This window comes from Leopardus geoffroyi, chromosome C1 (assembly GCF_018350155.1).
Source record: "Leopardus geoffroyi isolate Oge1 chromosome C1, O.geoffroyi_Oge1_pat1.0, whole genome shotgun sequence".
Taxonomy (NCBI): domain Eukaryota; kingdom Metazoa; phylum Chordata; class Mammalia; order Carnivora; family Felidae; genus Leopardus; species Leopardus geoffroyi.
The window spans coordinates 61,592,435-61,734,795 of NC_059328.1; the positions used below are offsets into that span (position 1 = coordinate 61,592,435).

General features: G+C 36.6%; 1 long non-coding RNA gene across 1 annotated transcript; it reads right to left on the reverse strand.

Annotated features, from left to right (window-relative positions):
* Positions 1–38,203: 38,203 nt before the first annotated feature.
* On the reverse strand, positions 38,204–117,390 carry LOC123598069. Its single transcript, XR_006712381.1, has 3 exons — positions 117,280–117,390; positions 89,944–90,026; positions 38,204–38,298 (listed from the first exon to the last, which is right to left on the reverse strand). It is a non-coding gene; the product is annotated as an uncharacterized LOC123598069 (long non-coding RNA).
* Between the last annotated feature and the right edge of the window lie 24,971 nt (positions 117,391–142,361).

Consider the following 142,361-nt stretch of genomic DNA (forward strand, 5'->3'; position numbering starts at 1 on the left):
CACTGTGGGGTGGCGTGGCTGTCTGGGCTACTTGCACACTGCCAGGCTTGTGGTGCTGGGGATCTGGTGTATTAGCTGGGGTGGGTAGGCAAGGTGCACGGGGGCAGGAGGGGCAGGCTTAGCTCGCTTCTCCTTAGGTGATCCATTTCAGGAGGGGCCCTGTGGCAGTGGGAGGGAGTCAGACCCGCTGCTGGAGAGGTGGCTGTGCAGAAGTACAGAGTTTGGCGTTTGCAAGGTGCAAGCAAGTTCCCTGGCAGGAACTGGTTCCCTTTGGGATTTTGGCTGGGGGATGGGCCAGGGAGATGGCGCTGGCCAGCGCCTTTGTTCCCCGCCAAACTGAGCTCTGTCGTCCTGGGGCTCAGCAACTCTCCCTCCCTTTGTCCTCCAGCCTTCCCGCTTTCAGAGCAGAGCTGTTAACTTATGACCTCCCAGATGCTAAGTCACGCTTGCTGTCGGAACACACTCCGTCTGGTCCCTCCGCTTTTGCAAGCCAGACTCAGGGGCTCTGCTTGGCTGGTGGGCCGCCCCTCCACCCTGGCTCCCTCCCGCCCATCCGTGGAGGGTGCACCGCCTCTCCACCCTTCCTACCCTCTTCCATGGGCCTCTCATCTGCACTTGGCTCCGGAGACTCAGTTCTGCTAGTCTTCTGGTGGTTTTCTGGGTTATTTAGGCAGGTGTAGGTGGAATCTAAGTGATCAGCAGGAAGCGCAGTGAGCTCAGCGTCCTCCTACGCTGCCATCTTCTGCCGTCCCCCCCAAAAGATAAGCATCACTTTAAAAATAAAAAGTAAGCTCTAAAACATAATTTGTATCCATTTTTAATACACGAATTGAAAATAATACTATATCTTTTAATATTTTTATTTTAGGAAATGTAGCAAATTCCCCACAGCTGTCTCTTATTCTGAAAATTAACTAAATGCCATTCTCACCCATTACTCACTAACAGTCCAAAGGATTTTACACGTGGCTGTATCTTATTTTTCAAGAGTGGATCTATTTTGCTTTGTTATTATGGTTCATGTGATTCCTCAGGTTTAGCTAATTGCCATTATTAATGAGACATATTTTCCTCTGGGCATTTAATTATTCCTCTCATGTAAACTTTATTTTTATATAACTAATACATTTTTGTAGAAAATATGTGGTACAAAGATAGAAAAATATAAATCATTGATAATACTAACACCCAGAGAAAAACTACTGTTAATTAATATGTACCATGTATCTATAATATAAATATATTCCATTTATATCTATAAATGTGTATGTATACGTATCTTAATATACATCAATACATATATGGATACATGGTAAATTGAGATTAAATTCTACCTGCTGTTATTTTCTTTCCTCTTAAAAACTTCATTTTGGGGGCACCTGGGTGGTTGAGTCAGTTAAGCATCCAAGTCTTGACTTTGACTTAGGTCGTAATCTCATGGTTTAAGAGCCTGCTTGGGATTGTCTGTCTCCCTCTCTCTCTGTCCCTCCCTCGCTCATGATCTCTCTCTGTGTCTCTCTCTCTCAAAATAAATAAACTTAACAACAACAACAACAACAACAAACTTCATTTCTGTAAGCTCCAATGAGAGAATTAAGCAAATGTATGGCTTACAATATGTGTGAAATCCCTAAAAATTTAATCCATTCATCCAACTACTACTATACCACAACAGAACATTGTGCTTCATTTAAAAATTTTCATCCAATATAAGTGAATAGCAATAATAAATAGTTTCGAAAAATACAAATATATTAATCAGATATTTTGAGATATTTTACTTTATTTTTAAGGAAAGATTATTGAGAAATTTTGTGTTTCAATATATTGGTGTGTCTTGTCTGATAGAGACTTCATTGATATCCTCATCCTTCCTTGGAAAACACATTTGGGAACTACCTCCAATTGTTGATCTTTACCAAACTTTTAATTCTTTCCAGTTTTCTTCTATATCTGGAGACAACCCTCCAAACTAACTTTTCCAATTTTTCTCTCCCCCACTTGACTAGGTGTCACAGAAAACTAAAATCTGACTACATAGATTCCATTGGGACTCTGTGTTGCCTTTCAGCTGGACTTTTTCTTAGGATCTCAAGAAGGTTTGCAAGCTGAAGCCCAATCATCCTGAAGATCTCACTACTGTAGCAGACCTTAGAGGGACTGGTGTTCTCTCTGGACCAGTCACTATGTGGGGCACAAAGAAAATTTGGTGAAATGCTCAGATATGCATGCCCTTATATGAAAGGTAACATATAAGCCCTTATATGAAAGACTGTGGATGACTTAACAAAAGCATGAACATCCTAGCTTGACAGCTTGAAGGAACTCAGTAATTCATGTTGCATAACCAAAAGATTTTCCTGTACAGATTGACATTTTAGATTTCACTGGACTGGTTATCCTCAGGATTCAATTCCTAGATCCTTAATATAATATTTAATGTTAATGTTTCTCTTCTTAATTTTAGGCTTCTTCTTTAGGCATCCTCTTCTAGGATGTCTGGACTCTAAAACAACTGATTTTTGTCACCATTTGTTAACAAATGGTTCAACTGGTTTTATAGGAACAACTCCAACAAGGGTCCTTTCAGACACTTTTTTTAGACCCTGTTTTGACCCACTCAGGCGGTTTCTGATCACCTTTGAATTGATCAGCAACAAATGATATTTGCCTTGAATAAATGAGGAGACTTACAAGTTGAACTTTATGGGAACCCATACTCCAAGAAATTAGGACTACTGAGAATTCTCCCACTGTCCTATATGCACACCTCTTTTGTGTTCTAGGAAACGCTAGCAGACTCATAAGCTAACCACCTGACGGAAAGGATTGCCCTGCCCTGAAACAGTCCCAGATAAGCTCCACTTCCATCTTCTTGCTCCGTAACTCAGACAAAACCTTTCTCCACCTTTCCTCAAGATTCCTTTGTTTATTTTACTCTATAAAACCTCAGCCCCCTCTTCCTTTTTATGAAATGTTCTGTTCCTTATAAATGAATGTTACTGTGGCAACCTGAATAAAATCATCTCCTAATTGCCTACTTAACCGTGTATGATTTATGGTCAGAAGGCCCAAGTCAATACCCAGTTCTATATATTATTAACATAATCCTGAGGTTAGTTAAACCAAAAGAGACTCTTAAATAGAGAGCAAACTGAGGGTTGCTGGAGGGGGTGTTGGGTGGGGGGATGGGCTAAGTGGGTGATGGGTATTAAGGAGGGCACTTGTTGGGATGAGCACTGGGTGTTATATGTAAGTTATGAATCACTAAATTCTATTCCTGAAGTTATTATTACACTTTATGTTAGCTAACTTGGATTTAAATTAAAAAAAAAAAACAAAAAACAAATACTAATAAATAAACAACAAGAAAAAAATATAATCCTGAGGATGCATCATGTACCAGATGTAAAAATGTCACTTGAAATGAACTGTTTTGTTCTAGCACTTACTTGTCATGTAATCCTACCATGAACATGTCATGTTCTTCAAGTCTAACATTTGATAAAAGTGACAAAGGAATGTCCATTTGTCCGATGTAACCAGCCAATTATCAATCCTTTTTAGCAGTTTAGTCCTTGATACTAGTAGTCACCATTTATTAAACACACACTAAACTTTAAATATGCACTGAACTCCAAATATTTTTCAAGTATTTTCTGCTTTATCTTTATATTTCAAAAAAATAGACATGAATCGTTTTATATAAAATTGAAAGAACTAAGGATTTTTTTCTGTTCCCACCCTTTTCAAAACCTGACATGAACACATGCCCTGTTACTAAGATGTTGTTTATAACAAAGGCAAGATTAACAAGGAGGCAATAGACGGTAAGACTCAAGGTAGGGGAAGAAACCAATTCACTTTTGGTATAATAACCAAAGACTTTTTAGTATAATAGTACACAGGCAACTTGGCAGGACTAAAAGTCAAACTATCTTGCAAATGAGCTAGCCATAAAAACTAAAACTATTCTCAATAGGTTCATCTTTTTCCTAAATTTAAGACCCAAATAGACTGCAAGTAGCAGGAAATTAACCGGTGCTAGAAGCTGAGGCAAAGAACAAAGGCACTCTAGAAGAGCAGAGTAGAGGCCTTAAAGGAAAGAACGAGAGAAAGCTAAGTGCATTGAGCTGCTTTGTGAGTGACAAGGGTGCACCGATTTTGGAGACTGAGGCACTCAAGAAGAGCTGAGATAAAAATGTAAATAAAATAGAAAAGTCATTTCAGAAGCCCAAGTTCCCCGAAGACCCCTTATGAATAGAAAGATGCACCCCAAACTCAAGAAAGGCTATTCTGTTTCTTCTAGATTCCTGTGTGTTTTGACAGCTAACAATGAGTATTTAATAGTAAATGGTATCATTACTCTCTTCCACTAAGAAGAGTATTAGTAGGAGATTTTCAGTCCATTCCTGCCTGCCTCTAAAACATCATTCATTCATTCATTCATCTTTCTTCCTTCTTTCCTTTCTCTCTCTTTTCTTCTTTCATGCACATGCTCTCTTCTTTCTTCTTTCTTAATTTCTACTCTTGTTTTTCTCTTTACCATTGGACACTCCACCTTTTGTCTCAAGAAGTCAGCAGTTACTGAGTAAGCTGGTTTTAATAAAGAATAAGTGAGTCCAGAGTTCACACAAGCAAAACCAGCAGAATAAATTCTATTAGTTCCCTTATGACAAGTGCCCTGCAGTCCTTGAGATGCACATTTCACAGAGCAGTTTTCTGCACAAAGCTTGTGATGTGTCAGCATAGGGTTATTTATTTACAATCGTATTTCCTTGCTAAGGTGAAAGGTAAGCAAGGGATGAAAGCAATTATCACAGTTTTTTTCCCACTAGGGCTGTCAATGTAAAGTGCCCCTGTGACACAGCCTGACACTTTTAATGAATTCCCAGGGTTATGCGACAATGCTACTAACACCCACATCTGTCACTCAGAGATAGGGAGTTTCCTTCCGCTCTTGAGCTCGGATGCTAACACTCTTTGTCCTGGTTAATGAGGACCTGACTTTATATTCTAGAACAGGGCACTTTAATAATGTGTCTCCACAGATCACAATGAACAAACCCTTAAAGTGTGATTCAGTCACAGCTGATTCCAAACACAACATTTAATAACACTTTGGTGGAATGTGCTCAGAGGTTTTTTTGTTTGTAGACACGGTTGCATGTTTTGAGAACTGGAAAGGCCCATAGTTTAATTTACCACTTTCTCTTTACAACTGCAGGGCTTTTCCATAAAGTCCATTTCTATTTGTGTGTTTGTTCACCTCCTTATTGACAGGGATTTCTGAAAAATTGTTTTGTTGAACTCTGGCAGAAATGAATGCCTGCCTAACATTATTTCACAACCTGTACTGGGAGAGGAAAGGAGATAGCCTCTAGGAGCCATAGGCTCTTGGCTCCCTACTCATATCTGATTTTAAAGAGTCTCCACACAACCTATTTTGTTATGAGAGATCAAAAAAAGGGATAGGCAGGATACAAGGTATGAGCAAACACAGGAAAACAGGGGTCTCAGGGACTAAGCACATATTATGAGCACTGGATATGGGCTCCAGCATGAGTTATAATAGAGCTTCAACATCTTAAGAGGCACCTGAGGAAGGGAACTGCCTACAAGCCAGTCTCTGGAGGGTAATTAGAAGCCTAAGGTACTGGGTGTGGTCATAAAAGAGGTGGTAGGGGCGCCTGGGTGGCGCAGTCGGTTAAGCATCCGACTTCAGCCAGGTCACAATCTCGCGGTCCGTGAGTTCGAGCCCCGCGTCAGGCTCTGGGCTGATGGCTCAGAGCCTGGAGCCTGTTTCCGATTCTGTGTCTCCCTCTCTCTCTGCCCCTCCCCCGTTCATGCTCTGTCTCTCTCTGTCCCAAAAATAAAATAAACGTTGGAAAAAAAAAAAAAAAAGAGGTGGTAAATGCAGTCTTAGTTTGGAAAGGTCTGATGCAGAAGATCCATTGCAATAGGTGAGCTAGGTCAGGGAAAGTCTAATATTAACAGAGATGTGTAGCCCTGGCCAGATTTTACGTTCTCAATCCATTCAGGGCAGAACAGCAGCCAAGAGTTGGAGGGATCACAGCAGGTAGGATCCTGCTAGAAAAAGCTATGGAGAGTGTCTAACCCCAGAAAGTGGACTGAGGGCAAGAAAGGGACTTCAGTAAAGTGGAAAACTTCAATACTACATTCCAGAACCAAGTTACAAGCCCCATGATGATGCATTGATAAAGAAGAGGAATGAGACAGGAAAGGGCAAGAGAGATTTGGCAAAGTGGGTAAATTTTAAAAAGAATGTTCATTAAGCAAATTGATCAGTAAGCAAACAGGTGTGAGGTTAAATGACTTTGGCAAAGTGGACTTTTCCCAGGTGCAGAGAGAGGAAAGGGGCAGGCTGTAATTTGCAGAGCCCACAGGTGCCTGGAATCAAACCAGATCAAAGGCAACAAAATGAGTTCCATGTCCCACAGGTTGAGGTGCCCATGATCTTAGTAAGTAGCTTGCTATGATCATTGTTGGTCAGAAACTGAGTGAAGCTCAATGTACATGTGGAGGGCATTAGTAACACCAGAAGAGAGTAGCTGAAAGAAGACAGGGACTGACTCACAGGTGAAGTTATCATATGATGCTTATAAACAAACTGGTAAATCGGGTAACCTAAAACAAGCATTGTAAAGATATAGGTTCTGCTGCCACTATCTTGAGGCCAACAAGGACTTGGCACTTAACATTCCCTGATACACACACACACAGACACACACTCTTAATCTTCCTGTACTCACAATATGTTTATTACCTGTATTTTACACTTGAGAAAATCAACGGACAGAATGTCTTTCTGAAGATCCCACAGCAGAACCATGATTTAACATTGGGTACTCTAATTTCTGGAAGGCAACATTAAAATAAACCAGTTAACAAATCAGAGAATAGGAAAGATAACGCGAAGGCTACAAATTCAACATAGTGAAGGAAGCTACAATTTTGGTTTCCATGACAATTCAAGACAAGTTTCTACATCTCCCAAGTTGCTGGCCTATATAACTAGAATGTTCTGTAGACTCCACCATTTTGTGAGTCATGATTAAAAACCCTTTCCCCCAAGGGGTACTTAGGAATGATATTGGTGATGAATGAAGGCAGGAAAAGACTTGCCTATATTAGTCAATGCAAGATTTGGATATCATCAAAAAGGTAATAATTTGTACTTTCTAGGTGGTGAAGCATGGGTATATAATATTTGTATAGATAGAACTATTCCCTCAGCCTTCTTACACCAACACCGTGATAAGAATTTGAGAGTGATGATGGAATTTTGTTGTTCAAAGTCTCTAGCCTTGGAACAGACCATCCTGAGTTTATATCCCAGGTCTACGACTTACTACTGGGAACATCACTTGTACTCTCAAGCCTTAATTTCCTCAATTTATAGCATGTGCAGTTTAGTCTAACTCAAAATTTTTGTGTGAAGATTAAATGAGACATTATAAAGGGTCTAGTTATCTCTAGTAGGTAGTAAGTAGGTTAGCATTAAATAAATGTGAGTTCCTTTTCCTTACCTCATCTCCCTTCCATGAAAATTACTTGAAGTCTGTACAAAGCTGGGAAGTTCTAAGAGACTTGAAGCTTGGTACAGACTTCTAGGTTAAGAACCCTTTCAACAGGGACACAGTCAATTACTTGAGAATGTATTCTCCCACTCAGGGCTACCCTACATGGTTGCAGTTTATGCCCTGCAGACATCACATCTGAAAGGGAATCGCTCATCTGATAAACCTCCTCCATTTGTTTGTTTATGACAATTTACTGGCAGACTTAATGTCAGTGTCTTGTTCCAGCAAAATATTCACAACAGTTTTCCAACAAATGGAAGTAAAATGTCTTTAGAAATGGGTGTTTCAGGAGTGCCTGGGTGGCTTAGTCAGTTAAGCATTGGACTCTTGATTTCATCATGACTCAAGTCATGATCTCACAAGTTCGAGCCTCACATCAGGCTCTGTGCTGACAGCACAGAGTCTATTTGAGATTCCCTCTTTCCCTCTCTCTGCCCCTCCCCTGCTCACTCTCTCTCTCTCTCTCTCTCTCTCTCTCTCTCAAAATAAATAAATAAACTTAAAACAAAACAACAACAAAAAAGAAATGGGTGTTTCAGATGTCCAAAGGTTCTTTATGTGCTAGCAGAAGCCTCGAATCCTGCTTTGCCTGAATGCTTTACATGTCCTTTTCCACACAGACTAAAATGCCATCAAGTAGATTCATTTGGTTTAATATATATATATTTAAATGCATATGTATTGAAAAGTATTAATTCGGGGGCGCCTGGGTGGCGCAGTCGGTTAAGCGTCCGACTTCAGCCAGGTCACGATCTCGCGGTCCGTGAGTTCGAGCCCCGCGTCAGGCTCTGGGCTGATGGCTCAGAGCCTGGAGCCTGTTTCCGATTCTGTGTCTCCCTCTCTCTCTGCCCCTCCCCCGTTCATGCTCTGTCTCTCTCTGTCCCAAAAATAAATAAACGTTGAAAAAAAAAAAAAAAAAAAAAAAAAAAAAAAAAAAAAAAGAAAAGTATTAATTCTAAGTCATCCACACATGCTGTACTTAGGCTTTGTGTTTACTACCCTAGGATATCTTTGGAGAGACATGTCTTTAAAACTGTCTGGAGGGATATATTATCTCTAGCTTCCAGGGCTGCTTGCTATTAAAACAGATCAGAAGGCCCAGACTATGAAGAAATATGAGAAAGTCATGGAGAATTGTCTTTTAGCACATCCACCATGAAGTCATGCAGTATAGTAATGCTATTACAGGAGAGTAAAGAATTGTGACCAATAATTCAATATTGTGCACTTTGCCTAATGTTCCTGTTAAGTTTAAATCAGTGTGATTAAGCCATGATATAAAAATGTATTACAGATTCTAGGCCATGATAACTTTAGAGCACAAGTACCAAATGTGTTCTAATTTACCAATTGTCAAAGCCATTAATATAAGTTACTTGTAACTACTCATGAAGAAGTAGAGTGTTATTTTAAAGCCATTATTATTTTAATGACTCATTGTAGATGTATATGGCAAACTTTAGGGAAACCATTAAAAGTATTTCTTTTAAGAATTGAAATGGATAGACTAAGAGAAAAGAGAAGACAGATTTATATAAAATGTACAATTAAAACCAGAGAAGACAGAAAAATAATGGAAGAGAAAGAAAGAAAGAAAGAAAGAAAGAAAGAAAGAAAGAAAGAAAGAAAGAGGTAGCAAAAAATTTTTACAAATAAGATTGATACTATATCAACTGTATGAATAATGAATTTAAATGTGAATTGTTGAAATACATTAATTCAAATGTATTGAATTGAATTGAATTTGAATACATTGAATTCAAAATGGGTTGAAAAAAGCACAACCCAACTATGTGTTGTCTATAAAAAACTCATTTTTCAAACATATATTGGATAAAAGACTTGTATCCAAACTATACAAAGTACTTTTAAAACTTAACAATGAGAAAATAAACAACCTAATAAAAAATGGACAAGAGATATGAACCAAAGATAATACATGATGACAAATAAGATATAAAAAGATGCTCAATCTCACATGTCATTAGGAAATTGCAAATAAAACAATGAGCTACTGCTACACACTCATTAGAATGGCCAAAATCCAGAACACTGACAATAACAAATGTTGATAAAGATACAGAGAAACAGGAATTTTAATTTACTGCTGGTGAGAATGCAAAATGACTCAGCCACTTGGGAAGATGGTTTGGAAGTTTCTTACAAAGCTAAACATACATTTATCATATAATCTACCAATAGTGCTCATAAGTATATGTCCAAATGAATTAAAATTTATGACCACGTGAAAACCTGCACATGAATATTTATAACTTTATTAATAATTTCTCAAAATTGAAAGCAACAAACATGTCCTTTACTAGGTGAATGTATAAACAAATTGTGGTACATCCATAAAATGGAACACTTTCTAGTGATTAAAAAAAAATGAGATCTTAAAATACAAAATGATGTGGTGGAACATTAAATCCATATTACTAAGTGAAAGAAGCCAGCCTGAAAAGGTGATAAACTATATGATTCCAGCTACATGACATTCTGAAAAAGGAAAAACTGTACAGAAAATTAAAAGATCAGTGGTTACAATAGGTTTTGAGATGGACAGAAGTGATAAATAGATGAATCACAGGGTATGTTTAGGACAATGAAATTATTACACATGACACCATAGAGTTGAAAATATGGCATACATTTGTCAAAAGCCATAGAACTGTACAACACAAAGAGTGAACTCTAAGTATGGATTTTAGTTAATGATAATGTATCTGTATTGGTTCATTAGTTGTAACAAATGCACCATATTAATGCAAGATGTTAATAAGGGCAACTCTGTTGGGGAGAAAAGGGGGCATATGAGAACTCTATGCTTCCTACACAAGTTTTCTTGTGTAAAAACTGAAGTTTCTTGTGTAAAACTGAAATTATTCTAAAAATTAAAAACTATTTAAAATTATATTTAATACATATTTTAAAATTATTTCTTTAATGTTTCTCTCCCCTTCTAGACTATAAGCTAAATAAGGATCAGAACTCAATAGTTGATAAATAAATATATGTTGAATAAATAAATAAAAATCCAACATGTAACTTAAATATTATTTACATTATCCAGGAAAACCCAAGTAAGAGTTCAAAAAGTGTTATTTGACTGCTCACCCTTTACCATTTTTTAGTCCTTTTGGGAATATCTGACACACAGAAAGATGTATTTTGCCAAACTACTTGCTTAATCTTGCCTGAAGGTGATCAGTAGAAATGCTTAACAGAAAATTACATGTAATGACTAATAAGTCAGTGTATAGCATATTGAAAGTGGAAATTTCATAAATTACTAAGCCCCATTTTTGTTCATCTTAATTTTGATGGCTGAAAAGAGAGACTTCTTTTTTTTTTTTTAAGGTTTATTTATTTATTTTGAGAAAGAGAGAGAAAGAATATGCTTGTGCAAGCAGGGAAGGGACAGAGAGAGAGGAAGAGAGAGAATCCCAAGCAGACTCCACACTCCCAATGTGGGACTCAATCCCACAAGCCTGGGATCATGACCTGAGCCAAAATCAAGAGTCAGATGCTCAACTGATTAAACTACCCAGCTGCCCCAATGGGGAGCCTTCTTAATCTAGCTTCTCTGCTGGGCTCTGCTGATCCCTTTTAACATAGTTCTTTCACTGACCCCAGAACTATAACAAAATTTCTTCTAAATCTGTTGCATACCATCTTGATCCAATCATTAGCTCTGTGATCAATTATGAATAATATATATCCCAACACTCCCATTCACACGCGCATAGCCTTAAACAAAGAAAAATTGAAAAACCAGATTCTACTTCACTGTTACTTTCTTTTCACCTCCATGAATATCTTTCCCTTAATAGTTTTATTTTATTAAATTATTTGGACTTGTTTTACTTCTACTTTTGTTGTTGTTGTTGTTCTCTTGGAGGACTTTCTACCTTATTAATCAAGACTTTGCCCCTCCCCTACCTCCATGACAACCTGTATCTCATAGAAACATTCTGCCCTCAACATGTTCAGTCAAGCCACCAGAATAATCTCCAGTTGTTTTATATCTACTTCCATATTGTTACATCTATGTGTTTTATGTGCATAAATTTGTGTATCTACATGAAAATGAGAAAAATCCTGATTTTGTACTACAGTGGACTTCAGATATTAACTGGCACAACCTTTTCCAAAACTAAAGTCCTGACTAAAGTCATATGAACATATAATGAGAGATCCTGAATTGTAATCATGGATTTCTGTTTACCAGCCCAACACTCTTAATACAAACCAGTCTGAAATTAGACTCTACATTTCTATGTAGTGTAAGCATTACCTACTCTGGATGGAAATAAAGATTATTTTCATTGCCATTTTGCCTGTGGGATTTCAAGAGGAAGTAGGAGTCCCTTGAATCTTCCAATTTCTTACACTCAAGCTTAGTAACAATTGGAAATTGTGCTCTGGCACAATGCCATTTCCTGGGCAGGGGGATGCTAAGTCCCACTCTGGTGCAGTTTGCATTTTAGTGTATTTTGTAAATAAATTCTTAACAGATGGACAGAGCAGCAGGAAGCCAACACCAGGGAGTCAGCAGGTGGACAGGAAAGCCAGAAATGGACTGGCACTGATCAGATTAACAAAACTAAAATATCTTGGGATTCACACATGCTGCCCACAGAATAAGTTGGCACTGACCAGATAGGCAAACTCAAATCAACCCTGAGCATGGAAAATTTCCATTACTCTGTTCCTATGGGGTACCAAAATCCCTCCCAGATGGTGACGACAAAGCTATAAATCCTTCAGAAAATAAGTCTGTCTTCTCTTTCTTCCCATGAAGCTGACATACAGCAGGAAGGTGAGCTATAAATTATAATTATTAATAGTATCAAATTGCTCTTTATTTAACTGTACTTGCCACAAAATTAAGCAGGGAGAGAGGAAGATATTATCACTGGGCCCTGTAAATCATTGGTATAATATCCCAAAGGACTTGAAAGATTTCATTGCTGCGATAAGCACATCCCCTTCTATTCTCCAACCCATTGCATTTCCCCCCATAATGTATAACTCTAATAGCTTCATTTTAAGGTCTGCTGCCCTGCTCATGCAAAGATATGACTCTTTTATTAAAAGCCTCCTTCCCATCACTAAAATGTGTCTCCTCAAGCATCCCTGCCCTTTGCCCTGCACCATAGGTGTTACCTGGTGAGATAATGGCTGGCAATACAGATCTAATGCTGGCAGAACATCCAGGATCAGGGTGCTGGGCACTTTTCCTGGTCAGGCCCAGGGGTTTCTATGTAAGTGTCAAGGTTTCCCAAATCTCCATTAACTCGTAGTCTTCATTTGGAAATTCTGAAATGCTTAATCACATCACTTAAATTTTTATGAGTTTCATAATAGGTGTAGCAAATCTTTAGAGTCAAGAGACTAAGAATTTAATTCTGACTTTGCCATTAATTAGCTGCTTAATCATGGAAAAGTTGCCTAAGATCATTGAACCTAACTTTCCTCACGTCTGAAGTCAGGATTGTGAGAATTAATTGAGAACATGCATATAAAGAACTAAGCAAAGCAACTGGTACATAACAATAAATTATAGTATCTTTCATCATCATCATCATCATCATCATCATCATTTTCATTATTATTAGAAATTTAAGTAGGGTTGATATGAAGATTCTGACTTTAAAATCATTCTTAGGGATGATTGATACACATGGAATAGGAGATTTCAAAACCAGTCATAATGTACGGTGAGGATTTAGAAGCATATGAACATGCAGGGATAAGGGCTGGAGAAAATTCAGTTCAAAGGCTCAATCTGCCTGGAAAAGAATTATGAAATTCACAAGGCTATAGGAAATGTGGTGAACTCAAGGTTAGTTTAAATTGCTAATAATAACAATAATAAACTAAACTAATCTTCCAGGTTTAGTCCAAGTTGATTGGATTTGAAATCAAAAGCTCTCTAAATAACAAGGATAATCCTATTCAGAACCCTATTCAGAACACCTAACTGGCCCCCACCCCCCAGATAAAAAGCTATCCTACTGTATTGTAAGGTCAAAAATTTCATGTGCTGCCTTGACATCTTTGAACCTCATGGGGCCCCAAAGACTCAACTGTGAGGCTTAATCCTGCTTTCACCAGATATGCCCCTCACAGAGTTGGAAAACTCTCACCCTGCTAGTCCCCCTATCAGCCAGACTAGCTCTACTCCTCCTGGCACTCAACCTAACAGGTTTAACTTCCCTGCCAGCCCATGAAATTATTCAAACAAACTAATATCATCCTCCTCCAGGAACTAGGGTTCACCACACCCTCCTATTATTACAAAAGCCTATCTCCTACAACCTTTGCTTTTTCACTCTACTCCTGAGTGCAATGCTTATGTGGCCCTACACTGCAGTCAGTGTCCTCTCCAAGGCTGTGAGTGTGTGTGACTAATAAAATTCTGTCAGTTTCATGTTTCCAATATTGGGTCTTGTGTATTTGGCCATTGCCATCATCTCAGAATGGTAAAACCTCCTTCACCAAGGGGGTGAAGAGGAAGTAGATAAAGTATCTATCACAGTCAGGCAGATTGAATAAAGAATAGGTTTCCTTTCCAACGGGAGGAGAACATAATCAGAAAACTAAGTTTAGTTGATTTGTAATTCACAGTGAGGGTTTGAAAAGAAGTCTGGATTATTCAATAGGTTTAAGACAAGGACAAGAAGGGGAATGCCAGATCCAGTTCTCTAGAGACTATAAGCTTCCTCAGGTCCTGATTAGAAATGGACTATAGACTATAGCCTTCAAAGGCTTGCTTTGTTCTTATCTGAATCAAAATTGGGCTGTCAGAGCTAAAGGCAACCTCTCAAACCAGTGGTATACCAAAATATATTCTTACCACTAAAAAAAAAAAAAAAACCTTAAAAACATAAAAAAAGGGAAAAAAGGAAATTAAATTTTAATTTTATTGTCTATTTACTATTCCCATAAAAATTTTAGTTTTATTGTTCGTATATGACTGCTCCCAAAACATCACCCTTCTGCTCTCAGGAAGTTGGTGAATGAATATTATTTATGGTTACCCACTAGATAAACTCCATTCAGCTTTTAACCTTTTCTATATAACCTTGGAGTACAGGGTGGACAGTGAGTAGAAACATAGTATGCGTGGCCCCCAACCACATTAAGTATTCAACATATTCTATTTCTAAGTGACATTTTGAGCTATCAACAGCATTCAATCTATGTTAACTCTGATCAACTAAGCTAAAATCCTGACTTTTTAGACCTCTCTACACATTACTTAAAATATAGCTATAACAGATTTAGCTGAGATGATTTTTTCCAACCCATATTTATCTACATCTGTGAAAAATATGAATAGGATAAGACTCCCAACTCTTGACAGATATACTAAAATGTTCCCTTAAAAGCTTTTTAACATCCCAGAAATATTACAAAGATTGGGTTCCAGCTATTCCTGGATGAAATGGCTGCATTGTATATAATAGTTAAAATGTGTAATTATTGATTTGGATACCTCTATTAGCATTATAAAAGTTAAAAAAAATAAGCAGATATGGATTTGGAAACAGCATAATAAGTAATACAAAAAGATTATTTTATGTGAAGAATGTTTTGGCACCTGGTTTTTAGTAACAATATACAAATCATCACATTCTGTGTGGGTTAACATTAATATAATCAATCTAATGTTTTCTTTATGACTTCTGTCCTCACTAAGGGCTATAATCAGCTTGTCTTAACTGAGTTCCCCTAAAGTGGATGCTGAGATGAAGATATGAGCGCAAGTAGTTTATCTGGGAGTTGATGCCAGGACACCAAGAGGGGAGTGGAGAATGAGACAGGGAAGAGAAGAAATCCAATAAAATGTGCACAATCAAGTGAGTTACTACTCTGGGTAACTGCAGCTTGGAGACTGTGAAGGCTTTGCTTTAAAAATGTCAAAGAAAAGAGTGGAGAATTACTTTCCCTCATGATTTCAGTGCAACCCAAACTGGGATGGGAAGGTGAATCATATGCCCTCACAAGGTCTCTTCCAATCTTATGATTATATGATTGCTCATTATCAAAAATTGGCTGGTAATTGGTTTGACTCAGAGAGGTCAGGATGTGAAGGGGACTGCACAACCTTTTGATTTTATAGTAAAGAACAATGTAGTTGCCCCAGTCATGTTTAAGAAGGATTTTTTTTTAATTTCATAAATGTGCCATGATAATCTTCGTGGCTGCTAATTACGAAAGATCACCTAGGAATTGGCTACAATTTTGACGGGTAGAGATGGGAGTTTGTCAGTGATGGAAATGAGAGGGATCCATGATAGACTCTAAGTACTGTACATCACGTATAGCATTGCTTTTGTTGTCCATTTGCTTTAAAGTTACCTACGTTGCTGACATATAAACAGATACTGGTTTTAGAAATGGTTTAAGTGAGAAGAAAAAAAACCTGATGCTTCACATCGCTTGCTTTTAATTGGAAAAAAAATCACCCTTTTACAAACAAATGAGAATCTGATTATAATTATGTGATTTTTTGTATATAATTTTATGTAAAATTAGTCACCCAGAATGCATATTTTAAATGCACTGGCTCTAGCTAATTGGCCAACAGTGAATTTTCAAAGTGATCAGTCCAATTACTGACTGCCAAGATGCAGAGATCAAACATAGTTTTCTCTCTCTCTTTTTTTTTTCCAGTCCTAAGGTTTATAGGAAAGGAACATTTATACTCAGAATTTTCATTAATGCAGCAAACTTAATGAAGATCTCATTTTAACTAGGAAGAGGGAAAGAACATAAAAGAAACTCTCTGAATAAATAAAATTATCTTTATTTTAATTAATCAATTAACTTTGTTTGTAGGACCCCTTAAATCAAACCTGTTGTAATATAAAATTTTGGAGCTAAAAAAGATCCTACTAACTACGCTAGTCCAATCTTTTCATTTTGTAGATAAGACGGTTGAGAGAGATTTCATGCCATCAGCAATTTGATGGAGCTAAGGATTTTTTATTAGAATTTGAACTCAGGTGTCTCTTTTTTTTTTAAGTTAATGTTCTTTCTACTACACTAATCAGGGAAACACAACTATTTGTTAGACTATTTCAGGAATATGTCCTAAACCTACCTTAATTTGAAAACAAGATTGTGTAGTAAGATATGGTGAAATAACATTTTCATATTGTGTCCAACTCATGTCCTTCACCTGTAAACATCATTCTGTGAATCTACTGTAGATAAGATTCAAGGAAGCAAATATCAAGTTTAGGCTGCTCATTGTTAAATAGAATGGCTGTCCTTTGAGGTAGACACAAAAGGAACATTTTCTGGCAATCTAAATCAAGATTACCTTAGAAATAGATTAAAATAAATTACTCATTTCTACCAAGAGAAGTAAAAATATTTACAACACCAAAAACATTAATAGGTTTTAAATGATCTGGGATTTTCTTTTGGCATTCTTTCTGGATGAAGAGAGGCCTATATCTATTAACATTTGCTTCAAGAAAGAGATGACTAAAGAAAGGGGAAAATAAAGAGCTTTCTAGTATTTCAAAGAAATCTGGAGGACAAACAAGAAAAAGCACTAGCTTGTCCGAAGACAAAAATTATTTCCTGTCACTATCTCTAAGAAGGCATAAAGAGCTGAAAGCTATGATTTTGTTTCTATTTACATTGTTGTAATTACTTAAGTACTTCAAGTACACTTTTATTAGGCTCTGAGCTTCTTGAAAGCATAAGCTGTATCTTATTAATCTTTATATCTTTAATGTCTAGCCTAATGTCTACTATGTTATAGACAATAAATGTCTCATAAGTAAATGAGTGAGAATCTGGGATTGCTAGCAGTTATAATAAAACCTATAACCATACAAATAAGAGTAAAAAGATAAGTCCAGGTGCTAAAGGAGAGGGAAGAGAAAAACTATATCAGAAGCAAAGGCTAAGAGAAGATACTGTAAATGAACATAAACCAACTCAGAATTTCCTGAGAGCCAAAGTTAAAACATAAGTTAGAGAGATCATATGATCTCAACATTTAAATAAAGAGAGAAATAATATCTATTAGAATAATATTTTAGGATACTGTTGTCATAAGAAACCTTACAAAATAAAAGTCAATAAATATCCATTAAGCACCTACTACTTTAAACCACTCCATTAGGCAATGTGGGGCTATATAAAGATTAAGAAAAAAGAGTCATCAGCTTTAAAGAGGTTAATTAATGGATGACACAGAACAACACATATAGCAACATAATTTAGGATAAGATGTAATACACTGTAGAGGATTATAATATGATTCATGGGAGGAAGGAATTCCACATGATTGCAGGGATCACGGAAGCTTTCTTGAAGTTTTGTTTGGGATGGGCCTTGATATTTAGGTAAGTTTTTCAAAGTCAGATGCATGAAAGCTAAGAAAGTTTTTTTCCAGACATAAGGACAGCATGTGCTAAAGCACTGAGTTGAGAAAGTATGTTTCATGCTCCTGGGGAAGTGAACAGTCCTTGTAATACAAGTTTAGCTCTCATAAAGGCTTTATGTCAGGAAGTAATAAGAGATAAAGCTGAATTAGTACTTGTAATACCAGTAGAAATCCAGTACCTCCTGAAGAGAAGTAATTTTGCACGAATCAAATTCAGCATCCTTATCTTGATTCAAAGCCCATCTTTAATTTCCACTCAGGTTTGAATCCTTTGGCATATCTAATTTTAATAATTAAAGGACTCTTTGGACTACACAGCATCTAGCATTCTTTTATAATTCATGAACTTGGAAAAGTTTTAATATTGTATGGATATGAATGAGCTTACTAAAACAGGCTAACAAGCCATCTGCTTCATGACACACACTTCCATAAATGTCATGAAACTTTATGTTACCATAAAATGTGGCAACAAGGAAGCACCTTTCTGTGGAAGAGAAGTTCTCTAACAGGCATTTGCAGGATACTATGGTCTTTGCTTGATCTGGCACATTGAAGCTATAACAATAAATGCCCCTAATAGAAACAGAAGAAAAATTGGCTGTAAACTTTCAAAGGAGAAAGCCTGATGTTTTGACCATGGTTTCTATATTCCTGTTCCAACAAAAAAGGCCATTACTATCCAAGTACCTATGCTATTTAGAAGATCCCACAGGTCTTAAATCCTCCTTTTTAGAAGACTAAGATACTAAGCCCCAGAGAAGAGGATTCATCTATTTTCTTAGTAATATATAAACACTGGATATTTACCACTCCCCTATTCGGGGCAAAAGTGATTTTCTAATGCCTTTCCATAAACCCTGCTGCTATGCTTACTGGATTAACTGAAAGAAGTAATCTAGTTCCCAAGGATAAAGTATTTTATTTCTTGCTTATAGGAAGGAACACCCAATGAACTCTGTTACAAATATCCAGGTTTTTATCAAAACCATTAAGTGAGGCTACATTCTGCATTAGTTCTTGGTATCAACCATGTCTTTTGAATAAATTACAATTCTATACATAGTTACCAAGGGGTTGACACCGCCACTTCCCCATTACATGTGGCATACACAGACTCTTCAACAAACTTGCAAACACCACAAGTCTATGGACTTGTTGCCATGTGGTTTCAATGTCTTCCCTGCTTACACGTGCACACAAGAGAGAAGCAACCAGTAAACAACAAATATGCCATAGAAAAGCAATTCTGCAATGGTTCAGGTTTTATGTTCTAATAATGCTCAAATCCCAGTTTCCAGGATTCAGTGTACTGTGTCAGCAATAATGAGTAAAACTACTGAAACTCATTAAAGAACTTACTAATCAGTACGTTAATTGAGGCTATCTGCTTCCCATTATATAGAGACAAATTAAGCAGGTTACAATGGTTTCCAGAAAACATCTGTGGAAACATGTCAAAATTAATGATAAATAAAATTGAGCTCCCTTTGTGGTTGATTTTTTACCCAGCTGCATCTAAAAAAGTGCTATCAAAGAAAACAATTCATTGTTTGTCAAATCAGAATAAAATCCCAAAACCACTAACAGCATTTTCTTATAATCTTTTAATTAGAGGTGAACAAACCTTAAAATAGCCACCTACTTGTACCCCATAATATGAGTTTGAAAAAAAAATTGGTTCTGTGGAAACAAATGTGCCAAATATATGTGAAATATACAAAGGCAGATAATAATTTATGAATAATACATTTTAGGGATGCCTGGGTGGCACAGTTGGTTAAGCATCTAACTCTTGATTTTGCCTCAGGTCATGATCTCACAGTTCTTGGGTTCAAGCCCTGTATTGGGCTCTACGCTGACAGTGTGGAGCCTGCTTGGGATTCTCTTTCTCTGCCTCTTTCTGCCCCTCCCTTGCTCATGCTCTATCAAAATAAATAAATAAACATTAAAAAAGAATATTTTATAACATCAATCAAAATTATCTTTTCAAGACATAACTGACTGGGTTATTAGGAACATTTCTTCATCAAAGTTCTACCCTTTAGTGAAGCAGGCAAGCTATTTAGGGCAACAGGGTAAAACATATAGGAACACTAGGAGAATGAAGTAAAGGAAATTCAAGTTGTTAAATTCTGTGCCTGTGTGTGTATATGTGTGTGTGTGTGTGTGTGTGTGTGTGTGTGTATAGAAATCATACTATGAAATAAAACCACTCCCCATTGTACACATACTAAATGAAACATTACCAAGTTATGTCACCCTCCTGCTTAGAACTCACCAATAGCTTTCCTTTGCTCTTAAAATAAAATTTAAAATTACTGATAGAAGACATAAATTAGCCTTGACTTTCCATAATACCTATGCCTTCCCTCATTCTGACCTTGATGCAGATACTTTATATATGTTTATTTCTGGACTCTAACTGTGCTTCAATTCCAAGTTCTTTTTCTATGCTCTTCCCTCCTCCTATAGGAGGCCTTCTAGAGGAGTGCTGTTCTCACTTCCCATACCTGGAAGTACCAGTCATTCTTTAGTTATCAACTTAGATGTCATTTCTCTCTTTGAACTCTAACATGTAAATTAGATTTCACTATAATACACTCCTATCGCACCCCATCTCTTCTATAAAGCTTTTACAAGCTACAGATGAATTTAAGGGATGACTGTGTAGTAGTAAAACTGGTAGGGTTAGCAGTTCACTCTGTGTGGGGAATGATGAGAACAAGGTGTTCAAGTTTCTAGACCGGGTAACTGGATGAAGAATGGTGCCATTCATAGGGATAGAGAAGAGAAGAACAAGAACAGAATTAAGGAAAAGGGAGGTAATGAGTTTAATTTGGGGCATGTTTAGACTTACAAGGCTCAAGGACCTCCAAATGGAGATGTCTAGCTCACAGTGGTATGTGAGGTGTATGTAGAGTGAATGCATAAGATATAAAGTAAATACAGATTTGGAAGTTTTCACCCTACCAATGAGAAATAAATAATGAGAATAATTGTGTACAGAAATAAGATAAGAAAGTACAAAGTATAACACTAAGTTAGGGGCTAGTCTAGAAAAATAAACAGCAGCCATAATAGTAAAAAAGTGTCAGAAAAGCAGGAGAAATATTCTGCTTCAAGAACAAGGAGGTCAGCAGTGACAAATATGGCTAAAAGGTTCAGGAGGATATGGATTGAACATTTTGATATTCATTAACAATGTTAACCTTGGCGACAGGAGCAAGAGAAAAGAGCTGGAAGAAGAATGAATGACAAGTAAAAAAGTACCATCATCCATGCCAAGAACTTTGTGAATGAGAGAAGAAACTACAGCATCTAGAAAGGCTATGTATGGAGATGCTGTGCTTTGTTTTGGTTTGGTTTTTGGTGTGGGTATTTTATTTACTAGTGTAGTGACAAAAACATGCTCAACTCTTTATGGAAAGAACTCAGCAGGGAAGCAGAGGTGAGACTATGTGAGGGAGGAAAAAGTAGTAAATCAGGTTTTGTGAGAAGTGTAAAATGAGAGGGAGATGGTTAGAAACATAGAAAGACTGAGAAGCAGTTTTAAATGTACAGTGGAAGCTGAGGACGTGCCTTTATATTGAACTAACTGCACTATTCTATGAATTCTTCAGCTATGCAAAGTACCTAAGATATAAAGGCAAGATTATTAATCAAGATGTTTATCCCGTGCAGGTTCAACAGCAGAAAAAAGTAACAGAATTGAAAATATTGCTAAAAAGAGTCAGGAAGATAATGGTAACTTGAAGTCCAATATGAATAAGAAATGAAATAAAGATAGGGGTGAGGTGAGGAGGCTAATAGAGAAAAAGTAGATCGACCAAAGGATTGAATAAATGAGGAGGAAGATTAGCAGTAACTAATTTAAGCTACTTGAAGGTTAGGAAATTAAATCAGGATGTTTGAATTTAGACTTTTAAAATAGTACTTCCAGATGACAAACAGGCTCTGAGTTTCATTGTGTGAATGAGGGGATGAAATGGCAAGGAAATAATGATGCCTAAAGATGAGTAAGTCAGGGGCCTGAGAGACCAGAGTGTTCAAATGCTGGTTTCTCAGCCTATTTATTGACATCACCCAAAGTTCATAGGGGTTTTGGAGCAGGGAGTCAACATATGAAATGGCTTTGAAACTCTTTCATGAATGAAGAGGAATAACCCAGTTGTCAGGATATGACATTGAAACAGACAGGTAAATTGTGGAAGGGCCAAATGCCATGGGCTTCAAAGTTATGTGGAAGTAATAGTCTAAATTTACTATTAGCACAGAAGAGAACGAAACCTCTAACCCTGAAGTAAAAAAACTAAGAAGCCAGAGTGTCCATCTCATCCATCTTTCTCTATGCCAAAGCCAAACACAACTTACTGAATCTATGAAAGGGGTAAATAAGCCGCCAAGGAGTGTTGGGATAACTGGATGAAAACTAGGATCCTGTAGTCCAAACGTGGCTCTAAAATGCATTTTGTTTCAATAGTTTTTAAAAAATATAATTTCATAATCTTTAGTCAGAGAATACACTTTTTGTTTTACCATAGCACTGACCACTCCCCATTTTCTTACAATTGACAAAATTCTCATGTGCATTACATGTTTTTCCCCTAATAGACACTTGAACATTCAACATCTTCTCTAGATTCTTTTATATTTTTTTCAGGAAGAAGGAAGGGGAAATATTCCTGTTTTTATTCATCTTCAGTGCTCTAGGAAGTCCCAAATATGGTCTTCGGTGGCCAAAAAAGCTTAAGCATAAAGGCAGATGGGCAGTGACTTCTAACTATGTTAGTGACTAATGAAACTAAGGTCAACAGTACTCTGAATTTAAGGCAAATTAGATATCAACTGATACAGAATCTCTAAGCTTGGAGTCAATTAGAAGCTAACTAAGGAAAAGGTTAAATAATTGTGACGTTAAACATAGGACTTCAGGCTTAAAAGGCAGAGGCATAGCTTTCCTGTGTAAAGCAACTTGCAACTATTAGTCCCAGGATATATTATATAATAGGAAGGATGGGGAAAAAGCACCATGATGCATAGACATTCTTAGAAAAAAACAGAGACACTAAGTTTACATTGCCTAATGATTTACCAAACCAGATATGGATATTGACCAATGTTTTGTAATGTAAGATGGCATACAAGAGAGCCGGGATGGAGTTAGGGTTAGCACCTGCAAAAATATCAGGACATATCATGTCTTTTTCAAACACATTCACATTACCCATGAGTTGTAAGTATAAAAAGTAAGTCTGTTTATAGGTAGAAAATATATGAAGGTAAAAAAAATATTAAAAAGCAAAATAATAGGGTGGCTCAGCCAGTTAAGTGTTTGACTCTTGATTTTGGCTCAGGACATGATCCCACAGTTTGTGGGTTCGAGCCCTGCATTGGACTCTGCTGATAGTGTGGAGCCTGCTTGGGAGTCTCTGTCTCCCAATCTCTCTGTCCCTCCCCTGTGCAGTCTCTCTCTCACTCTGTCTCTCATAAATAAATAAGTAAACTTTTTTAAAAAGGCAGAAGAAGAGCAGGCAACATAGACAATTCTTGTAATTGATTACAAGGCAGAGAAGTTCTATAGAATTCACTTATTTATTCATTCAACAAATATTTATTGAACACTATTCTAAACTTAGTAATGTGCTAAGCACTGAGGCCTGATGAGCAAAAATAGAAGCTCTTGTTCTCATGGAACTTATAGTCTATCCAGGTACTTGATGTAATGTTTCCAGCAATCTAATTCTTTCATCATCCAAAAGTGAGATAATAGCAATCATTAAATAAGGGAAAACAATAAAGTGAGCCCAAACATACCCAGAAACATGCAGAGTAGTAATATTAACATGCTCTATGGTTCATTTTCCTTCAAACACCTAAGCTGAAAAGCAAAACCAAAGCTGTGCTTTCTGTAAAAAAAAAAAAAAACCCAAGTGATCTCTTTGAAAGAGATACAGAAAGAAGCTAGAAAACAGAATTGAGCTTTATAATATAAAATATTTAAACATCTTGAGGGGAGGAGGTAAGACAGCAGCATAGTGGAAGGACCCTAGGCTTTCCTCTTCCCTCAAACACAGCTAGATAACTATCAAATCATTCTGAATACTCAAGAAATTGACCTGAGGACCAATAGAACAAACTTCACAACTACAAGGAGAGAAGAGTTCACTTTGAGGAAGGCAGGAAGTACAGAGAAATGGTTTAGGGAAGAAATGGATTGCAGGTGCTGTGGAGGGAAGGGAGCTCTTATCATGGAGAAAGATGAGAGAGAATAGAGAACACAGGGATAAGCACTAGGAGAACACTTCCCCAAAGACATTGTCTGGGAAAATGAGAGGGGCTAAATTTTGTGAATTTTTGCAATCAGGTGCAGTTCAAAGATTGGAGTTTCAGATGTCCCCAGGATTGGCTGTGATAGACTGGATGCTGCCTTCCTCCACCAGTGGAGGCAGGCAAACAATATCAGGGCAGTCTGTATAAGCTCAGGTTTGTCTAAGTGGCACAGGGAGAGACTTTCCTTGCTTTTTTGGAGTGCATCTGGGAGATATGGCATTGCCTCTCTGGGGATAAAGGAGCCAGCAGGTGCCATTTCCCTCCCTTGCCCATCAGCAAAGCACAAAGACAACTGCTGAGGGTGGCTAACTGAGACACTGGCTGTTTAGTCAGCTTGCTCCAAATCCCACGCTCCTTTACCCTGGCACAACTGCACTTCTGGGTCAAACCTGCAATAATCTTAGTGTGGTGAGACCCTTTCCCAAAAGATAAGCACAGATTCCTACCACACCAGGTCCCTCAATTTTGGAATTTTAAAAGGCAGGAGACCTGGCTAGTGTAGAGCCCAAGGTACACTCTGCTGTTACAGGCAGGCAAGCAATCCAGAGACAGACAGTATAAATTCAGTGATCTGAAAATGCCTGTGATGCACCAGGGGAAATTATTCACTCCTCTGAAAGTGCTTCTGTGAGACCCACAAGCAGGGACTCCCCTCTCCAGACACAAAGGAGCAGGCTAGTGCCACTTCCCTTCCCTGCCCCTCAGCATAAATCAACTTCAGTAAACAGAATAGCACCAACAAAGGTGGCCTAACCTGCTTACACCAAGTCCCACCCCACTGTGCTCTCCTGGGACTGCTTTTCTAGGGCAAGTGTGCCTAACAACCAGTGCAGAAGTCTCCTCCCCAAGAAGACCAGCACAAACCCCAGAACTCACCAGGTCTACTGACCATAGAATTCTACAAAGATTCAGCTCCAGTAAAAATAGCATCATGTGTCTTCTAGCAAATAGACCAGAGCCCACCTAGCTAAAAATCCGCATACTCTCATCAAGGTCCAAATAGTCCCCACTGCAGGCAAGGAGAAACTGACTGACCTGAGGGATATAGCAGCCACAAAACAGCAGAAGAGTGGATGTAGCACACACCAGAGACACTTCCTAAAGCACCAAGCCATGGACATTATACATCTTCTTCATAAAGGCATTATTCTCAGGATCAGGAAATATAACATGCTTTACTAACTCAGAGAAGAATTAGAAACCTGGACAAAATGCCAAGATGGAGGAATTCATCCCCAAAGAAAGAACAAGCAAAGGCCACAGCCAGGGATCTAATCAAAACAGATATAAGTAATATGCCTGATCTAGAATTTAAAGGAATAATCATAAGAATATTAGCTGGGCTTGAAAAAAGCATAGAAGACACTAGGGAATCTTTAATATAGAGATAAAATAGCTAAATACGAATCAGGCTGAAATGAAAATGCAATAACTGAAATTTAAATCTGAATGGAGGTAATGACCACAAGGATAGAGGAATCAAAGGAAATAATAAGTGATATATAAGACAGAATTATGGAAAATAATAAGCTGAACAAAAGATGGAAAGAAAAACCTTGGATCACAAAGTAGACTTAGGAAACTCAGTGATTCCATCAAATGTAATAACATTTGTATCATAGGAATCCCAGTAGAAGAGGGAAATGGGACAGAAGGTTACTTGAGAAAATTAGAGCTGAAAACTTCCCTAATCTATGAAATGAAAAAGACATTCAAGTCCAGGAGGCACAAAGAACTCCCATCAAGGGGCGCGTTAAGCATCAGACTTTGACTCAGGTTATGATCTCACAGTTCGTGAGTTCAAGCCTCAAGTTGGGCTCTGTGCTGACAGCTCAGAGCTTGGAGTCTGCTTTGGATTCTGTGTCTCCCTCTCTCTCTCTGCCCCTCCCCGACTAGTGCTCTGTGTCTCTCTTTCTCAAAAATAAATAAATATACATATGTACATATATAGAACTCCCATCAAAATTAACAAAAGAAAGTCAACACCAAGACATATCACAGGTAAATTTCCAAGACATAGAGATAAAGAAACAATCCTAAAAGCAGAAAGACAAAAGAAATTCCTCTCTTACAAGGGAAGACCAATAAGGTTAGCAGCAGACCTCTTTGCAGAAAATTAGCAGGCAGAAGGGAGTGGCATGATATATTCAATTTGCTGAGTGGGAAAAATATGCAGCCAAGAATATTTTATCCAGCAAAGCTATCATTCAGAACAGAAGAAAAGATAATTTCCCAGACAAACAAAAACTAAAGGAGTTCATGAACATTGAAGCAGCCCTGCAAGAAATATTATATGGGATTGTTTGAGTGGGAAAGAAAGCCAAAAGTGACAAAGGCTAGAAAGAAACAGAAAATCTCCAACAACAACAACCACAAGTAATAAAATGGCACCAAATTCATATCTATTAATAATCACTCTGAATATAAATGGACTAAATGTCCCAATCAAAAGACACATGGTATCAGAATGGATAAAAAAAACAAGACCCATTTATATGCTGTCTATAAGAGACTCATTTTAGATCTAAAGACGCCTGCAGATTGAAAGTGATGGGATGGAGAAACGTGTATCATGCAAATGGATGTCAAAAGAAAGCTGCAGTAGCAAGACTTCTAACAGACAAACTAGATTTTAAACCAGACTGTAACAACAAATGAAAAAGGGCACTATACCATAATAGAGGGGTCTAACAAGAAGATCTAACAATTATAAATATTTATGCCTCTAACTTGAAAGCACCCAAATAAAAAACAATTAATAGCAAACATAAAGAACTAATTGACAATATTATAATAACAGTAGGGGACTTTAACACCCGCTTACAACAATGGACTGATCATCTAATAAGAAAATCCATAAGGAAACAATGGCTTTGAATGAAACACTGGACTAGAAGAACTTCACAGATATATTCAGAACATTCCATTCTAAAGCAGCGGAATACATATTCTTTTCGAATGCACATGGAACATTCTCCAGAATAGATCACATACTAAGTCACAAATCAGCCCTCAACAAGTACAAAAGGATTAAGATGATACCATGCATAGTTCTGACACTTTGAAACCTGAAATCAACCACAAGATAAAAGTTGGAAAGACCACAACTACATGGAGGCTAAAGAACATGGTAGTAAAGAATGAATGGGCCAAACAGGAGATCAAAGAAGAAATTTTAAAAAATACATGAAAACAAGTGAAAATGAAAACATAACAGCTCAAAAGTTTTGGGATGTAGCAAAAGCAGACATGAGAGGGAAATATATAGGAATATAGGTCTACCATAAGAAGCAAGAAAAATCTCAAATAACAACATAACCTTACACCTAAAGGAGCTAGAAAGAGAACAAATGAAGCCAAAAGCCAGCAGAAGAAGGGAAATAATAAAGATTAGAGCAGAAATAAATGATACAAAAACAACAACAACAACAACAAAATAGCAGAACAGAACAACAAAACCAGGAGATGGTTCTTTAAAAAAATTAATAAAGACTTAACAGAAAGGAAAGAGAAAGACCCAAACACATAAAATCACCAATGAGAGAGGAGAAATAATGACCAGCACCACAGAAATACAATACATATAGTATTATATTATAAAAATTATATGCCAACAAATTGTAAAAAATGGATAAAGTCCTAGAAACATATAAACTACCAAAAGTGAAATAGGAAGAAATAGAAAACTTGAACAGACCAATAACCAGCAAAGAAATTGAATCATTAATCAAAAATATCCCAAAAAACAACAGATGGCTTCCCAGGGGAATGCTACCAAACATTTAAAGAAGAGTTAATACCTATTTTTCACAAACTGTTCCAAAAAATAGAAAAGGAAAGAAAACTTCCAAACTCATTCTATGAGGCCAGCATTTCCCTGATTCCAATACCAAAGACACCACTAAAAATGAGAACTACAGGCCAAAATCCCTGATGCCCATGGATGCAAAACTTCGCAACAAAATACTAGCAAACTGAATCCATAATACATTAAAAAAAAGTCATTCACCATGATCAAGTAGGATTCATTTCTGGGCTGAAAGTGTGGTTTAATATTTGTAAATCAATCAACATAATACACCACATTAATAAGAACAAAATGATCCTCTCAATAGATGCAGAAAAGGCATTTGACTAAAAACAGCATCCATTCTTGATAAAAACCCTCAACAAAGAAGGGATAGGGATAACATATGTCAATGTTATAAAAGGCCATATACAAATGACCCACAGCTAATATCATCCTCAATGGGGAAAAACTGAGAGCTTTTCCTCTATGGTCAGGAACAAGATAGGGCTGTCCATTTTCACCACTTTTATTTAGTATAGTACTGGAACTCCTAGATATAGCTATCAGACAACAAAAAGAAATAAAGGCATCCAAATTGGCAAGGAAGAAGTCAAACTTTCACTATTTGGAAATGACATGATACTCTATGTAGAAAACCAGAAAGATTCCACCAAAAATTGCTAGAAATGATGTATGAATTCAGTAAGCTCGCAGTATACAAAATCAATGTACAGAAATCTGTTGCATTTCTATACACTAATAATGAAGCAACAGAAAGAGATATCAAGGAATCAGTCCCATTTACAATTGCACCAAAAACCATAAGATATCTAGGAATAAATCTAACTAAAGAAGTGAAAGATCTGTACTCTGAAAACTAGAACACCGATGAAAGAATTGAAGAAGACAAAAATAAATGGAAAAACATTCCTTGCTCATGGATTAGAAGAACAAACATTGTTAAAATGTCTATACTACCCAAAGCAATCTATACTTTAAATGTAATCCCTATCAAAATACAACCAGCATTTTTTGCAGAACTAGAACAAACAATCCTAAAATTTGTGTGGAACCACAAAAGACCTTGACTAGCCAAAGCAACCCTGCGAAAGAAAAACAAAGCTGCAGGCATCACAATTCTGGACTTCATGTTATATTACAAAGCTGTAGTGAGTAAGATATTATAATACTGGCACAAAAACAGACACATAGATCAATGGAACACAATAGAAACCCAGAAATGGACCCATAACTGTACGGTCAACTCATCTTCAACAAAGCAGGAAAGAATCTCCAATGGAAAAAAGTCTCTTCAACAAATGGTGTTGGGAAAATTGGGCAGCAACATGCAAAAGAATGAAACTGGACCACTTTCTTACATCATACACAAGAATAAATTCAAAATGGGTGAAAGATCTACTTGTGAGACAGGAAACTACTGAAATCCTAGAGGGGAACACGGGCAGTGATCTCTTTGACCTTGGCCATAACAAATCCTTACTAGATATTTTCCTGAGGCAAGGGAAACAAAAGCAAAAATTGGACTTCATCAAAATAAAAAGCTTCTGCACAGTAAAGGAAACAATCAACAAAACTAAAAGACAACCTTTGGAATGGGAAAAGGTATTGCAAATGACATATCATATGAAGGGTTGGTATCTAAAATCTATAAAGTACTTATAAAACTGAACATCCAAAAAGCAAATAATCCAGTTAAGAAATGGGCAGAAGACATAAATAGACATTTTTCCAAAGATATCCAGATGGCTAACAGACACATGAAAAGATGCTCAACATCACTCATCATCAAATACAAATAAAAACCACAATGAGATAACACCTCACACCTGTCAGAATGGTTAAAATGAACAATTCAGGAAACAACAGATGTTGGCAAGGATGTGGAGAAAAGGGAACACTTCTGCAATGCTAGTGAGAATGCAAACTGGTGCAGCCACTCTGGAAAACAGTAACGGAGGTTCCTCAAAAAATTGAAAATAGAACTACCCTATGATGCAGCAATTGTACTACCATGTATTTATCCAAAGGATAAAAAATGCTGATTCGAAGGGGCACACGCACCCCAATGTTTATAGCAGCATTATCAACAATAGTCAAATTATGGAAAGAGTCCAAATGTCCATCGACTGATGAATGGATAAAGAAGTGCTATATATATGTACAATAGAATATTATTCAGCCATAATAAGAATGAAATCTTGCTATTTGCAAGGACATGGATGGAGCTACAGAGTACTATGCTAAGTGAGATAAGTCAGTTTAAGAAAAACAGATACTACTGTGGAATTTAAGAAACAAGACAGATGAACATAGAATAAAAGAGAGACGGAAACCATAAAATAGACTCTTTAAAAAAAACATTTATTTTGATAAAGCAGGAGTAGGGCAAGGGCAGAGAGACAGGAAGAGAGAGAATCTCAAGGAGGCTCTGTACAGTAAGCACAGAACCTGACGTGGGGCTTGATCCCATGAATTGTGACATCATGACCTGAGCCTAAATCAAGAATTGGATTTTTAACCCACTGAGCTACCCAGGCCCGCTATAAAAGAAACTCTTAACTATAGAAAACAACAGAGGATTGCTAGAGGAGAGGTGGGTGGGGGGTGGGTTAAGTCGGTGATGGGGATTAAGGATGGCACTTGTGATGAACAGTGGGTGTTATATGTAAGTGATGAATAGCTAAATTCTACACATCAAACGAATATTACATTGTATGTTAAATAACTGAAATTTAAATAAAAACTTGAAAAAAAAAGGAAACAAAATTTATAACCATTGCCCAATTAGGATAACAGCAAAATGTGTAATCAAGTCTCATTATAAGCAGGTAAACCTAATGTTAAAGATGGGGATTAGAATGGACTTGCAGAATTAAAATGGGATGAGATTACACATCTAATATGAGATGATACATTTCATTGAGAAGGTTTTAGTGTAACTTGTAGTGAACACTACAATGGGGTCCAGGGAAATAATCCCTTTAGACTCCCTGTGGAGTCCCTAGCAGGTTCTTAGATACAGAAAAATGACCTTGTGTCAGACATGGTGATGAGCAGCTTTTGAGCAAACAAAAGGGTCCCTCTGACTTCAGGGAGTGTGCCATTGTCCCCCATGCCCATCCTCTGATCCTGCTGCAGTGTTTTCCCACCTAGATAGATGGTACATGGCAAAAGGCCCAGTCTATTCATGTGCTTGATGGACTACTAAATTGTTCACTAATATTTTTGACACTGGCTCTATAAGGCTGTCATGGCAGCCATTTCTGTTACAGATTCTCTCTTTGCACAGCATCCCCTTTGACAGCGAGTAGCATAAAAGGGCATTGAAATCAAGACTCACAAACCCCTTCTGCCAAATAAAGGAACTTCCTGGGGGCACTTCAAGCACTCTGTTACACAGCTGAATGAAATGAAAGGAAGCAAATCTTGTTGGTGGTCACTCAGAAGCAGGCAGATTGCTCTGCTGTGTGCCTTCCCCATAGATAGCCAATTTAGCACCATTGTTTAATTTTCACAGACAGCACCAAATGTAGTGCACAAGGGCCCTCTGAGCAGTCATTGTCAAGAGCCGATATGCAAGAGAGATATGTGAGAGAACCCCTTCCTAGGAGGTATGTTTGTATTTGCCTAACCACTTGTTTTGTTTGTTAGCTGGTTTTATGTTATTCATAAAGAAATGTGAGGAAAGCAATTATTCTCACTGAGGACCACCAGCAGCCCAGAAGCATGACTCACTCATCACTAAAGGAGAGGGCCTAATGTAGACAAGACGTACAAATAAAGCTTGATGACTAGAGTCAGTGTTTCTTTCAATCAACTGCTTAAATATTGATTAGGTATAATAAAGAGTGTGACCCCATTTTTGCTACTTGATTACTGACAGATTTCAAACCCCGCCGTTCTCTCTTCCCCTTCTGCCCCATGAATGTGAGCAAGCTGATAAGAAGTTAGGTGTTCCAACCTTTGGCAGTGGTGGGAAGGTGAAACCATGCAAACCTCAGCCTATGTGTGGGGACCCTCACCCCATGTCCACCTCGTAGCCACCATAAAACCTAAGCTTCTCTCTCTCTCTCTCTCTCAAAAATACATAAACATTTGGGGCACCTGGGTGGCTCAGTAGGTTAAGCAGCCGACTTCAGCTCAGGTCATGATCTCACGGTTCGTGAGTTCGAGCCTCGCGTCAGGCTCTGTGCTGACAGCTTGGAGCCTGGAGCCTGCTTCAGATTCTGTGTCTCCCTCTCCCTCTGTTCCTCCCCTGCTCACACTCTCTCTCTCAAAAATAAATAAAGATTTTTAAAAAATTAAAAAAAATAAACATTAGAAAATTATCAGGAGAATTACATTAATTTTAACATAGTGACTAACAACTATAACTTATAGCTAGCCTCTCAGCTCCCTATTTTCCAAAGCTAAATACTGTCTTATCCTAGACATATTTAGACTGAAGAGAAAGAGGGGGTTGGAATAGGACCCAGATTACTCCACATGGCTAGGGGAAGATGGAAGCCTTGTTTTTAATTGTAAGTAGAGTTTTCTCTGGGAGACTATTGCCTCAGTTTATCCTTTGAATTTTCACAGAGTGGGCAAAAACATGTCAATAATTAAAGCAGATACACTTTAACCTCAAAGAGATTTCCATAAATGTATTAAGAAACAGAATTCAAATAGAGGCAAAATTTAATTGAAATTGGGTTCAGCTTAGCTGGCTGACTCTCATTGGACCTTCCCATATTAGGATAAAATATAGTTGATCCAGTGAGAATTCAAACATCATGATACTTCAGATCCCCTAAATACTGACCACAGCAGCTAGGAATGAAAGAAACAACAGATGTTGAATAAGACAGGTTTCAGTTTCAACTCTGCCAATGATGATCTACCTGACTCACTTTGGGCAATTCATTTAACTGAGCCTCAGTTTTCCCTCCTGTAAAATGGGGATAATATTCCTGTCCTGGATAATTCAGAGATATTTTGAGTATCAAAATAGCACAACAGACACAGAAGTTCTTGGTAAAGTGCCACATAGCACACAAATGTAACCTATTTTAAAACCTATGCCCCATACTCCTGACAGAATTCAGGACTCTGTAGGTATTATGGAGATACTATTAATTTTAATTTACAAGCAATTACAGCAAACTTGCTAATCTGATTCTTAAGTCTTTAGCAGTTTAAAGGTAGAAAATTGGAATAAGGCAGAGTTACTTGATTTTCCATAACACAATAACGATCATGTATTCAGTCTTACTATATACTTCAATTGTAGCATAATTTTACATAAGCACAGGGCCAGTAAGACAAAGGGACAGCTGATAGCCTAACAGGAAACGAGGAAACAAGCTGTACTCATCAGCTACAAGATTTAAAAAGTCCAGAAGACTGACAAATGAGCTATATGTACCCTGATTGGTTTTGTTTAATCACAGCAAGATATAGATGATCCTGGAGAAAAGACAAGTTTTATAAATGTTTAGTGTATTTATTTAAGAAGGTAGAAAGCATTGTAACACTGATTTAGGGAAGTCTCCGTTAAAAAATGGCAAATAAATCCTTTGGTGCTTAAAGTGATTAAAAATAAAACCATCCTGCCATTAATATCAGGAAAAGATAAGCCTACTTTATTCAGATGTGCTTGGTAACATAAAATGCCTGATTGCCAGCATTGCTTTGTACTTCTTTCAGTGCTTATTTTATTCAGTTTATAGAGTGACTCCATCTCTAGTAATTTCAGTCAGCAATCCACTAATCTTATGTTACTTACATACATATTTGTGACAACCTTCCTACATGTATTAATCTTTATGACAAAACAGTATAAAACTTTTTAAAATTGTGTATTGAGAATAACACTGCTATAAAATGATAGCATAATATTGCAAAAAGCCACCCATAATTTTGTTCATATCTTCCACCCTTCATTATTCTATCTCTATATAGTGCCACCATGTCCATGATTCCGTTTCAACTCCTCTAGAACAAAAGAGCAAATGACCTCAAATCCTCCCTCCTCTCTCTTTCTCCACAAACTCGCAGGGTTAAGAATAGTCTATTCTTCCTGCAGAAGGAAGGGTCAGGAACTTAATCTTGTTGAGGATACCCTTTGAGGCAGATTTATACAGATGAATATGAGCTAGCCAGGTTGAAGAGAAGGGAAATGATATGACTTTGATTCTTAATAATCCCTAGATATCTACTCACACATGTGTTATGAGCATTTTATGAATTGCCTGCTGGAGACTGACTGGTCAAGCAGGACAACCTTGGTCTTGGCTACTTGAAGTTGTAATACCAGCTTGCCTGAGAGTGGGTGTGACACAGAGCAGGGTGGATGGAAGGAAAAATACATAGCTTTTGTTTATCTGCCACTAAGATACAACACTGATTCATATACGAATATATTATATATATGCATATATACACACATATACATATATATTATATTATTACTAAGAATTGGGACCATTACCTAGTTACAAAGACAGAGTGGTATGTCATCTACACTGATACTGAGAATCCCCTCCTATCAGAACAGCCCCCTGATTTTCCTCTGAGAATTCTCCTTTGCTCTCTTTGCCCACATGTTTTTGAGGGCGTTAACCCTTGAGGCATATAAGTATGTGGCCCAAGGCTTCCTACTGACAGCATTTCATACTCCAGGACAGTAAAATCTTTTCTGGAATGGAGCTGTGTGGAAAGGAGCTCTCTTTTTCCTATTATCTGTAGCTTCTTGTGGCCATCTTGCTCTACGTAGCTGGAATCTGTCTGAATCAGATAAGCAAGACAGATCAGAGGCAGCTGAAGCCAAGATTTGAAGAAAGATAGATTTGACTACATAATTGAAGCATCTGTCTTCCCTGAAAATGGATGTGGACTATTAGTTATTTGAGCCAAATCATTTCCTTTGATTCATAAGCCTATTTGAAAAAAAAATTAATGTTTATTTATTTTGAAGGACAGAGAGACAGAGCATGAGTAGGGGAGGGGCAAAGAGAGAAGGAGACAGAATCTGAAGTGGACTCCAGGCTCTGAGCTGTCAGCACAGAGCCCAATGTGGGGCTTGAACTCATGAGCCATGAGATCACAACCTGAGCCAAAGTAGGATGCTTAACTGACTGAGCCACCCAAGCCTATTTGAATTGGGCTGTGGTCACTTGACATCAAACATTCATCTTTAATGCCTTTGTTTTCATGTCGTTTTCTCCTTTGAGCTGTGAACACTTCAAAGTCAAGGATTATATCTTTAAAAACTTTCTATATTCATTAAAATGTATTAATCTATATTAATCTCCAGTCTAATAGTCAACAAATGTTTTTAAATGGAAGACTAGAGAAAAAATATGTAGACACGTACACACAGAAACTGGATGTTGTTGAAAGACCCATATGGCAGCAATATAGATTTGACACTATCTTGACTTTTCAAAACTTGAAGTAAAAATTTTAAGAAATATAAGTATATTCTTATGGAATTCAACAAACATCATTTGTGATTCCTGGGATATGAAGCTTTCAAAATTTCTCTTTTCCTTTTCTTCTTCTCTTTATTCATCAATTATTAATTAATTAATTAACTTATGTGGAGGTGTTAGAAAGTATACAAAAGTGTTTTAATTATTATTACATATCTGACATAGAAAACTTAACGGCAAATCAATTGATAAGGAAAAGGTGCAGGTTAATTAAGTGTCACTTTTGGTAGTTATTGGCCCATTTACTTAGAGAATATAGATTATGCACAATAAGGCATATATAAGATTCCAAACTAAAGAAACAGATTGTTCAACTCCATTTACTGAAATTTTATTACCAGAGTGTACTTGTTTGCAGGCTTTTTTTCTCTTCAAAACCAACCATATTGTAGTAAAGGGATAGTTTATCATGCCATTTTGAACCTCTTCCACAGCCAAACATCCAGAATGTCAACTTTAACAGATGTCAACCACTAGTTCAACAAAACAACTACAAGTAAATTGACAAAATATGAAAGTAAATTGAATAATAAAATACATTTACTTGAATCTATGTTTATACTTTCCTGTAAACATATAGAAATATTTTTATTTGGCCACTTATTTACATCAATACATAAGTCCCTTTTAGTTTTTGTGGGTCTGTCATGAGGCTAGATCATTTCAGAGATGATAGTACCGAGAATTTCTAGTGAACATGAAGAAGAAGGTACTTGTTTAAGATGTTTCTTGTCCAATGAATTATGTAACTAAACCATAACTCCACCATATTGTTCTTTTCTATATTTTCTGAGTCTAGGGAATGAGAAAAGATGATTGTTGTTAAATCTTTAGTTTGTCACATCTCCCTACAAAACATGGCCACAGACACACTATGGCATCGCTCCATAGCCTCTCAGTAGAGAGAGAAACACATACATTAAGTTAAGAATGAGATTAGGGAGTTTCTTGTGGGAAATAATTTTCTAATTTATTTTATGAGGGAGTACAGTTATCGTGTTAGGAAATTCAATAGATTATGAAGTGTGAACTCTTGTAACTAAACACTAAAAATGTTTATTCATTGAAATACCAGTAATTTATATAATTTTCTGAAATTTTAATACATTAAATTCACGAGTATAAAATTAAAATATGGTATAAGGGAGTGATTTGTGTGACTTTTATTTCTTTGTTCTTTTCAAAAAGGACACTATTCAAAATTGCTATCTTCTGCTTCATTGAAAGTTGTCTTAGGGAATTCTTTCATGCAAAGTCTCATATATAGTCTCAGCTTTCTAAGCCTACATATGTTGAGGAAATTAGGAAATAAACAGAATATCACAGCGCAAATAAAAAAATCTGACTATTTTATGTCAAAATTGTGAAATCACACAAAACTATATAAAACAATGGAATATATTAGACAATATCCTTTTTCTCACGTCCCTGAGATTTTTCCAGTAAGGAAGTTAACTGAACCCTGTCAGACCCCAGGTGCTATGAGAGACATTTTCACATATGTTTAGGTACTGACCCTGCTTAGCAAACCCAAGAGAGAGCATTTTCTTCTCTTTACATGAAAAGAGAATGAGACTCAACCAAAGAATAAATAAACAGCTTTTTACAAGATCACAAATATATTAAGCAACTGCAGAGGGACTTAAACCCAGTTCTGCTAACTTTAAAACCTATTACTTAAGGATTTGCCTTTGGTTGACTAGTTTTTCAAGTAAAAATACTACCTCTACATGCCAGAAACCAGAACTCTGCTGTCAGAAGTCTCTTACAAATGAAAAATGCCATCATTCTTTCCCTTCCTCTTTTAATAGGTCATGTAATTTACCTACTGATATATACTAATCAGATATTTATATGTATCAGTATATAAATATATAAAATAAAATGCTTCTATGCATCTTTTATTCTTTTAACTATATCTCTATGTGTTCCATAATGATGATAATAATAATAATAATAATAATAATAATAGATATTTATGTTTCAACCAGACAAATAATAAACAGAGTTTAGATTAAAAATCATCAAGCATTAATTACTTAAGTACATATTGAGGGCCCAGGAAAAAGTCCCAGTGCTCGGGGTCATTAGAAAGTATCCTCTGGTCCAGTCCCTGTTTTGAGTATCACTGCATAAACAACTGAAACATGCAGTGTATAATTAAGTGGTGAAACATATGGTATGAGTTATAAAAGCTTTAGGGATTTAGAGAGATCAAGCAATGAGCTTTCCCAGTATAAAGGTAAGGAAGTGAAGCATCTCTTAGATTTGGTGGTCTTAATACCGTACCATGGAAAATTATTCTTCTCTAGGGTGTACTAGAATTTCTTATTTTAAGAAAAGCAAAATTTTCAGTAGGGGGAAAATTCAACGGGAGACAATATCATTGTGATGACTGTTAAAATAAGCATGAAGTCATAAACTGAAGTACAGAAACCACCAGTTTCCTTTATTAAAATTAAGGAAGAATAAAGAAAGGCAATATCTCTGTTGGTCTCCTGTGCTTGCACTGGATCAAATCTAGCAAGGGCACCATATGAAAAATGGCCACAGCATACGTAATTACCTTTCATAATTACTTGGAGATCTGTAGCAACAAGAGAATCTCGCATGGGTCCATTTGATTTCTGCTCCACAATTAGGTGTGCAATCAAGATTTCCCTTAGAAAACAAACAAGCAGAACTGTAAACAAGTAACTAACAGACAACAAAGGTAGTCACTTCTATGGCCCAAAGCCTTGCATCCAGAAAGACTATTCGTTAAGGAAACTAGTTCCAGACTTTCGTGTCCACAAGAAGTTCTCCTCAGAGTCCCCCAGTTTAAGCACATGTGTGGTCTAGGAGAAAGGATGCCTCTGTTCCTCTAACTCTAATCAACAAGATCAAGGATATAGCCACACACCATGTGACTTCCCAGGCTGTTGCTAGTTGGTACCAGGAAAAAGTTAATTACAATCAGTGAAACAATGTGGCATTTCATTTTGCAACCATGAATCATTCTCTGTCTGGTCTAGACTCCTGAGATTCATTTTCATAGTAAACTAATCTTTAGAGTGTCAGACTGTGATTAGTGATAGTGACACATTTTACAGATTGGGTCCTCAGAGCTGTGCCTACCCTGTTGCTATGGAAAGTTTGGTAGAGATCTTGGTGATAATAATCTTGACATTAGAAAAACTGGCATAAAAAATTAAATATGTACCTCCTTATAAAAAAGTTTGACCAAGATTTCAATCTAGAATAGCTAAATGCTTCTTAGCAACCTATATAATTGAATTATAATAGATTATATATAGATGGGACTTACAGGTTTGTGAATTTATACTTGTGTGTTTGTGAGTTAATTACATTTACAGTTTACAGTAATATTTGAAAGGTCACACTCTAAAAAATAGTTATTGACTTGTTAGGTGTACATACCAAATACTCTGAATATTCCTAATGTGTTCTTACATGTATAAATGCAATATACTTAGAAATTTTTTTAATGTTTATTAATTTTTGAGACAGAGACAGAGTGAGTGCAGGGGAGGGGCAGAGAGAGAGAGAGAGAGAGAGAGAGAGACAGACAGAATCCAAAGCAGGCTCCAGGCTCTGAGCTGTCAGCACAAAGCCCAATGCAGGACTCAAACCCACAGACGGTGAGATCATGACCTGAGCCAAAGTAGGGCATTTAACCAACTGAGCCACCCAGGTGCCCCACTGCAACATATTTTTACAGAAAAGCATTATAGGTAAAAGGAGATTGTGAGGAAGAATTTGTAAGATTTACGATACTGTGGAGAATGCCATGGGTGAACCAAGGCAAGTGCCATTATAATAAATCCCTTTGCATCTCTTAAGAATGTTCATAGTTTCTGTATTCATAGTCTTCCTGTAACTTATTAGAAGGATATTTAAATTCCACTCTGCTACTATGAAGAACAAGCTATTGAAGATGAACTCCTGCTGGTCTTCTTTTAGACATCAAGTTTTGTTCATCACACAAGAAAGAAAACTCACATTGCAGGGGGAAGAAAGAAATGAGTCCTTCAAGTCGTAAGGAGAAAAACACTTGAAGGAAGTCGTTCTTACCTCCTCTTTCCTCAAACATATAAACACAGTTATGGGACCAGGGTATTTACTCTCCAGTGTATGGTTACAAAATGGGATTTAATGTGTGGGGGAAGGTTGGGGGAGGGACGCAGTTATATTGCGTTATATTTGCAAATGTGTATTTTTAGGAAGAAGCCTGTAGATCAGAATTGTGTGCAAATTTTTTCTATCAAGAATGAAAAGCTCCTAAAGAGTTTTCCTATGTACCTTTGTGCATAGCACTTAGGATAAGAGTTGCTGTCCACGAGGACGAAGACTCAGACTTGGAGACTTCAAGTCTCATGCCAGACATTAACGTTCAAAATATAAAACATAGGAATTTTAGCACATGACCATTGAAAGAAAACGGTGCATGCCATTTGAAGATAGCCGAGGCTTTACGTAGTACCAAGGTACGTGCAAAAATAAGTCAGTCTTATGGTGCTGACACCAATCCTCTGGAAAACCTGAAGATGTAAACGTTGAGGAGTAAATTACAGCACTAGTAAAGTTAACCTGGTAGAGTCCAGAATGGCATATGCAGCAGAGAAAAAAGCAAACAGAAACAGTTCATGCTGTTATAATTGCTACAATTTCATTGGCAATTTAAATAAAATAATTCAAATTGCTGCAATTAACACACACATAGAATTTAAAAGATGGTGGGTGACCTCGCACAAAACATACTGTGGAATCAGCCCTCCTCCAAAGAATTAACCTTCATAAATCATTTGCATCCAAAGGACGTCTGGCTTTATGCTCTGCAAAATTTATCGGCACAGGAAAAGCAAAGCCCCTAAATGAGAATGCCATCAACAGCAAGCACTGTCTCCTGGTTTATTTCATCCATATGAATACACAGAGACTGGATGTGTTACATTCACACACTCCCCAGCTGAAAGCGGGATTTTGCTTTTTCTGCATGAGTGCCCCGCACAAACCGTTAGCTGTATTGCTGAGAAGTGAGTCTGATTCACGTTGACAGAGATTCCACTTTTACATGACTTCAGGGGCACAATACCATCTTGTCTGTGGTTTAGGTCTGGATAAAGGGCTCTTTCCATCAACACATTAGAGCACAGTAGCCACAAATTGTTATTTGAGATATGGAGGATATGAGTTCAATGTTTCTCCAATCACCTGAGACCACATTTAAGACATACTATCTGGGACACATTGGAAGCCTTTTCTCTTATTAGGTCAGATTTATGCAAGCACAGAATGGGCAGTCCAAAGAATGATGATTTATGATCAAAAATTAAAAAAAAGTAACAGCTGGTTGAGTCTAATATGAGTGAATGATGACCTCTACTACCCTTGGCTCTGAGGTATAGGTCTAGGAAATAAGGTAAGCCAGGTCTAGGAAATAACGTAAGCCATTTGAACTACTGCCTAATGTACAGGGCTCAAAAGCACTTTTAACATCTAAAATGTGTATTTTTTTTTACCCCTTTAAAAATAATCTCCACTCTGGAAGGTACTATTTCAAGATCATAAAACTCTTCTGACATTTTTTTCAAATACCAATTCTTTATACTACAAAGACAAAGGAGTTCTATTCACCATTCACATTTTCCTTCCAAATTATCGCACTAGTTCTATGTATGCTTATGGCTTGTATAATTTATATTGGTACATGTTTAGTCAAAATAATATTTAAACAGGAATGTCATGCTACATCCCATTTATGTGATTGTTATCATACCATTCCAATAGGAGAGTAAAAGCATAGCTAATAAAAGGACATAATTCAAGTCAGTTTGAAGGCGAAAGTAAAATTGTACCAGCTGTGGAAACAATAACTGAATTGGGAGGAAATTGTACCTCTGTGCAAGTTTTTCACTAAGTGATACTCTCAAATGGGGACAGCAATAAACAAAAGCATTACTTAAATTAGCATCCCCTCTCCAAAGATAATGGGAACCAGCCTATCAGGGACATTCTGTGAATGACCACAACTGGATCCAGAAGTCTCTGGCAGAACAAAATGGGAGGAGATATAAAATAAAGCCAGAGGAGCTGCCAGAGGCAGGTACCTTGCTTATAAAAAGTTCAAGTCCAACTGGGGGGGGGGGGGGAAGGGTGTTGGCAAACTGAAAGAAAATAGAATGCAAAACTAGAAACAATATCAGAATTATTGAATACCAAAACTTCATATGCAAATAAGTAGAAATTAAAGCATGTTCTTTTTGAAATAAGTACTCCTTAAAAGGCTGCCAAAGTCAGATTCTTAAATGGCTATCTGAATGTTAGTTGAAACTGCTTAAATGGTGAATGCTCAGGAATAAAAAAAAATTAGTAATTTATTCCCAAAGTGACCTTTTCCAGGCCATAATAAATCATCCATATATACTGTCTTTTTTCATGAACCTTCCGTTTAAAGAAGGCAAAAATGGAAGTACTGTTGAGAGCACAAGGCAGTCACGGACTGCAATAGGAAGCACATAAGCACTAATCTAACTTCTTGGCTGAAATTCATCATCGAAAGAAGTGCATGTCTTGTGATTACCTGCCCCAACTCATTCTTTCCTCATGCCTCACATTTCTGTTACTTTTAAGGAGTGGTGGGGGAGGGGGATAGAAGAGTCACTGTTCTTGACATTTGCATTTGAATCTTGAGTAAGAAAAGAGGTTTTAAATAAATAAACAAAATGATGATTGAAAATTGCATGTGTCCCATTGAAACAGAAGCCAAGGAATTAACTTTTGAATTGGAGTTTTGAGACTCAAAATATTCAATATTACTCTTACTGGAAACTGAACTGCTTAAAGCACAGTTATTCTGGCAGTAATAGTAATGAAGACTTTTCATCTTTTATCACCTTGCTCCTTTAACTAAAGTGTGAACCTAAGAGCCCCAGGCTCCTCTAAATTCAAGGTTTAAATTTCAAAGAAAAACATCTTTGGGAATATCTACAACTCCATTATAGCATTTCATGCAATTCAATCCAACACACTCTGCATTGTTGTTTACAAATTATGTGATCTTCAGCTACCTTTATAAGACTGAATAGTCAGCCTTTAAATCAAAAAGCACAGACATGAGAGTAGGATTATATAATATATAAGTATATTAATACACTTAATATATATTTTTTTTGTTTTAAAAATTAGGCCAGTCACAGCCAAAACACAGCAATGTAAAAATTCTCATACCCAATAGAAAGTTTAAACAAAAGATAAAACCACATTTCACATTTTTTATGAATGACTGAATTTTAAATTTTAAGTGAATGGTACTTAAAATTCCCAGAATGGAAATGGGTTACCCACAAGCCGCTGTCTACCATCATTCTATAATTACAAAACAAAATACTTCAAAGTAAATGAGGTTGATAATTTGTTATACTATTATAGCATCATAAGTATATTGACAATTTGATGTTATACTCTGTGTTAAAATATGTAGATATAGTAGAGTCTAAACACAATTTACACAAACTTATATGTAATATTCAGCTTTAAAGAGTGTTTTTGCTAAAGGAATATAGATCAGCAAATAAGCAACACAAATAGTAAAAAGTCTGAAACTAAAATATAGATTTGAGTCATCTTCAGAATGCATTGTTAATTTCACACTATCCCATGAGAAGAAGTACCCAGATCACAACAGATCTCATAACCCTGTGCAGCCACTAGTGGACAATTTATTGACATGAATTTCTGTGACAGCATGCAGTGTTGGAAAGGGAAGAATGAGCTGAGGTCCATGACTCTCACTGGAAGTGAGTCTTTGCCTTGATCGAGCATATTGTACGCGGTCAACCAAAACAGCAAAATATTTCTCGAAATGCATTTATGACAAACTGAATACAGAGGAAATGGGGAAAAAAATCCAAGAATCTATATGAACTAGCGGTACTAGCAGAAATAGACGGTGAGGAGGAAATTTTTCAATTTGACCAGAAAAACTACTGCCCAGAGAGAACAGTTAAGAAAACTAGAAGCACAAAGGTGTCAAAGTGGAAAAAGTAACCTTTAAATAGCGCTGGAGAGAAATATCAGAGGACTTAGAATAAAAGTATTCAGTAACCCACTATATTTCTTGTTAATATTTTATTTTCTTTAAGGAATATACTTCAGAAATCCCTTACATGAAATGACAAAAGTATGTCTGCTCTTTTTGAACAATGTGTCTCTCAAAGCATTACTTATGAATTATTTAACTTTTCTTATGTGTTCATATAGTGAATAATGATTAGGCAATAACTTAAAAGGAAGAGTTGAAGTCCAATAAATTGTTCCGTCCTTCACATATTAATATACATCTTAGGAACAAATAGCTCGCTTCAGTTCAAAAACTGTTGTAAGGTGTGGGTCCAATACCTGCACACTGCAAGGACTTTGTTCTCCCTTAAGGAGTATATTTGCAGTGGTAGCTTACCTTTATTTTAACCACTTTAATGTGATTCCTTCTACCACAGGGCAACAAGCAGAAGCCTTTTTATGCAAATGATGGGGACAAAGCTGTGATGAAGAGTCTGCATGTAGGAGTAAAATTGTAGATTTTTACCGACTGGATTTTTGTGCCTGGTGAAACCACTGCAGTTCTATTCATCACTTTCTCTGCATGCACCAGGATGGCAAGCTGCACCAGATCTTTGGGATCTGTCGTGATCACGGATTGTGATCAGGGGGCATTTCCATAGCACTTGTACACATCTCGCTTTAAAAAAACTCTGTGATGTTGATCACTGTACAATGTAAATGATGAAAGGAGTAAAAACTGAGCCAAAGAGCAGTGAAATGAGTCATTCCAGTTAAAGCAGAATACAAAGTTTGATTCCCAGACACCTGCTGAGGCAACTCTCACTCAAAGGTAACAACTTTTCAAATGAAAGTTCACTAGCTATTCATTATATATGGTGAACAAGGGGTAATTGATTAAGCAGACTCTTTGGTGTCAAGCAGTGGGAAGCGAGATGTTTGTGACTAAGGAAGAAAATGCAGAAGGAGAGAAGAGTCAGGTCATATGCATTTTTTTAAACATGTATTTTATTTTTGAGAGAGAGCACGGGTGGGGGAGGGGCATAGAGGGAGGGAGACAGAGGATCCGAAGTGGGCTCCATGCTGACAGCAGCAAGCCTGATGTGGGGCTAGAACTCACAAAGCCTGAGATCATGACCTGAGCCATAGTGAGACACTTAACTGACCCAGGTGCCCCTGCATTTTTAACTGTTCTAAGTCACACAGCAAAAAATGTCTATTTGTGTATAATCATACTGGGGATATAGGGACCACACTGCATCTACCAACAAGAAACTAGTTTGCTTAATATAGCCTAACAAGTCCTAATTGGAACAGGCAGAAGAAATATGTGCGTACAGTACTCTTTTCCTAATGATAGAAATGCAACTGGCTATTAGCCAGATTGTTACTGTTTCCTTTACTGAAGCTTGTAATCCCCTGAAAGAAAATGGATTTAGCACTTAGTATTATACCAGGCATTATTTCCCAGGAACACAATCTTCACTAGCTTGCCTCTAAACTTAGAACTCCCACGTATCTCTATCCACTTCTCACCATCCCTACTGGCACCACCACAGGCCAGTATCCTCGCAATGCTCACCAAGACTTTTTCAATAGACTAGTAACTAGGCCCCTGGAAGAAGTTCTGCAGCATTTGGATCCAGTCTTCACACTACAACCAGATTTAGCTTTTTTTTTTTTTAATATTTATTTATTTAAATAATCTCTACCCCCAATGTGGGGCTTGAACTCATGACAACGAGGTCGAGATTTGCATGTTCTACTGACTGAGCCAGCCAGGTACTCCCTGTTAACTTTTTCAAATATCAATCTGATAGCCTCCAACAAACCCCACTATTAACCTTCGGTAGCTACTTTGCTCATAAGATTAACCTGGCCTGTAAACCTCTTGATAGCCTGGTCAACCATGCACACCTCAATATGCATAGCTCTTGTACTTCTCCATGCTCCAGGCACACTGGGTTTATTCAATTCTGTGAATGTCCATGCTGTCTCCCACTACTGGGCCTTTTTCCACACGCTTTTCCTCAGACTGGGATATTATCCATTATATCCACTTTCCAGCCTTACTTACGTTGTATTCTCCCTTCCAAGCTTACGTTCAAGGTTTACTTCCTTTAGTTGTTAGGTTTTATCATAGTATGATATTGCTTTCCTCCAAAGCACCAATCTTAGAAAATACTTATATGTGCTTTTGTCTGAGTAGATCTTTGGAAAATGTTTTTCTCGTGAAATATGAAACAACACAGAAATGCACACAAAGCAGAAACGGACAGTTTATCACTCATGTATCCACCACATAAGATGTAGAATTTTGCATGCAGAAACTCATGCCCTTATTCAATTAGTGTATACTCTTACCATTCCTCCAAAGGAAAGCACTGATATGACTTATATAATGAATACTGTGAAAATTTTCACTACCTAAGCATGCATCTTTAAACAGTGAGTGTAAATTTGCCTATTTTTTGAGCATTCTAGAAATAATCATATGATAATTATTCTTTGTGTCTTCATGGCTGATAATGCAAGCCTTAGCTTTCCTATTCTTACTCAAAGTTGACTTCATAATTTGTGGTTGCTTGTATTTCAGTGTAAACTTTCACCACATTTGCAACTTTCAACAACAACAACAAGAAAACACTTCATTGGAATGCCATTAAATCTGTTGATAAATTTGGGGAGAATTGACATTTTGACAATATTGAAGTTTCCAATCCATTAATATGGTATATTCCTCCATTTACTAAGCTTTTCTTTATCATATTAATGTCTTATAGTTTTCAGTACAGAAAACTTTGACTTTTTTTGTTAGATTTATTCCTACGTGGGTTTTTTAATGCTATTGTAAATTGTATCTGTTTTAAAATTTCACTTTCTATTAATCTGTATAGAAATGTAGTTAATTTGGGGTATTTACTTGTATCTAGGACCTTAATAAATTCAGTTATTGGTTTTAGTAGTTTTTTGTAGAAGCTTTTGGATTTTCCACATAAACGATGTTGCCTGTAAATAATGACAAAATTAATTACTTCCTTTCAATAATTATAATTCTATTTTTATTTTCCTGATTTATTGGTACAGCTAGGACACCAAATACAACGTTGTATGGATAAGAAAATAACAGACATCTACATTTTGTTCCAATCTCAAAGAAAAAGCTTTCAATAATTCAAAATTAGGTATAATGTTTACTATAGGGTTCTAGTGATACCTTTTATCTAATTAACAGTTTCCTTCTGTGTCTAGTATGTTAATCATAGACAAGTATTAAATTTTATTTTTTCAACTATTAGACTGATTACATTAGTTGTATCCATTATTTTGTTAATATTTTGTATAGTATTGATATATATTCAAATGTTAAATCAATTTGCTTTTCTATCCTTCTTTTGGCACTGACACTATTATCCTTTTTATATAATAACCACATTTGGTTATTTATTTACACTAATTTATTTACACTAATTTATTTACACTAATTTATTTAGATTCCTTAAAAATCTATGTTTATTAATAATATTGTTCTATAATTTTTCTTTGTTGTAGTGTCACTGTATCATTATTGTTACTGTGGTTATTCTGATCTCATAAAATAATTGGGAGTCTTTTTCTCTATTTCCATTTTCTGAAAGTATTTAGTTTCATCTGTCAGCGGATTAATCTGGGACTTAAGTTTTCCTTGTGATAATTTTCTAGTGCTTTAATTATAAATTTAATTTCTTAAATTTTCCATTTCTTACCATAGCAGTTGTCTTTTAGGAATTTTTCAATTTTATCTAAAAATGTAAACATACATCATAAGTATTCTTGTTATTTATCATTTTAATATCATTAGAATCTATAATAATGTTACATTTTTTAATCCTTATATTGTGTATGTGTGTATTTTTAATTTTTAAAAAATGTTTATTTATTTATTTTGAGAGAAAGAGAGAGCATGAGCTGGGGAGGGGCAGAGAGGCAGGGAGAGAGAGAATCTCAAGGAGACTCCATGCAAAGACTGATGTGGGGCTCAATCCCACAAACCATGAGATTTTGACCTGAGTCAAAATCAAGAGTTGGACACTGAACCAACTGAGCCACCCAAGTGCACTATGTGTGTGTATTTATTGCTTTTTATTAGCCTCATCAGAGTTTGTCAGTGTTATTAGTCCTTTCAAAAAACTCTGGGATTTGTTGATCCTTTTACATGCTTATTTTCTAAGTTGTTAATGTCTATGCTCAGCTTTATTATTTTCTTTTTTCTATATTCTGAAATATTATATTTTTCTAAAATATTTGTATTAGATCATTGATTTTGAATGATCTCAATTAGTCTAATTTCATAAGTTTTAATGTACGTTAATTTTATTATTCTGCTAAAAATATTTCATTACTTCCTTGACTATAGGCATATTTCTTATATTATTTTTTTATTGATTTCTAGATTAATTGAATTTTGAACAAAGTATACACTCAGATTAATTTTTGAAATTTATGGATATTTGTTACTTTTTGTAAAGGTTTCATATACATTTGAAAAGAATGTATATTCTTCAGTTCTCAAGTACTTTATGCTTTGTACATTAGGTCAAGTTTATTAATTATGTTGTGAAAATCTTCTATATCCACACTGTTTATTCTATTAGTTACAAATAAAGAATGTTAAAATATCCCATCACAATTGTAGACTTACCTAATTTTTCCATGTTTTCATGAATCATTGTGTCACATATTTTATCCATTTTTTATTATCCATTTATACCTTTTATTTTATACAGTTTTCTTTATCCATTAATCAGTTTTCTTTATCCATTAATGTCCATCCATTGATGGACATTAGGGCTCTTTCCATAATTTGACTATTGTTGATAGTGATGCTATAAACACTGGGGTGCATATACCCCTTCATATCAGTATTTTTGTATCCTTTGGATAAATACCTAATAGTGAAATTATTGGGTCATAGGGTAGCTCTATTTTTAATTTTTTGAGGAACCTCCATACTGCTTTCCAGAGTGGCTGCACCAGTTTGGATTCCCACCAGCATTGAAAAAGGGTTCACTTTTCTTTGCATCCTTGCCAACATCTGTTATTTCCTGAGTTGTTCATTTTAGCCATTCTGGCAGGTGTGGGGCCATATCTCGTTGTGATTTTGATTTGTTTTTCCCTGATGTTGAGTGATGTTGAGCATCTTTTCATGTGTCTGTTAGCCATTTGGATATATTCTTTGGAAAAGTGTCTTTTGCCCATTTCTTCATTGGATTACTTGTTGTTTGGGTGTTGAGTTTGATAAGTTCTTTATAGATTTTGGATACTAACCCTTTACCTGATATCCTTGGTAAATATCTTCTCTCATTCCATTGTTTGCCTTTTAGTTTTGTTGATCATTTCCTTTGCAGTGCATAAGGTTTTTATCTTGATGAGGTCCCAATAGTTCATTTTTGCTTTTGTTTCCCTTGACTCTGGAGACCTGTTTAGTAAGAGGTTGCTCCAGCTGAGGTTAAAGAGGTTTTAACCTGTTTTCTCTTCTAGGATTTTGATTTGGTCCTGTCTTACATTTAGGTCTTTCATCCATTTTGAGTTTATTTTTGTGTATGGTATAAGAAATTGGTCCAGGTTCATTCTTCTGCATGTTGCTGTCTAGTTTTTCCAACACCGTTTGCTGAAGAGAGTTTTTTCCATTGGACATTCTTTCTTCGATACATTTTTTTCTGTATTTTACTTTGATCTTTTAGAACCTCCTGCAAACAGGATTTAAAAAAAATTTTGTCTGCCAATCTTTGCATTTTAAGTGAAATTAATCAATTTACATTTAACATAATTACTATGAGTATTTAAATCTATCATCTTACTGTTTCTATTTGATTTATGTGTTCTATATTTTTTGCCTCCTCTCGAGTTTTTGCTTGAGTTAGCATTACTTATTATTGTACTTCCTCCATCTATTTCTTGAAAGTTATATATTTCTTTACTATTCTCTTAACGATTAATCTGGAAAATAAAACAAATTTTGAATTATCAAAGCCCAACATTGTCATTCATATCTTTTTTCTAGACAATTCAAAGACCTTTGAACACTATAATTTCATTTATTTCTTACTGACTTTTATGCCATTGGTATCATGTATTTTAATTCTACACATATTGTAGAACACTGAAACCACAGTTATTCTTTTTTTTTTTAAGATTTTATTTTGTAATGTTTATTTGGGGGGGGGGGAGGGGAATGGAGCATGAGCAGGGGAGGGACAGAGAGAGAGGGAGACACAGAATCTGAAGCAGGCTCCAGTCTCCAAGCTGTCAGCACAGAGCCTGACGCGAGGCTTGAATTCACAAACCGTGAGATTGTGACCTGAGCTGAAGTTGGAAGGTTAACCAACTGAGCCACTGAGGTGCCCCCATTATTATTCTTTTATAAGGTCAATAACTATATATTTAAACCTTTCATAATTCTTCATTTTGCCCACATTTTTATCTTCCATCTTATTATAGATTGAATGTTTATGTCCCCCCCAGGATTCACTTGTTGAAGTCCTAATCTCCAATTTGATGATATTTGGAGTTGGGGCCTTTGGGAGGTACCTAGAGTTAGATGAGGTCATGAGGGTGGAGCCCTCATGAGGGGATTAGTGTCCTAAGAGACACCAGAGAGCTCTCCCTCTCTCCACACACACTCACTGAAGAAAGACTATGTGAATATACAGGGAGAAAGCACTGGGTACAAGCCAGGAAGAAAACTCTCACCAGAAACTGAATTGGCCAGCACTTTGACCTTAGACTTCTTAAGGCTGCAGAATTGTGAAAAATAAATTTCTGCTTTTTAAGCCACCCTGTCTTAAGGTATTTTGTTTTGGCAGTGCAAGCTGACTAATACATGTTTGGACTAATTTCCTGTCTGAAGCACATTTTCTATTATTTCCTTAAATGTGAGTCTGTTAGTAATTAATTTTCTCAGCTTTTGTTTTCCTGTAATGTCTTTTTTTCATCCTCATTCTTAGAAGGTATTTCTATTTTAAAAGTTTTGGTTAGCAGCCATTATCCTTCAGATATTTATAATTGATATTCCTTTGTGTTCTACTTTCTTTTTTTCCTATTGCTAAATCAGCTCTTAGTATAATTGCTGTTTCTATAAAAACATGTTTTTTTTTTTCTTCTGGCTGTTTTAAAGTTTTATCTTTGTTTTTGTTTTGAAACTAATTTACTATGTTTCACCCAGGTGAGAATTTATTTTTATTCCTTGGAGTTCATAGGATTTCTTCAATTAATGACTTGATGTCTTTCATCAACTTGAGAAAATTCTTAGCCATTATCTCTTGTTTCCTATAACATATTATGAACTTCATGAAAGCAAGATCTATGTCTGCTTTTTTAGTCACTATTATATCATAGGACAAAAAGTGTTTCATAAGTGTTGATTTATCAAAAATTCTTCTGGGACTACATCTCAATACATTCTTCCCTAATTCTTTCTATTCTAATTTCAATATTTCTCCTCTGTGCCTGTCAGTATCATGTCCTTAAATACATTATACTTATTACACTGAGACCACACTGTTTCTCAATCAAGGCACACATCTGTGGGCATATTCAGTTATACCTTGGGGGTAAACAAAGCTATGAAATAAATGTGGCTCAACTTTCAAAGCTCTTTGGGGTAGATATATTTTTAAATAGTTAAGCAATCACCTAGGTAATTTGAAATATTTTTTATACATAACACAGATGGGATGGAATCAGGATGGTGCTAAGGAGTTTCTGTCTGCAACAGAGAACTTCTCTGGAGAGAGTGACTGGGCATATTCTCATGCATCTTATGTTTTACCTATTGACTTTGGATTGGCTTTTCTTTTGAAAAAGGACTAGAATGCAAACTATGCATTCTTTTTAAAATTAAGGGGCACTTGGGTGGCTCAGTTAGTTAAGCATCCAACTCTTGATTTTGACTCAGGTCATGGTCTCATGGATTCATGAGAATGAACCCCATGTGGTGCCTTGCACTGACAACACAGAGTCTACTTGGGATTCTCACTCTCTCCTTCTCTGTCTCTGTCTCTGTCTCTCTCTCTCTCTGGCCGTCCCCCACTTGTTCACACACACTCTCTCTCTCACTCAAATAAATAAACCTAAATTTTTAAAAAAATAGTATAAATGTCAAAGTATTCAGGCCATGTTCCCAGGTCATCATTCTCTCTTCATTAGAGATATTTCAGAAACACTGTATATTCTCTATCCAGAGTTTATTTGTAAATCTCTGCAAGACATGAGGTATTGGAATGGCATAACTTTTTCTCTTAATCATCTTTACATGCCCAGAGCCTAGCACAATTTAAAAGAAAAAAAAAAGTGTAAGCAATGAACGATATTGTGTATTGCAGTCACTTCATGTTCTCAGAATAACTTCTTTGGGAAAAAGTAGTGGGTAGCAATGACAAACTCTGGAAAAGTCTTAAGAAAAGCCATTAAAAAAATTACTCAATAAAAGGATATAAAACCTTTACTCATAAAAGGTAAGCACATCTGAAACAATCTGTTTCAGCAATATTAGTAAAGCTAAACTGGAATAACTGACATTCTATATAATCATGTGAGTTAATATATTCGCTCTAACACATTTTGCATCTATTTGTTTATCTCTGTATAAACAGCAGTGAAAGATCTACTGTTTGCTAGCTGCTTAACTTTTGTGAGTGTAGCATAATTATAAGTGAGTTGATAAGTAATGAAAACATTAAGTGTTGTGTAAAGATTATGACTCCAGTGCCTAGTAGGCCAATTAAATTTGATGTTTGTTACTCTGTCTCAAAGTAAATAATGATAAGTTTTCCCTTGTGCCTATGTAAATAGCTGATTGATAACAATACAGAAGTGGTTATGAAGGCCAATTCTACTCATTAGATATGTGACTAAGCAACTCATTTTACAGTTAAGGTGACTGGTAGTGCACACTGTGATACCATACAGATGAAATCAATGTTGGACCTTAATGAGTGCAACATAGTAAAGAGTTATATGTTTGTTTGTTTTTTTTTTTAATTTATTTAACTGTGTAGGAACAAGAAACCAATGTCATGAAGAATTAGTATTTGTAAGCCATGACTTGATTGCCAATGCATTTGCCTGAAACCAAAAAATAACAACATGAAGTATAACAAAACTTATAGAAAGTGAAATTATATGAGGCCCAGGACATTACACACTATATAGATTCAGTGAATATATGTTAACTTTAAGTTGTTATTTTTCTTCTTGTTTTTTTTTTTTTTTTGTTCTTAACTTTCCTTGTAGCAATAAATAGTATGACAGATGAATAGTCCCTTTAAAATAAATTTTGTCAAACATTTTAAAGTTTAAGGTCTGCTATTATTTTTACATTTGACTCCAGAGTGGCAAAGTGACAATCATTAGTAGATATAAAAATAAAGCCATTGAATAATGGCAAACTTTCTGAAAGCTAAAAGCAAAAAACAAGAAATTTTTAAAAACAGAGGGAAAAAAGACCTATTTTCATAGAAGCAATAATTAGACCACAGAAGCTTTGGATTGTATCTGAACTTTTTAATAGGCAGATCAGAAATCTGAGGGAATGAGCAAAGTAGGTTTCCAAAATTATTTCTTCGAAAGATTTTATATCTTGTAAAAGGCATAGACTAGTTATGACAAGAAATATCAAGATTGTGTTGGATGGTCTTAAACTTATTTGATAATTTTGTATTGATGTTTTAATTTTTTAATTACACCAGACTGAGTGAGGGCTGGGAGGTAACATAAACTAGTTGGTAATATAGAGGTTTCAATAAAGCCCTACACTTTGGTAAAAATAAAGAGCTGCCTTGGATTCTGAAGAATAAGATAAAATTCCACACATTAAAATGATGAAATTGTACCTGGATTACATATTATGAACACGAATTCCAATTTCACAAGGTTGATAGAAGTGTTTATTGGGGTTTGGACACCTACCACCTTTGTTTCAGAGCCAGAGGCTTTGATAGAAGTAAAGAATAGGAGACAAATTTGAAAGATGTCTGATGGGTCATATTAAATCATCCTGATCCTTGAAACAAAATTTGGCCCACCATTGTAAAGAAAACCAAACTGTTTAAAATTACATTGCACTGGTTATTTTATTGGAGCCTAGCCTTTTTGAATCATCCTCTCTCCATATTTTTATAATAACTTCATTAAAGTCAGAAATAGGTTTCTAAAGTTACAAGGTGAAAATTATCATTTAAAAGATAAATTAGTAATTCCGGAAAATGTTTTACTATCAAAAGACAATATTTACAATAACTGCAAATCTTCTTTGCTTGCCACAATTAACCATCTGGCAAATGGGATATAATTGGGTCATCATTTGGCAATGTGATTTCAATAGACAGGCAGAATACTAATAACACAATGAGCCAAGTTCCATAATCTAATCTAATTCATTATCATTTCTCCAGCACTTCATTTTTGTTTTAAATGACTCTATTTGTTAATCATTCAACATCTCTTTGCTGAAGATAAATAATACAGCACATTCCCAATTGATAGACATGAAAACTGAAAATAAACAGAGTAATTTATCCTTGGTCATACTGCCAATTTTTAAAAAGGCCATGTTATTAATTCAGCCTCTGATACCTTCTGATACATTTCACTCAAGAAATATTTACTAAGACACCTACCATGTGTTAGCACCGTATAGGCCACTACAAAATCAAAGACCATATAAGCCCTGGCATAAATGAGCTTAGAGAAACAAGTAAGAAAAAATTGCACATGCGATTTTTAAAGTAAAGCGATAATACACAGTTCAGAATGACCAGATTTTCTGGAGATTAGGAGTAACCAGGAAATTCTTCACGAAATGGGTCATGAGCATGTGTTTCAATAAGTTTGACAGGTGAAGAGATGGCTATGGGAGTTGAAGAAAATAGAAGCTTACAATGATCTTCTCTCTCTTCTCTCTTCTCTCTTTTCTTCATTATTCTCTCTTCTCTCTCTCTTCTTTCTTCTTCCTCTCTCTCTTCTTTCTCTTCTCTCTCTCTACTCTCTCTTCTCTTTTTTTCTTTCTGCTCTCTCTCTTTCTCTCCTCTTTCTTTCTTCTCTTATTCTTTCTTTCTTATTGAACTGACAGTATAGGTGGTAGCCTCAACCAGTTTGGGTGATTAATGTGGAGTAGCAGCAGATTGAGGAGATAAAGTAATGAGCTCAATTTTTACATGACTGATGTTGAGGCTTGATGTATAAAATCTAAGAATTTTTTGTTCTACTTCTGGAGCTATTGATAAAGGCACAATTAATACAGTTGAAATGCTGGGAATCAAAAAGGGTGGCCAACAAGAATTTACTGAGTAAAAATAGACAAGGGCTGAGAATAGAGTTCTGGGACAAGATTTTTATTTAAGCGATGAGTCGAGAGGTCACCAAAATATTTTAAGTAGGAACTGCCAGGAATAGAAAGAGAAGCAGAATATAGTGTCATAGAAACAACAAACAAAAAATCAGAAAGGTGAACCAGTCAGTTTTTTTCTTTCTGTGTTGATGCTGTATAAAAAAAAAGCTTACAAAATACTAGCACTTATAACAAAACATCTGTTTTTCTTGCATATGGATCTATGGGTCAGCAAAAGCAGTTCTGTTTCATGTTTTCACCTGGTTTCAGGTACAAGTTCAGTTCAGGGTCCCCCCATGTGACCTAAGTCATACATTTTGCTGATCAGACCATCCATTAAGTGAGCATGTTCTTCTCATAGCATATGGAAAAAGCATGAGAAGTCAAGCATATTTGAAATCCTTGATCACCTCATGTCTATCATTCTATTGTCCAAAGAAAGACATATATCAAAGAATCAGAGATACATATTCCACTTGCTTTGGTAATAGAGGCTTTTCAAAGTCATCTAGAAAGGGTATCATGAATTTATAATTCTGTAACATGAACCAAGTAAAGAATTGAAAACTATAATTTAACCCAGTCTAATCTATGACTAAAGATCATGATCAATTGTCAGAGACCAAATAGGAAAAGAGCTAGCCTGAGAAGAGTTTATTGTGATATGTACTTACAGACTCACTTCCAAGTACACAGAGTAGAAGAAAATGAGAATATTCTATAGCACTGATTCTTTATTTTGTAGAGTAGTAGAAATGTCTGGTGAGTTTTTTTTTTTTGAAACATCTCTATATGAAACCAGATCAAATAAAAAATTTCTGAGGCTGAAATGTTGATACATTTTACTTTTTTTTTTCTTACAGTTCCTAGGGTGATTCTAATATACAGGAGAATTTTACAGTAAACATTCTCCACTTTGCAAAGGAAATTAAACATATAAATAAGCCTAATGTCACTTTACAATACAGTTCAAATTTTATATGGCACAGAATGTGTGTAGGTGTGTATGCAAAAAAAAAAAAAAAAAGGAGGAAGGACACAAACATCATGGTCATTTCTGGATTGGCAGATTGTAAATCTTTCTTATTTTACTCTTTGTTATTTTTTTCTCTTCAATTTATTTAAATTCAAGTTAGTTAACATACAGTGTAGCATTGGTTTCCAACTCCTTGTATTTTTTTGTATTTTCTAAATTTCCTTCAGTGAAATGTACTGGTAAAATCTGAGACAATAATTAAACGTTGGTAAATAGAAATTCAGACTAAAGTAGATGCCCAGAGAAGAAACTGCAGCATATTAGAATTCATGAAAACAGAGAATAATCTTCTAGAAAGAAGGTAAAATTGGTGTGTTTTGGAAACCTGAAGGAAAAGAAGAAAAAGAGCCAACTATTTTCGATATGTGGTCAGCATGTTGTAAAAAAGATGATAAGGAGGGCTAAAATGTAGTGATATACCTTCTTTTGAATATAAACGATTTCAAGATCTCAACCCAGAACTTTGTCATAAGGGTCTGACTATACTCTGAAATATCAGGTGAAAATAAGATTGAGAATAAGTTAGTGACAGTTCAGTATCCAAGACGCATTTTTCTCCTCTGCCTTTCATGAAACTTGATATGTTAAAATTGATCTTTTCATACTATGAAATGGGATAATTTTTCATCTCAGTTTGATCTGATCAGGCATCCTGTACCTCTCCACTTGATGACAAAAATAAAACATACCACTCCAATAGAAAAAATAATGAAGAAAACTGGAATAAAATGGAGATGAGAAAAAGTAGCAATTGCCAAAAGTTTGGATATATAAATATGCAAATGTAACACATCCCAGGCTTTAACTCAGTTGATTTGTTGAGCCTTCACAAAAGATATGGGCAAATTTATGGCCCATTTTCTCCCGTCTTTCTAAAAAATTATTTTGTTTCTGAGCACTGAAAGGGGAAGACTGCCTGCATTTTTGTAAATAAATGTTCCTGTGGTTTGTGAGATCTAGGCACATATGTTTCAAGCATAAATGTTTTCTACTGGGAACTCTATAGAAAACCTATTATCGAGAATTAGATGATTTCATGCCTCATAAGTTTAATACTAACTGGCAGAAGTCAAAAGGAATTAACTTTTTTGCAACTGTGTCACAACTCCAAACATTGTGCCAAACATCCTGGGTTTTCAAAATTGACTGGATGGGATAGTCCATTTCTAGTTAATATTTGTACTGAATTCCCAACTAATCATGACTGTTACTTTTATTATTGCTGTTGCTGTTGTTCTTTTTATTATTAAATGTGAACCAAACGCATGCCCTTTGACTGCAAAAGATAATCCACACCTCCAAAATTACTCTCGTGGCTTTACATAAAATTAGTGTTGCAACAATAACTTTTTAAACTCTATCCTATACTATTCCCATATTAATATTACATTACTGAAGAAAATACAAAGGTTGTGACTACAAAGCCATGATCACAAAATAATATTTTAAATAATATATATTTTCTTTCATTAAAAAAAAACTCTGAATATTTACAGTCTAATTAAGCAAAGTTCAGTAAATGGCCTAAGCATGGTAAAGACAGAAGTGAAGTGTTGAACTCCCAACACCACATCCCAACCATTTAACTGTACTCTACGTCTTTCCTTTATCCAGAGGCAACATTCAGGGAACAACAGAGCCACACAAATTTCCCTTTGACACCACAAATGACTGTTGCTCAGTAGAGGAACAACTCTTCCCTTATACAAAACCCATCAACCTGAAGAAGACAACACACTCCCATACCCAAAATGGGCTTTAAGTTCTGCCCTAAGATCCCTCCAACCACTATTCACCTGAAGCGGAGGAGCCACAGCAAATGTGCTCACCATGCAGTACTCCAGCACGGGTCACGTAGCAGAAGAAACAACCCTCCTCCCAGTTAAAAACTCGAAGGCCAGGTTCTCGTTACATTACAACAGTGAAAGCAATAGTATAGGTAGGGTAGCACCACTTTCGGAAAAGAGGAGAGAAAGGTTCCCAGAAACATAAGAACTAGGTTCATTCTCACTCCTAAGAAACTATTAACATGTTAAGAGTTGTTCCCTTTAGCATAGGGGTATGCATTTACCATTATTTTAGATTAGTACCACCTACTGAGGCAGGCTATATTTACCTAAAGTACAAGGTTACAGTTAGATTTTATCTATAAAAAGAACAAACAATAAAGGTCGGTAACCAGATTCAGAATAAAATAGTGTCATGAGCTTTGTTAAGTATGAAGAAAACCAGAAAATATCAAGCATCCAAACATTATTTCAAACAGCAGAATTGCTTCTCCTCTCATGGTGCCCATGGGAACTGCTTCTGCTTATTAACCACACTGGAAAAGATCAATTGCAACCTGTCACCTTGATAGAAAAAATAACTGTTCATTTTACTAAAGCAAGTTTCTTCTTTTTAAAAAATTCTGAATAGAAATACCACACACCAGCATGGCATTTGAAACACTGTATTTATTTTTAGTACATTGATTTTGAGAATAGCTATTTAATGATATCTAATGAATTGTAATCATTACTATAGATATAATCTTATAAAATAGCATCTGTTTTGGGCTCCAGAATAGAAGGAAGTGTTTGTACAAAGATTTTTTTTTTCTTATAATAGAAATGTTATTTACCTCTTCCTAATAGAGTGAGCTGTCCTTATGGAATGATATTTAAAGGTACTGCTGGATTTTCATTTGCTCTATTCTGGCTGTGAATATCTCTTGATGCTCCCCCCTTCTTTTTTTTTTAGATGTCATGAAAGGACAAACTCAAATATCCAGTGTTTTCATATGAAATGCCACTCATCACATGGCTCTACCCATCCATTTACTGTAAATCATTATTGAGAGAGGTCTAACAAGAAAAACCTTGAGAATACTTCATATGTGACATTAAGTCTAAAAGAAATCCAACATGCAACGTGCATAAAGTCAGACACTACTTACACCAAGCGTAATTTACAATACATCATTCATTTTTCTTTCTCTACATCTGTGCTTAGATTCTCAAATAAGTTAGAACATTTACTTAAAAAAAATCTATTCCTTTAAATTTCCATGGTGAAGACCAATTGACAGCTTTCCAGGAGGCAATAGATCACATTTGGACAGACCAATTTGATGCTAGCCATTTGATCTCTGAGTGGCATATATTCCAGAAGGAGATTTAATTATACATCTGACTCCCACTCACCCATTTGGCAGAGTTTCATTTGATGTTTATTAAACATAAGACTTGAAAACATGATATATAGCTTTATCTTTCATTCTTTTTTATCCAACAAGAAAGTAGTTTGGAAACTGAAGTTCAAGTTCTTATAGATATAATTTCTTGTTCCTTCTTGTTTTAGAATGGATAATTTCATTCCAAAAGGGAAAACAGACTTTTCTTCTGAGATTTCAGATTATGTAACTTTACTAGGACTCTATCCCACTTCATCCCTCAGGTCATAGAGGGACAAGAGACTCTCTCATTACTAAGAACCTTCCCAACATTCCCCATTAAATGCACAACTTAATACACTCTTGGGAAGTGGTAATTTTAGGTGTAAAGATATATGGAAATGAGATCTATAGTGCATGGACCCCAGCTCTTTCTGACACTCAGAGTTGAATTATTCATTAAATAATAATTTGAATATGTCAAAGTGGTTGAGAATATCCTAAGACTTTCTGAAAGATTTGAAATCTAGTGCTTCTTTTGTTGCTCTCTATGTGTGTGACATTGGGCAAATCACTCATGCTCTTTCAGCCTCAGGTGTCTTATCTTTAAAATGGATATAATAGCAATTTCTTTCCAAGTTTATTGTGAGAATCAAATGAATTAATGCACATGAATTCTTGGTTGGCCCAGTGCCAGACACACAGTAAGAAGAGGATAAGTATTTACTCTACAAACGATCCAGATGCTATACTCCTCTCTGGGAATTTGACAATGAACAAGTTGGTGTTTCAAAAGGTTCATAGTCTGGGGCACCTAGGTGGCTCAGCTGGTCAAGTGTCTGACTTTTGGTTTCAGCTCAGGTCATGATCTCACAGTTTCACGAGTTCAAGCCCCATGTTGGGCTCTCTGCCCCACCCCCACTCATGCTGTCTCTCTCTAAAAATAAATAAACTTAAAAAAAAAAAGGTTCAGGGGCGCCTGGGTGGCGCAGTCGGTTGGGCGTCCGACTTCAGCCAGGTCACGATCTCGCGGTCTGTGAGTTCGAGCCCCGCGTCAGGCTCTGGGCTGATGGCTCAGAGCCTGGAGCCTGTTTCCGATTCTGTGTCTCCCTCTCTCTCTGCCCCTCCCCCGTTCATGCTCTGTCTCTCTCTGTCCCAAAAATAAATAAATGTTGAAAAAAAAATTTTTTTTTTAAAAATAAAAAAAAAAAAAAAAAAAAAAGGTTCATAGTCTGGTATGGTACAAGCAAGAAAATGGAGTGTGAAAAGTGATGGAGAGTAAGGAGATTTCTGCGGGAACACAGACAAGGGAAAAAAAACTCCAGTCTAGAAAAAAGGAAGAAGAGGGTAATATATGATATCTAAATAGAGGCATGAAATGTGGGGAGGATTTAGACTATTTAAATGAAGAGGATTATTAAAAATAATAGAGCGAAAAGGACTCCTATAATCCAATGTGTCCCAAGGATCCTTCTTGATTCATAAGTCCCTGATAAACTAAGGCCTAGGCATTAGCAGGTTTCCTTGCATATTTTATCCCTTCAAGAACAGAGGGAGACATTGCCTTCCCTCCTGAACCAAACACAATGATTCCATGGAAACCATACAGGTTAGAGCTTTGTGCTTCCTTCTGAGTCTCACCAAATTCCCTGTCCCCTTTAAAGAGTGTCAGGGGAAAGGAGTAGCTCTTTATTATCCTTATAGAATACAATAAGAAAAAAATACAAATTTACTAACAATACTCTAAGGTAACAGCTACAAAAAATAACCTTAAACATTCATTGTATCCTAAGTATAACTTATTACCATGAAGTTCTTATGGTACCCACTGTCCTGCTAAGAGGCTGTACATTTAATCTGCTCCTTAGATTCTTGATTCCAATAAGCCCCATTCCTCATTTAGGTAAACTTTTGGATGTTTTTGGAATGTATTAACTTTGCTGTCATGTCTAAATGTGCTTTGTCTCTCTTCCTTCCATCAATGACAAACCCTTTATTATTAGTTATTTATTCTTGATTCAAATTTTATATTAGCTTAGATAATATTGAACAAATTCATCTCTTGTTTTATGAAATGCATCTATTTTCTTAAAAGTCATGTGGATCTAGTCTGGTAGTACATTTTCTTCTAGAAATCACTATTCAGACACTAGAAGTTTAGCCTTCAACTATCACTCTTACTTCTAAAAAATATACCTTTATAAAAAATGACCCCTCACCTTTCATCCTTTCCACACCCACATATACATATGCATACACTAGAATAAAACACTAAAGTTGTAATTATTTTTTCATTTAAATGTTAATTTGTGTGATTTAAGTGCATTTAAAATTTTTACATAGACTTTATAACCATAGATCATATACACACAAATCGACATTCAATTGCATGCCAAAGTTTCTCAGGACAGTCTTAGAAAGGTTGTGATGAGAACAGACCCATGAACCTCTCCCAGATGTCCTGTGGCCATTCATGCTTCCAGTTATAAAGGGTCTTGGAGAGGTACCTGGGCGGCTCAGTCAGTTAAATGTCCAACTCTTGGTTTTGGCTCAGGTCATGATCTCATGGTTCTGGAATTTGAGCCCTACTTTGGGCTCTGTGCTAACAGTGTGGACCCAGCTTGGGATTCTCTCTCTCCTCTCTCTGTCCCTCCCCTCCTTGCATTCAATCTCTCTCTCAAAAATAAAATAAACATTTTCTTAAAAAGAATCTTTGAATGTTTTTCCCTATTGACTCCCACAGAAACTTTCAATTTTTTTTCAAATCCCTCCACTCTGAACTCCCCAGATAATAAAATTAATAATAATATTTAGTAATGTTAATGCCTTAGCAACTATACAGTTTCCTTCACCCTGACAAATCAAAAGCTCCTCTCTAAATCTAAAACAAGTTTATCTCAGTATAGAAGGGCTATAAGTAATTCTCCAGTCTACCTTGAATCAAAGCCATTAAGAATAAAACCTCACTAAGAACCTCAAGAGTAATCTTATTTAGGCTCTGATCTCTGGTTTGTATATAGCCCATTTGTTTATTTGATCATCAAACATTTATAGAAGTGCTGGGAATACATCTGTGAGAAAACAAATACCCCCAGCTTCTTAATCCTTATGTTCTAGTGGAAGAAAAATATTACAATAAGTAATACAAATTGGTAAACTATGTGGTATGTTATACAGGAAGAGGAATAAGAAGTGTTGAGGAAATTGCCTCAATGCAGAGGTAACATTTTAGTAAAGAGCTGAAGGAGGTAAAAAATGGAGAACCATATGGGGACCTGGTAGAAGATCTTTCCAGGAAGAGGAACAGCAAATGCAAAGAATGAAAGAGGAGTAGAGGAGATTGAGCTGAGAATTAGATAAGTCATGGGGATGCAAAGGCCTTTGCAGGGACATTTACTTTATGTGAGAAGGGAAACTAACTGGAATGTTTAGAGATAATACAATCTTACAGTTCAATAGGACTTCTAGGGTTGCTCCGAATATGATGAATCGGGAAAAGAACTTAAAATGCTTAATGATACCAATACGGTATATCATCAGCATATAATGGACACCTAGAGCCATGATACCACTAAAAGGCTGAGTAGAGACAGAAAAAAGATTAAAGGACTGAGAATCCTAATGTGAAGAGGACAAAGAGATGAAAGGAAACAGCAAAGAAGACTAAGAAGAAACAACCAATGAAATAAAAGGAAAGTTAGTAGCTCGGTGATTCTAGAAGCCAAAGTATTTACTGAAAGAGGGAGTGATCAGTTGTGCCAAGTACTGCTAATGAATTAAGTTGGATGAGGACTAACCACCAGGTTTAGAAATATGGATACCATTGATGACCTTGACTACTTTCAGTGGAGGGACAGAAGTAAAAGCCTTATTGAAGTGGGGTCAATTCACAAAGGCTGGGAAGTAATTGGAGAGAGTGAGTACATACAACTCTTATGAATGATTCTGCTATAAAAGAAAATAGAGAGCTGGAGAAGTAGCTGGAAATTAAAAGAGGTTAAAGAAGAAAGTTTGGAAAAATAACAGACTATTTGTCAATATAAGAACTAATCTGGTAAAGTTGGGGTGGGAGGAGGTGAGGTGATATGAATATTCAGAAGAGAGGGAAAATACTGAAGCAATATCCTGGAGATATTCTACCCTATAGGTAGAGGGGTTGGCCTTTCCTCAGAGCACAGGCACTTCAACCAAGTAGTAGAAAGTTGATACAGATGGATGGTTAGATGTGGTGGTAGGAGTTTGTTGAATATCCGTTAAAGAACGGATATTAAGGATGAAAGAGTGTGTGTTGTATTAATGGTTTCAGAAGAGATTATATGAGAATTGAAGGGTAAGTAAACTAGAAAAATCTAGTATAATTGTTAGATGGCATTAAGAGTGTGCTTTACGTTAGGGATCCTGAATTTAAAGTAATACCATTTCAGCATGGTTATATTTTTCTCCAGCAACATTCAGTTACAGGATAGCAATTTGCAATTAATATAATTTTGATAAGTGAATATGATGAAGCTAGAAAGGGGCAAGAGATTTAGAAGTATATACAAGAGAATGATGATGGTAATTGTTCATGGTATTTAAACTCAAAAAAGAGGCCCGTCGAGACATAAGGGGATACAGGGCAGAGAAAAGATAATAAAATCAACTAATTGAATGTTTCTGTAGTATAAAACTGCTGCTGTAGTTGGCGTACTAGAAGGAATTGGTTGAAAGGAGGAGATAATGGACAGAGAATCAAATGATTGAAACTGAGGTCATGTTATGTCAAGGTCTAGGTTCTGGCCCATGGGAGTGAGTAGCTAAGGTAAGTGAAAATTAAGATAATTAGAGAAGAAAAGTTTAAGGAAATGAAAGTTCAAAGTACTGAAAGGATAATCTACATGGATCATGATGATATCCTCCAAAATTCTGATAATAGTGTTATTGAAGAAAGTAATTGTGACTCTAATGTCTTCAAGGAAGAGGATTAGAAGATATCCACAAGAAGGTGTTTGGGTTGGCATAGTTTTATGACACGAGATTTTGAAAGCTGGAGGGCTAAGGTAAGAGAGTAGGGTAATAAACTAAAAGCAGTTAGGAGCAAAAGGAGGACAACCATACTCTTTGCCCTCCTCCAGCCCGATCAGTGAATGAGAGTGGAAAAGAAAACAGCCACCACCTGAAATGGCTTCAAGGGAAGTAGTGCCCCAAGGTAAAAGGTAATTTTCTGACAGAGCAAAAGGGTGAAGCAGAAGATATTTCTCTAAAGATCACTGTGAGTTACAGATGGCAAATCATGAAGGTTTCAGGAGTTGGAAAAGAATGTCCTCAAAAATAGAAATGTACAGTCTTTAGGAGATTAGAATCTAGAGGAATATGGAAAATGACAGATTTGACCTTCTTGTGCTAACTAAAACAAAGAGGCCATCTAAATTGGATAGGTGTCAAATATATTCTTAAAGGGCAGGGATCAACTGAGTCCAGGCATTAGACACTATTAAAGTGAACCTGGCTCTTGGGGATTTTATGTTTCATAAGTGGGGATAACCAGTCCCTCTTTTGTCATGATCAGGAGCTGGAATCCAAACCTTATAGGGCAGAATATATATGAAAGGGCAGAATTTGATTTTCTACTCCACCCTGCTACATAGATTAATTGTTAGATGAGGACCAGCCTTTCCCCTAACATTACCAAGGGATTTAAGAGGATTCCCCTTCAGCAACAGAAAAACTGTACGGCATACCAGTGGCTTCCAGCTCTACTCACCACCTCCACCAAGAAAGAATTGATTATGTTATCATTTGGTTTTGCAGAAGGCCATCTTCCTCTGTAGGAGGCCTGATTAAGGAAGATTGGACTTGCACAAAATTACCCTTATGTTTCAGGTTATACTCATGTATTATACATCATTCTCTCAGCCACTGATACAATTTTGTCAACTGGGTCTGTGATGCTAGCTCCTGACTAGCAGGCTTACAAGATTTCTGAAGTCAGTCAAGCCAAAGAACAAGAAAAGCAGTAATGTGAATAATACCTATGGCTCTCTACTAATCCACAAGCCAAGGGAAACTAGACTAAGATAATAGAAGAGATCCCAGGTGCTTACTTGGGCACCCAATCATTCCACCATATATGGGAAGTGATGGATCTTACTTCTCACTGGTATTGATCTATTTATACGGTGACTATATAATTTATTGTCCAAACCATGTCCCATTTAAGAGTCAAAGAAAGTGCTTATTCAGAATTATACTCCTGTCCAACTGGTATAAACCATACTGTTCTAGGAAAACAAGAATGAATTTTTACTCTATTTATGTGTTTAGTCAAGGAGCAGACCACCTGTTGGTGGGCCAACAAGTATTCAAAAAGCAATTTAATTATCTAAAATTATGCTGGCCAACGAGTCAATGCTAATAATCTGTTGCCTCTAAAGCTCAGGTCTCTGGCTATTTGGCCTGTTATAGCTGACAGATTCTTTATTGCATTTACTTCCTTACACCCTACCTAGCGATTACCCACAAACAGTGTTGTGGAGTTCTGTTACACCTATACATCCTCTGCTGGCCAGAGATTAGCCATGGGTCCTGGAAGGGAGTCCTAGAAAACTTTGAAAAGTTAGGATAAAAGTTTCCAGATCTTAGCTCTCATGGATCCAAGGCTGCCAGGATAAAGATACCTGTGCACATAGGAAAAACAGACTGAGAGAGTCTTAGTATAGAAGGGATAGTGAGTTGTTAAACGGGTCAACCAATTAGAGGCTGTTCTTCCCATAATGGACACAAGCATTGCACATAGTTGAACAAGGCTGGTATTCATGGCTGCACGAGTCATAGTAATGCTGAGTAAGAGTGGAATACATAAGAAAATGTGGTGGGCCAAAGGAGAAACTGATCAATTCCAATGAAGTAAAGGTGCTTTAGATAGTTCTTAAGGACAAGTTGAACATTCATAAATATGGGAGATAGACAAGTAGAGAAGGGCATTGTAGGCAAAAGGGAAAAAATGTGGAAAAGTATATAGGAAGCAACATCAAATTTCAGGAAACTGCACACAATTCAATGTCTATCAATAATAACGATTACTACCATTTATCAAGTGCCTGCTTTATGCCAGGGATTGTATTAAATTCTCTTCAACAATTCAACGTGGTCCAGACTCTATACCACATCCATTTCTAAGAAATAACAGTCTGACTCCAAAAGTTTTGGAGAATGATGAAGATCTTTCCTGAAAGTATCTTTAAAGGAGAGACATGAGAGTTTTACATAGCACCTTATAGAGGGAACTTTTTCATTAAATCCTTTTAAATGGTTCTCTTATTCCACAGATCCCCAAACTAGGAAGCTACTAAATTCTCCTCATTCCCTCTCTGCTGCTGTCTCCCTACTATGCTGTCCTGGCCTCCATTTCCTGTCTCCCTGTGTCATTCTGGACACAGGCTGTCTCTGGTGAGTGTAGCGACCTGGACTCCTGCCATCTTCTGTCTGCTGATCCAGATACCCCCAGAAGCACTGCAGGATCCCATGATTCCACATTCCCTGTGGACAATGGATTTTTCTTGCTGAGAAAACAAGCTGAACCCTCACTCAGTTCTTCTGAGGGGAATCAGTCTATTACCCAGAATCTGCACAGCAAGAATGAACTCCAGAGTTTCCACAATATGCAGAAGACTTATTCCTTTGAAGGTATAGTGGGTGTAGGTTCAGAGAAGAGAGGTTGTGATAATTTAAAAATATTTAATATATTATTTAAAAATAATATATTTATTTCTATTATAAGTTACAATAGAGGTAATGATAGATTACATCTATCACCTATTGAATGTTATATGCTGAGCATCCGTGTCAGTATCTCATCTCCATGAGTTAATTCAGTTCTAACAAAAGTCCCGTGAGGTAGGTTCTATCCCCTTCTACATATGAGGAACCTGAGGCATAGCAAAGTTAAATAATTTTCCCAAGGTCATACAACTCATGAGTGGCAAAGCTAGAATACAACCAAGCCAGCCTTGGTTCAGATTCTTTCCTCTTAGATATTCCGGTACCTCATTTAATCCTCACAGGAAACCCTGGAGGTTAGTACTATTATCCCCATTTTCATTTTACAAATAAGAAAACTGAGCCTTCTTGAGATTCATCAACAGGGCCCACAATTAGTGAATGGCTAGGATTCAAGGTCATATTTTTCCCTTTGCAAAGCCCACACATCTCTGATCAGTTTGAGGGCATATGATGCTAACCTGAGAACCATCCTGAGTTTAGGCTCAATGAGGAGTGGTATTACATATTATTAACGTCTTCCAGGCATGGCAGAAGAAGAACAAGAATTATGATGCATAGACTAGGTAAAGTATGATGAGGGAAGAGTGTGAAGAAATGGGCAAGCTACAGATTTTAATTATCTTATCCATCATATTAAGGAGTTTTTGTTTGATTTAAATGCAATGTTAAAGTCATTAAAAGGGTTTTATCTGGGGATTAAAGGTGTAGGTTATGTTTTAGAAAAATCCCGCAGGAGTAGGTTGATGTACTGACTTAGGTGTGTGCTGACTTTTTACATTTGTGGATGAGCAAGCCCAATAGTTCCTAGACCTGAAATAACTTGGAATTTTGCTGAGGTATGAACTGAAATCCAATACCATATGAAACTGAAATGGAAGTGACCAATAAGAAAGCCTGTAGTATATGAGTGCTGATTTACTGATCCTACCCACTATACTCACCTCAAGGATCTACACCCCTGGTCTTAGTACACACCCAAATCGTGTCATACCTGTAATAATGCAGTACTTTTGCTGATGTTTTTCCTAGTTCCAATAGCTCTTTGAGCCCATCCTACATTCCACAGTCATATTAGTCTTCCTGTAACTGTATTTAACTTAGAATAATAAGGCCGTAATTTTCATTGCAGCTCACAATTTTCAAATAATTCATACTTTCATTGTATGATTTTTGCCATATAACAATCCTGAGACACTCAGAAATAGTACATGGTTTAGTAAAAGTTTAGAAATGTTAAGTGACAAATGGATCAAATAGCTAAGTTGTGATGGAGTCAAATAGAATCTATAGTTTATCTTGTAGGCATGGCATAATGATGGAAATATTCCATATCTTTATTGGTGTGCTACTTCCTCAAGCATGTAGATCTGTTGAAAGTCATTGCATTGTATTCTTTAAACAGATGTACTCTATCAAACATAAATTTGAATATCTCAATGAATTTCATTTTCAAAAGCAGATCCATGTTTTTTTAACCTTAATCTGAAACTGTTTGGATTAAAATCTATTCTATCTTGGAATTTACTTACCAAAAATGAAACAAAATTAAAACACTTGCAAAGTTCTGCATTTTCTATAGCATTAAATTTAAAATGAAATGTTCTTCATATCTAGTCCCATATTACTTTTTCAGTCTAACTCCAACCTGTCCATCCTCTTCCACTCCCTATTTCTACCCCCATTACTCTCCTGCATAAACATTCTGCTGTATATAGTCAAGCTACTCCACTAGTCATTCTCCAAATCAAAATGAGTTCTCTGTGTTTTGGTCAGGTCAGGCTCTGCCTAGAGGAACTCCGCTCTCCCCTTCTTACACACTCGGGTTGTTTATATACTATTTTCTTATTCCTATCCCTCATGATTCTTCTGATAGCCTTGCTTTAGTGATTATTCTTTCCATGAATCCATATAGTATTTATTGCCTTTTGCTAATTTGGCACTTAGCTCATTTCTTTGGCCATACATTTATTGAAAGCCTCCTATATATCAAGAAGTTTGTAAACATATACGTTTGCCCTTCCTTTTCCTGTCAATATAATTAGATCATAAGTTCTTCAGTCATATGAACAATGATATTCTTGGTATCCCCAATATATGTTAAACAATGGGTACCTACTTAACAGTGTATAAAATGGTGTGGACAACATTGGACAGGGAACCAGAAAACCTATATTCTGGGCTCCAGTGGACTAGATGTGTGACTTGAGATATTTGTCAAACTTTCAAAAGTTGAATTTCCACATTTGTAAATGGGAAAAATATATTAACTATGCTACTCAGTTCTGAGAATCTAACGAAGTAATATATATGTAAGTGTGCTATAAATCATTGTGGACTTTATGAGTTAATGCAATTTTTAAATGATTCTTGGATATATTGTTGATGCTTTCTTTTTTAATAGTGGAATAGCTCATCCTCCATCTGGCTGTGTGTTCACTTGTGCAGTCTGTGGTGTAATCCTGTGTCAATCCTTTCTTCAACTTTTACTGCTTCTTTAGATGTTCAATAGATCAGTCATATGTTAAAGATAATTCACACATATTTATACACTGACTCATACATAATTTATCCCACAAAGCTGATATCCTATTATGCTCAATAACTTAATTTATGCAGTACATTTATGAATCCCCTTACCTCACCGATTCTAATTGATAGGAACGATCCTCCTAAGAATATTGCAAGGAATAGGGCAAAATTTAGATAACTGAGCACTTCTGCTTTCCAGTGGTAAAACTGCAATCTTCAAAGAAATTCAAAGAAGTTACCTAGGCCTAGCTAGCTCTGACCAAAGCTTCAGCAATACCACTATATATATATATATATATATATATATATATATATATATTTAATGAAAATGTTGACAGAATGGATGGGGTCCTCTTACGATTCTTTCTAATATGCATTTGTTTAATATAGATAATGGAATAAATATAATATAGTAGTTTGTGAGTTTTGCTGAAAATAATTTTAACTTTTTTAGATTAAATATATTCTCATTTCAAAGCATAAAGTTACTGTATTCTACTCCTGAAACCAGTATTGCACTATGTTAATGAATTAGAATTTAAATAAAATTTTAAAAATAAATTAAAATAAGTATAAAGTTATTATAGACTTTACTAATGTGTACTAATTTTCAGGATACTCCAGGACGTGTTATTTTCTTAGCTAAATTTCTGCTCTCAATCTATTTCTATTAACTTTCTCTTTTAAAAACACAGCATACATATTTGAATTTACAGAGTTCAGTTAGCTGTGCCACTCTTCTCCAATATTGGTATGCAATAGTATGTGATACCACTACACATAGCACTCCAAGCTTAGCAGGTTATTCAACAACTTCATTCATTTGGTCCAGGTGAGTCAAACACGTGGTCATTTGCTTGAAAAGATTCAAGTGACGGTGGGATGAAATACAATCGTTTCACTGATGTGAACTGTTGACCAAGTAAAACCATCAAAGTGGTAGTCCTATGAATTGCCACATAAGGCCAAGCAACACAGCCATACTTGCTAAAGAAACATGCTTCCCAAGAAGAACAGTAAGAAAATCCTCTCTATGCAGTCACAGGTCAGATACGGGACAATTCACTCTGCTCAATAAATCTGTGTGGGCTATAGAGAGGGCTTTCCTAGATAGGGAACACACTGGACCTGCAAAGAATACTTGTAGGGGGATGAAGTGTAACAGAGAAAAGAGAAAATACAGTACTCCACCAGTCAGGAGACCAGAATTGGATACTGACATGGCTGTTGACCAGTGGTGAGAATATGAGCAGTCCAATCGTCTCAGTTTTCTCACCCCCCCCCACTTAAGAGTAATCACACTTGCCCTTCCCATCTCAGGGGCTGCTCTGACCCTCAAACGTGGTCATACACGTGAGAGAATGTTGAAAAATATAAAATACTATAAAGGTACAAAAAACATAATTTTCTGTTTCTGTCCCCTCACATAAATAGTGGATGGCATTGAGAACAAAGGATGTGCAAGAGCTGCTGAGCTCCTGGCACTTCAGAGAAAAGATTTTTTGAGGGAGAAGAGACTTAAAATTTAGTTATAACTCCTCTTAAATTTAAACGTGTATTGAACAACTATATGTGCGCGTAGAACATTATGAAGACTCTTACAAGGAATAGAGGATGTAAAGGTGATTAGGTAGACCTCCTGTATTCAAACAAGCTTACAAACTAAGTGAAAGAAACACTGTGGATCTGGAGAGTTGCAAGTAAATTCTCTGAGACATTAGCACATGTATGGGAAAGAAGGCTTTTTGAGCAGTCTGAAGGATGAATAAGAGTTGGAGAAGTGGAAAAGGAACAAAGGAAATGATCATACTAAATAAAGGAACAGCATAAGCACAGGGATAGAAAGGTGAGTGGAAAGTTCACTGGAAGGATGACAAAGACAATGCTGAGACCTCAGATGCAAAGAGGAGCTGTACAGAGAAATTCAGGACATTGGGGTGAGATTGGAGGCTCCTAAATACTTTCTTGTGTGCACTTGCCAATCAGACAAGCAAAACACCAATACTTTGGTCCAGATATTCTAATTCTAGAGTCCAGTCTTTCCACATTAAATCCTGCTGATGGAGCTACATATCTGACAGCTCTGGGGATGTCTGGCACCTCCCCACTTCCTAGGAAATGTTCAGAGCCAATGCATCCAAATTAGATATTACTTTCATCAAACTGCCATTAAGCTCAATAAAAGGTTGCCTTCAAGCTCTGTCATCCAACAAAACAAGTATCAAGCCAAAAATTACTTGTGAAGAGAATGTGAAAGAACTGGACTTGAAAACAATTTCCAAAAGCTTATTGCCTAAAAGCATTGAAGAAATCCTTGGAAATTTTCTGAGAAGGCATTGTTTCCATACACATGTGATTGAATATCATGTGGATGCTGAAATTATGCAATAGAGACATGCTGCTGAAACGTAAAATTGAGATGCTTACTATCATTGTCAAATGGTTGCTGAGAATGTTTCACTTTACATTTACATTGACAAGCAACTTCAGATTTTTCTTCATACACTTGGTTTAGTCCAAGTCTCTAAAACTAAAAATGGGTGAATCTCATTATATTTAAAATCACTGTCACTTTTATTAAAGATATAGGATTTGACCAGACCTCCATACATAGATCACTTCAACTTACTCAAAACTACTCATTTCCACCAAAAAACCTGCCTCTGCAACGTTCTTGCAGCATCAGTCATTTCTTCTCCAAACTGTATTTGTGAAAATTGTAAGACTATATTTATTCTTGAAAAGTTGTTTTTTTGTACCAGTAGTTTTACCCTACCAAACATGTTATCTATCATATGAACTAATATATTTCCAGCTTTGACCTATGTTCTTAAGTGTATTCATTTGTATACAAGGATTATATTTCTTAAAACTTGATAGAAAGGAAATGATCCTCCTGAATCAAATCTATTGAAATTTCTTCAAAGCATAAAAGCCAATATTCAACCACTTTTGACCTCAGTTCTAAGCTGCAAAACTATCTTCCTCATAAGTCTCAAAATGTCAGGATTTTCTAAAAATACCAAGTGTATAAACATCTAAACTTGAATTTTTCTTCACATATTAAATTTAGATACAGCTGACTCTTGAACAATATGGGGATTAGGGGAGCCAAACCTCCACGGAGTCTAACTTTTGACTCCCCCAAAATTTAACTACTAATAGCTTACTGTTGAGAGGAAGCCAGTAATAATTAACATATATTTTGCATGTTATATTTATTATATCCTGTATTCTTACAATAAAATAAGCTAGAGAAAAGAAAACATTATTAAGAGAATCATTTAAAATATTGTAAAAAATCTGTGAATACACTACACCCAGCAGTACCCAATCTGTCTTTTGCTTCAAAAATGGACAGAATGGACCCAGGGGCACCGCTTCTTCCAAATTCTAACCACTGTCCAACCTATTTTGTAGTGGCAAACTTTGGAACCATCTTATCAGCAATCCTCTGCCTCCAGGACCAGCCAACACCATTTTATAAGTTTCGCTCCTTATTGCTGATCAACCATGAGTTGCAGATTGGTCAGAATTATTCCACCAAAGTGGAGGTACCAGTCAACCACCTGATCTGTGGGCCTCCTACACCTACCTCTCTTTGGGCTCCTATTTTCACCATGGGGGTATGGCTCTGGAGGCGTGGGCTGCTTCTTTCCTGAGTCAGCCAAAGAGAAGCAGGAGGGCACCAAATGCTTCTTGAAGATGCAAAACCAGCCGGGCAGTCATGCCCTCTTTCAGGATGTGTAGAAGCTGTCCCTGGAGAAGAACCCGAATCAACCCCTTTGTATCTGCAGGCCCTGGGTTATGACTGCGCAGACTTCCCCTTCTCTGTGACATCCGGGAAAGCCACTTCCTAGATGAGCAAGTGAAACTCATCAAGAATATAAGCAATTGCTTGACTAACCTCCACAGCCTGGCTGGCCACCTGTGTCAGGCTGGGCGAGGATCTCTTCAAAGCCTCACTCTTAAGCACAGCTGGAGCCTGCAGAAACCAGAGGCCCTTAAGCGGACCCTCTTCCCCCTGGTGTCAGGACTTCTGCCTGAGCCTTTCCCTGCTGTCAGTAGGCAGCTCTGTCACCCCCCAAGAGCCCTCTCCCAAGTGGTAGACCAAACGGAAACAATAAAGTGTTTTGCAGAAAAAAAAAAAATCTGTGGGTAAGTGGACATGAACAGATCCAGCGGTGTTGTTCAAACATCATCTGTAATTAAGAGATTTGATGTAGATTCTTATTCTTATCAGACCAAAAGGAGTATAGACATAGAACAAAGACAAATGGAAAAACAATGGCAAAATCAGAAATTTATACTGGTTCGCTGAGTTAAGGTCAACTAGGGTGTGATAGGTAGTGAAAGGTCAGTTTAATCTGAAAATATTTTTGAGTGTTTTTCCAACACACTCAAAAATTTATTTCTCAAAATTTATTAAGTGCCTTCTTTTTTATCAGACTCTCAAGATAGAGAATATCAGAGATGGTCACTGCTTCAAGAAAAATAGTCCCTGGAGTGGAAAGAGTAGGAGCCATGTTAATACATATGCTCACAGAATATCAGAGATGATGAGGTGGAAGAATGGCTAGCAATGGAATAGTCAATTCCACCTGAGCAGTCAGAAAAAGCTTCATTGAAAGGCAACATAAAAGCATTCTTGGGACACCTGGGTGGCTCAGTCAGTTGAGCATCCGACTTTGGCTCAGGTCATGATCTCACAGCTTGTGAGTTCAAGCCCTGTGTGGGGCTCTGTGCTGACAGCTCAGAGCCTGGAGCCTGCTTCGGATTCTGTGTCTCCCTCTCTCTCTGCCCCTAACCCACTAGCATTCTGTCTCCTTCTCTCTCAAAAATAAATAAACATTAAAAAAATTTTTTAAACATTCTTAAAGGATTAATAGGTGTTCATACTTTGAAAACTTTGAACTCTAGGGGAAATAGGACTATTAATTGTCCTGTTGCATAGAGCTAATTGTGTGCATTTGGCTTGTATAATTAAAATGGAATTTAACAAAAATCTCTATTTTTAGATATTTCACTATGCCACATTTCAAGTTCAAATTACTTTGTTGTATTCAAAAAGAAACTTAAGTTTAAACATTGATTCATAATTTAAACTGGTTTGGCTATGTAGGAAAAAGACTGGAAACATGATGTCAAGATTTCAGACCATAAACCATAAAATTTAGTTATTGATCCTTTACTACCAACTGAAATATTCCCCCAGTTCTTCTTACCTGCAAAGAACCACTGTGGGTTCCTTTATTGGACTGGACAAGCAGACTGAGGCCAGAGTTTACATTCTAGAGGGTTAAAGCTGGACTCATTGGTCCCGAGGGAGATGGCCAAGCATGAAGTGAATCATAGTCCTAACTAAAGTGTACACATACCATGAAGCCTAAGCCAGAAAACCAGGATCTGTCAACAAGTTAAAAAGGACAGGCTCAGGGTCAAAAGCAGTATACTAAGATAGTAGTAAATCGCCAGTTGTTTTGGACTGCCTTAAAAGGAGCTGAAATGTCATCAACATTGTGCTTATTGTTAGAGTGTGTTGAACTAGTTTAAGATTAGAGAATTTGGTTCAACAGTTTTCTGTAACATTTGTTTATCTAGTAAGGATTTTTTTTTTATTTCAATAACAACAACAACAACAGCCTGTGGTATATAAGGCAAACACAAATAGAATTTGTTGAAAGAATGCTAGAGTAGCTAATTTTTTTTTTCCTGTTTTATGTTTTTATTGTGGTTATAGGCTTTGATCAGCAAAACAGATATCTATAGTCACCATATTCTTGTTTGGTGACTTACACTAGGCTCTCTATGCATTTGCTTGTTGCTGTTTTCTTGTTGCTTTTAATAAAGAATTAGCACTGAGACTCATTTACTTATCACAGTATCACAGTAAGCACTTAGTAAGATCAGTTATGACTATGATTATGATTTGAAAGTTTTCTCACACACAGAAAGCCAAACATTGAGGTTTTGAATAGTATGCGGAATTCTAGAGAGAGAATCAAAATTAGGTCCTATTTCAGGTTTTCAGTGCTGAGATCAACAAGCTTTGTAATATACCTACTATATGTCAAGCATTGTGCTAGATATTTTTCTATGCCATTAATATCCATATTTTAAAAATTAATTTACTCCTTACACGAAAATAAGATAGGGATGATTAACAACTCAGTAAGTTGAAAAGAAAACACCTGGGAGAGGGGATAAAGTATTGATCATCATTTCTTGAATGACCAACTAACTGAATAAACATAGGACTGTGTATAGCTGTGCTCATTTACTTACACAACACACATTTAAAAAGCACCAATAATGCACTTTCCTAACCATGCTGCATAAATAAACCCTATCTCTCTCTCCCTTATCCTACTTTACTTTTTCTTCTTAGCACTCATTATCACCTGCCATACTGCCTACTTATTTCTTATTGTGTCTTCCCTCACAAGACTGTAAGTTCCATGAGAGCCCAATCACCATTGGTTGTTTCCCCTGCACCAGGTACATAGTAAATGCTCAGTAAATTTTTTTTAAAAATTTATTTTTATTCAATTTATTTAAACTTAAAAAAAACAGTTTACCCATTTTTCCCATCCCCCATCCCCCTTTTCTTGCATCCACTGATCTGTTTTCTGTATCTATGAGCTGGGGTTTTTGTTTTCTGTTTTTTCTTTTCTCTTCTTTTTTTGTTTTTTTTTTTTTTTTTTTTATCTCACATATACGTGAAATCATACAATATTTGTCTATCCTGTCAGACTTATTTCATTTGGCATAATGTTTTTGAGGTCCATCCATGTTGTTGTTCATTCTTGTTTATGACTGAATAATATTCCACTGTGCATGTATACCACAATTTCTTTATCTATTTATTCACCAATGGACACCTAGGTTGTTTCCATATCTTGACTGTTGTAAATAATGCTGCAATACAAAGTACAGATATCTTTTCAAATTAGTGTTTTTGGGTTTTGTTTTAAATTTACATCCAAAATAGTTAGCATATAGTGCAACAATCATTTCAGGAGTAGATTTCTTAGTGCCCCTTACCCATTTAGCCCATCCCCCCTCCCACACTCCCTCCAGGAACCCTCTGTTTGTTCTCCATATTTATGAGTATCTTCTGTTTCTATATTACCTTTGTTTCCCTTCCCTTATGTTCATTTGTTTTGTCTCTTAAAGTCCTCATATGAGTGAAGTCATATGATATTTGTCTTTCTCTGACTGACTAATTTCACTTAGCATAATACCCTCCAGTTCCATCCACATAGTTGCAAATGGCAAGATTCCATTCTTTTTGATTGCCAAGTAATACTCTGTTGTATATATATATATATATATATATATATATATATATATATACACACACACATCTTTAACCATTCATCCGTTGGTGGACATTGGGGTTCTTTCCATACTTTGGCTGTTGTTGATAGAGTTGCTATAAACATTGGGGGGGTGTGTCCCTTCAACACAGCATACCTGAATCCCTTGGATAAATACCTAGTAGTGCAATTGCTGGTCATAGGTTTAGTTTTTTGAGGAACCTCCATACTGTTTTCCGGAGTGGCTACACCAGCTTGCATTCCCTTTTGGGTTTTTTTGATTAACATTTAGAAGTGGAACTGCTGGATCATAAGGTAATTCTATTTTTATGTTTTTGAAGAACCTCCATACTGTTTTCCACCATAGTGGCTACACCAATTTACATTCCCACCAACGACGTTCACATCCTCACCAACACTTGTTATTTCTTGTCTTTTTGATACTAGTCATTCTAACAAGTATAAGGTGATATCTCATTATGGATTTGGGATTTTCATTTCCCTGATGATTAATGATACTGAGCACTTTTTAAGGTATCTGTTGGCTATCTGTGTGTCTGTTTTGGAAAAATGTTTATTCAGATCTTCAGCCTATTTTTCAATCAATTGTTTGATTTTTTCTTGTTAAGTTATATGAGATCTTTATGTATTTTAGATATTAGCCCTTATCAGACATGTGATTTTCAAATATTTTCTCCCATTTAGTAGGTTGCCTTTTCATTTTGTTGATGGTGTCCTTTGCTATATAGAATCTGTCTAGCTTAATATAGTCCCACTTGTTTATTTTTGCCTTTGGTGCTTTTGGTGTCAGATTCAAAAACATCATTGCCAAGACCTGTGTCAAGGAGCTTACTGCCTATGTTTTCTTCTAGGAGCTTATGGTTTCAGAGCTTGCATTCAAGTCTTTAATCAATTTTGAGTTAATGTTTGTGTACAGTATAAGATAGTGGTTTAGTTTTGTTCCTCTGTATGTGGTTGTCCAATTTTCCCAGCAGCATTTATTGAAGAGACTGTCCTTTTTCCATTGTATATTCTTGACTCTTTTGTCATAAATTAATTGACCATGTATATGTGGGCTTATATTTGGGCTCTCTATTCTGTTTCACTGATCTATGTGCCAATACCATACTGTTTAATTACTAGAGCTTTGCAATATACTTTTAAAATCAGGGAGTGTGATGTTCTCAGCTTTGTTCTTTCTCAAGACAGTTTTGCTTATTTTGGGTATTTTATGGTTCCATAAATATTTTAGGAGTTTATTTTGTTTTTGTGAAAAATGCCAGTGGTACTTAGAAGAGATTGCGTCGAATCTATATATTGCTTTGGGTAATATGGACACATTAACAATATTAAGTCTTCTAATCCATGAACACGGTATATCTTTCCATTTATTTGTACCTTCTTCAATTTTTTTTAATGTCTTGTAGTTTTCAATATATATTCAATATATACTATTAATAATATAACATTTTAATAATGTTACAATAAAAGGAAGAGTTGAATAACTAAGATTCATTATAAAGAGGCAACACATAGGTCTAAGCACCATGATAGAAAGGATTCATGAACTTGTGTTCTAGAGTCTAAAGCACTCCTATCACCTTGATACAGTTCCACAGGTCAAGTGTCTTCTGCATCAGTAAACCGTGGCCAGTAGGTCAGAGTCATGTATCCAAAAGGAGAATGGATATGGGCTAAATAACCCTAAAAGGTGGCTACCATGTTTTCTCATAGCTAGTGATTGAATACAGATGTGAAGGTAACATTTTGTTATAGAGAAAAAGCCACATCCAAGCTCAAAATCAAGCAAATGAAGTAAATACTGTATAACACAGAACCTTGCAGATGATGAAGTTAAGCCAGTAGATTTCCCTTATCACTCTGCTTTTTTGAGGTCAGTATTTGCTTTAATGACTCCCTAAAACAAGCCAGTCTATAGCATTAGTTTAAGCTATGTATGCAGTAGCATTATGAAGTCAGAAAATGGCATTGAGAGATACCTGGTTTTTCTGGATTCAAGTACCTAGAACAGTGCCTGCACAGAGAGGCACTTAGTATTTGTTGGATAACTTCAAAAAATAAAAAAAAAAAAACACTTTCTTTGGCAATTTATAACTTTCAGAGATTCCTAGAACACAACAGCCTTTTGATTGGACACTATTAGTAGTGAATACAACTATCTCAAGACAACCTTGCAATGGCTGGCACAAAATCAAATAAAGCTTATGATTGTCTACAGGAGTCTAAGTGTTCCTGGATGAGAAGCATATCAACTAAGAGGAAGCCAGGATATCTTCCAAGATCCAATAGAAGCCCTAAGTCATAGGTTAAGATACTGCTCTATAGAGCAAGGAATCACTATAAAGTCAATTGCATGACAGTTTTATCCCTTATTATTATATTTCCCTTTGCCTAGGGCTTTATTCTAAAGGCATTCTTTTAGAAAATCCAATAAGATTATTAGTTCTATTTACTTCCCTTACTTGGCTGTAATACATATTTGGCTTTGTTCCTGTACTTTATCAGCAACTGGCCCTTGGGCACAAGAACTTGTATAGCATAACACAATAAATAGTGACCAGAATAAGCCAGGGCCTATAGGGCACAGCCAGTAAAAACTTAATAAACATCGAATTTTTGCTTCTGGACAGCCTCTCTTACAATGCCACAATTTAACTCTTAATATATCCTAAACAGAGAAAAATCCTCACTATTCTACAGAAAATTTGTTAGGGATACAAAAGAAGCTAAAGAAATTAAGCCACTTTTCTGCTATAAAAGAATAACAGCATCAAAATCAAAGGGAGCTATAGTAAGAGCTCAAAGCTTGAGCATTTACCAATATAAGCTTGAGCACATAAACCTTTTTTTCACCCAAGGTCAAATTTTTCCATTTGGAGAATCTCTTCTAGTTAAACTACTTTCAAAAATTGACTTAAGTAAAATAATGTACCTCTAGGGAAAAACTCTTTCGTTTTGAACCCATGGTGTCTACCCAGAGGGAAGACAGTAATCAATTAGTCAATTTGTTAAGTTGCTTCCATATCCTCACTACTGCTCTTTTGAGTGCCCTCAAAGTTATTCTCCCAAAAGGCATAGGTGACTAGATAACTGTGGAACAGCATAGAATAGAACACTTTCCCCATGAGATACTTCTTTTTTTTTTTTTTTTTTTAAATTTTTTTTTTTTCAACGTTTTATTTATTTTTGGGACAGAGAGAGACACAGCATGAACGGGGGAGGGGCAGAGAGAGAGGGAGACACAGAATCGGAAACAGGCTCCAGGCTCTGAGCCATCAGCCCAGAGCCCGACGCGGGGCTCGAACTCATGGACCGCGAGATGGTGACCTGGCTGAAGTCGGACGCTTAACCGACTGCGCCACCCAGGCGCCCCATGAGATATTTCTTAAAGGGGTTTTATGGTCATCTTCTTTATAATATGGGAATTCTAAAAACTCAAAAATGGAAGAAATGCTTTGACTATTAAAAGCCTTAATAAGTCATACAGTAAATAAACTCATTTGACCCAGCATTTTCCAAAGACATTGACTATGGAATTGTTTCTTATAGAGCATGTCCTGAGGAACATGGTGCATCCTTTGGGAAATGCCATTGTGGAGGACTGGGAGTACCTATTGGATGGCATACAGGTGGTGCTCTCCCTTAAATACATTGAGTGACAGTTTATCAACGAGTTACTTTTTAAAGCTATTGTCATGTATATGACTCCCTCTATCCCCATCCCACCAGGTCTGTTAGCATATCATGACTTAGAAATCAGCAAAATTTCAATTGGACAGTTGTAGTTTCTAGTGAAACTAAAACAGTTTCAATAGCATGTCCCCTCCTGAGAGATGCAGAATGTATATGGAGCTAGAAATCCCTTGTGATAACAGAAATATATGATTTGCTTCTTAGGAAAGTAAAAGAGACCAAGAGGATGTACAATCAATTTAATCAACTATACCCCACAGTTGGGGCCTATCAAGCACATTAGCAAAAAGCATATTTTAGAAAATGAACAAGGAGGAGGAAGGGACGGAGGAAGAAAGGGAGAAGGGAAATGAGAAGGAGATTTTAAAAAAGAAGTTGAAGAGAAAAGAAAAAGATCATTTCAAAGAAACCCATTGAGAAAACTTTTATTGGCTTGAATTTAGAAGAGTACATGTTTTGGCAATTGAGCATTTGGGACATTAAAAAGAGAGAGAGAGAGAGAAAGGTTTCATTCCCCAGGATTGAGAGAGTTATGGGTCCTTTCACCCTGGGAGACCTCAGTCCTGAAGTTCATTAACATTATGGAGGCTTTGGAACACTATTGAGGCTGAAGGAAACATTTCTACCCTGCAGTGATAATTACCCAATAAGGAGGTTAATTTACAGGAGGGATCAGACTAACAATGATAGCTTGAAGAAGGCTTTTAGTCAGAGTTATACATTTCTAACAAGTTCTGTACAGACTTTTGTGGGTTGCCCATCTGCAGAGTTACATGTCCCATATACATCTGAGTAACACCAAAACATTACACAACTATCCTAAATCACTTAGAGTCAAATAGAATCTTGCCCACTCCCACGACCCACATTGTATGTGGTAATCAGAAATAAAAGGGTATTTTTGGAGCACGCAGTCTGAGAAATGATTTTGGTTGTGACTTGCATTCTGCTCCTTTCATTCAAGATCCTGAGCCTTGACTTTAGGCACTTAGGGATGATTTCATGGGAATTCCCCAGACACAAGGCCACTAGGAGTTAGATTCCTGTATGCTCACTCTGACAGCACCTACAAAAATGTGTTTTTATAACAATATACTTTATTATACCCATAATGACTTTTAATTCATGATCCAATCCATCAGCAATTTCTATTAGTTTTACCTTTAAAATATATTGTGTATCTAAATGCCTCCTACCATTCTAGTCTATATCACTATCATCTGTCCAGCAGACATCTACAATAACTTTCACTGATTTCTCTCATTCAGTTTTCCCACCATTCTTAGCCCACAGTCTATTTGTTGAATCATAAACTGGCCCCCATACATGGAGGACAAGGAGAGATCAAAGAAAGAGAAGACCACTCGGGATTGGTAGGTAGCAGGCTTAATGAATAGGTTGTTAAAAATAAAACAACAGGAATGTGAGGGTGCTCTGGCTGTGACATCTGTCACCCCATTGATCACCAGGGTTGATTTTCAGCTGATCTGGCTGGCTGGGCAGGTGTTGCCTTCCTCCCTAACAGCTCCATGTCTGTCGCTCCAGAAGCTGCATGCTCACTTAAAGATGATGACCTTATAGAGGAGGACCCATTCTTCCATCAAGTGTATGTGAGTAGCTGTACTCCCCTGTTAGAATCTCCAAACAAGCTCTCAAGGTCCATTTGTAGGAGAATATAGGGTAGTCAAACTTCCAAGATTCCAGACATATCCAAATGAGGTGCTGCATGTGGCAGTCTGCATTTGTTAAACAACAACAACAACAACAACAACAACGAAAACCCAAAAAAGAAAGAAAGAAAAGAAAGAAAGAAAGAAAGAAAAGAGGAAAAGAAAAGAAAAGAAAAAAAAAGAAAAGAAAAATAAACAACCTCAAAATGGAGTCATTTGCTCTGCCATGACAGCAAACCAATACTTAATAACAGTTTCAACCTCTCCTAGATGTGAACAGGAATGTGAACTTTTAACAGTCAATCTGAAATTTCCCAATCAACACTAGCGAGGTAATTTGTGTGATAAAAGCCCTAGCTTTCCCAGAAACAGATGCTCAGGTCTGAAACAATCCTTTCTTTTCTTGTGCTAATAACTTCTTTGGCCCACCCTCCTTCCCATAAAACCTTCCATTTCAGTACATTGCCTTGGAACATCTCTCTACTTGCTGGATGGGATGCTACCAGGTTCACGAATTGTTTGAAAAACCCATTAAATATTTAAATTTACTCAGTTGAATTTTGCTTTTAACAAAGGGAATTTAGGAGGCTTGCTTGGATAGCCTCAAGATGAGTAGATTTCTATACCCACCCACCAAAATTTTTAAAGGTTTTATAGAAGTTTTAACTGGGTTCAGTCACATATGCCATCCAGATATTCTCAATAACACATCGTTCTCTCAAGGCTGTGTTTTGAAAATGGCTCTGACTGTGGGAATGGTGGCCGGAAAGTACATTCCAAAGACAAGTCTTCACAAACACTGAATTAGCAAATACTGAACCACTGTTCCTAGAGGAAAACAGGGTTAGGGTCTTGTGAGGACATGTGGACAAATGGTGGCCAAAAGTACATTCCAAAGACAAGTACATTCCGGGAAGCCTCTCATTGTCCAGATCCAGCTCAAGGTCAACCAGTGGTCATGTCCTCTAGATGACCTCCTCCAACACCATTCTCCAGGAAACAAACCAAATGGAGTTTTTATGTCCCATCTTCACTTTCTTTCAATGGTTTCCTATTACAATTAGAGTTAAACAAAACTGGAGTTTTTATGTCCTATCTCTTCACTTTCTTTCAATGCCTTCCTATTGCAATTAGAGTAAAACAAAATGCATTTTCATAGCCTGGAATATCCTAGCTCCTGCCTATTTCTTTGAATTAAACTCCTACACTGTCTCCCTTGCTCACTTCACTCTAGCTACACTGGCCTTCACCTTATCTCTGTAGTACACCAAATTGATTCTCCTCCAAGATGTTTGCCCCAGTTGATCCCTCTGCCTGAGTTGCTCTTGTGTGCAGGTCTCCTTATAACTGATTTCTTCTCATTTTTCATGTTCAAGTTCAAACTCATTTTCTCAGAGAGGCCTTCCCTGATTGTCACCACATCCACCCCTAGTCATCACTCTTATTTATCTTGTTACATGTGTATTTTCAGACTGCTCAATTGGAATGTAAGCTTCATGCATACAGGAATCTGGTCAGCTTATGCACTGATGTATTTTCAGTGTTTTCAACAGTGATTGACCCAAAGTAGGTCCTTTAAAAAAAGTTTTTGGGGCGCCTGGGTGGCTCAGTCGGTTAAGCGTCCGACTTTAGCTCAGGTCACGATCTCGCGGTCCGTGAGTTCGAGCCCCGCGTCAGGCTCTGGGCTGATGGCTCAGAGCCTGGAGCCTGCTTCCGATTCTGTGTCTCCCTCTCTCTCTGCCCCTCCCCCATTCATGCTCTGTCTCTGTCTGTCCCCAAAATAAATAAACGTTAAAAAAAATGAAAAAAAAAAAAGTTTTCTTATATAGATGAATGAATGAAAAGATGCAATCTCTCTCCTTGCCCCCTCCTTATATGTGATTGACAGGGTTCTCAGCAATAATGAAGACTTCATGGAAGCCTATGAGTCAATAATGTGGTCTTGGGTATCAAAGTGAAGGGACTGTTCTGGGGAAAAAGGAGTAGTCACTGAAGGCAAACACAGAATGGATCCCAAGGATACTTTAGGTTATATATGTATTTAGTCTCTATAAGGTTTGCTCTATCGTGCTGGATTCTGTTCCATCCTCTTCTCTGCCGGTGGCATAATACATCACAACCACAACCAATCCTCTCTCCTTACATATTTGTGCAAATAGCACTACTTCTATTGTCATCATTTACAGAGTCATATGATATTATGTGCTGGAAACCATGCAAGGGGCATCAGGTACAAGTTTTATTCAATGCTCATAACCCTATAAGATAATACTAGTGTTGTCCACATTTTACAGATGAGGAAACTGAGACTCTGAGACTTAAGTAATCTGTCTGAGGTCACATAATTTAAGATTCAAATCCAGGTCTTCCTGACTCTAGAACCTGAGCTCTTAATTGCTACACTTATTCCCTTCACAGCAATAAATATTCTTAAGTGATTACTTGAATAATAATTTGATACAAAAAAGAAAAAAAATAAAGTTTTATTTAACTGAGTTCCTTCTTTATGTTCACCAGTGGACTAGGTGGTGGAAATAAAAGGATGAATTGTCATGGTTCTTGCCATAAGTTATTTATGGTTTAAATAAAGAATCAGGCATATACACAAGAAGTATTTTACAGCATAGTACATGTCATAATAGTGGTAAGATGCCTACAACCAAATTATAGTAGTCCAGATTTAAAAGTTGCTTGGCATGATTAATGCTTGTGCCAAGTTTTTAAGCTGAATCTATCTTAAAACATGAACAAGTTTCATAGTGGTTAAGAGTCCAGACATAGGGAAAAAGACAGATTGGTGTTGCTACAAATGTCAGCCAAGTAACATCTAATGACATATATTTCAAACCCCCATTAGACATCTTGCAGAAGACCACATGCTTTTCAAAATATCTGTGAACTTCTGGGAGCTTTACATGGTCAACCTCCAGCTCAGAATTTCTGCTTCTCTTAATTCTCTGTCTTCTTTCTTGAGCCTATCCCCTTATCTTAGTTTGGACACCTGCCCAAATCTAAAACTCTGCCTTGTCCCCACCCTCCTTTTCTACCCATCAGAACAAAATAAACCATGAAAACAATTTTATAGTTAAATGTTTGCTGAAGTTTTGTGAATCATGGTGAAGAAGTTATACCATCACATTATACTGCAAACAAATTTAAATCGTATAGAGTTGATTCTCATTGTTTGCAGTAGTTATATTCTACAAAGTCTCCACAAACAATAAATTAGCAAGTACTGAACCACTGCTTCTATGTGAAAACAGGGTTAGGCCCTATGTTTGAGTCTTTGGTTATAACATTTTCATCAACCAATCAATACTTACTCTGTTTTATGTGTGTTCTGTTGAAAGTCACCTTATTTAATATTATATTGCTGATTCATTAACATTGAACTCACAACTAACAACTCTATAACTCCTGCCTGAAAGCTTATCTAGCACATGTATTTTTTTCCATAAGGCATTATCACAGCCTTTTTGCACTTAGGAACACCAGATAGCACTTCAGCACTGGTGCTTGGGGCCCATTTTAAACAGCAGAATTACAAACAAAAATGTAAAGAACATGACGCTAAAAATACTGCACAAAAAACACTTGTTTACTGTATGAGAGCTAGAACAAGGCAGCTGAGTAGCTCCTTGTTCATTGACCTCAGCTAGGAATATGCTAGTTCAATGATTCCATTTTTTTTGCTACCCTGGAATGTATGGGAATTACTGAAAAAGCACCACAAGTATTGATTTGGGGCTTACAAATAAATTTTACCAAGTAAGCAAGTTCACAAACACAGAATCTGCAAATAATTAATATCAACTGTATGAGACACTTCCTTACTAAAATGGCCACTAGCACTCTGTTGCTGGCTTTCTCCCCACACCTATCCCTGACTGCCTCCACTTCTTACCATCTTCCTGATTGATTTCACTCCCTTCAATTTCCCATCTTATTTTCTCATCCAGTTCCCCCACATTACCACTTTGGATCTAAATTCTTGTCATTCGACTATGAGAAGTGGTATGTCCAAAGCTATCTTTGAAGACATACATCTAACAAATGATTACATGGAGCCAGCAATGACTCTGAGATTATAGTCTTTCCTATAATGCATCGTATCAGTTTGCTAGGGCTGCCGTAACAAAGTACCACACACTAGGTGGCTTAGAAAAACATAAATTTGTGTCTCACAGTTCTGGAGTCTAGAAACCCACAATCAAGGTGCTGGCAGGGCCAGGCTCCCTCTGAAACCTGGGAGAATCTTTCCTTGCATCTTTCTAGCTCCTGGTGATTTGCCAGCAATTCTTGTCATTCTTTGGCTGGCAGCTTCAGCACATCAACCTCTGCCTCCATCATCAACTGGCATTTTCCCCACATGTGTCTGTGTCTCTGTATCTCTGGCAACTTTCCTTTGGAGTGGTTTTTGACTGAGTGAAGGGAGGCCAGTGAGACTAGTAGACTTTTGCAAGCTGGGGAATATTTTATCAAATTTCTGTAGTGACTGTGTATAGACAGTCAGGAGGCATTATACATTCCCCATACATTTTCAAGTATTATACATTCAGGATTAGTTTACTACTTTCTGCTCCATTGTCCCACTTGAGAATTGTTTTTCTATCCGATGGTGGGCCCTCATCAGAAGGTCAACAGGAGTAGAAAATATTTGTTAGAATCTCTCTTGAGCATGTGACCTATCCACTTCACTAAGAACTCTACTTCTCTCCAAAGGAGGGAGACTTGACAGCCAAATTTACAGTAACTGACACTCCTTGACCATATTTTATTGGACGAGGTGTGCACTAAGCAGGACCATTAACATTATCTTTCCCAGAAATTTGTTTTAATGAGATATAGATGCTGGTTTCTGCTAGTTAGTTAAATTAAGAACAGCTAAATTTGACAGCTGTAAGGAAATTATATCCCCAGAGGACCAGAAATTGAAAAATCAAACAGACTTGAAAGGAGAAGCCAAGATGAGAGACCATGAATTCAACAAAAAGAAAGGTCAAGGCAGTGGCTACCCCTAATATAATACTGCATGTTAACTAACTGGAATTAAAATAAAAACTTTAAAAAAAAAGATAATGGCTATCTCGGAAGCTGCCAATTCATATTTCCATCCTACTGGAGCCTAAAGTGCACTCTCTACCACGTGTTCCATGGAACACAACTATGTACAAGTAACAAGCATTTCCTCCTGCTTTTTGCACTAGCTTATTTGTCAACTAGTGCAAAAACTATTTTTTGCAATTAAGTAGCTTTCATTAAAATGAAATTCAGTTAGACTTTTCCATCACTTGTTGGGCTCCTGTTAAAGACAGTCGAGCTAACATGAGGGTGGCAGGAGAGAATTTTTAAATCTCAAGAAAAGTTATCTGGCCAGCAATGGTGATACATAAATGACTGAACTGCAATATTTTAAACATGTGAGAAATGAGATTATTCCTAACCATACATGATCAAACTGGCATAGGTACCTATCCATTTTTAGTGAAATATACACTCCTTGTTCAATAGCATTAATAAATTCAGGGTCAACTCTACATTTTAGTACACTGCAGATGGAAGGGTTAAGATGGCAGAGGAATAGGGAGACCCGAGGCTCGCCTGGAAAGAGCTGAAGAAAAAACCACCATATCGTGGAAGTTAGGGACAGCAGGGAATTGATTTAGGGTGCTGCTGATTGTGGAGAAAATGAGAAAGAGTGAAAGTGCAGGAATTGTAGTACTCTGCAATTAAAACTGATTCCTATGTGCCTGTGATACATTTCTATGTTTTTTCCCACAGTCAACCAACTTTTTACCTCCTACCAGAGGCTAGAATACCTTAAAACTCTTAACACAGAACCAGTTTAATAGTTCCATCCCAAATTCTATAATTTCACACCGGCGTTGAGCTTAATCTGTTTCACTTGTCATCACGTTTTGTTAAAACACAAACTTTGTGTTGTATTTATCATTGCCTTTTTTTTTTATATAGTGACATTTTTAAGGTTTTCTAAAATTTTATGACAGATACGACACAGTTGCTCTGGAGCATTTTACCTTCGTAACACTCAGGTGCTGACAACTAAAATGCTGTAATCATGTTCCACAACAAAGATATTCATTTGTTCATTTACACTCCAAATGTTGTTGAACATTTGCCAAAGGCAAAGTCTTTGTGAGACCATTGGTTCTGCTCCAAGAATCTTACAAATTAGGGGGTGCCTGGGTGTCTCGGTTAAATGTCTGACCCTTGTTTTAGGCTCAGGTCATGATGTTCAGGTTTGTGAGATCCAACCCCATGTTGGGCTCTGCACTGACAGCATGGAGCCTGCTTGGGATTCTCTCTCCCTCTCTCTCTGCCCCTCCCCCACTTGTGCTGGCTCACTCTCTCTCAAAATAAATAAATAAACATGAAAAAATTAAAAAAAGAATCTTACAACTTAGTAGGAAAGTTAAGAAATAAACACAAATTAATATAATTGAGCTAGAATACATAAGTAACTTAAGAGAGAACATTTAGAAGTAAAGATAGTATTACTTCTGGATAAGTAGAAGTTCTTTTGTGAAAGAATACAATTGGAAATATGAGAAATTAAGAAAAGATAAAACTGGGAACAAGATAAACACTGGGGGAAAAAGTAGTAGAGATTTATTTTCTTGACATTTTAAAAATTAAAATAAATATTTTCTTTTAAACACGTTAAATATATATATTATGTATTTACGGATCGCTTCAGTACTTTTAGTAATCCATCATTAAACAGCAAATTCCATGTTATTTTCACCTGAACTCAAGGTCTTCTCTAATGTAATCAAAAGTCTTCCCATCATCATAAGGCAATGCAGCTTCTTCATAGTCAACATATCCCTTTATTAGGGTTTGATGAACCTTTTGCTAGGCCTTGCAATTCCGTGACAATTTTGCAAAGCAAACAGCTACCTATCCTTTGTATGTCCTAGTCATGAATGAACCCCAGTGAATAGAATCCAGCATGAATCAAAATGTATTTATCAAAATAAAGTCTCATGGAAGAGAGGTGTGCATTCCAATGAAAGACATTTGTTTTTACCCAAAGTATTGGGGGAAAATCATTTAAGCTCAGGTAAGAATTCAATCAACATATCATTTCATGTGTATGTTATTTTCACATGACAAAGAATGATCTCACTTAATATTTTATAAGTCTGAACTGAATACTAGCAGAAAATCCAAGAAAGAGGATGGCTGAATCCCCAAATTTAAGATAAATGAAATTAAACATTTTTTGCCTCACAAAATCTGCAATATTTGAGGGACCAAAAGAATGGTGTTCTCTGCATACTGAAACAAAGTCTGCCTTGATTTATAGGTAAACTCATGCAATAGATAAGCTATCCAATTATCTATCCAAGTAGGAGAAATGTAAAAAACTGATATTTAATCCACATGTTTCTTTTTTTCTGTTATCCTGTTTGAAGGAGAATCATCATGCATTGTGGATGCACTTTTTTGGTAGCTGGAGAGTCTTCCCTCATCAACACTCAATCCCCAACCTTTTCATTCAAGGCAGAAATATAAAAGAGCCTCCTTCACTATTGTGAACTTTCAGTAAATATACTGATGGAAATATACAAACTAGTTATACAGATATCAAAAGAGAAGAATAAATCTGATCACCTGAAGGGAGCAAAGGTTTCTCTTTGTGGCACTAGAGAAGGCCAGATCACCCTTACCTTGGCAGTTCAGCTCACAAAACCTGAGATGCTCTGGAACTTAAACACCTTTGTTTCAGCAAGACTGGGGCTGTTATCCAGACCTGCAATGTAGGATTTTGCCATTGTTAACTGCACAAAGGCATCCAACTAAGAGGACAAGATGGGGCTAACATTCAGCCTACAGGGCAGGTTCCTGACATGCTTCTGCAAAAAGCAACATGTTTTTCTAATTCACACAAAAGCATTTTCCTCTTATAAACCATGGCCCTAAAGGACTTCACCCACTCTGATGGAATGTTTTCCTAATTCCCATAGAGGCATGATATGGCCTCATATTGGCTTGGAAACAAATACCAGAGTAAAGTTATTTAAGGGATAATTTATTCCTACTAAGTGATAAAATATACTAAATATGAAGTGCTAATAATATAATGTCTAAAACATTTACTATGCACCTGGTACTCTACTAGTTGTTTTTATGCAATCTCATTAAACCCTTTCACAAATTTCACAAGGTGGATGTTATTCAAAGACCCTCTTAAACATCTTTCACCTAAAGGACTCCCTACATTAATAGACATTCTCCACCCTCTCAAGAAAACATAATGAGCAATGCTCATCATATGCTGAAGACTTATATTTACCAGGCTATTCTTTAATACTAAAGATTACTGAAGAGTGTTCATTTCTTCATCCAAAGTTTGAGTTCTATGCTATGAAGAATCAATTGAGTTGGATCCTGAAACTTTTAAGGTCAGTTGTCATTATTTTGAAATTACGTTATTTAAATAATTTGTAAACCAAAAAGTTAGAAGTTCCTAAAGAAATAAAGTTGTTCTCTAGATTTTCTATAAACATTAAATTAAATATTGGGGGAGCCAAATAAAATGAATTAGTAAAAAGAACTGCTGTTGAACTGTGTTTACACAGTCACTGTTAAGTGCTAGGAACAATAAAAATTGAGAAAGACTGTGCTTCAAGTATCTAAGTTCTCACTAATTTTAAAGAAACTAAGACTAAGAGTCATAGAAGAAACATAATGGTGTGGTTTATGTCAGACCATACCAGTCTGATCAACAGATTTATACTAAAAGAATTTTTTTTATTCTTCAACAAACTATTGGCAAATGAGTATTTAAGTTATAATTAAAAGTTTAAGATTCGTATATATTACTTTTTATGATTAGCTTTTTAAGAGAGTTTCTACTGTATTATTAACAGTTCAGAGATGATGGCAATGAGTCAGCTTGTTATATAAGTTGCAAAAAATAAAAATAAGAAATCACAACCAAAAGATGGACTGAAATCTTAGTCTCTACTTTTACTGAGTCTATATCCAGCCCTGAGACATATCTTAAGCTCTTGATGATTTGACCTCTGCTCAGATTTGCAGACTCCTCTTTGCTAGCACCCCACTCATGTTCTAAACTGTAGCCTTGATAAATTGCCTTGTGTTTCCCAAATGCCCTATGTTCTATTATTCACTCTGACTTCTAAGCCTTTCACTTATCCTCCTATCTTAACTAGAGCATATGTTCTTTAAGCTCAAGTTCTCAAGTTCATCCTTGATATATAGTACCAAAACTAGTGCCTGGCATGTAATTGATGATCAGTATATATTTTCAGAAGGAAATCAGATACTCTGAGGGGATCTTAATTAATCTTTTCAAAAGATAGGAAAATCAGAGTGTCACCCATCAGATTATGAACTACAAGAATGCCAGGCTGGTAGTAAAACATAGTGCTAGATATCCATGATCTTATCTTGAAGATTTGCTGTATTTCAAGATCAATTGATATTCACATTTTAAAAATCTTTTTTTTTTATCATTCTATGATTAATACATTTAAAATTTTAAAAGAAACATGCTGAAAAATGAGCTAAGACACTCAGAGAACAGCTTTTATATACTAAGCATTTTAAGATTTCAGTTTTACTACATGAGTCACATTATTTCAGACTCTACTAATTTAAAATGTATAATTATTCAGTCATAGACTAGGGTAAAATTTACCTTATAAATTTCAAGGATTAAAAAAATCAAGTTTCAAAACCAAAGAAGAGTATGGAAAAGAATAGCAGGGGAAATATTTATCTAATTTAAAAGAATTACTTAAAGCTCATTAGAAGCATTTATCTGCATAAAAGTAAATCAATAGTATAATTGCAATTCATTGGCTTCTGTTCTTTAAAGCTGTTTCTTTAGCAGGTTTTTTATGCAATTCTTTTTTAACCTAGATTAGGTACCTAAAAGTAATGAAGTTCATTTTTAAAAGCATAATTTTATCTTTTGATCAATTCAAACTATCCTTCTATCTATTTCAAGCAGTTCTCAATCCTTTTTTTCTAAAATAAATATAAGGGACAATCATTTATCTAATTATTTATTTATTCAATGAGCATTTATTAAGAGGATACTATTCTCCAAGTTCTTTCCTAAACACTGTGAATATAGCAAAGACTAAACAGATATGATTCATCTTCTCATGGTACTTATATGACCCTGGAGACACAGAAAATAAACAAATATTTGAAGAAGAGACAAGTGCTCTATGATGAAAATAAAAGAGTGTGATGTGACATGCAGTTATTTCAAATTGAATAATCAGAAAACATTTTTCAGAGGAGATATTTAAACTAAGACTGAGTATTGAGGAGAAACCAACCATTCAAAAAATCTATGAAAAGCATTATAGGCAGAGAAAATAGCTAGTCCAAGGTCCTGGACAGTGAGTAGAAAGGAGCTAAGATGAGATAAGATCAGAGAGTTAGCAGGGATTGGATCACGTAGGGGTTTATAAGCTAAGAGTGTAGATTTTATTATAAGAGTAATTGTGTATCACTGGATATTTTTAAGGAGATAAGAGATAGAATGTGATCATGAAGGTTTTGTACATACTATGTAGAGATTTGTTTAGCAGAAGCACAGGTTGGATGGAGGGGAACAGAGTGGAAACAATGAAATTAGTTAAGAATCTATGCCAGCTGTCAACATGAGACAAAATAATAGCATTAGAGACTGAAAAGGGTAGGCGATTTTTGGACATTCTTAATGAAGAATCTATAGAACTTAAATATATTCATCAGAATTGAGGGAAAGAGAGGAACAAAGTTTGATTCTTATGTTTTTGGGTTGAGATAATGAATGGTAATGGCATTCAGCCAGGTGGGAAAGACTGAGAATAAGCTGGGATGGAAGATCAAGACCTTTGTTTTGAACACTTAATAAGTGAGATAGTTTATTAAATATCCAAATGGATAAGGTACAGAGAGTTGGTCCATGAGCCTAGATTTTAGAGAAGAGATGGAGGTGAAAATAATTGAGTTAGGATTCACCAGCAGAGAGAACGAATTTAAAGCCATAAAACTGGATGATATTACCAAAGAAAAGAGTAAAGATTAAAAAACAAAAAACAAAAGAAGGAACAAAGCAAGCTTAAACAACAAGATATATAGCATGCCAGTATTTAAAGATTGTGCAAAGGCATTGAAAACAGCAAAAGAGATGCACAAGTAGTTAGGGAAAATGAAAGGCAACAAGATTTAGTACCACAGAAGTCAGAAGAAAAAAAAGTTTCAAGAGGAAGAAGTCATCTGCTCTATCAAATTTTTTTTTGAAATCTAGTACAATAAAGTGAGAAGGGTGGACTGGACCACTGACTTTGGTAAAATTTTGGTTGTGAGAGACCATATGAAGAACTGTTTGAGTAGAGGGGTAGCCATGGAAATCTGATTATCCTAATTTGAGGGAAGGATGAAAGTGGAGAAATACAGAGTATATAAATGGATAACTTTGGAAGTTTTTATATAGAAATAAAAACAACAAGATGAGACTACAGTTGAAATGTGATATGACCTCAAAAAAGCATTAAAATTGGTAATATTAAGGCATGTTTAGATACCAATGGTAATGTTCCAGTTAAAGACAGGTATCAACAAAACAGAGAAGAATTAATTTAAAGACTAAAATTCTGGAAAATATGTGAGACTACCCAGAGCACATATAAATGAGGTAGCTTTAGATTACAGCAGGGGTACTTCATACATTGTTACAGAAGGGAAGGGGAGGGTATGAATCAGACACAGAGAAGTTGGTAAGACTGGTACTGAGGATAAAAGAGTTCCTTCCCAATTGTTTTTATTGCTGTTTTTTTTTTTTTCATGAAGTATGAGGCAGAATCATTTCTTAAGACTGGAGGAAGGATGTGGGGTATTTGAGGAAATGAGCTAAAGCTATAGAATGGTCACCTGAAGAGATGAAAATAGATTGCATTAGGGATACCAAGCAATATCAGGTGTCTACTTGGTTTTTGTGAACATGAATTTAAAGTTAAATATTGTGACACCTAGGCCACTCAGTTCGGCTAGACATCCAACTCTTGATTTCGGCTCAGGCGATGATCTCACAGTTCGTGGGATCGAACCCCGTGTCAGGTTCTGTAGACAGTGAGGGACGTGCTTGGGATTATCTCTCTCCCTCTATCTCTCTGCCCCTCCTCTACTCGTATGCCCTCTCTCTCTCTCTTTCTCTCTCTCTCTCTGTCTCAAAATAAATAAACATTTTTTAAATGAATAAAATGAAATGTTTACAATCAATGCCGTAGAAATTTAAAAAAGATCATAAGTGACTATTATGAACAATTATATGCCAACAAATTGGAAAATCTGGAGGAAACAGATAAATTTCTAGACGTATACAATTTACCAAGATCAGTATCCAGAAGAAATAGAAAGCCTGAACAGACCAGTAACAAATAAGAAGATTGAATTGGTGACCAAAAGCCCTTCGCCCAAATCAGAATTGGATGATGTCACAGGTGAATTCTTAAAAAACCATTTAAACAATACCAATCCTGAGGAAGATGGCGGCGTAGGAGGACCCTGGACTCACCGCGCCCTGCTGATCACTTAGATTCCATCCACATCTGCCTAAATAACCCAGAAAACTGCCAGAAGACTAGCAGAACGACTCTCCAGAGCCAAGCGTAGACAAGAGGCCCACGGAAGAGGGTAGGAAGGGCGGAGAGGCGGTGCGTGCTACATGGGCTGGCGGGAGGCAGCAGGGCGGTGGAGGGTCAGCCTGCCCGACAAGGCAGAGCCCCTGAGTCTGCCTCACAAAAGCAGAGGGGCCGGACTGTGTGAGTTCTGACAGCCAGCAGGACTTAACATCTGGAATGTTAAAAGTCAACAGCTCTGCTCTTGGAGAGTGGGGAGGGTGAGAGGACACCAGGAGGGAGGGTTGTGGAGCCCGGGAAGACAGAGCTCAGCTCAGCAAGGGAACAAAAGTGTTGACAAGCATCATCTCCTTCTCCCATCCCCCAGCCAAAATTCCAAAGGGAACCAGTTCCCATCACCGAACTTGCTTTCACAGTGCAAACGCCCAACACCGTGCTTCTGTGGATCTATCCCGCTGATGTGTCTGCCTCTCTCCTGGTGCTGCACGGCCCCTCCCGCAGGGGACCACCGATGGCAAAGTGAGCTAACCCTGCCCCACCCACCCCTGTGCACCTTGCAGATCCACTCGGGTTAATATGCCAGATCCCATCGAAGCATCACCACAAGCCTGGCAGTGTACAAGTAGTTCGGACAGGGGCCACACCAGTACACTGTGAGTCCTGCCCCTGGGAGAGGGGAAGATAAGGTACACACCAGTCTGACTGTGGCCCCAGTGGTGGGCTGAGGACAGACATGGGGTCTGACTGCGGCCCCGCCCACCAACACAAGTTACTCCAGACAGCACAGGGGAAGTGCCCTGCAGTTCTGCGCCACTCCAGAGACGATCCAAAATGATGAACGGAAGAATTCTCCTCAAAAGAAACTCCAGGAAGTAGCGACAGCTAACGAATTGATCAAAAACGATTTACGCAATATAACGGACCATGAATTTAGAATAATAGTCACAAAATTAATCACTGGGCTTGAAGAAAGTATAGAGGACAGCAGAGAATCTATTGCTACAGAGATTAAGGGACTAAGAAACAGTCATGAGGAGCTAAAAAGTGCTACAAATGAGGTGCAAAATAAAATGGAGGCAACCACAGCTCGGATTAAAGAGGCAGAGGAGAGAATAGGTGAATTAGAAGGTAAAATTATGGAAAAAGGGGAAGCTGATAAAAAAGAGAGATAAAAAATCCAGGAGTATGAGGGGAGAATTAGAAAACTAAGTGATGCAATCAAGCACAACAATATCTGTATAATAGGAATTCAAGAAGAGGAAGAGAGAGAAAGGGGCTGAAGGTGTACTTGAACAAATCATAGCTGAGAAGTTCCCTGATCTGGGGAAGGAAAAAGGCATTGAAATCCAAGAGGCACAGAGAACTCCCTTCAGACGTAACTTGAATCGATCTTCTGCACGACATATCATAGTGAAACTGGCAAAATACAAGGATAAAGAGAAAATTCTGAAAGCAGCTAGGAATAAATAAGCTCTAACATATAAAGTGAGACCGATAAGACTAGTAACGGATCTATCTACTGAAACTTGGCAGGCCAGAAAGGAATGGCAGGAAATCTTCAATGTGATGAACAAGAAAAATATGCAGCCGAGAATCCTTTTACCCAGCAAGTCTGTCATTCAGAATAGAAGGACAGATAAAGGTTTTCCCAAACAAACAAAAACTGAAGGAATTCATCACCAGTAAACCAGCCCTACAAGAGATCCTAAGGGGGATTCTGTGAGTGAAATGTTGCAAGGACCACAAAGTACCAGAGACATCACTACAAGCATGAAACCTACAGACATCACAATGACTCTACACCCATATGTTTATATAATAACACTGAATGTAAATGGACTAAATGCTCCAACCAAAAGACATAGGGTATCAGAATGGATAAAAAAACAAGACCCATCTATTTTCTGTCTACAAGAGACTCATTTTAGACCTGAGGACACCTTCAGATTGAAAGTGAAGGGACAGAGAACTATCTATCATGCTACTGGAAGTCAAAAGAAAGCTGAAGTAGCCATACTTATATCAGACAAACTAGACTTTAAATTAAAGGCTGTAACAAGAGATGAAGAAGGGAATTATATAATAATTACAGGGTCTATCCATCAGGAAGAGCTAATTATAAATGTCTATGCACTGAATACGGAAGCCCCAAAATATATAAAACAATTAATCACAAACACAAGCAATCTTATTGATAAGAATGTGGTAATTGCAGGGGACTTTTATACCCCACTTACAACAATGGATAGATCATCTAGACAAAGGATCAATAAAGAAACAAGGGCCTTGACTGATACATTGGACCAGATGGACCTGACAGATATATTTAGAACTTTGCATCCCAAAGCAACAGAATATACTTTCTTCTCAAGTGCACATGGAACATTCTCCAAGATAGATCACATACTGGGTCACAAAACAGCCCTTCCTAAGTATACAAGAATTGAGATCATACCATGCATACTTTCAGACCACAATGCTATGAAGCTTGAAATCGACCACAGAAAAAGTCTGGAAAACCTCCAAAAGCATGGAGGTTAAAGAATACCCTACTAACGAATGAGTGGGTCAACCAGGCAATTAGAGAAGAAATTAAAAAATATATGGAAACAAATGAAAATGAAAATACAACAATCCAAACTCTTTGGGATGCAGCGAAGGCAGTCCTGAGAGGAAAATACATTGCAATCCAGGCCTATCTCAAGAAACAAGAAAAATACCAAATACCAAATCTAACAACACACCTAAAGAAAATAGAGGCAGAACAGCAAAGACACCCCAAACCCAGCAGAAGAAGAGAAATAATAAAGATTAGAGCAGAAATAAACAATATAGAATCTAAAAAAACTGTAGAGCAGATCAACGAAACCAAGAGTTGGTTTTTTGAAAAAATAAACAAAATTGATAAACCTCTAGCCAGGCTTCTCAAAAAGAAAAGGGAGATGACCCAAATAGATAAAATCATGAATGAAAATGGAATTATGACAACCAATCCCTCAGAAATACAAGCAACTATTAGGAAATACTATGAAAAATTATATGCCAACAAACAGGACAACCTGGAAGAAATGGACAAATTCCTAAGCACCCACACACTTAAAAAACTCAAACAGAAAGAAATAGAAAACTTGAACAGACCCATAACCAGTGAAGAAATGGAATCAGTTATCAAAAATCTCCCAACAAATAAGAGTCCAGGACCAGATGGCTTCCCTGGGGAATTCTACCAGACATTTAAAGCAGAGATAATACCTATCTTTTTCTAGCTGTTCCAAAAAACAGAAAGGGAAGGAAAACTTCCAGACTCATTCGATGAAGCCAGCATTCCTTTGATTCCCAAACCAGACAGAGACCCAGCAAAAAAAGATAACAATAGGCCAATATCCCTGATGAATATGGATGCAAAAATTCTGAGAGCTTTCCCCCTTAGATCTGAAACATGACAGGGATGTCCACTCTCACCACTGTTTTTTAACATAGCGTTGGAAGTGCTAGCATCAGCAATCAGACAACACAAGAAAATCAAAGGCATCAAAATTGGCAATGATGATGTCAAGCTTTCACTTTTTGCAGATGACATGATATTATACATGGAAAATCCAATAGACTCCACCAAAAGTCTACTAGAACTGATACATGAATTCAGCAAAGTTGCCGAATACAAAATCAGTGTACAGAAATCAGATGCATTCTTATACACTAATAATGAAGCAACAGAAAGACAAATAAAGAAACTGATCCCATTCACAATTGCACCAAGCATAAAATACCTAGGAATAAATCTAACCAAAGATGTAAAAGATCTGTATGCTGAAAACTATAGAAAGCTTATGAATGAAATTGAAGAAGGTATAAAGAAATGGAGAGACATTCTGTGCTCATGGATTAGAAGAATAAATATTGTTAAAATGTCAATATTACCCAAAGCTATCTACACATTCAATGAAATCCCAATCAAAATTGCACCAGCATTCATCTTGAAGCTAGAACAAGCAATCCTAAAATTTGTATGGAACCACGAAAGACCCTGAATAGCCAAAGTAATTTTGAAGAAGACCAAAGCAGGAGGCATCACAATCTCAGACTTTAGCCTCAACTACAAAGCTGTAATCATCAAGACAGCATGGTATTGCCACAAAAACAGATGCATAGACCAATGGACTAGAATAGAAACTCCAGAATTGGACCCACAAAAGTATGGCCAACTAATCTTTGACAAAGCAGGAAAGAATATCCAATGGAAAAAAGACAGTCTCTTTAACAAATGTTGCTGGGAGAGCTGGACAGCAACATGCAGAAAAATGAAACTAGACCACTTTCTTACACCATTCACAAAAATAAACTCAAAATGGATAAACGACCTGAATGTGAGACAGGAAACCATCAAAATCCTAGAGGAGAAAGCAGGGAAAAACCTCTCTGACCTCAGCCGCAGCAATTTCTTACTTGACACATCCCCAAAGGCAAGGGAATTAAAAGCAAAAATGAACTATTGGGACCTCATCAAGATAAAAAGCTTCTGCACTTCCAAACAAACAATCAACAAAACTAAAAGGCAACCAACGGAATGGGAAAAGATATTTGCAAATGACATATCGGAAAAAGGGCTAGTATCCAAAAGCTATAAAGAGCTCACCAAACTCCACACCCGAAAAACAAATAACCCAGTGAAGAAATGGGCAGAAAACACGAATAGACACTTCTCTAAAGAAGACATCCAGATGGCCAACAGGCACATGAAAAGATGCTCAACGTTGCTCCTCATCAGGGAAATACAAATCAAAACCACATTCAGATATCACCTCATGCCAGTCAGAGTGGCTAAAATGAACAAATCAGAAGACCATAGATGCTGGAGAGCATGTGGAGAATTGGAACCCTCTTGCACTGTTGGTGGGAATGCAAACTGGTGCAGCAACTCTGGAAAACAGTGTGGCGGTTCCTTAGAAAATTAGAAATAGATCTACCCTATGACCCAGCAATAGCCCTGCTAGGAATTTACCCAAGGGATACAGGAGTGCTGATGCACAGGGGCACTTGTACCCCAATGTTTATAGCAGCAATTTCAACAATAGCCAAATTATGGAGAGAGCCTAAATGCCCATCAACTGATGAATGGATAAGGAAATTGTGGTTTATATACACAATGGAATACTACTTGGCAATGAGAAAGAATGAAATATGGCCTTTTGTAGCAACATGGATGGAACTGGAGAGTGTTGTGCTAAGTGAAATAAGTCATACAGAGAAAGACAGATACCATGTTTTCACTCTTATGTGCATCCTGAGAAACTTAACAGAAGACCATGGGGGAGGGGAAGGGGAAAAAAAGTTAGAGAGGGAGGGAGGCAAACCATAAGAGACTCTTAAAAACTGAGAATAAACTGAAGGTTGACGGGGGGTGGGAGGGAGGAGAGTGTGGGTGATGGGTGTTGAGGAGGGCACCTGTTGGGATGAGCACTGGGTATTGTATGGAAACCAATTTGACAATAAATTTCATATTAAAAATAAATAAATAAATAAATAAATATTGAAAAAAATAAAAATAAAGAACACCAATCCTTTTCAAACTCTTCCAAAAAATAGAAGAGAACACTCCAAACTCAGTTTGATGCCAACATTACCTTGATAACAAAATTAGGCGAAGACACCACTAGCAAACCAAATTCAACAGCACATTAAAAAGATAATACATCATGACCAAGTGGGATTTATCCCTCGGATGCAAGAATGGTTCTACATGCATAAATCAATCATTGTGCTATATAACACATTAACAGAATAAAGGATAAAAAGCACATGATCATCACAGTAAGTGCAGAAAAGGCACTTCATGAAATTCACATGTTTTCATGATAAACACTCTTAACCAATTAAGTATAGAAGGAAATTACCTTAACACAATAAAGGCCATATATGAAAAGTCCACAGCTAATATTGAATAAATGAAAGCTTTTCCTCTAAGAACTGGAATAAGATAAGGATGCTCACCTTGCCACTTCTATTCAACATAATACTGGAAGTCCTACACAGAGCAATTAGGGAAGAAAAGGAAATAAAAGGAATTTAAGGAAGAAGTAAAATTATCTCTGCAGAGGACATCATCTTATGTGTAAAATCCCCAAATAATTCACAAAAAACTGTTAAAACTAATAAATGAATTCAGTAAAGTTGCATTGATTTCTTGAATGTAACACTAAAAGCACAGGAGACAAAGCAAAAATCAACAAGTGTCAAACTAAAAAGTTTCTGCACAGCAAAGGAAACAATCAAAAAATAAAAATGCTACCTACAATATGGGATAAATGTTTCTAAATCACATATTCAACAAAGGGTTAATATCCAAAATATATAAGGAACTCTTATAAAACAATAGTCAAGAAAAAAAAAAAGAAAAAAATAACACTAAATAATTGCATTTAAAAATGGGCAAAGGAGGGGCGCCTGGGTGGCTCAGTTGGTTAAGCGTCCGACTTCAGCTCAGGTCACTATCTCGCGGTCCGTGAGTTCGAGCCCCGCGTCGGGCTCTGGGCTGATGGCTCAGAGCCTGGAGCCTGCTTCCGATTCTGTGTCTCCCTCTCTCTCTGCCCCTCCCCCGTTCATGCTGTGTCTCTCTCTGTCTCAAAAATAAATAAACGTTAAAAAAAATTAAAGAAAAAATGGGCAAAGGAACTTAATACACTCTTCTCCAAAGAAGAGATACAAGTAGTCACCAGATATATAAAAAGGTGCTCAACATCACTAACCATCAGGGAAATTCAAATCAAAATTACAATAATATATCACCTCAACCATGTTAGGATGCCTTTTACAAAAAATACAAAACACAACAACACTAACAAATGTTGGCAAGAGTGTGGAGAAGAGGAACCCTTGAGCACCACTGGTAGAAATGTAAATTGGCACAGCCACTATGGAAAACAGTATGGAGGTTCCTCAAAACATTAAAAATAAAACTATCATATGACCCAGCAATCCCACTTCTGCGTATAGATCCAAAGTAATTTAATCAGGATCTCCAAGACATACCTTTACATCCACTGAAGCATTATTCACAATAGCCAAGACATTGAAGCAATCTAAATGTCCATCTATGGATGAATTTATATATGTGTAGATAGACAGATAGATAGATAGATAGATAGATAGATAGATAGAAATATAGATATAGCATAGTGCTTATAGTTAACAATATTGTATTGCATACTTAAAAATATGCTGAAGATAGATCTTATGTCAAAGTTCTTATCACACGTAGTAGTAGTAGTAATAATAATAATAATAATAATAATAATAGTAAGTGGGAAGAAACATTTGGAGATAAAGGATAGGTTTATGGCATAGATAGATTACAGTGATGGTTTCATGGGTGTATATTTATGTCCAAACCCATCAAGTTGTATACATTAATTATGTAAAGTTTTTGTGTATCAAAAAATGAATTAATAAAAAAAACAGTGAAATGCTTATCTTTTATTTTCCAGAAAAGTTTGGCTCCTCTGGAGCAGGCACCAAGTAGACAACAATTTAAATGGGACTAGGTTTTTCTGGGAAAGTGCGAGCTGGCCAAATAGGAGCACTAAAATGTTTGTAAGGGAGTCATTTTTGGAGAGTCAATGTAAGATATAACCAATGTTCATTAACAAGAGAGGATATAGAACTTTAATTTTCAGATATTTGGATTTTAAAGACTTTTTCTCATTCTAGAAACTCGCAAAATGTTGTATTTTCCCTTTCCAAGGAAATATACTTAAAAAAATAAACAAAATTCTCCATGTATTATCACCATCATTTCATTACATCAAAATAAAGACCAAAAGGTAGGAAGGATACAACCTTGAATGAAGGACAGCACTTCAAATTAAATTAAATTAATTTTCTGGAAAATTCACAATGTTGTTCTTATTTTCTGATTTTATCTCAGTGAAAATGTGCTCATGGACCACCACAGTGTCACTGACCTATATTGGCAATCATGGTGTACAGCATCGACATAGAATAAAGAAGACCTGACCCTGGACCCTAGTTCTGACTACTATCAACAATATGATTTTGGGAAACTTGCAGCCTTTTTGTGACTCTGCAAAATGATAAATCTCATCTGTACGTTGCAGGAATAAGCACTACTCACAGAGTTTTTATGAATATCACATTTGATCACATAAGTAAATTGCCTTCTATAATGCCTGGATTGCATTAAGCAGTCTTTTATGATAGTTGTTGTTATTATTTTCCTCTTTTCCTTCTATGGAACTGCTATTAAAGATTTTTTTCTTCCTCATTCAGAGTCTCTTATTAAAGAAATCAGGCAAAAAATTCTAACTGATGTCAATTCTAGTTAAAGCAGCAAAGGTCTTTTATTATTAAGACAAAAGAGACTTAGGTAACATAGTATGGTAGCTATTTTATATTTGCTTCCAAAATGGTAAGAACTCAATGTAATATTCAGTTAGAATTATATAATCCTAAATTTGGGTTATATCTCTTTTTTTTCAATAAACTTTATTTTGTAGTTATTTTTAAAAACAAAATAGTGCATATTTTTCTTTTAGTGTGTTAATTATAATTTATAATTTTAAATTTATAATTTATCCAAAGATAATAATTAGAAAATCTAAGAGCTGGTCTTTCACATATCAGTAAGAAGTCTAGTTGGTCCTAAGATAGATTTTGACATTCTCTTGAATAAAAGTCTTCAAAAGGTTTTCACAAAGTTAGAGTCAACCCAATATATACAAGAAACTTAAATATTAATTTGTTCATTTGAGGATGGAGATTAGAATATTTTATGTTGCCTTAGAATTGCAGCCAAATTCTGAAAGCTCACTCAAAAGTAAGTCACCAAACACATGCTACCAGGACCTACCAAACCATCACCCCTATGCAACCCCCTGTTTACCTACTCAACCAGAAGCCTAGGGAGTCTGATAAATTTCTCCAAGTAGTAGTTATCCACCAAGAGAAAGAATGCATTGGGAAGGAGATGCTTTCACAGGTGATTGAGGAGATGCTTTGAGAGAAACCATTCACAGAGACTCAGGTTGACTGCATGTATGGCTTTTTCTAATATCAAAATAGTGTGTCTTTTGTAACACCAACCAACTCTCTAACTCTCCAACAGCAACTGGGTGTTCAACAATTCAACTCAATTCTTGCAGTAACTGCCCAGTGCTAGCACAATCCCCCCTCACCGCCACTCCCAGGTTAAGCTTAGTCTCATAAAACTGGCTTTACTTCAGATGCCAGCCCAAAATGGGAGTACCTCGGCTACTCACACTTCTGCCCAGCTGACTACAAATTTCAGGGTTGTCACAACTCCATCTTCAGGTTTGATAATTCAGTAGAATGACTTATAGAACTCAGGTAAGCACTTTACTTACAATTACTAGTCTATTACAAAAGATAACTTAGAAAAAGACAAATGGAAGAGATGCATAAGGCAAAGTTTGGGGCGGGGTGGGGGCAAGCTTCCATGCCGACTCTGGGAGTACCACTTTCCCAGCACAGTGATGTATTCACCAACCTGGAAAGTTCCCTGACCCCATTATTAATAGTAAATGGAGGTTTCATTATATGGACACAATTAATTAAATCACTGGCAATTGATGATTGAACTCATTCTCTAGCGTCTTTCTGATCCACAGAAGTTAGGGAGTAGGTCTGACAGTTCTAACCCTCTAAACATGTGGTTGATTTTTGGGAGACAAAACTTCACCCTAAAGCTACATAGGGGTATACCAAAGCCATTAGCATATGAATACAGTGGATTTCAAGGGGCTGTGTGCCAGGAACTGGAGAGAAAGACCGAATATTTATTATTTACTATACCACACTTATTATTTACTATACCAAGTAAAGGCAACTTGGCACCTTATCCCCCTTGGATGTTGGCTAGGCTGTATGACGTGATGACTGCCCTCATGTCACTTCCAGATAGAGGCAGAGAGAACAATAACAACAAAACAAAAAAAGCAGAGAGAACAAAGCTTGTGTTCTTTTAATATTTGTCAGAGACTTTCTTTGGGGGTGGGGGAAGCAAGAATTAACATAAGTCATTTAAGGACAAAGAATAGAATTTATTCTTCAATAAATTGTTATTTATTCATTCAATATGTATATTTTTGAGTGCCCTTAAACCAAACACTGTTCTAGTTGTGCCAGACAGAGCTGCAAACAGGACAAAGACCCTGCTCTGTTTACGGAATGTATGTTGTGATGGAGGAGACACACAGGAGACAAGTAAGCTCATATATGTAATAGTTTCAAAGTAAGTGGTATACAGAAAAAGAGCAGGGGCACCTGGGTGGCTCAGCTAGTTAAGAGTCTGACTTTTGGTTCTGGCTCAGGTCATGATTTCACAGTTTTGTGAGTTCAAACCCCACATTGGGCTCTGCACTGACAGCATGGAGCCTACTTAGGATTCTCTCTCAATATCTCTCTTGTCTCTCTCTGCACATCCACCACTTGCTATCTCTGTCTCTCTCAAAATAAATACATAAACTTAAAAAAAAAAAAAGAGGGATGCCTGGGTGGCTCTGTCGGTTAGGTGTACGACTTTGGCTCAGGTTGTGATCTCACAGCTGGTGGGTTTGAGCCCTGTGCTGGGCTCCGTGCTGACAGCTCAGAACCTAGAGCCTGGTTCAGATTCTCGGCCTCCCTCTCTCTGCTGCTTCCCTGCTCACACACACACTCTCTCTCTCCAAAATAAATAAACATTAAAAAATATTTTTTAAAGAAAAAGAGCAGGTAAGGGTACAGGGAGTTGGGATAGTGGTGTGGGGTTATTTTAGAGAAGCCCTCATTGTGAAGATTATATCTGAGTAGAGATTTGAAGGAAATGTGGAAGCAAGACACAGGAAAATCCAGTGGACTTATTTTGCTATTTCTCAAAATGGAATGAATACAGATAGTTTAAAATAACTAAAGAAGAAATTCAGGTTATAATAATGATAGTCCAAAGTAGAAAAGGAGAATTTATATCATGTAATTATCTGATAAGCATGTCTTGTTTATATTTTACCAACAACCTTTCTTTGTGTAGCAATCCTCACAAAAATGAAGAAAACTCATATCTAGTCTTCTGACTCTCACACAGACTAATGCTTTACAAGAAAGTATTTTTTTTAAATCATGAAAACTGCATATTGCCTTCTAATCAATATGTGGAAATCAATGATCCAATGATACCTAATGAGATTTTAGGAATGTAATGCTTCTTCTAGTGTTTTAAATGTGAAAGTTTGAATTGTACAGATCAATAGACAATGATCTAAATGGCCCTATCTGGCAGGCAGGCAGGTATCGCCAAGGAAAAAAACTAGGCCTTGCAGGCACTTGGTACAATCACTTCTTTCTTTAAAACCACAAAACAAATGCTCATCTTTCTGTAATATTTCTCTTATTTGAATTATATTCAGTTTGGGATTTGGTTTTTGATCCCTACCACACTTTCTGCACTTTAGAACAGGAACAGTGCTTTAATCATTGTTCCAATGATGAAACAATAAGTTCATGGTTGGGCTTCTGACTATAAACCTATATTTCCACCAATTCTTACATAAAGATAAACACAACCCTATACTGTTTTTCTTCTAACATTTTTTTTTCTAATTTAATAATGTGCCTTCCTATATCAGAAAGTCTATACTTTTTGTTGTACCTGCATAGTATTTCATCGTGTGGCTGTACTTCCACTGCCATTAATAACTGTGTGCTTTGTGGTAGGCAGAATTCTAAGATGACCACCCATGACCCCCACTCTTATATAATCCCCCAGCCTTTGACTGTGGGAGGTACCTGTAAATATGATGGAAGGTCACTCCCATGATAGGGTTACATTATATGGCACAGTTGGCCTTAAGAAAGAGATTATCCTAGGTAGGCCTGATCTAATTAGTTCTTAAAAGGGACCAGGCTCTTTCTGAAGACAGGTATTCAAAGTAAGAGAAGATTCTCCAAGGTTGGTTTTCAGGATGGGGGAAGAAACATGACAAGCAATGTGGGCAATTTTCAGTTGCTGAGAGCAACCCACAGCCCACAGCCAGTAAGAAAATGGAGGCCTCAGTGCTTTCACTGCAAGACACTGAATCCCACCAACAACCTGAAGGAGCTTGGTAGAAACCTCCAAGCTCCAGATGACAAGACAGTTTTGATTTCAACCTATGATGCCCTGAGAGGAGAATCCAGTTACGCCTTTGGCTGGCTTCTGACCTATAGAAACTGTGAGATAATAAATTGGTGGTGTTTTAAGCCTTTAAATTTGTAGTGATTTGTTACATGGCTCTTCTTTATCAGGTTTCCCCTGGTTATAATTACTAGATTACTTCTTTTCCATATAAACTTTTTAACATCAATTTCACAGTTCCAGAAAAATAAAATCAATGGTACTCTGTTGAATTAATTTAGGGACAACTGACATCTTACTTTAAGCATTTTTTAAAAATCTTAAACATTTATGTTTTAAGATCATCTTAATTCTTTCCATTTTTTATGACTACTTTTATTAAACAGAGGAAAATATTCACTGAGGTAAGTTGGATTTCCTGTTATTTAGCATAGGTTTCTTCCCAAAACAATTAGGCTTGGGCTTTCTAGCAGTTTCCCAGGGATGCCATACAGCCACAAATTGGATGGCTTAAAAAAAGTAGACATTTATTGCTGCACAGTTATGGAGGCTAGAAAACCAAAATCAAAGTATTAGCTAAGTTGATTTCTTATGAGGCTGTGAGGGTGAATTTGTTCCATACCCTTCTCCAAGCTTCTGATGGCTTCAGGCATTCTTTTGTTTTAGATGGCATTTTCCCTGTGTCTTCCCTGTATTTATGCCTATTGCTGGATTCAAATTTCCCCTTTTTATAAGGGCATAGCCATATTGGATAGCCCCACACTAGACCTCATTTTAACTTGATCATCTGCAAAGACCTTATTTCCCAGTAAGGCCACATTCACAGTCACTGGGAGTTAGGACTTCCACATCTTTTAGAGGCACAGCTTTCAACCCACAGTCGGCCTCTTCAGTGGTCCGTTTTTTTTATGTTTATTTATTTTTGAAAGAGAGACAGAGAGTGGGGGGTGGGGTGCAGAGAGTGAGGGACACAGAATCTGAAGCAGGCTGCAGGTTAGACCTGTCAGCTGTCAGTACAGACCCCAGTGCCGGGCTAGAATTCAGGAACCATGAGAACATGACCTGAGCTGAAGTCTGACACTCAACTGAGCCACCCAGACACCCCTTCTTCAGCGGCTCTTACAGACAATAAGAACTCTAATAAAAAATATGGAGAGTGATTTTTTAAAAATCTTTTCTAGCTCTGCAACCTTATAACTAAGTAACTTGTGATTTTTGTAAAGCAAAGATAGTAAAAATAATAAAATGTCAAGCTTTCCTAAGCCTGAGACTTCACAATTCTTAAATGATAAGTTCAGCTTAAAACTAAAAGGGTCATTCTTTTTAAAGAAATTTCTGATTCATCAGATTCTTAAGGAGAAAAAACAAACCAACTAAACTCAAAATCTGTCAACTACGGAGATATTTGAAATAAAAAAAAACTTAATTTTACTTTATGGCATTACTTGAAATTTAGTTCGCATTTCAGAGGGAAGGTACACTTGAATTTTTATGAGTCCTCTCAGAGTTTAATGAGTTTTATTTCTTAAGTAAACCTTTATTGGAGGAAATTAAGATCTTACAAGATCTTAAATGGAGCAAAAGCTAAATCAAAAGCCAGTGGTGGGGAAGGTCGTAACCTTAGACACAATCGCTTAATCATTTGTTACCATATGTTGGAAATCCATTATACCTCAGCTTGCAGCCTTTGAGAGCACACTTAACCTGGGTCTGAAAGTAAGGAAAGACTTGTGTGCCTGGAAGTCAAATATTAGTCTGTATCAGATCTAATGTGACATTTACCATATAGATCTTCCTTGACTTAAAACGGGGTTACAATTGGAAAAACCCATCATAAGTTGAAAATATCCTAAGTCAAAAATTCATTTAATACACCTAACCTACTGACCATCAGAGCTTAGCCTCACCTATGTTAAATGTGCTCTGAACACTTACATTAGCCTACAGATGGGAAAAATTATCTATCATAAAGCCTATGCTATACTAAAGTGTTGAACATCTTTTGTAATTTGTTCAATATTGGACTGAAAATGAAAAAAAAATGGTTGTATGGGTCCACAATGTTCTTAAGTGTATCTGTTGTTTACCCTTGTGGTCGTGTGGCTGACTGGGGGTCATGAGGCTCACTGCCAGTGCCTAGCATCAAAGATCACGAGCCCAGGAAAAGATGACAATTCAAAATTCAAAGGCTAGGTTTTGCCAAATACATATGGCTTTCACACCATTGTAAAGTCAAAAAATCATAAGTTGAATCATCATAGATCATTGTCTCTACTCTGTTATTTCCACCTCCTTATGTGTGTGTATGTGTGTGTGCACACATGCACACATTTGATAGTGACGAACATGGTAGTCAAGGTTTGAGGGAGGAGTGGAAAGAAGGAACGAAGTTGATCCAAATTCCATTTTTCCTCTTGTTAACTGTAATTCTACTCTTCTCCTCTGTATGCATGCATAATATCTTTGCTTTTTTTTTTTTTTTGTATTTGTGAGAACAATTGGCTAAATGCCATTGAAAATAGCCTTTTCTCTTTCTCCTTCCTTTCTTGCTTCTCACTCCAGCTTTGCCACTGTCTTCCACTATTGTATCAAGTGGCCTTGCCACTGGAGCTAGCAATCAGCAATGGAGACTATGCGTACTGGAATCACCTCTATATTTAGAATATCACCCTGAATTCTACCCTTCATCTTTGGAAATGTAGCACCCTTAAAGCCATAAAAATTTAACCAACTCACTCAGCTCAGGAAAATCATCTATTGTTTGTTATAGTTGATGTTGATGTTCTTATTTTTATCTTTGCTTAGCTTTTATCTTTTCTTTTTCCTTTTCACATGAGTGGATTTGTAGAGTGTTGAGACAAAAAGAGGAGGAGAATCAAGCTAGCCGGGGTGAGCAGGCTTCTTGATGGACAAACAGAAGGAGAGATGAGTGCTCAGATATCCTATCAAGGTCAGTCGACATAGAAGGATACACTTTACTATATTCTTAGTGTAATTATAATATATCACAGCAAAGGAACCACAAGACCTCTGGTTAGGTCAGACCTCCACAGATAAGTAACCTGAGGACACAATCTTGCAAACAGTGGCTGTTGAAGAGTTCACTGATTACTCCCAATACACATTCTTTCCTCCTTCCTTTTAGCAGTACATTTTGGTTTCATAGCTAGAGACTATATTTTGAAACTTCCTGAATTAGTTTTCTATTGCTGCCACAACAAATTTTCAAAATTTACCAGCTGAAAATAACACCCCTTAATATCGCACAGTTCTGTAGACAAGAAATGCCAGAGGATCCAGCTGAGTTATCAACTCAGGGCTGCACAAGGCTAAAATCAAGATGGTGGCTGGGCTGGGCTCTTACCTGGAGATTTCGAGAAAGAATCTGCTTCTAATCTCAGTAAAATTATTGGCAGAATTCAGTTCCTTCCTATTTTTAAAGTTGAGGTCTCTGTTTGCTTAATTATATAGCCTTTCATATTCAAATGAATAATGGCTCATTGAATCCGTCACACTAAATCTCTGACTTCTCTTAACACCAGAGAAAGATCTCTGCTCCTGGAGTTATAGTAGGCCCAATCAGATAATGTAGGATAATCTACCTATCTTAAAGTTAGCTCATTAGTAATCTTAGTTACATCCCTTTTGGTATATAATTCAACATGTTCACTGGAGGAGGGCAAAAGTCATGGATGGCCAAATTCTGCCTACTACACTTCTCCTACAGTAGATGGCCATTACAGAGCCACCACTCTGCATAATACCAAGGGGCATCATACACATAAAATTCACTGCAAATGATGCCCCTTGGAGGTACACAACATGGGAGAAATAGACTATATAACTAGGTTTTAGATAGTGGGATGTAAATGGAAATAATGTGTCTGACTTCCAATTATTTTAAATTTTATATTGAGAAAGAAAGAGAGTGAGTGAGCAGAGGAGAAGGGAAGTGGGAGAGCCCAGCATGAGGATCAATCCCACGACCCTGAGATCATGAATTGAACTGAACTGAAATCAAGAGTTGGAAATTCAACAGACTGAGCCACCCAGGCAATCCCTGATTCTTTTAAACACAAAATATCTTGCCCTGTTCTTTTTCCTTCTCCTTTTTTTCTAACTTGAAAATGGCAATGTGAGCAATGTGGGAAGCTGTATATTAAAAATGACAAAGCCGGGGCGCCTGGGTGGCTCAGTTGGTTGGGTGTCTGACTTCGGCTCGGGTCATGATCTCGTGGTCTGTGGGTTCATGCCCCGCGTCGGGCTCTGTGCTGACGGCTCGGAGCCTGGAGCCTGTTTCGGATTCTGTGTCTCCCTCTCTCTGACTCTCCCCCGTTCATGATCTGTCTCTCTCTGTCTCAAAAATAAATAAACATGAAAAAAAAATTAAAAAAAAAAATGACAAAGCCATCTTGTCATTCCTGAACATTCATCTATGACACATTAAGTAAAAAAGGAAAACAATTCTATCTTGTTTAAGTCACTGTATTTTAGTTTTTTTTTTTTTTTTTTTTTTTTTTTTTTTTTTTTTTTTTGTTATAGTAGTTTAGCTTGCTAAGAGGTTGCAGAATTAGGATTAAAATCCAGGCCATTTAATTCCTAGTCAGGACTTTTTATTGCCATATTGTCTCTCTTTATTCACATATGTGTTTAGTTCTAAATACTGCCACTAATCATGGAACTTATTGTTTCAGGTTGCTTCTCATTTGGTAGGTCTTTCATCCTTTGGCCTCAAGTTCATTATTATCCTCTTATGTTCTCTAAAACTTCTGTAAGAGTCTGATATTGGGGAGAGATAGCAGGTCTGGATGGAGTTGGAAAAGGCATGGTTAGGGTTGGTAATAATGAGGGTGAGTGACAAAGTTGGGTGAATCTGGCTTATGGAACACCTCAAGTCCCTTTATAAGAAGTCTTGGAGTAAAAAATGAGTTTCATTATTTATACAAATTCCTGAAAAGTGGTGGATAATTCCAGCCCATAATAAAATGTATCATAATAAAGGGAAAGCAATAGATGTCATAGTAAATAGAAAAAAGTCAGCATGTCCATTTTTCATACAACATCAATATGAAGAGTAACTAATTTATAGAAAAAAGCAGGTATCTAAAATTATGCATTCATAAAATTAAAAAAAACCTTACTGACAATGCCTAATCAAGCATTAGATAGCATTTGTCTATATCCAATAGATCTATTTTTCTCCACCTTCTTCATTAAATGGCATTCAAAGTCTTTGTCATATTCCAGATTTAGCAATTTCATTCATCTTGGCAGCAGTGTGAGTATTGTTCTGGATGAAGCCTTCTCTAAGGAGAGAATGCAGCCAATGTCTGTGATCCCTTAGTCCTTTTCATTCTGGCTGATAACTTTCATCTTGACTCCAATTGCTTCAATGGCTCTGAGACTCCCTGAAATATTACTGATGATTTTAGGCATTATTTCTATTTTTTTAAAAATTAACCCTCAGAAAACACATAAGTTCACAGAGTACAGTCTAAGACAACTTGCAGAGTACAATACCAAAAGCAACTGGGATTTTCCCAGCAGATGTTGGCTGGGAAATCAATTTGCATTGTACTGAGTACTTCTATATCAGGCTTTACCTTGACACTTAGAAGCACTTTTGAACCAACTAATGGATGACCGATAGTATTATCTCTACCCTGAAGAAAATTTCTTAGACATTTTAAACTGTATAATTGTATACAATTTATTCCTATTTATTAACAAAGGTGCTATTTTTTCACTCTATTCTCAAAAAGTATAAAATAATTATGTATAAACTGGGTTGCCAGTTGATCTGCCACAGATATTTGTTATTTGCTCTAGTGACAGCTGAGGAATGAAAGGTGGATGTTTAGGGAAGGTAAACGTGACATTACAAGCAGAGAGGAGACAATAAAAGTCAGCAGGGCCCCTGGAGATGGGCTCTTGATAACCTACATTGTCTTTTCCAAAATTACTAAGTATCTCTGCATCTGTTTCCTTGTATAAGACATCAGGAGCCAGTACCTCCCTCTCCATGTATATTTGAAGATAATATGAGGACACAATAGAAAGCCTCTAAACATAATTCTTGCAATTTAGTTGGCCTCCAAGCATGGTTCCCTCTCACTACTCCCACATACTCTTAGCCCTGATAGAGGATACTCTAGCAAGGAACAGATTTAAAGAGTGAGATATTCTCGGTACAAATTCATTAAAAGCCTCTACTATCTGAAATTGCAGAGGTAGATAGGATCAGTATCCTCGGCCAAGCCACTCCCAGTTAATAGTTCCCTTTCTTAAATTTTTTTTTTTTTTTCAACGTTTATTTATTCTGGGGACAGAGAGAGACAGAGCATGAACGGGGGAGGGGCAGAGAGAGAGAGGGAGACACAGAATCGGAAACAGGCTCCAGGCTCTGAGCCATCAGCCCAGAGCCCGACGCGGGGCTCGAACTCACGGACCGCGAGATCGTGACCTGGCTGAAGTCGGACGCTTAACCGACTGCGCCACCCAGGCGCCCCAATAGTTCCCTTTCTTAAAGGAGAATGTTATACCTAAGTTTACCCCATGTATTAATTTCCTCTGGCTCTGTAAAAATGAACCAGAAATTTAGTGGTTTAAAACAACACAAACTTGTTATTTCACAGTTTCCATGTATCAGGTCGTCAGAGTATGGTTGGATGGGTAAGGAAGACCTTAGGGTCTTCCCAGGTTATAAGCAAAGAATCCTCTGGGGGTGTGTTCTCATCTGTAGTTTGTGGTCCTCTTCCAGGTTGTTGGAAGAATTCAGTTTCCTGAAGTTTTTGGACTGAGACCTCTTTCTTCATTGCTGTTGGTGGTGGGCCACTCTCTGTAACTAGAGGCCACTGTCAGGTCCTAGTAAAGCTGCCACAACATTGATACTTACTTCTTCAAAACAAGCAGAACCTTCTATAGTATGACCTAACCAAGAAAGTAATTGCCCTATTAGATTCTCACATCCCACCTACACTCAGGGGAAAGAATGAAGTAGGAAATTTAGGCCAGTTGGTAGAAATCTTGGACACCATCGCAGAATTCTGTCTTCCATACTCAACCCATTTTGAAACAAGATAATCTGATTCTTAGAGTCAGGTAATACTGTCCCACTGAAAATACATAATCTAAACTACATCCATGCATGATTTCTTTCCTTTCTGTATCCTGTTTACCCTGCCCCTTACAGGTTTCTCCTGACACATTCCCTTAATAAGTCACTCGTACATGAACACTCATCATAGGCTCTGTCCCTAGAGATCCCAAATAAAGACACCTTACATTCTTGTCTAGTTACATACTATATAATGATTCTAATGTAAGTTCCACATTTTTCTTTTGTCTTATTTATTTCTGAGAACTGTTCCACAAGAATTTTTAGATAATTTCATCAAATTAAATTCTAATTGGAACTTGATTTTAATTACATTAAACCTACAATATAAGGTTAGACAAGCTGACATTTTGACAACATTCAGACTTACTAGAAATATGGCATATTGCTTCATTTACTCAAGAATTCTTTCATGCCTCTCAGTAAAATATCACATGAATTTCTTATTAAAGTTAGTGTATATGTTTTACATTAGTTTTTACTGTGAATGGAAATTTTTTACCATGGTTATTTTACTTTATGTTTGTTGTTACTATAGAAGTGAGGGGGGTGCCTGGGTGGCTCAGTCGGTTAAGCATCTGACTCGATTTCGGCTCAGGTTATGATTTCACAATTCATGAGTTTGAGCCCTGCACCAGGCTCTTCACTGTCAGCACAGAGCCTGCTTGGGATTCTCTGTCTCTCTCTCCCTGCACCTCCCCTGCTTGCACTTTCTCTCTTGGTAAAAAATAAACAGTTAAAAAAAAAAGAAGCAGTGAACATTTTATCTTTATAAATGCTTTCAAAGACATATTTAAGAATAAAACCAATGCATTTTCAGATGATGCCAAGTAGAATTGCTAATATCTTAGGAATAGGTAAAGAATTGTAAGTTAACAAAAAGCAGATGGAAAGAAAATTAGGATCAAAACACAAGTGTGCACTGGGGCGCTTGGGTGGCTCAGTCAGTTAAGTGTCTGACTCTTGATTTCAGCTCAGGTCATGATCTCATGATCATGAAATAGAGCTCTGCATCAGGCTCTGTGCTGACAGCATGGAGCCTGCTTGGGATTCTCTTTCTCTCTCTCCCTCTGCCCCTCCCCAACTGGTGCAGGAACTCTCTCTTTCTCTCTCTCTCAAAAAGAAACAAACAAAACACACAAGTGTGCACTGAATGCTTTTTTATAAAAAAGACTATAAGGAAAGACATTGCAGGATAAAACAAAAGAAGACAAAATGGGCTGAGATCATAGTAGCTCATAAGTTAAGCAGAAGCAGAAGCTGTATAATGCTCTCTGAAAACAAACACTGGACAAGATGCTAGAATGTTAAAAAAGAAAAGGTCAAGCAAGGGCCTACAAATAGTCATCTTTCTTTATTCAGCACTAACTGGGCCCGTTATAATACTGCATTGTTGAAAGCCAATATTTCTACCCATAATATATTCTTTGATAGCAGTTTACTTTCTTTTACTAATTGTTTTGGAATCATCAAATCATAAACTGTTGGATCTACCTGACAACTTAGAGACTTCCTACTTTATCTTCCTTATTTAAAAAATAAGGAAGTTAAGCTCCAATTAGGTAAAGTTAAGCTCTAATTAGACAAAATTATTTTCCCTATGATTTCTCTTTTTAGTTAGAGGCATCAGAATTCATCCAAACCAGAAATCTAGGTCATCTTAAAATTCCTCTTCTTTTCATCCTATATCCAATCAGTGATCCAAGTGCCTTGTATTTTTGTATCCTGAGCATCTCACTAACTCATAGCCACCGAGGTAGTTCAAGTCCGCATCATTGCCTTCACTCTTTCATGCCACAAATATTTCTGTGCACCTTCTGCAGACACACACTGCTCCAGATGCTACAAATACAGTAGCAAAATTTTGTTCGTTTCTGTATTAGGTTCTCCTGTATTCCTGATTTTGATCCACTTTCAGTATGTTTACTGGAGATTGCTTTACAAAACACAAATCTTACTATGACTTCCCTTGCACGAAATTCTCAGTAGCTCACCACTACCACGTGGGATGAGAATGAACCCCATTAGCTTTCCTCGGTGTAATCCTTCCTCATGTTTCAGCTCCCTTTCCTGCTTTATATATGTGTTTGTGGTCTGCCACCCCCCACAGATCCTGGGCTATTGCCACACAGAAATATTAGCTTGTAACACAAACATGACAGGTAGTTTCATATTATCAAGTTAGAATGTGAGCCCCTATTTGTCTAGTATATTTGGGGAAAAGTGAAAATGCCTTGTCCTAATTCTGAGTCATCCCATTGGCTGTTGCTACTTTATGAGATATGGCTTCCCGCCTACACTCAGCTCTAACTCTGTCATTCACTCTGTGGCTGGGTACCACCTGATACTACAGGATGCTGTGTTCCTCTATGTAATGTTGCCACTGCAGTAATAACTGCACTGAAAATGATATGGGGACAGCCATTCCTTCCTTTATGCACCCATCCCTTAATTCTCCATAACAGTCACTACAAAAAGTCTTGTGTATGTAACAAACTTTATTGCAGTGTCCATAACTGGAATAGTTAAAATAAAGAGATAACAGGTTTAGAAGCTATGTATAATGGTTCCTAGTGTCTGAGGAAAAGGAATCCTTGATGCCTTTGTTCCTAGCCTTGCTTCCCAACCTGAAAGATTTTTCTCTTCTCTCCCTCTGAAAGAATTGGATTCTTCACTGTGCCCCGGGTAAGTATTCACCCCACCGTACCCCAGCCCTAGAGACACTGGCCCATCTGTAGTCATTGAAGTTGCTCCAGCTTTCAAACCATGAGGCCTTAGCCGTAGGGAGTACATCAGAAAAGCTCCAAGAAATGCGTTGGCCCATCATATGTATTCTTCTGTACAATCTGCATGGCAGTGTGAGATACCAGTATACCTCCTAAATCTTCCTGTAGGTTTGGGGTGAGTAACTGCTGAAACACACACACACACACACACACACACACACACACACATATATATATACATACATTTATACACACAGAGATACTTATATACCTACACACCCAGAAGCCTTTTATAAGGGCATTGGAAATAATAGAATAAAACCACTTTAAGGAAAATTTTTTTTTCTATATGCAATGTATAAAGCCTGCTTTATATTCCCTGGCTACAACGTATATAGAGCTGAATGTTTTAATAAAGAAAACAAATTTACCTTCTTTTTACATTCTTTTTCTAAGTCCCAGATAATGCCCAAAGGATTCTTGGATTTTTAAGAAGTGAACCATAATGATACCTTGACAAACACCAGAAATACCACTGTATGCCCCTGTCCAGAAGAGAAAATAAAAAATAAATAAAAATAAAAAGAGAAGAGAAGAAAGAAGACAAGGAAAGAGAAGCTAGATATGTCAGAGTTAAAGAAATAAAAGGGATTGTCCTTTTATGTAAAATATTTTCATATGTCATTCCTCCTGCTGAAAATGCCACCTTTTTAAATAAAAAGGTTCAATTTGAAATGTCTTCTCTGTGATGCTTTCCCTTACTCCCCTGTAGAGCGAGCCAATAGTCTCCTCTGGGCTTCTCGTAATAACCTGCACTTACCTCTACTATACCTCAACACATTTCTATATATTTTTAATCTGTCTGTCCCATGCAGCCTGTGAGCTCTTATGAGGGCAAGAACTATGTTTTATTAATTCTTGTCTTCTAGCAGTTTATCACAGTAGGTGCTTAATAAATGTTTTGTGAATAAATGAGAGAAGGAATAATTCCCCCCAATTATACCAGTTAATGACAGAGTAAATAGCAAAACTCAGACTTTCTGACTCCTAGTCTAGTATTTTTCACAATCATTATCTAACTGAATCTCCAAGTAACAGTTAATTTCCAAATTACAGGCTTGAAATCTAAGAGATTTAATGAATTTTTCAAGGTCACACTGATAATGTTGTGTCATTTCAGTCAGGATAGGTTAGGTTATGCTGTCTTAATAACCTCAAGATTGAAAGACCTAGAACAAAGGCTTGTTTGTTGTTCCTGCTACAGGTCCACCGTAGGTTGGGGTTGGGGGGGATCCATATCTTTATCCAAAGACAAAGTTTGGTAGAGCAGCCACAGTCTTGAACATTGCTTATGTCTGTGCTAAAGGGAAAAAAAAAGTGTTCTGGAACAATACTAGCTATGCCCTGGAAGTAACACATGCTGCTTCTACTCACAAGTCAGTGAATAAAACTAGTCATATGACTATTTATAGATAGTCCCCACCCATCAAGAAGTAGATCATGAAATGCCATTCTGCCACGTTACTGGAAATGTAAATTGTTTAAGACTATTATCAGACTCACATGTAATAAATAGGTATACCACAGCTGTTGGAATATAATTTTTATTTCCAGCCTAATATTCTCTCGACCAAGCAACTCCTCATTTTAGAAAAGATACAGTAGATACAGGATGGATTTTAAGAGGATTCAGCTAAGATAAAATAAATATGAAGTAATTCAAGGAATTATACATTTTAGCTTAAACTCAAGATATGAATGAAAACTAGCTGTCTTCATCCACAGAGCAGATGATTATAAGGAAAAACCATGACTAGTGCTAGTTGTTCTCAGGTCATTCAATATAGAGAAATGGGCTTAAAGCCAATTGTAAAAAGTTAAATTGGGTGATTTATACAAGTGTTATATAAAAATGTCATAACATACACACACACACACTTAAAAGGACATTGTAGTAGGAAAGCCTAGGATTCTAGGCCTAAGTTCATCACTAATTAGCAATGTGTCCTTGGGTCTTTTGTAGGCATATATCTTGCTGTATAAAATAAAAATTTGGAGAGATACATAAGGTTCCTTGCAACTTAAAATTATTTGGCCTATGTAAACTAACTTGTCATAATGCAGTTTGGAGTAACTACTATAGTCCTTAGTGTGATAATAACTGCTAGAGCAAGTACATTCCCAAATTTCAATTGCTTAAAATAATATAATTTAATTTTTTACCTGCATAACAATATTCCTATTGGCAGAGACCTTTTTTCCACACTGTGATTCAGGGATGTATGTTCCTTCCATCTAGTGTCTTCATCATCCACTGGGGCCTCAGAGGTTTCTGCTTCTAGTCAGTAAAAGCAAGAAGAGTGGAGAGACCAAGCCCAGAAGTGGAACACATCACTTCTGCTCACTTTCTGTTGGGCAACCTTCTTATTGGTGAGAACACTTATTGGTGAGTCCCCTCTGAATGCAGAGAACACTTATTGGTGAGTCCCCTCTGGATGCAGAGAACACTTATTGGTGAGTCCCTTCTGGATGCAGAGGGGACTGGAAAGAGCAGTTCCTGGCTGGAGACTCCTCTCCCAGGACCTACTTCATGCTGTGAAAGTAGGGATTCAAATTTTTCAGAGAACATCTAGTTGTCTCTGCCACAGTCTTTCTTGACAGCTACCTTCTTCCTTTGTAGAATTAACCTCTCCTCTCTGTTGCTTACCTTGTACTCAGAATACCATTAGGGCACCATCACTTGGTTCCTTTACATGCTACATATTCAAGGGACCACTTTTTATTCAGCCTTGCACTTCCCAGCACATAACCTTATACCAGGAACAGAGCAATTATTCAATAACAAATTTTGATCAAATCAATGTACTCAAAGCTCTCTCTGCCACCACTGTGGGGTCTATTTAGTTTTTTGTTTGTTTTCCCACAGTTATGTGAGCTTGAGAAGCTATCTTAAATCTTTAATAATTTTGTTACAGAACTTTAGCAGAACCCAGTGATCCTACATAATTGTTAAGGGTGCTATACGAAAAAACATATACTAAGTGTCTAAATATGCATGATAAATCCCAGGCTTTCATTCTTCGCTAACAACAGCTCCATTGTAAGTAGATGGCAGGAAAGGTTCTTCCTGATCTTAGGGCCAGGACTTGAAGTATTCTTTCATTCTTTCAGTTTATGTCTATAAACCTTGGTTTTTAAGTGAAAAAGGTATAAATCATAATGCCTCTATAAGACAGAGTAAGTAGAATATGTAAGCTTAAAAGTATGTGCACGCTGAAAAACATTTACACTTTATAAAGAACATCTGAGAAGATTTTATAAGTAACAATGAAACATTTTGGGAAAATTAACTCTTGGGTCAAGTCTTATTTAGTCTGAATCAAATATGTAAATATATAATTTTATGTTTAATGTAGAATTCATTCATTTATCCAACAAACATTTATTAAGCACCTACTTTGGCTTGTTAACCTAGATTATTTAGGAAAAAAATCTCACCATTCATCCAAATCACCTGGATAATTATCAAATGCCCTATACTGGATATGCAGTAAGGTCCATGGGGAGTTTTAAATTATAGCTTGTAGCTCTCTAAGGACAAGAGCCCACAGCTACCCATTGCTTGAATTCCCAATAAATATTTAAGGAATACATTACTATCAAAATAAGTTATCTGCACAGTTTTTCAATCCATATTAAGATTTTTTATCTATGACAATGATGAAAGTTTACCAAAATCCAGTGATCCTGGAAAATGGCAATTAAAAAAAAATTCTTTTGTGTTCCAGGCTTTACTGCAAAGAGACAACCTTCCCCATCTGAGTTTGGTAAAGACTCACAGATGCTCTTCTATGTGAGATGGTTTCTTACCTATGACAGGACCAGACAAAAACTTCCAATTCCTTTTTTTTTTTTTTTTTTTTTTTTTTGCCTATTAATGATGAGCTGAAATGCTTCTCTTCACTGATCAATCAGAACAGATGCTTACAAATCAAAGTTATGTTAAACTTCCTTCCTTCCCCCAAGCACCTGAATTTTGACCCACCTTCACCCTGAGCCAGATAAAACTCCTTAACAGTTCTGCCTGACAATAGGACCCTCAAGATAAAACATTCTGATCTACTCTTGAATTCCACCCTTTCATCCCATTTCCCCACATTTTTTGGTTCTTTTTAGCCTTGTTTAATCCTCCCTATAAAAGAAGAACACTTTTTGTCTCATCTTGGAATGCTTACAGATCTTAGTTAGGTCCATTGCAGTAGTCTCTGTGCCCCCATTATAATAGACCCTTTCTCCCCTTTTAATAATGTTTCCAAAACCTCTTCTTAGCTACTTCCAGATTTGTTTTTTTAATTTGATACCTACTTTATAGAGAATTACCCCCCTCTATACACTCAGTATACAAATGTGAACTAAATCTCTATATACTAGATTCCTAACTTTATTTTTTTTTTAATCTGACCTGATAGGTATGGTTTTCTGATTCCTTGAAATGAAAATATTTATTAACATTCAAATGAATAAAGGCAAATATTTAGAACCTATATCAAATAAATGTGATTTTGCAAATAAGAGTTCTGGATTCTGTCTTGGGGTTTGGGGAGCACTAAAAGAAAGACTTCCTGGATGTTAGGGGCTACTCTTTTTAATACATAAATTTTCTTCCCAGAAGATTGAATACGTACTGCCATCTACTGGTAAACTCTGCAAAATCAAGTTAAGACAAATGGCACTACTTTCTTCTACAGAAGTATGTGAACGTATTTGTTGGATAGTCTTCTCAACTATATAGCATACTTAAAAACAAATAGTTACATTGTATATGCATTATTTGTTGACACACCATGTTTAAATACTCTTTTGTCTCAGATTTTCAAAATATGTTAGTTGCCAAAACATTTTTAAATGATTCAGGGTTAAACATCCAAGCAAGTGTAATCACTGCATAAATTGTATAGAATAGCATAGTTTGGTATAGTATGGAGCTCTGACACACAACATGTGGTCTGCAGGCTGGCAGCCCCAGTATCATGTAAAAGCTTGTAAGAAATTCAGAATCTTAGGTCTCTCCCAGACCCACTTAAAAAGAATCTGCATTTTAACAAAAACATTGAGTAGTACATATGCACATTAAAATTTGAGAAGTGCTGGTATATTGTATAGAATTTATAGATTACAAACAAAAGCAACAAACCCTGGTCAGAAGCTCTTTTTAAAAAGAAAATAAAAGGGCAGCTCTCAAGATTTTTGTCATGGTCCTAGAATCATTTTTCATTTTTCAATCTTCAAATGGATTTCATCCTGCAATTAAATTTTTTTTTGAATCACTGTAAGATCAATTGAAGCAGTCTTGAAATAAATTATACCTCTGTTAAAGAAAGACAATTAAAGAACAATACCCTCAAGCTATATGTTAATATTATACATTTGTGCATATTGAGATTCATTATTCTGTTCAGCATCACTGATGAGACTTTCCTTAAGATTAATTACTGACACAGCTATGCCAGCAGCCTCTCAAGAAGGTCAAGGGATAGATAGTCAAGGAAAAGATACAAACAAACCAAGGCATTAGAGTTGAGAGTAAGATCACTTTGGACAGTAAATCACCCACACATGCACATACTCATGCACTGTAAGTCATATGCACATTCACAGACACACACTCACATACACACACACACACACACACACACACACACACACACATACAAGTGCACACTGATGATGAAACCCTAGCATCAACTTAACAGGCCTCAGAAGCCAAACTTCAACAGCTTCCTGGCTTTTCACATATCCCACAATACCTGTATTAGAAGGGAATGCCATTGCCTCAAGCAATTTCCTTTAGTGTACAAGATGCCTCGTACTTGAAAAAGGAACACAGATAAAAAAGTACATTCTACAGAATAAAGGGCATAGTCTCAGTTTTTCATGAGTTATAATACTGTTTTCTTTTAAATTTGTTAAGACTTTCTTCATGGTCATTTTTTTATTTTTTTGTGTATGCTTGAAAACGTGCATTTTTTAGTTACTGAATGCTAACTAGATAAATGAATCAAAATAGTTGTTAATTGTTTGTATTTTTTATATCATAGTTTTTTTTCTCTGTCTGATCCATCAATTAGTATAAGTATATTAATTTCTCCCAGGATAATAATGAATTAAAAAATGTATCTTGTCGGACAGGTTTTGTTTCCTGTATTTTAAGTCCATTTTTACTACATTGTTTATATTTTCCTAAGAAATGTATTATTTTATAATTATGTTGTGACCCTCTTCATTCTTAATAATATTTTTCATCTTAATTTTATATGATTTAATATTACCTGCAGTAGGCCAAAATTCACAAGTTAAATACACAGCCTGCCCACAAGACAGCTTTGCCCTCACTTTAGACACTAGCCACAAATTCAGGGGTCCCTAGAGCTACCTTCATTTTGACCAGTTGGCTATTATTTTGAGCTTTCTTATATCACCCTCAAGTTCCATTACTCAACAGACTCACAGAACTTATTGAATGTGCTATAGTTCAAATTGCTTAAGATTCTCTCTCTCTCCCCTTGCCCCTTTCCCCTGCTCACAAACTCTCTCTCTCAAAAAAAAAAAAAAAAGTTCATAGAATGAAATATAGGTTTCTAAACATGAAGTGTTTGTTTGTCAACCTTTCAGCATTAAAGTATGACAATACTCAGATTACTACCAATGAGGGAAGCTCACTGAGTTTCAATGTCCAGAGGTTTTATTGCAGCTTAAACTTTGTAGGCAATTGTGACTCAATCTCCAGCTATTCCTTGACTCTTCAGAGGTCAGGCTGCTATCATGTAGCTCAGAGCCTCAATCTTTAAGTCTCATGATTGGACTTTCCAGCATAGTCAGCTCTATCCTGAGTTACCTCATTAGCATAAACTATCATTTGTAGTCTAAGGGGTCCATGATGTATATTAAAGACATTTCAATTACTTGGAAAATTCCAAGTGTTTGGAGGCTACCTCACAGGAGCTGGGACAAAGGCCAGTCTTCTCTTTGAGTAGATTAATTTTTCACTACACAAATACTAATATGGCTACCCAAACTTTTTTTTTGGGGGGGTTTACAATTTGCCTGCAAAGCATAAAATAAAACAGTAGAAATATCCATACAGTTAAATAATCACAATAAATGTAAATGGATGAAACTCAGTAACAAACAAAGTTTGTTATATTGGAACAAAATAATTTAGATATTTACTATTTGCAAGAGATAACCTAAATCATATGGACATATCATCAGATAAATTCAAATTAAAACCCCAGTGAGATACCACTACACAGCCACCAGGATCGGCAAAGTTTAAAAGACTGATAATACCTAGAGTGTTAAGTTTTTGGCACAACTAGAACTCTCCTATATCACTGGGGGAGTATAAATTGGTTCAATTACTTTGGGAAAAATGTCTGGCAATATATAAATAAGCTAGATATATGTATACCTTATGTCCCAAAATTCTGCTTCCATGGGTATATACCCAACAGAAATGTTTAATAAAGGGCATGTACAATAATGTTCACAGCAGCTTTATTCATGATAGCAAAAAATCTGAAAACCTAATGTTCATAAGGAGTCAAAATGGTATTTCACAGCAATGAGAAAGGACAAGTTACTCATATAATGACAACATTGATAAATTTTATAAAATAATTCTGAGGGAATGAAGTCAGACACAAGAGTAAAAATTGTATGATTAAAATTAATATAAAAATTCAGGGTACCTGGGTGACTGTCAGTTGAGTGGCCAACTTCAACTCAGGTCATGATCTTGCAGTTTGTGAGTTCGAGCCTCATATCAGGCTCTGTGCTGGAAGCCTGCTTCAGGTTCTGTGTCTCCCTCTCTCTCTCTCTGTCCCTCCCTGGCTCTCTCTCTCTCTCTCTCTCTCCCACTCAAAAATAAACAAACATTTAAAAAAATCAATATAAAAAATTCAACGAAAAGCAAAATATATCTATGATGATAGAAGTAAAATGGTTATTCTTAACGTGAGTACCATCTGAGGAGGGGCATGAAGAAGGCTTCTGGATTTCTAAAAATACTCTTCATCTTTATCTGAGCTGTGGATACATGACAGTACATATGTGAGTATACATGCAAAAATTATCAAGCTATACACTTAAGATGTATGCATCTTTTGTTTGTCATACTTCAATAAAATAATAGTTACAAAGGTATAAGGATATAGAAAGATCTTGCAATTATTGGATAACAGTAACTCCTTTTCTTCTTGGAGTAGAATAGATGACAAGACTTCTTCAATTAAAAAAAAAAAAGAAAGGGGGTGCCTGGGCGGCTCAGTCGGTTTGGCGTCCAACTTCAACTCAGGTCATAATCTCACAGTTTGTGGGTTCAAGCCAAGCCTCAGGCTCTCTGCTTCAGATTCTGTGTCTCCCTCTCTTTCTGTGCCTCCCCTGCTCATGCTCTGTCTCTCTCTCTCAGAAATAAATAAACACTAAAAAAAAAAAGAAGAAGAAAGAAAGAAAGAAAGAAAGAAGGAAAGAAAGAAAGAAAGAAAGAAAGAAAGGAAGAGAGTAAGGAAAAATAAAGATATTTGCTTCCAGGGCAGCCTCACCTTCCAGCCTTCCAGTTTCACTCACCAATCTGTTTTAAATTCATGGACAGAAGATGATTTAAATTCATGGACAGAAGAATACAAGGCATTTGGTGGAAGGAAAATGAGCCTGAAACACAAGGAGAGATACTGACATTACCATCCTAAATTAATCTAAGTAAACAAAACATCTCAGAGCTTAGAATGAGAAAAGAAGATAAGGAAAAAGATGAGACATGAATGGAGGAGCCAATGTCAAATGCAAGAGTCCTGTAAAGGAGAATTAAGAGAGCTAGCAAATCAATGCTCTGCTTTGGAATCAAGGTCTAGCTGTTTAACACAGTTTTATTCCTATAAATCAACAAATTAATATGAGAAGACACCCTGAATGCTGACAGATATGTTGCTGACACTTTGGACTCATTTCATGTGGTAGAATGGCCTACTGGGAAACAGTTGCCTGTGGAAGACTAAGGTGGACTTCCCCTTCTAAACAACTCCACCATCTAGCGAATTCCCATATGTGTGTAGTTGGAATCTTCCTTTTTCTAGTTGTATTAGCTTTCTTGGGCTGCCATAACAAAGTATCACAATTGAGAAGGTCAAAAAAAACAGTTGTTTTATTATGGAGCCCAGGAATCCCCAAATTAGGGTGTCAGGAGTGCCATGCTCCCTCCAAATGTGGTACTTTCTCCTACTTTCTGGTGGTTCTTTGTCTCATGACAACATAACTCTAATATTCACATGGTGCTCCCTATGTGCAGTGTCTCTGTGTCTAAATTTCCTTTTTTTTAAAAATAAGGATACAGTCATGTTGGATTAGTCCTTCCCTAATGACTTCATTTTGACTTGATTATCTGCAAAGACTCTATTTCCAGATAAGGTCACATTCATGGGTGTTGGAGGTTAAGACTTCAACATCTTTTGGGAGGACACAATTCAACCTATAACACTAGTCTCCAATGTCGTTCATCTTAATACTAATGAACTTTTAATTGTCAAAGACCACGACCTCCTTCCTAGGATTTCCTTTGTGCTACATTTGTAGCAGGATTGAGATGACATCATTCATACCCACAAATAAATCCCCTGTTCATTCTCCTCTAGCAGTGTTTCAGCAATTGCTCATAAACTCTTAGAAAAGTGTCCTTGTCTAATATCAAGAGTTCTAAGGCTTCTAGAAGTCCAGGGATCCCATCATAGTATAGATATAGGTAAAATCTCTAGTTAATCCACATTACACAAAGCCAAGTGGAGAGATAAAATTGCAATGGTAATGTTTCTTCAACTGTCCACCTTATTCATCCCCTTTCCTATTACCTACCTTCCAGCCTCACTATCTTCTGCCTGGATTATTTTAATAACCTCCTAATGGGCTTCTTGCCTCCAATCTTGTCCCACTCAAACCCATTCTCCACTTTAGACCCAGAATGATCTTTCTAAATCACCCTTTCAATTACATCACTCCTCTCCTCAAAGCCCTATAATGGCTTACAACTGCTGTCAGGATAAGGTCCCAAGTTCTGATGCCTTTCAGGCCCTTATTTAAATGAATTTCAATTCTTTTCACTTTTTTTATTTGTTATTTTTTTTTCAAAGAGAGAGACAGAGTATGAATGGGGGAGGGGCAGAGAGAGAGAGACAGAGAGAGAGAGAGAGAGAGAATCTGAAGCAGTCTCCAGGCTCTGAGCTGACCCAGGGCTTGAACTCACAAATTGCGAGATCATGACCTGAGCCAAAGTCAGAGGCTTAACTGACCGAATCACCCAGTTGCCCCTGAATTTCAATTCTCTACATTCACCCTGTTTCTCTGTCTTCAGGTCATTGCTCTTAGTTTTGTTTCTGCCCAGAATACACTTTCCATATTGTCCCTTTATTTCATGTGGTTAACCCAACTGAGCTATTAATTCTTGCATAATACTTTCCTGACTCTCCAAAGGCTAGATTAGGTGCTGCCTTCCACTACCATAAAGTATTGCCACAGCATTCAGTGCTTAATTCTTATTGTAGCACTTACCACTCTATTATGTTTATCTGTGTACCCTTCTGTTTTCCCAACTACTCTTTAAATTCCTGAGGGCCAGCATCATACATTATCTTGTTTGCTGTTCTATTCTTAACACCTAGCAGTGCCCCCTTCACAGAGTAGGTACTTAGCAAGGCTTTTCTGAATGGGTAAATTAGTAAAATAACCAAATATTTCAAAGGAAGATATTTATTTGGTCACTCCTGATATTTAATTCCTATCAACAGAACTGTCCCCAAGCTTATTTTAGAGAATAAACTTCACTAATATCAATTCACTGGAATATGGCTCTCAAGTTACCAGATACCAAAAAAGTAACATTTTGTGTAAGGTAAACTCATGTTGGACTCCATCCCAATACCATTAGCTGCCGATGCCTCCAAAGCACCTCATTACAAGGTGGCCAGTCTTTAAAAGCTTGGACACCAAAGATGCATGACTAAAGTAGATGTCTCCCTCAGAAGACAAACCTTCCCAGCACAAGAAATACTTCTGTGCTTTGCTTCAGAACACAGAAATGCCTCACATACACAGAAAACACATGAAAGACAACAGGTATTCTGAGATATTAAAAAAAATATATAGAATCGAGGCCTTTGTGCATAAAATAGAGCTCCTTAGTTTGGCAAATCAAGTTTAATTCACACACACACACACACACACACAAATACACTATTCATTGGAAAGAAAAGTGTGAAAAATAAAAAAAAAATAAAAAGAGGAGAGAAAAAGTCTGCACTTTAAAGGATCTTATTACTCTGTCTTGTCAAACTAGAATCATGAAACTGCATAGTTTTCCACAACCTTTATGTCACCTTGCAAGAAGAAAATCAAAACAAAACAAAAAACTAGTACATTTTTTTTGTAAAATAAAGAAGCACACATATGATAATTTGGCTTATCATAAAATGCAAATTTTGAATGCTTCAGAGAAATACAACATTGTTGTAAGCTAATGGGTTCTTCCTTGTAACTATACATCAGGACACCTATCAAGAACATGTCCAGTCAAGGGTTTGACATAGTTTCAAAGCCAGGCCATTAATCTGGTGACAGCACTCCATTAAAGTAACTCTGCAAATCATTTTATTGGAGGAGTGAAATATTGGAGAGAGAGTAGGACCCCTGTTTACTGTTGTTATTGACTGATTACAACATGATTGCTTGGGGACAAGCCAGTTGTTTGCATCCTGTAGAAAGGTAACAAAGATAAAGAAACTCCCATTTGGAGCATTTCAGCTTTTTAAGGGGATACATTTCTCTTATTGACTCTCCACACTAAATAGAAAGAAATCATGTTTTTCTATTTTAGGTGTGATGGAGAAGGGCAGATTTCATTTAACGTGTAATTAATATATACATTTTGTTCTATGAATAAACTGTATGTAAACTTCAACAGAATTCTGAATGCTTTGCTATCTAATATCCTTACTTTGTACATAACTAAAGTTAAATATTTGTTTCTCAAAATATATAGTTTAATTCCAGACATGGAACTGATTCTGAACTCAGGTTTGGCTGCTCACTGCTCAAAAATCAACACTCAAAAGAAAAGTGATGTTGGGAAAGGAAATATTATTTTATTCAGGAAGCTTGCAACCTGGAAAGATGGTAGACAAACATCTCAAAGACCATTTTCCCCTTCCAGGTGAAGTCAGAGAGTTTTAAAGGGGAAGACATGGAAAAAGGGAAGGGGGCTATGTGCAGGAGAAGCAGGTGCCCAGGTGGTTACTTGTATGTGGACATGACCCTGAACAGACTTGCTGGCATCATTGGCAGCTGTTTTCAATGTAGTCAGGCCTTATCTTCTGGGAAACTCTGGTCCTTCACTCCTCAAGGCCATTGGTCTGCAAATCTAAAGGAAAGTAGGATGGTTCTGCTGCAGGCCAAGGGATTTGGTCAGAAAGCAAGGAGTGCATAAGTTTGAACCAAGTTAACCCTTAAGACCAGTTAGAATGTTGCTACACTTCCTCAGATTTTGGTTTTCAATAGAGATATGACAATAACAGGTAGAAAAATATCAATCTAACTAGATGAACTGAACATCTCTAATGGTTGCATTTACCAGCTTTTTAATTTAATCTAAGTTTGACACTAGGAAAACTCATGAGATTTATTTGGGGCCATTCCTCTCAGGTACATATTCAATGCTCCATTATATAAGATAGCAGAGTGAAGGAAATAGCAAAGATAACTTAAAAATCAGTCCCTTCCCTAAACCTCTACTAACACATTTCACAAAGCAAGTACACTTCAAGTATCAATGATCAAGAAAATGGCCAAAAGATGAGTAGCTAAAGAGAAAAACAGAAACAAGGACCCTGGAAAATGTGTTAACTGTATGATTAATTCTCAAAATACTCCTTTATTAGGCAGAGTGGGGAAAAAGGACTGTTCCATGGAAGAAAATGCAGGCCCAGATTTATCCTGCTGGGTGTAAGTAATATACACATAGATGTATAACATATTAAGAGATATAAACAGAGAATAAACACACCAGTTTCATGGGGCAGTGGAATAAAATATTAGTTCTGTAACTTTAGAAGGAGGCAGAAATTGGTTAAGCATCTTTCGTTCATTTATAAAATATCCCGATACCTATAGATACTATGCTAGGTTCAGGAACAGTGGTCAGTAAGACAGGTACAATAACTGCCTTCGTGAATTTATTAGGAAACACATAGTAAGTACATGACTAAAATTAATTAATCAATTAATTAGTTAATATCTTTAAAAGTCTGTCAGAAAATAAAGGATGATATGAAAACTCAAAACAAGGACCTGACTAAGTCTGAGAGAGAAGTATCCTCTGAGGAGGAAAATTTAAAGGTCACAAGAGAGTAATTCAATTTAACAAACATTTATTGACTATATGCTATTTGTAAGCTAACACATGTGGCATACACTTTTGTGTGTATAGTATTACACTTTGTGATAATAAAATGTGGTCATACAATGAAGCCATTCACAACTATAATAAGAAGTAGAAAGTGCTGTCATCTAAGAGAAGTACTGATAAGTTTTAGGAATATTACACAAGAAATTCCTACTGCTTCATTGTCCTATAAGATTAGTTAAAGGAGGAAAGACATTCCATGCTCATGGATTGGAAGAACAAATATTGTTAAAATGTCTATACTACCCAAAGTGAAATACAGATTTTCACAGAATTAGAGAAAACAATCCTAAAATTTGTATGGAACCACAAAAGACTCCAAATAGCCAAAGCAATCTTGAAAAAGAAAAACAAAGCTGGAAGAATCACAATTCTAGACTTCAAGTTATAATATAAAGCTGTAGTAATCAAAACAGTATGGTACTGGCACAAAAAAAAACACACAGATCAACAGAATAGGAAACCCAGAAGCAAGCCCACAAGTACATGGTTTATTAATCTTTGACAAAAGAGGAAAGAATATGCAATGGAAAAAAATAGTCTTTTCAACAAATGGTGTTGGGTAAACTGGACAGTGACATGCAAAAGAATGAAACTAGACTACTTTCTTACACCATACACAAAAATACATTCAAAATATGTTAAAGACCTAAATATGAGACCTAAAACCATAAAACCATAAAAATCCTAGAAGAGACCAGAGGCAGTAATCTCTTTGACATTAGTGATAGTAACATTTATCCAGATGTCTCCTGAGGTAAGGGAAACAAAACAAACAAACAAACAAACAAACAAGCAAACAAAAAGTAAAGTATTGGGACTACATCAAAATAAAATGCTTCTGCACAGCAAAAGAAACAATCAATAAAATATTTGCAAATAAGATATTTGCAAATGATATATCAGATAAAGGGTTAGTATCCAAAATATATAAAGTGATACAACCCAATACCCCAGAAACAAATAATCCAATTAAAAAATGGGCAGAAGACATAGACAGACATATCTCCAAAGACATACAGACAGCCAACAAGCACATGAAAAGATGCTCAATATCACTCATCATCAGGGAAATACAAACCAAAAGTACAATGAGATATCACCTCACACCTGTGAGAATGGCCTGTCAGAATGGCTAAAATCAACAACACAAGAAACAACAGGTATTTGCAAGGATGTGGAGAAAAAGGAACCTTCATGCACTGTTGGTGTGAATGCAAACTGGTAAAGTCACTGTGGAAAACACTATGTAGGGTCCTCAAAAAGTTAAAAATAGAGCTATCCTACAATCCAGTAATTACACTACTGGGTATTTACCCAAAGAATACAAAAGCACTAATTCATGGGGTACATGCGTCATGTTCATGCAGCATTGTTTCCAATAGCCAAACTATGGAAGTGGCCCAAGTGTCCATAAATGGATAAATGGATAAAGAAGATATGGTATACATATACATACATATATATATATATATATGGCATATTGTCATTTGCAAGAATATGGAAGGAACAAGAGGGTATAATGTTGTCATTCAGAGAAAGATAGATACCATGTGATTTCACTCACATGTAGAATTTAGGAAAAAAAACAGGGGCTCCTGTGTGGCTCAGTCGGTTGAGCACCCGACTCATCTTCAGCTCAGGTCATGATCTCACAGTTCATGAGTTTGAACCTTGGGTTGGGCTCTATGCTAACAGCACACAGCCTGCTTGGGATTCTCTCACTCCCTCTCTCTCTCTGTTTTCTCAAAATAAATAAATACACATTAAAAAATAAATGAAAGAAATGAATAAAGGAAAAGAGAGAAAGAGAGAGAAAAAGAGACAAACCAAGAAACAGGCTCTTAATTACAGAGAACAAACTGAAGGTTATCAGATGGAAGGTGGGTGGAGACATGGGTCAAATAGGTGATAGGGATTAAAGAGCACACTTATCACAATGAGCACTGAAAAATGCACAAAATCATTGAATCACTATACTCTACACCTGAACTAACATAAAACTATGTTAACTATACTGAACATAAAATTAAAAATCTAGTAAGAGATAATAACAGACAAAAGATTAATTAAAAGAAATTGAAAATAGACAGCAATCAGATTAACTGAATTACAGTGGTGAAAGGTATACCTCTCACTGACTTCCCATGACCAGGAAAGGACAACTAAGCCTGAGTGAACAGCTTGCATTCTGTATACAATAATGCCTCGCCCTAGGAAAAGTTCTCTCAACACATCTTCTAGGACCAAATCCTATAATAACATGAGAACAATGGTCCCAAGGGGCCTCCAGAGCTGAGCTTTCCAGTGGGCCATGGTGGTTATAGAGCTGTTAATTTGGGGCTACACAGTTCAAATTCTACTGGTTTCAAAGCTTCCATTTTATGTCTCCTTATTCAATAGGGCTAAATTAATATTACCCTTATGATCTGAGCTTTTATTTAGGAAAACTATTAGAAACCTGCCACTCCTTTTATTTTCCTTTATATCAGTAGAAATCCCGAGCCCCATATAAATCCAATAGTATTATGTGTATGAATGGTACTTCAATGAATGAGTCAACTGGTAATGAGTATACATGCAGAGCAGTATTGGCATTTAGGCAAGTTAATCTCAGTGAAGTGTTTGCTCCTTTATTTAAGAAGAAATCCGGGGGCGCCTGGGTGGCGCAGTCGGTTAAGCATCCGACTTCAGCCAGGTCACAATCTTGCGGTCCGTGAGTTCGAGCCCCGTGTTGGGCTCTGGGCTGATGGCTCAGAGCCTGGAGACTGTTTCCGATTCTGTGTCTCCCTCTCTCTCTGCCCCTCCCCCGTTCATGCTCTGTCTCTCTCTGTCCCAAAAATAAATAAACGTTGAAAAAAAAAAAATTAAAAAAAAAAAAAAAAAAAAAGAAGAAATCCGAGTGGAGGGGAGTAGTTAAGATGGCAGAGAAGTAGGTTCTTCCTTGTCCCTCAAACACAGGTGTATTGAGGTCAGATTACTTACAAAACCCAGGAAATATATCTGTGGAACAGCAGAAAGATGTCCACAGTTGGAGAGAGACAGCTTGGCAGGACTGAGGTGCATGTATGTGAGTTGGGGGAGATAAAAAGGTGGAGCTATGACAGCAAGGGGACCCTTTCTGTGGAGACACAAAGGGAGAGAAAGAGAAATGTGTTGTAAAAGTGCAGCATCAAGTTAGCACAAGAGGAATACCTCTCTGGGCCATGGACTAGGGAGTGAGAAGTACTGAGTGTCCCAGTTCTTTTTTTGCAAACAGCCTTTGGAACTGAAACTCCGAGGTTTTGGAAGTTCGTGACTTTCTACGGAGCAGAGCCTTGGCACACACTCCTGGGGAGGAGGGAGCTGGCCCCAGAGTGCATAGAATGTTGTAACGATCTCTGGGGCACACTGGGAAAGAAAAGTCCCCTTCCTGGAGCACTCTGGGAGGAGGGTTGATTGCCTCCCCAAAGACAAAAGACCCTGCAGGTGCCAGCCAAAGGCCTTTCATCAGCAGGGTGGAGAGGCTCTACTCCAGAGGAGAGGAGTAGATCTGTACCGTGAAGGGTCCTTAAGACTGCAGGTTTTGAATCCCAGCCATGCACCAAGGAGAAGGCATGGGAAAACTGTGGTGCAGGGCAAGCTGAGTGCCCTCACTAGTCTGTGAGGGCTGCCTGAACAGTGTGGGTTGAGATCCCCACTGGGGAGGAGAAATTGAGGTGATGCCATTATTCCTCCAACACCGACACAGTGGGACTTCAGAGAGAACAGTGGTCACCAGTGGAGGCAGAATATGCTTACACAAAACCCTGCCCCTCTGTGCCTGGAAACTACTTATTTATTGGAGCAAGACTGACTGACCCAATGCAGTTGCCCTCTCCTCCAGACCAGCACAGCCACTACCCCCACCCCAGGCACCAACAGACAACTCTTCTTTTTTCTTTTTTTCCTCCTTCTTATTTTTTTCTTTTGGAATCAGGCTCATAGTTTCTGATTCGTTTTTTGTCATTTCTTATTATATATATACAACTCTTATTATATATATTTGATCAGGCTTTTGTAACCTATTATTTTTCCTTCTTTTCTCTTCTGCTTTTTTTTAAATTCTCTTTTTCCCTTTCTTTTTTCCTGGGATCAGCCTTATAGTTTTTGATTCTCTATTTGGTTTTCTTTTCTCCCCTCTTTTTAAAAATTTTTTTTATTTTTTAAGGGGATCGGGGTTTCCTGACCTTTTTTTCCCCAGGGTTATTTCAACAACAAATCAAAACACATTTAGTAAAAGTTCCAAATTCTCTACAGCTGCAAGCAAGGAGGAGCTGTACAGAAGACTGAGCAAGTGGGATAGAGTAGCAAAATATAACAGCAGAGTGCAACAGCATACACCAGAAACACTTGCTGAAGTACCAGGCACTGGACCATGTATGACCCCTTGTAGTATAGCATGACTCTCAGGTACAGGGAACATAACAAGCTTTCAAAACACTCAAAAGACAGAAACTCACCCAGAATGACAAGATGGAGGGATTCTTTGAACAACAAAGGTCAAGAAAATATTATAGCAAGAGACTTGCTCAAAACAGATATAAACAATATACCTGAACAAGAATTTAGAACAACAGTCATAAGACAAATAGCTGGGCTTGATAAAAGCATAGAAGACACCAGAGTAACCCTTGCTGTAAAGATCAAAGACCTAAGAACTAATCAGGATGAATTAAAAAAAAAAAGCTATAGCTGAGATGCAAAAATAAACTAGATACAGTGACAGTGAGGATTGAAGAAGCAGAGTAGAAAATAGGTGAAATGAAGATGAATTTGTGGGAAATAAAGAAGCTGAAAAAAAGAGGGAAAGGAAACTATTAGATCATGAGGGGAGAATTAGAGAACTAAGTGGTTCCATGAAATGAAACAATATCTGTATCATAGGAGTCCCAGAATAAGAGTGAGAAATGGGGACAGAAGGTATATTTGAATTATCCAGCAAGGCTGTCATTCAGAATAGAAGGAGAGATAAGGACTTTCCCAGATAGACAAAAACTAAAGGAGTTCATGACCACTAAACCAACCTGGCAAGAAACTCTAAGGGGGACTCTCTGAGTGGAAAGCAGCAAATACTACAAAGGACCAGAGAACGTCATCAGAAACATGAAATCTACAGATAGCACAATGGCACTAAATTCATATCTTTAAAGAATCACTCTGAACATAATCGACTAAATGCCTCAATCAAAAGACATAAGGAATCAGAATGGATAAAAAAATAAGACCCATCTATATGCCTCTTACAAGAGACTCATTTTAGATCTCAGGACACCTGCAGACTGAAAGTGAGGGAATGGAGAAGCGTCTGTCATGTTAATGGAGGTCAAAAGAAAACTGGAGTAGCTATACTTCTGTCAGAAAAACTATATTTTAAAATAAAGACTATAACAAGAGATAAGGGCGTTATATCATAATTAAGAGGTCTATCAAGAAGAGCTAACAATTGTAAATACTTATGCCCCAAACTTTGAGGAACCCAAATACATAAACTAATCACAAACATAAATAACTCATTGATAATACTACCATTATTGTAGGAGACTTTAGTACTCCACGTACAACAATGGACAGATCATCTAAGCAGGAAATTAACAAGGAAACAACAAGTCTGAATGACACACTGGGCCAGATAGACTTAACACATATATTCAGAACATTTTATCCTAAAGCAGCAGAATACATATTCTTCTTGGATGCACATGGAACATTTTTCAGAATAGATCACATATTAGGTCACAAATTAGCCCTCAATATGTACAAAAAGATTGAGACCATACCATGCATATTTTCAGATCACAACATTATGAATTGAAATCAATCATAAGAAAAAATTTGGAAAGCTCTCAAATACATGAAGGTTAAAGAACACTCAACTAAAGAATGAATGGGTTAACCAGGAAATTAAAGAAGAAATTTAAAAATACATGGAAGCAAATAAAAATGAAAACGTGACAGCCAAACCCTTTGGGATGCAGCAAAGGCAGTCCTAAGAGGAAAATACATTGCAATTCAGGCCTATCTCAATATTTGTGTATTGTATCCCAAATACACAATTTAACCCTATACCTAAAGGAGCTAGAAAAGGAGCAGCAAATAAAGTCCAAAGCCAGCAGAAGAAGGGAAATAATAAAGTTTCAAGCAGAAATAAATGATACAGAAACAAACAAAAAAAAAAAAACCCAGTAGAACATATCAATGAAGCTAATAACTGTTTTTTTAAAGAATAAACAAAATTGATAAGACCCTAGCCAGACTTCTCAAAAAGAAAAGAGAGAACCCAATAGATAAAATCACTAAAGAAAGAGGAGAGATCACAACCAACACCACAGAAATACAAACAATTATAAAAAAAAATACTATGAAAAATTATATGCCCACAAACTGAACAATCTGGAAGATATGGAAAAATTCCTAGACACTCTCACACTACCAAAACTGAAACAGGAAGAAATAGAAAATTTGAACAGGCCCATAGCCAGCAAAGAAATTGCATTGATTATCAAAAATCTCACAACAAATAAGAGTCTTGGGCCAGATGGCTTCCCAGGGGATTCTACCAGACATTTAAAGAAGAGTTAATACCTATTCTCCTCAAACTGTTCCAAAAAATAGAAATGGAAGGAAAGCTTCAAACTCATTCTATGAAGCCAGAATTACCTTTATTCCAAAACCAGACAGAGGCTAAAAAGAATTATAGGCCAATATTCCTGATGAACCTGAGTGCAAAAATTTTCAGTAAGATACTAGAGAATCAAATTCAATAGTACATTAAAAGGATTATTCACCATGATCAAATGGGATTTATTCCTGGGCCACAGGACTGGTTCAATACTTGTAAATTAATCAATGTGTTACACCACATTAATAAAAGAAAAGATATGAACCATATGACCTTTTCAATAGATGCAGAAAAAGCCTTTGACAAAATACAGCATGCTTTCTTGATAAAAAGTCTCAAGAAAGTAGCTATAGATGGAACATTCCTTAACATTATAAAAGCCATATATGAAAGGCCCACAGCTAATATCATCCTCAATGGGGAAAAATGGAGAACTTCCCCCTAAGATCAGAAACATGACAGGGATGTCCACTTTTGCCACTGTTGTTGAACATAGTACTGGAAGTTCTAGTCTCAGCAATCAGACAACAACAACAACAAAAATAAGAAAGAAGGCATCCAAATTAGCAATAAACAAGTCAAACATTCACTCTTTGCAGATGACATGATACTGTATGTGGAAAACCCAAAAGACTATCAAAAAACTGCTAAAGCTGATACATGAATTCAGCACAGCATAAAATCAACGTACAGAAATCTGTTGCATTTCTATACACTAATAATAAAGCAGCAAAAAGAGAGATCAAGGAGTTGTTCCCATTTACAACGGCACCAAAAACTATAAGATACGTGGGAATAAAACTAACCAAAGAGGCAAAAGATCTGTATGCTGAAAACTACAGAAAGCTTATGAAAGAAATTGAAGAAGACACAAAGAAATGGAAAAACATTCCATATCATGGATTAGAAGAACAAACATCATTAAAATGTGGATATTAACCAAAGCAATATACATATTCAATGAAATACCCATCAAAATACCAGCAGCATTCTTCACGGAGCTAGAACAAACAATCCTAAAATTTGTATGGAACCCAAAAAGACCCCAAATTAGGCAAAGCAATCTTGAAAAAGAAAATCAAAGCTGGAGGCATCACAATTCTTGACTTTAAGCTGTATTACAAAGCTATAATCATCAAGACAGTATGGTATTGGCACAAAATCAGACACATATACAAATGGAATAGAATAGAGAACCCAGAAATGGACCCACAAATATATAGCCACCTAATCTTTGACAAAACAGGAAAGAATATCTAAAGGAAAAAAGACAGTCTCTTCAGCAAATGGACAGAGACGTGTGGGAGAATCAACCTGGACCACTTTCTTATACCATACACAAAAATAAACTCAAAATGCATGAAAGACCTAAATGTGAGACAGGAAACAATCAAAATCTTACAGGATAAAACAGGCAGCAACCTCTTTGACCTTGGCCACAGCAACTTCTTACTAGACATGTCTCCAGCATGGAAATACAAGCAAAAATAAACTATTGGCACCTCATGAAGATAAAAAGTTTCTGCATAGGGAAGGAAACAATCAGCAAAAGTAAAAGGCAACCAATGGAATGGGAGATGATATTTGCAAATGATATATCAGATAAAGGGTGAGTATCCAAAATCTGTAAAGAATTTACCCAACTCAATCCCCAAAAAGCAAATAATCCAGTGAAGAAATGGGCAAAAGACATGAACAGACATTTTTCCAAAGAAGACATCCAGATGGCTGACATAGGAAAAGATGCTAAACATCGCTTATCATCAGAAAAATACAAATAAAAACCACAATGAAATACCACCTCACACTTGTTACAATGGCTAAAATGAACAACTCAGGCAACAACAAATGTTGGTGAGGATGCAGAGAAAGGAGAACACTTTTGCACTGCTGGTGGGAATGCAAACTGGTGCAGTCTCTCTGGAAAACAGTATGGATGTTCCTCAAAAATTAGAAATTAAGCTACCCTATGATGCAGTAATTGCACTACTAGGTATTTACACAAAGGACACAAAAATGCTGATTTGAGGGGGTGCATGCACCCCAATGTTTATAGCAGCACTATCAACAATAGTCAATTTATGGAAAGAGTACAAATATTCATTGCCTGATGAATGGATAGAAAAGAGGGTGTGTGTGTGTGTGTGTGTGTGTGTGTGTGTGTGTGTGTGTGTCTGTGTGTTTAATGGAATATTACTCGGTGATGAAAAAGAATGAAATTTTGCCATTTGCAACAACATGGATGGAACTAGAGTGTATTATACTAAGCAAAATAAGTTATAGAAAGACAAATATAATTATTTAACTCATATGTGGAACTTAAGAAATAAAAGAGATGAACATAGGGGAAGGGAAGGAGACTCTCAAATACAGAGAATAAACTGAGGGTTGCTGGTGGGGTATTGGGTGGTGGGATGGACCAAATTGGTGATGGTCGTTAAGGAGGGCACTTTTCAACATGAGCACTGGGTTTTACTCCTGAAGCTATGACAACACTGTATGTTAACTAACTTGAAATGGAAGGAAGGAAGGAAGGAAGGAAGGAAGGAAGGAAGGAAGAAAGGAAGGAAGAAATCTGAGTGCCTTCGTAGGTAGATGATAATGAAGATCCACCGCCCTCCTCTTACAATAACAAGCTCCCATTAATTAAATGCTTACTGTGTAGCAGACCCAGAGTAAATCGTTTAATAGTAAACGATTGAGTTTCCCAGTAAATCTATGAAGAATGCTATAATTATCTTACCGATGAGGATGAGGATGTTAGTTCACTTATTATCATTCAAAATATATTTTATACTGACACATTTTCCAACTCTGGGAAGACACATCAGAGAGTTTTTTGTAAGGTACTGGAGGTTGGACCCAGGATTTGAACTCATAATCTTATCTATGATTCCATTATTCGCTCATTGTTAATAGTGGTTAATCTTCAAAACTTTCATGAAATTTCACTTTTAATTAAACTCTGACTTGCAAGTTCAGAGATAAGAGGAGAAAAGAGTTCTCTTCAGGTGAAATATGTTTGTTGGTATCCAAATCACATTTCTTACACCTACAGAGAATCCTACCTGCAGCCATGGGCCCCTATCCCCTGCAGTGCAGAGAATGTACCATGCAAGTTATGGTCTATATGTGCACTTTTATTTTAATTTTAAAAGGATTTTTAAAGTGGCTAAATACTAAAAATCAAGTTAAAAACATGTTTTAGTTTTTTTTTTTCTTTTAACCAATTCATCTGACTCAGTAGACATTTATTAATATTCTTATATCTCCACTTTGCTGATTTCTTGGAAAGTAATTTCATTTTCTTTTTATTTATTTATTTATTTACTTGCATACAATATGGATGGTCCCACTCCCTAAATAGTTACATTAAATCTGTAAGAGTTACTCCTCTACTGATTCAATGATAACATGCCAGGGTTAAATAAGTTCACTATGACTTAAGGTACCAGAAACGTACAAAGTAGAAATGAACAAAGTAGAATCATTGGTATGAATCTTTCACTTCATTAAGGAACAAAAAGATATAATATATATGATGCAGTAGAGTCCACGAATGACTAATCTGATTTTTAGTTGCTCTTGTGATTGATAGCTGCAGAATCCCACCTTTCTTTTCTCCATTTTTGCACAATGTTCAAACAAATCAATTCTTTATTTATAGAATTTTTTTTCACAACTTTAAAACTGAGAGAAAAAAATGGTTTACCATTTTAAATACATGTTTTTCATTTGGAAATACTCAGCATTATGGGCTAAAACCTCTGTGGATATTTAGCCAATGATGCCAAAAGTCCAAGACAAATGAAACCTCTCTGTGTGATCCAGTTTTGCATACAATGGAGAGAAAAAAATTTATAGGAAAACAGATCATTATCTAAGTCTTGTATATTACTTGTAACAATAAGATTTGTGATTTTTTTAACTATACAAAAGATGCACTACTGTGTTTTTCTGAAAATGAAAAGTTCCATAGATACTTTTATAACTTCAAGTAGGACAATGTCATCTGAAAAAAAAAATGTTCTTATGATAATTTCTAGCCTAGCCATTTAGCTAAGGTTGAAAGTGAACAATACAAGATATTTTTATGTTTATTGAAGTGCTGCCTTTTCACACATGAATTGATACAATTTACTTCATATTGCTTACCTGTTTTAGCTATTTATCATAGTTGGTCAATTCATTTCAAACACAGCAAGTGCTTTTCTCTCTCTGCTCATTTACAGTCTGGGAAACTTATAGATGGTATGAGACACAAGTTGATACAGTTGCTGCTGTTAACATCATCGGTCAATTGTCAACTGTGTGCACAGTATCAGATTGCATTAGGTACCCTGGAAACCTGTAAGAAGATGGATATTGTTTCTGCCCTCAATGAAAGTGCAGTCTAATGAAAATCATATAACACACTTTTGGAAGCTTAAGATACACTAGAGAAACACATTACAAATATTTCAAGAGCTATAGGCTCAATTGTTCGGCTGATACATAGAAAAATGTCTCTATTTCTTTTGTTCAAAAAAACGTTCATTGGGATTCCATTCCTAATAACCAATAACATTAAGGACAACAGATCATGAAAGACAAAGATGGTTGGCAATGAAAGACTCAATCATCTATAATGATAACATGGTAGTGCAACTTTACAGAAAGCTTAATAAGCCCTGGAACTTTACACACATTGTCTCACTTAATCCTCATGATAACCCTACCCACAGAATTGTCCCCATATTCCACATGAAGTAACCACGGCTTAAAGAAAATAAGTAATTTATTCAGCTCATATAGCTAATAATGGCAGAACTGAACTTGAAAACAAAATGTTCTAACTCCAAATCCAAACTTTATTTCTACACCCAGTCTCTCAGGCCTCTTCACCAAGTCAGTCTAATTCTCTGGATTATTTCTCCTTGCTACATTGCCTAAATCTACTCTCTGACTTCGGCCGATTATTATTATCTCCTTCTTCTTCCTGCTAGTCTTTCCCCCCTGTGCTAAACTGTGTGTTATCAATAACCACGACTTCCACCAGATACGGCAGCTTCTACCTTCTGCATGGGCACCAGCCTTGGGTACCTGTGCTTCTGGCTGGAGCACTCAGGGACTCGTCCAATCCTCCAGCTCTGCATTTCTGGCCTTCTCTTCCTGGGCTCCTCCTAAACTCCCTTTACTCACCAAATACATTTTGAAGCTGAGACTGATACAATCCCCAATCTATAAAACTCCTCTTTCTCACCTTTATTTGTATAGTTGCCATCAATTTTCAAGGGACAATTCAAGAGAAAGGGAAGGAGCATTAATTGAGCAGCTTCTGTGCCTGTGAACTAGCATTAACCGAGACAACCTCTGCCGGGTCTTTTGCA